General features: G+C 35.5%; 1 protein-coding gene across 1 annotated transcript; it reads right to left on the bottom strand.

Annotated features, from left to right (window-relative positions):
• Nucleotides 1-58,627: 58,627 nt before the first annotated feature.
• Nucleotides 58,628-141,398, bottom strand: EMB1379 (embryo defective 1379). The gene is made up of 6 exons (XM_089822643.1): nucleotides 140,909-141,398; nucleotides 135,535-135,731; nucleotides 135,279-135,359; nucleotides 133,714-133,941; nucleotides 59,528-59,605; nucleotides 58,628-59,027 (listed from the first exon to the last, which is right to left on the bottom strand). The coding sequence occupies exons 1-6, from the start codon at nucleotides 141,021-141,023 to the stop codon at nucleotides 58,869-58,871; spliced, it is 858 nt and encodes a 285-aa protein (XP_089678769.1). The 5' UTR covers nucleotides 141,024-141,398; the 3' UTR covers nucleotides 58,628-58,868.
• Between the last annotated feature and the right edge of the window lie 2,781 nt (nucleotides 141,399-144,179).

Here is a 144,179-nt window from a genome sequence, read left to right as displayed (position 1 = left end):
ATGCACAAGGACCATCATCTTTCTCCTCAAAGCTCTCTTCTTTGCAAAAGAAAAAAGCACAAATGAATTGAAAATGACCATTTGGGCCCTTATATACATTTTTACCTAATTTTTTAATGTGCTCTAATTGGCATGAAAATCTCTCCCCTAGCTAATTTGGCTACTCTAAACACATTTTCAGGATCAAATTCAAAATTTGACACACATAAACAACTAAAAATCACATTTTAAACTTTTTGGGACCAACGTGATCGAACGCTTGTGCAGTCTAATTTTTTGATAATTTGTGAATCTTCAAATTTTTCAATTTTTTAGAAAAGTCAACTCAACTCAATGCTAGTCAAACTTTGGTCAAACTTGGTCTTTTGAACATTGAAATCAAACTAAATTGATTCCAAATTTTCTTTCAACTCTTCTTATCTACTCTACATTCTTCTGAATCTCAGATTCCTTCAATATCTCTCAATATACTACTCTACATCACTATTCTAGTGTGTCATCTTTTAGTTTCACTTTCGAAGGGGGTAGGATGATTATATCATTAAATCTTTCAAAGTTGGCTTCAACTCAATCTAAACCTTATGCCCTCATCACTCAGGGCATCTTATCACTCAGGGAATATTATCACTCGGGGCATCTTGTTCCCCTCTATCTGGCATCTATGTCATCTATCTCATCTTTTGATGAGTTGATCACATCTTACAACAATCCTTATCAAAGTTCAATGGACAGGTATTGGGAGAGTCTAAACCCTGACTCCTAAGGATCAAGCCTTGTTATAAGGATGATTCTATGACTCATGATTGGATCGTGCTATCTTCTATGGACCAGTATCCAAGTGTTCTATCTGGACTCTGGGGGATTAAGCTCCATTCTGGAGATAATTCCAAATTCTTGTTAAGGATTAAGCTTCATTTCGGAGATGATACTAAATTTTGCTGAGAATTAAGCCTCGTTCTGGGGATAATTATAGGCCCAATCTTTCGATCACTATTCAATGGATAGGTGTTAGGATAGTCTAAACCCTACCTCCTAAGGATCAAGCCTCATTTTGGGGATGATTCTATGAATCATGACTCATCTTTTCATCTTGTAATGGATAGGTATTGGGACAGTCTAGACCCTAATTCCTAAGGATTGAGTCTCATTTTGGGAACAATTCTATGAAATTTGATCATCTTTGTGCTATCAACTTTGGCATCTAGGTGTTCTATCTAGATCCTCTAAGGTTAAGCTTCATTTTAGAGATAACCTTAAAAATCTTATCAATTGGTTTCTATGTCATCAGTTTCAGAGCCAGTCTCAAGACATATTAGTATCTAGGTGTTCTATCTAGATTCCCTAAGGTTAAGCTTCTTTATGGAGATAAACTCAAAAAGCTTATCAGTTGGTCTTTGTATCATCAATTTTGGAGCCAATCTCATTTCTTGATCTATGCATCATACTTCTAATTTCTTTGAATCAAATGTGCTACTTGCACATTCATTCAAATAGGGACAAATGTAGTACTCCAAAATTAGTGCATTGCCATGTTAACCAATTATGGTCTATTCAATCATTCCTATGTCCTATTTACTTGGCATTTCTGATTTTGATTATCACTACTTGACCTAATTGTCAAATGTAGAAAACCCTAATCTCCATTAATCACTTTCTTTATTTAATTCCTAAGTATTGACTCAAATTAGCTACATTAAACCCATTGATTAAATTTGGTTTAATCATAAGTGTTCATTTTTAAATTAAATTAAATTACTTCTTTAGCTAATGTTCAAGGGAATTAAATTTATTTAATTTAATAATGTCTTCATTTTAATTATTAAATTTAATTATTTAATTAAGTAAATTTTATACATTTATGAGGTAATATCCTATTTTATTAAATTTAATATTCTCTCCAAATCTTCTCTTCAGTTCAAAGATGGAAATTCTGAGTGAACTAGAACTCAAAATGGAATTAACATAGTTAATTTTGTCTCATGCTCAAAGGAGAATTAGTTAACTCTCCATGACACTCAGATCTAAAATAGTTAACTTCATTTGCACAGGGAATTTTCCATTCTGAATGAGTCTTATCTTCAAACATTGTTAATTTTCTCTCACACTCAAAAGAGAATCAATTAACTCTCCATGACACTTAGATCTGAAACAGTTAACTTCATTTGCACAGGCAATTTTCCATTCTGAATGAGTCTCATCTTCAATCTTGACCATTCATTTCAATGGATATCAACCATCAATTCGTCATAGGATTCTATTTAAGGAGCCTTCAATTCCTCATTATAGAGGTGGAATTGATTTTGCATCAAATCTATGCTAAAATATCTATCCATTGTCATTGCATCCATAGCTTTTACATTTTATACTATATTAATGTCATCTAGATTCTAAAATGCATTCATTTCACATAATATGCTCTTTTATTTCTTAGCTTAATATGCATTTCATATAGTATAATTTTCATTCTCATTTAGCTATAAATCCTTTGTACTAGAGGTCTAGTTGCTAGCTTCTCATTTTGAGAGCAATGGCAAACACTATCTAGTTAGGAGGCAACAGATTGATTTGTCGAATCATTTCAGGTGAGTGACTCAATGTTCATTCTAAGATAGTTTTGCATATATTGGTCATGTTGAAGTGTGTGTGAAGAATGAGGCCCACATTTCCTACATATAGTATCCTCCATGTTAAAAACAACATATATATGTATATACCTAGTGTTCACATATCATCCTAGTAATAGAGTAGATGACTTATTATTTGGGAAGTTAGGATTATTTATTATAAGTAATTTTTAATATTTAATTTCATATTGTTGGTTCCCAAATCAATGGATTGGAAAATTCTATGAGTACGCATAACTCAATGCTCAAATATTTCAAGGAATTTTGCCAACTAATGGGATAAAGCTGATTATGGTTATATTCCCCTAATCTTTAGGCTCTACAAGACCTAGGTGGGTTTATCTTTTCACCATCTAGCTCTACAAGTCGATTCTTTTTATAGAAGATTGTAATTTTTTTATAATCAACTTTCACATGATCTATCAAGATGGTATTAATATTTTCACTAGATCTAATTGTGTACTTTATAACTATTCTTTAATTGCTTAGTTTTTATTTGTACTTTTGATTGCTCTATTTTTTATTAATTTTTATGATTATTATTTTTCTTTTATAGAGACTTCATTATAATTGTAGACTATTGCTTTCTTCCTATTAGGAAACAGAGTTAATCTTCTACTTGACCCTGTGTATAACCCCATGAGACATTTTTTACATTTACCACTACGATGAATCTATCAACTAATCTAACCTTCGGTATCTTTGATTTTTTTTTTGATGAATATTCCTTTTCTATTAATAAAAATATACTAAGATTATAATTCACAAAAAAGTGTTGGGGGATACAAGATCACCTTGTGAATAAGTTCACACAGCCACTGCCAGAATCAGACACTATTCATAAAAATAAAAAAAACACATAAAAAGCAACCTCAGGCAGCCAAAGTAGTGCCAGACAAGGGTGGTGGTTCATCTCTATCATGAAAGCCTTAGTCATCTTTGGGATTGATGGGTAAGTTGGGAACAGTCCAACCATCATTAGTAGCAGTAGCAAGAGGATCAATGGTAGCCTCCACATCTTTAATCTCTGGCTATAGAGGAGAAATAAGCAGATCTAGGTGAGGCCATTTCACAGAAAGCACCCAAAAAGCACCAAGAGGAGGATCCAAGGACCAGCTAGAGCCACCATGGCGTGGGGAAGCTGAGTAGTGCCTCCATCCACCATCACCACCATTGGGAGAGTGGTGGGGGGAAGCTTGGGAGCACAGGGTGTGTGAGTGGCGACCTAAGGAATGGCATCGCGAATGATAGCCACGAGGGAACTTTGTACAAGGGGCATTACCCCATTGGTTTAGTAGCTCCTACAGGTGAGCTACCTCTAGGGAAACTTTGTTAGCTTGCACCTGAATCTGCATAATTACATTATTACAAATGCATGCCTTAGTGTACGTGGCAATATTAATATCCAAAAAATTGTGTGTGAAAAGAACAACATTCCTATCTTTCCACAGAGTAAACAATATTTCCATCCTAAAAGTATGCCAAATCTGGGTGAATTTCTGAGGGATTTTGGGGGATTCACTCAGCAAAATCATGTGCCAAGAATAGGGTTTAGGCCTGAATGTCTTGAAAAAATCATGAATCTAGTGCCAATAATTTTGGGCATGCCTACAAAACCAAAAGATATGCGTGAAAGGCTCTAGTTGCCCACAAAAAGGGCATTTGGGATTTGGAACCCCAATATGCTTGAGTTGAGGCCCCAGGGGAAGACCTTGGAAGGCAAGGCACCAAGAAAAATGGGCAATCTTGGTTTTTATAATAGCACTCCAAATGGTATCAAAGCATTTTATCCATTGAGAAAGAGAAGATTTCAAATGCCATCTCTAATTGAGCATGTTCACCATCAAAAGATGGGGTGAAAGCCATCTATATCCCATACTTGGCTTATAATTGGAAGTTGGAGTAGTGGGATACCACTTCCAATCATTCCACCAAGGTCAAATAGACTGAATAGCCACTTTATGAATTAAGTGGACTAGAATTAAAGAGAGCAATAGGTCAAAATTTTGTCAATCTGAATGGATATGGTGGTACTGGACCTGCATATCTTCCTAGGATCTAAAACTCATGGTAACCCTCGAGAAGGGGTCCTTGGAAGTTCTGATGCCACATTTGAAAAAACACAGAGCACTAGCACCTTGAGTCTTGGCAAGGGGAGTACCCTAAATACAAAACAAGGGAGACCACCAAATGTTCTACTAATTTAAGGAGAGGCCATTATGAAACTCATCACCAGCCCATTGAAGAAAAGGCTTAATAGTTTCCTAGGTTTTCCATATGCTCTTGATGACAAACGAGCCCTGTATGGTCACTGGCTCATGCATGATGGGAAGGGTTTGGAAACTAGTCCCTTTCCATGTAGGCCTATTGACAGGAAAGCTAAAAGATATGCAATGTCAAACCAAAACCTTCCAGGCTTCATCTCCAATAATGACACGGATAATCCATTTAGTACAAAGAGCAAGGCCTTGTTTCTATGTGGAAAGTAGGGCAAGACCACTAGATTCTTTTGGGAGACAACAAAAATCCCAGGCAACTCTGTGAAAGCCATGATGATCATAACCAAAAGCCTAGAGAAAATCATTGAGAGAACTAGTCTTACTGAATCTAACTTTTTTTTAAAGACCAATAAAATAGAATAAATATGGACAAGACTCATCATATAAATTCTAAAAATCAAATTGCAATGTAATAGAAATAAATTCTTCACACAATATCTCTAGATAGCTTATGTTTTCTTGAAATAAAAATTGCAAAGGAGCTAATCAATTTAAATAGTTAATCCACAACTTTCAAAGAAAATAAAGAACAATTTTTACATTAATATTTGAAAAGAGTCTACTTACAAATGCTTTATATATATATATATATATATATATATATATATATATATATATATATAAGATTCCCATAACCCCGATTTCCCTTTTATAAGAAGAAGGGAGCACTTCAAAGTATCACATCCTTTGATACAACAAAACCTTTGATTATTCACATAAAACCTAAAATGCAAAATAATTAATTATTAACAAATCTTTAGCCTTCATCATGTAAATATTTTCTTCCCATATGCCCTTTTGTATCCATCCTTGTTTTGAATATTTGTTCCTCCTTTTGTCTGCACAATATTTCCTTTCTTGAAAAATACATTAAATTATGTTTATCTTCATACGAAAATTATTTCATCTTATGGGAAAATATTTTACTTAATATTTCATTTTCACATTCACTTCATGACTTCTTTTGTAAGAATCTTTTGAATAAAATATCTCTATGTGACTAATTATCTCTTTTTCACACAATGCTTTTGTACACTTGTGAAATTAATCTCACATGTTCTTCAATGGAATTTTATGAAATCTTAGTATCACAACCAACCATAATTTACCCATGAATTTAATATCACATTTTAAAAAAAATCGGTAAGAGACCAAAGCCAATTTTACTATCAAATTTTTACTAGCAATATTATGATTAAAATTATCTCCAATATGCAATCATGGGGGCATTTATAAGTAATCCAAGATGTATCTTTGGTTATGTAATTTCTCTTGTTGCTTATACCTTCTATCAACTATGATAGTCTCCTCTTTCATTCTAGTAAAACTTTTTGTGTCATTGATCATCATTATACTAAGAGGAAGGTAGGAGGATTAATTTTATTATTTATTTAGGGTGAAAGCAAAATGTTGAGTCTCAATTTTGTGGAAGTTTGTGAGTGACACAACATGGTCACTCAGAATGGGTGCCCATTTTTTTAGATGAGTTCTCATTTTGCTTCAATAGCCCATACCATAAATATAAAATGAGCACTCATTTTTCTTCAGGCTCCCAATCCAAAATGGTACCCATTTTGAAAATGAATATATTGCTTTTAAACCTTTGTCATCCTACAAAATAGTACCCATTTTGAAAATGAATATATGTTTTTTAAACCTCTGTCATCCTATTCTCACTATCCAAGTTTATATTTATATTTATATTATTGTCTTTTACTTAATAAAAAATGTCAATCCTAGATAGAAAACCAAAAACCAAGGTGAAAAATTAAAAAAGAAATGTAAATTATCCTATACCTTTAGAAAAAAAATAGAAATGTAAATCCTAGATGTAGATAATTGAAATTGTTAAATTTTTCTCCTCACTCACTCTCTCCCTTGAGCTTTCTCTTCCTCTCTCCTCATTATTTCATCACTCACTCTCTCCCTCTCTTTCTCTTTCTCTATCCTCACTCTCTATCTCTCTCCTCTCCTCTCACTCTCTTTATTGCCTCATCTTCTCCTTCATTTTCCTTCTCCTCACTCTCTCCTTTGCTTTCTCTTTCTCTCTCATCACTCATTTGCTCTCTCTCTCTCTCTCTCTCTCTCTCTCTCTCTCTCTCTCTCTCTCTCCTCACACTCTATCTCTATCTATCCCTCTCTTTCTCTTTGTATCTCCTTTCCTCTACCCTCCATCTTTGTTTCTCTCTCCTATCCCTTCTCCTCTATGTTATATATATATATATATATATATATATATATATATATATATATATATATATATATATATATATATATATATATATATATATATATAAAAGATTTATATATGTTTTTTTCAATTTATATGTACATTTAATTTATGCTTCATCTATTCTTAGAGGCATTAAATTAATGTTTTAGATGTATTTAATTTATGTTTAAGATGTTTAGATGTCATATTTCCTTTCCTTCTACTCATTCCTCTCTTTCTCTCATCTCCTCACTTTGTATCTCTCTCCTCTCCTCTTCCCCATCATCTCTCCTTCTCTCACCTCACTTTCTCTCTCTCCTCTTTCTCTCCATCTCTTTCTCTTTATCTATCCTCACTCTCTCCCTCTCTTTCTCTTTCTTTCTACTCTCCCCTTCTCTTCCATCTCTATTTCTCTCTTTGTGTTCTCTCTTTCTCTCTCCCTCATTTTCTCTTTCTCTCTCTCTCCTCACTCTTTCGCTATCAACACTTTCTCTCTCCTCGGCCTCTCCCTCACTTTCTCTTTATCTCTCCTCACTCTCTGCCTCTCTTTCTCTATCATCTCTTTCTCTCTCCTCAATATTTTCCTTTCCTCTCTCCCCTTTGCCTCTATGTTTAAATATATGTATTTTATATGTATTTTTGATAGTTAGATATACATTTAATTTATGTTTTATCTATGTCTAGAGGCATTAAATTAATTCATTATATGTATTTTATTTTATTTTTTACCAGTGATAGGCCAAAGCCATGATTAATTATTATCATTTATTAAGTTTGATAGACTTAAACCCAAGACCTCCTAGATATTAAGCTCACAATTTCTTTTTGAGTTGTAGCCTCTTGCCTTAGATGTATTTAATTTATATTTTTGATGATTAAATCTATAAAATCTATGTTTTATATTTATATAATTAAATAGTAATTATGAATTTTCATGTTGTATATACATCAAAATTATACTCAAGGGTGATTTCACTACTCTAGATGACCTCTTAAGTCAAGTTCCACCCCCACCCCCTCCATCTCCACCCCTACCTCCATCCCATCCATCCCCACCCCTATCTCCACGAGCACCTTTACATCCTCCTTCACCTACACTAGAGGATTTGAGAGAGAATATGGGGAGGACAATTGTCACTCACACCCAAGGTATTGGGCCTATTAGACATTATCCCCATCCCTCTCCCCAACTACTTCATCTTGCCTTAGATGTTTTTTTCTTAAGACGTTTGGATGTATTTAATTTATATTTTTTATTAATAAATGTTTATAATTTATGTTTTATATTTATATAATTAAATAGTAATTATAAATTTTTATGTTGTATATACATGAAAATTATACCCAGGGGTGATTTCACTATTCTAGATGACCTCTTAAGTCAAGTTCCACTCCCACCTCCACCCCATCCATCCACACCCCTATCTCCACAATCACCTACACTAGAGGATTTGAGAGAGAATATGAGGAACATTGTCACTCACATCCAAGGTATTGGGACTATTAGACATTATACTCATCCCCCTCCTTAGCCACTTCATCTTGTAGATAGCATGCAAAGAATGCTTCTCACATGTGGAAGGGATTCCATGCACACATATTATTCTAATGGCCTCTCTTACAAATAGATCCATGATTTGAAGATTTCAAAATCAGATTTGAAAAGGTATTTTGTGAACATGAAGATGGGTGAGCCAATAAATGAAAAGAAACCTCATATATCTATTAGATGGTTTTAGCACCCATGTATATCAATTCTTTTTTGGAGTGGTGGTGGATGGTATTTGACCACTCATCACATACTAATTATGAGGTTCCCTTGTACTTTCTAGAATAAATATGGGAAGAATTTGAATTGGGTAAGAATTCAGATTATTTTGAGATCAAAGAATTTTAATCAAAAAAGGTATGCCATAGGATAGGGCAAGGCAAAACTAAGTGATAGAACTAGAAATTGTGCATGTAATGAGCCCCTTGTTCCTCTTTGTACACCAATTATTTCTACACCTATCTTTCATTGAGAAGTGACCTCTTCTCTTGCTTCATGAGTGCCCTTTCAAGAAAGTTCTTAGAGAGGTTTACCCAAGCTAGGGCACTTCACTAGAAAATTTGCACTTTTTTTTTGATAAAGATTGGTTGATATTTCAACTGCCAATTGTCAAAAAAATTCATTGCTATAATTTTGTCAATTTTTTGATGAAATCCAAGGTTGCTTATGTATCAATGGACAACCCCATCAAAAATCATCCCAATCTCTATCATGAGGCAATATCATACAATTACAATCAAATGTCAAAACTTTGATGATTAGGAGATTGTTATCGATGAGCTTTTCATGTCATTAAAAACAAGCCTCATCAAAACTACAATGATTAGGAGATTGTTATCGATAATATTTTTATGCCATCGACAATAGGCCTCGTCAAAACATCAACAAAACTTTCTGCAAATTTGAAAAAAAAGTAGCATATTTGAAATTATAGTTAATTTTCCTTAAGTTGGTAATCATTTTTAAATGATTTATAATCCTTTTCAAAGGCATTTCTATGGGTTGGAGACAAGAATTTTTTCAAAATGAATACCAAACTGGGTTTTTGATAGTAAAAGTGTTGTATTTTCTTGTTGCTCACATGTTTTTGTGATTGAATGGGAAAGTTTATTGTAAATATTAATTAGATATTGTTGTTAGCATTTTTCTTCTAAAGGTCTTATTTTCCCTCTATAAGAATTTACCTTAGGGAAAAATCACCCAAGATCAAGGAACTAAAGCAAAAGCACAACAATAGACCAAGAAGAGTATGATCAATATGAGAATGCTCTCTATTATGTCAAATGAATGTATATGCACACTAGGTGTACTTGTATATAAAGGCCTCTAAGATGTATCTAGAATGGTTCTAGAAAGAAATAGGAGATAAACATGACAACTAAGAACACGTCCTCCATTGTGCATGAATATACATGCATCAATCAGAGGATAAGCACAATGAGGTGTCTCACGTGTGAAGATATTGTAGACACCATGTGCTTAAATAAAGTGCTTGCTCCTATGTTGTAGACACTATGTGCATAATTAGAGTGCTAACTCCTATGTTGTCAACATGACAACTCACAAGAGTACACATACTCCTAGAGGACTAACTAATAAATAATAAAATAATGCATTAACTTAAGTAAACTTAAGTATAGTGTTAATAGTAAATACTTATTTACACCAACACCCCCCCTTAAGTGCAAATTAGGGGAATGCACTTAAGCTCACAAAATATAGGATGAAATGCATAATGGGTCCTAGCTACTAGGCCATGTTAGGTACCCATGTACATAATCAAATGCAATCTCTCATAAAGAGAAGAAAGAGGGAAAACCTCATGGGAAAAACCCTCCCTCAAAAAGAGAGATGAAAAAGACATGATATCTGAAAGGATGGAGTAATCAAGACCCACCCATTACAACATATATCAAGTATATACAAAGGAGAAATATGAGAAGAAGAAGATATACAACGTAGTCTCCCCCCTCAAAGAAGATTTTTGACCAGTGGTAGTTGATCCGATGTAGAAGTTGATTCAGAACTACTTAATAGTGTTCCTCCCCTTTGGTAGAAACAATGCCATCGTGATGCAGGAGCATCCAGAGGTATAAGGGCAATCCTGTGTCATGCAAAAAAAAATGTACTTAGACTTAGTTTTTGTTTCATGTTTTTTCATTTTTGGATACGCATTTGGGTCAAATAAAGGTTCCAACTCTCACAGTTCCACTATCAGTGCGTTAGAAAATCTTGAAAAAATAGGAGCATGTAATTGGGCCATCATTTTGGTAAACTAGAAGGTTTGAATTGGCCAAATGAATGTAATTGTGATTTAGAGAATTCCAGAAAAAGAATCAGGTCAAAAGGCCCCACGGTTTGAAAGTTATTGCAATTTTTTGAGTTTTGGAGACCTCCTAAGAATGCTTCAAAGTTAGGCTAGGGGCATTAAATGACCTTGAAAAGGGCTGAAAAATGAGGGACAAGCAAAGCTCCTCCATAGGGCTATAGATTGCTTCAAGAGCTTTCCAAAAATGTAAATGGTTCATCAATCGAACCTACGGTTCAAAAGTTATGCCTCCCAAAAGTTCGGTTATCATTTCTGGATTCTTCTAGATTTGCGTCGACTTCTAATGCAGCTTCTGGAACCTTCTATTTGGTCGGTGGATGCCTACTAGCACTTTCTAGGATGTACTCCTAGTCCTTAACCCTCCGGGGTCTATTTAAGGAGATTTCTGGCATTGTAAAAGGCAGTTTGGAGTGGAGTTTGAGAGGAGGTACTGAAAGGAGAAATTATCTCCACATTTATGTTATTGTAAGCCCTTAGGGCATGTTTTGAAGTTTATTTTCTCTGTACTATTTGTACTAGCTTATTTTCTCAATTAATACAATTTCCCTTTTCTGTTGTGTCCATTCTATTCTTGGGTTGTGTCCCCATCAAGTGGTATCAAAGGTGGTTTTCCTGAGTGTGTAGACAGAGCGCTGACTGTGAGGCAGTTTGCACCAGGACTGTGTGGTTGTGGGTTTGAGTTAAGAAGATGCCTCCACAAAGAGAGCGTGGCGAAAGGGCCAGAGCTATTAATCCTAAGGAGGTTAGAGCCCTCCAAAGGCAGGTACAAGCATTGCAAGAGGAGCTTCGTAGAGGAGCAAATGTTGCCACTGGTGACGACAGTGAGGATGACAATGAAGAAGAAGTTATGGGACCAAAAGGGGAATTTGATGGGGAAGTTCTGAATCATGCAGACAAAAGGCTTTTTAGGGCCATTACTAAGTTTCGGAAAAGACCCACAATTGAAGTGGGTGTATTTTCAGGAAATCTGAAACCAGATGAGTTGATCGATTGGATCAATGAACTGGAAGAATACTTTGAGTATGAGGATATCAGGGACCCAGATAGGGTTAAGTTTGCAAAGGCCAAACTGAAAGGCCATGCCAAAATCTGGTGGCAAGAGGTCCAATTGGAAAGAAATAGAAGAGGAAAGGAGAAGATCACAAGATGGGATCACATGGTGGACAAATTGAAGAAGCAGTGCATTCCTGTGGACTACGAGCTTGATTTGTTTAAGAAGATGCATGGGTTAAAGCAAGCAGGAAGATCAGTCCAAGAATATACAGAGGAATTTTACTGACTCTTGATTAGAGCGAGGCATGTAGAAGCAAATAAGGAGAAGGTTGCTCATTATATCAATGGGTTGAGACCTAGCATCCAGGAGGAATTAAGTCTAGTAAGAATGACTAGCGTTGAAGAGGCATACTAGTTTTCCCTACGAGTTGAAGAGAAGCTGAATAAAAAGTTTGAAAGAAGACAAAGAGGGTGTGATCAAGGAGGAATGGGAAGCGATAGATCATTTGGAGGCTGCAATGAAACCCAAAAGAAAAATTAAGATGTGGGTACTAGCAAGAACCAAAGGAATGAGGGTTTCAAATGCTCCCATGATCAAGACTTTGGAAATCAGAGAGGAAGAGGTAGAGGACGTGGACAAGGAAGAGAAGGCTTTCGTGGTACCTGTTTCCATTGTAATGAAGAAGGTCATCGTGCCTTTGAATGCCCTCAACGACAAGGAAGGACAGATAGGAGAGTTGAGGGCCAAGCTAGGGTTGCTCATATGGATGAAGATGCACAATCATCACATTCAGAGGATGCAGAAAGAGGAGAGACTGTGGTAAATGAAAGAGTCCTACTAAGTGGTGAGATTGAACCAGGATAACGGAGGAGTTTGTTCTATACCAGATGCAAGTGTGAGGATAAATGTTGTGATGTGATCATTGATGGTGGTAGCACTAATAACTTGGTATCAGAAGAGATGGTCTCTAAGTTGAAGCTCAAGAGGGAGAAACATCCCCAACCCTATCGAATTTCTTGGGTAAAAGATGATCATAAGGTCCTGGTAAGTGAACAATGTTTAGTGAAATTCAAAATTGGGAGTTACCATGATGAAGTTCTCTGTGATGTTATTTCGATGGATGTTTTCCATCTATTGTTGGGTAGACCATGGCACTTTGATAGACATGCAGTACATGATGGGCATGCAAACACATACTCTCTAACAAAGGATGGAGTTCGCCACAAATTGAAGCCCATGAAAAAGGAAGGTGAAAAGGTATGTAGCAGTGCTAGGATTTGTCTTGTTGATGAAAGGAAGTTTTTAGATGGCATGAAACATCAGCATATGTGCTATGCTTTGATTCCTAGGAAAGATAAAGAAGGTAGTAGTGAAATACCACTTGAAGTTTCAGATTTACTAGGGGATTTGGAGATATTATCTCTGATAATGTTCCAGATGGATTGCCACCAGTAAGGCAAATTAGTCATCAGATAGATCTGATTCCAGGAGCTAGTTTTCCTAACAAGGCTGCTCACAAGATGACTCCTACTGAAATAGAGGAGCTAAATAGACAGGTTCAGGAGTTGTTGAGGAAGGGCTTGATTCGAGAGAGCCTGAGTCTATGTGCAGTACCTATAGTACTTCCACCAAGGAAGGATGGAGAGTGGAGGATGTGTACAGATTCTTGAGCTATAAATAGGATAACCATCAAGTACTGGTTTCCTTTGCCAAGGATGGATGATCTTATGGACTGCTTGAGTGGAGCTCAGTACTTCACTAAGATAGATCTGAAGAGTGGTTATCACCAGATACGGATTCGAGAAGGAGATGAGTGGAAAACAGCCTTCAAGACCAAGGAGGGTCTTTATGAATGGTTAGTCATGCCCTTTGGATTGACGAATGCCCCAAGCACCTTCATGCGGCTCATGAATGAGGTACTTAAGAAGTTCTTGGGAAAACTTGTTATTTTTTATTTAGATGATATTTTAATTTTCAGCAAGACTTTGGAAGAAAATTTATTGCATATTCATAGTGTCCTTGAAAGGCTAAGGGAAGAGAAACTATTAATTATTCTGAAGAAGTGTATCTTTGCAAAAAGGGATTTAGTCTATTTTGGGTTTGTTATATCACCTGAAGGTCTCAAAATGGATCCAGAGAAGGTAAAAGCCATCTTAGAATGGCCTACTCCAAGTTCTACTACTGAGGTAAGATCATTTCATGGTTTGGTTAGTTTTTACAGGAAGTTTATTAAGAATTTCAGTGGCATATGAGCACCCCTAACTGATACAATAAGAGGGGATAGAAAAGAGTTCAATTGGACTGTAGCAGCTGTGAGAAGTTTTGAATTGTTGAAGAAGAAGGTGACAGAACAGCCTGTGTTGGCACTTCCAGATTTTAGAAAAATGTTCCAAGTGGATTGTGATGCTAGTGGCAGTGCTATTGGGGCCGTATTAAGCCAAGAAGGTAAGCCTATTGCATATTTTAGTGAAAAATTGAATGATGCAAAGAAGAAGTATTCTGTTTATGATCAAGAGTTCTATACAATAGTTTAGGCCTTAAAGAAATGGAGGCATTATTTATTGCCAAAGGAATTTTTTTTGTATACTGATTATCAAGCATTACAGTACCTAAATAGCCAAGGTAAATTGAATCAGAGGCATATGAAGTGGGTAGAGTTCTTGCAGAGCTATACATTTGTGTTGAAGCATAGAAGTGGAAAATCTAACAGGGTTGCAGATGCACTAAGTAGGAGACAGTTGTTGCTTACAGTAATGCAGGTTGAAGTAGTTGGATTTGATGAACTCAAGAATTTGTACCCTAAGGATCCTGATTTTGCTGAAGCATGGAAAGCTTGTAAAGAACCTGTTGTTGTAGATAGAACCAAGTGGTTAGACTATTTGATTCAGGATGGCATGTTGTTCAAGGGTAGTCAATTGTGCATTCCAAGGAGTTCCATGAGGGAAAATTTAATTAAGGATAAACATAGTGGAGGGATGGCAGGACATTTTGGTCGAGATAAGACCATTTCCATTCTTAGAGAACATTATTTTTTTGCCTCAAATTTCACAGGATGTGAAGAATTTTGTACAGAGTTTCCAAGGGGTTTAGTCACAATACTGGCCTATATCAGCCATTGCCTATTCCAACAAGGCCATGGGAGGACATAAGTATGGATTTTGTTCTTGGATTGTCGAGGACACAAAGGGGTAATGACGCAGTAGTTGTGGTGGTTGATAGGTTCTCCAAAATGGCACATTTAATTCCATGCCACAAAACTCATGATGTTGTACATATTGAAGACTTGTTCTTCAGAGAGGTGGTGAGACTACATGGTCTCCCAAGGAGTATAGTTTCTGACAGTGATACTAAATTTGTGGGATATTTCTGGAGGACATTGTGGAAGAAGTTGAGAACAGGCCTAAAATTCAATTCCACGCATCACCCGCAAACTGATGGCCAAATAGAAGTGGTAAACAGAAGTCTAGGCAATTTGCTGAGATGTTTAGTTGGGGATAAGCCCAAGGGATGGGATTTGATTCTACCACAAGCAGAGTTTTCTTACAATAACTCTATAAATAGGAGTATTGAAAAATCATCATTCCAAATTGTATATGGGAATAGCCCAAGGAATGCACCAAAATTGAGGAAGATAGAACAAGGAGAGAGGACAAGTGTTGAAGCTGAGGAATTTGCTGAACATATCAAGCGTCTACATGAGGAGGTTCAAGCACACATTACCAAGATGAATCAAGAGTATAAAGCTAGGGCTAATCAAAGGAGAAGACATAAGGAATTCCAAGTAGGGGATCTAGTCATGGTGCACTTACGAAAAGAAAGATTTCCAGCCGGTACTTACAACAAGCTAAAAATGAAGAAACTTGGCCCCTGCAAAATTTTGAAGAAACATGACTCAAAAAATGCATATGAAGTGGAGCTGCCAGATGGTATTCACATTTCTCCCATTTTCAACATTGCAGATTTAACAGAGTATCATGATGATGGTGCAGATGAGGAGATGGTGTTAGAGCCATGTCCAATTCCTGCTTCTAAGAAGGAGGAGATAGAAGAAATTCTAGATCATCGTGTGGGTAGGAGTACCAAAAACAGGCAGTATGAAGAGTATTTGGTCAAATGGAAAGGACGACCGATCGAGGACTCAACTTGGATTTCAGCAGCTAAGGTTTCCCATTTGATATTTCCTCTACCATTCATAAAGTGACAGGGTCACTTTTCAATCTACCCTGGGTGTCTGATGCAGGAGCATCCAGAGGTATAAGGGCAATCCTATGTCACCCAAAAAAAAATGTACTTAGACTTAGTTTCTGTTTCATGGGTTTTCATTTTTGGATACCCATTTGGGTCAAATAAAGGTTCCAACTCTCACAGTTCCACTATCAGTGTGTTAGAAAATCCTTAAAAAAAATAGGAGCATGTAATTGGGCCATCATTTTGGTAAACTAGAAGGTGTGAATTGGCCAAATGAATGTAATTGTGATTTAGAGAATTCCAAAAAAAGAATCTGGTCAAAAGGCCCCACGGTTTGAAAGTTATTGCATTTTTTCAGATTTTGGAGACCTCCTAAGAATGCTTCAAAGTCAGGTTAGGGGCATTAAATGACCTCAAAAAGGGTCCAAAATGGGGGAGGAGCAAATCTCATCCATAGGGCTATAGAGCACTTCAAGAGCTTTTCGAAAATGTAAACGGTTCATCAATCGGAGCTACGTTTCAAAAGTTATGCCTCCCGGAAGTTTGTTACCATTTTTGGATTCTTCTAGATTTGTGCTGACTTCTAATGCAGCTTCTGGAACCTTCTATTTGGTCATTAGATGCCTACTAGCACTTTCTAGAATGTACTCCTAGTCCTCAACCCTTCGGGGTCTATTTAAGGAGATTTATGGCATTGTAAAAGGCAGTTCGGAGTGGAGTTTGAGAGGAGGTACTGAAAGGAGAAATTATCTCCACATTTATGCTATTGTAAGCCCTTAGGGCATGTATTGAAGTTTATTTTCTCTGTACTATTTGTACTAGCTTATTTTCTCAGTTAATACAATTTCCCTTTTTTGTTGTGTCCATTCTATTCTTGGGTTGTGTCCCCATCACATCGGTACAAATGAGATGCTTCCACTATGTGTGGAAATAATCCCATAGATAAGTGTAGTCTCTGAAACCTGTTCAACTATCCCTATCAAGGATGAATGTAGAACCTGTCTCAAAGAACAAATTGTCTCCTCAAATGATAAAGAGACCTCTTGTAATTGTTATTCATAAGTATCCACAATCACATCAACCTGTCAATATTGATCATGTAGAGAATGGACAGGAGGGTCAAAAAGAGCCCTCATGACAACTAAAAAAGTATGTGCTTCATCAAAGAAAAGATGTATATGATCAATGTTATCTCCCAAATCTGTGATGTGTGACTCCATGAATAAACTTACAATATCTCTCAAGAAGTCATCCACTGAAGCTAGAACTGGAAGACAAGATGTACCCTACTATGTTGGACCAATCATTATGGCTATATATGCATGTGGAGTACGCTGATGTCATGACCTCTCGCTATAACTATCGATAGAACCTCACATGTATGAATATGTTGAATCACTATTGCTGGTGTCACAATCCTATTCCATAATGCATAAAGTAGTCTCCTCAATAAAGAGAAGACAAATGGCATCAATAATTTCTCCCACATCTTCAATGTGAGACTCCATGAATAGCCTTGCAATGTCTGGAAGGAAGTCATTCCATGAAGCTAAAGTAGGAAGACATAATATTTCCTACTGCACTAAGTCAGAAGCATCTATGGCTGGAACTGGATTAGTAGAATCAACAGGAGTATCGGGATGTGAGATCTCATTTGGAGTTGGAGGAACCATGGCTGAAGTGACCAAAGATATAATGTCTTCTAGAAAGGGAGGAATATTTGGATCTCCATATGCTTCCCAAAGAGCCATCCAAACATCATGAGGAAAACTTGCCATAAGAAGAGGAGCAAAAGATTCCTTACTCATACTTCTATACATAAAGCAAAGAAGAAGATGAAGATATTTGAATGAAGATGGTATCTTCAAATATAGAGAAGGAATCACTTCCTGATGTTCTCTTAGATGATCAAGTATCAAAGCACTCCATTTTTTATAGTTCCTTGGTGTCAACTTCTATCTTAAACCAGGCTAGCATAGGTGACAATACTTCATGAGATCAATGAATGTACACCACAAAAATGCAAAAATAGATCAATCAACACCCCCCCCCCCCAATGTATGATTTGGGCACTCTATAGCCACTTTCTCATTTAGGGCCTATTTCTAAAAGTGGTATTTCTATCCATAGAACCTTCTAATTGCATATTTAGAAAGTAGACAAAAAATTATGCACTTTCAAAAAGAATGGAACCTAATTATGTGTCCAGATGAGCCCGTAATAAGCATTTGAAGTGGCAAAATTTAGGATTTGTGATTTGCAAAAAAATTCAGGAAGAGAGATCTTAAACCACCTGCACCAATGTGTAGATCATGAAATTATGCCTCAAAATAGAAAAAATTGCTCACAAAAAGGAGTACATATGAGGAAGATATCGTTCTTTGCAAATCGCTGATGTAATTATTTTTCCTGAATCATTGTCATCGCACATCCAAAAATCAAATGACTTTAGATTTCACCTCATATGTCTAATTTTGATGAAACAAAAGTTGATTTGGGGGTTTTTGACCTTCTGAATGTGATGCAAATATCTGATTTGCACCAGCAAGCTTCAATCTTTGCCTACAAAAAATCTCTCCTACTGGCCTGATGGCCAAAAAATTCCTAGAAAATAATTCAAATCTAAACATTTTTGTAGAGATGAAAATTTTTTAAAATGTGGATCTAAAAATTAAATATACAGATCTGAGATGATCATACCAATTTTGCGAATCGAGCCTTTAGGTGCCGGTTTACAAAAACAATTTGCCTCAATTTTGACTATTGCCCAACATAGGAGAATTTATAGTCAATTCACCAAATCGATGTTTCAGACACAATGATAAGGTCCACTTCGGCTCTAGCCACTCCTAATATTTGTAGATTCTTCAGATCTGGGTCGAGGTGTTGAAGCAAGAATGGTGTCGAATGGCTATGTGGAGAGAATCTCCCCAAGAGCTCTAGTACCATGTAAGAATTTGGTATAGCTCTGATACCATATAAGAATTTGGTATAGCTCTAATACCATGTAAGAATTTTCCTTAGGGAAAAATAACCCAAGATCAAGGAACTCAAGTACAAGCACAACATTAGATCAAAAAGAGTATGATAAATATAAGAATGATCCCTATTATGTCAAAAGCATGTACATACACACTAGGAGTGCTTGTATATAAAGGCCTCTAAGATACATCTAGAATGGTTCTAGAAAGAACTAAGAGATAAGCATGACAACTAAGCACATGTCCTCCATTGTGCATGAATATATGTACATCAGTGAGAGGATAAGCATGAGGTGTCTCACGTGTGGAGATGTTGTAGATGCCATGTGCTCAAATAAAGTGCTTACTCCTATGTTGTAGACACCATGTGCATAAATAGAGTGCTAATTCATGTCTTGTCAACATGACAACTCACAAGAGTATACATACTCCTAGGTGACTAACTAATAAATAATAAAATAATGGATTAACCTAAGTAAACTTAAGTAAAGTGTAAATAGTAAATACTTATTTACACCAACACCCCCCCTTAAGTGCAAATTAGGGGAATGCACTTAAGCTCACAAAATTTAGGATGAAATGCATAATGGGTCTCGACTACTAGGCCATGTTAGTACCCATGTACATAATGAAATGCACTCTATCATAAAGCAGAGAAAGAGGGAAAACCTCATGGGAAAAACTATCCCTCAAAAAGAGAAATGAAAAAGACACGATGCATGGAAGGATGGAGTAATCAAAATGCCCCCATTACGATATACATCAAGTATATACAAAGGATAAATATGAGAAGAAGAAGAGAGACAAGGTAGTCTCCGCCCCCAAAAGAAGAGTGTTGACTAGTGATAGCTACTCTGATGTAGAAGCTAGTCCAAGACTATTGAATAGTGTTCCTCCCCTTTGGAAGAAACAATACCATAGGTAGAAATGAGATGCTTTCAATATGTGTGTAAAGAATCCCATAGATAAGTGTAGTCTCTGAAACCTACTCAAATGTCCCTATCAAGGATGAATATAGAACCTGTCCTAAAGAACTAACTATCTCCACAAATGATAAAGAGACCTCCTACAACTATTGTTCATAAGTATCTACAATCACATTAACTTGTGAAGATGTGTGACTCCATGAACAAACCTACAATGCGTACCAAGAAGTCATCCACTAAAGTTGGAACTAGAAGATGAGATGTACTCTACTATGCTAGACCTATCACTGTGGTTATATATGCATGTGGAGTATGCAAATGTCGTGACCTCTCACTGCAACTGTTGATAGAACCCCACATGTATGAATCTATTGAATCACTATTGCTGGTATCACAATCATATTCCACAATGCATTAAGTAGTCTATCAACAAAGAGAAGACAAATGACATCGATGATGTCTCCCACATCTTCAATGTGAGACCCCATCAATAGCCTTGTAATTTTTGAAAGTAAGTCATCCCATGAAGCTAGAGTAGGAAGACATAATATTTCATCTGCACTAAATCAGAAGCATCTATGGCTGGAACTAGATCAATAGAATCAACAGGAGTATCGAGAGGTGAGATCTCATCTAGAGTTGGAGGAACCATGGCTGGAGTGACAAAAGATATAATGTCTTATGGAAAGGGAGGAACATTTGGATCTCCATATGCTTCCCAAAGAGCCATCCAAACATCATGAGGAAAACTTGCCATAAGAAGAGGAGCAAAAGATTCCTTACTCATACTTCAATACATTAAGCGAAGAAGAAGAAGATATTCGAATGAAGGTGGTATCTTCAAATATACAAAAGGAATCACTTCTTGATGTTCTCTTAGATGATTAAGTATCAAAGCACTCCATTTTTTATAGTTGCTTGGTGTCAACTTCTGTCTTAAACTAGATTGGCATAGGTGACAAGGCTCCATAAGATTAATAAATGTACCCCCCAAAATACAAAAATAGATCAATCAACCCCCCACCCCAATGTATGATTTGGGCACTCTATAGCCACTTGTTAATTTAGGGCCTATTTCTAAAAGTAGTATTTCTATCCATAGAACCTATAATCTAATTGCAGATCTGGAAAGTAGACAAACAATTATGTACTTTCAAGAAAAATAGAACTTGATTATGTGTCCAGATGAGCATGTAATAAGCATTCGAAGTTGCAAAAATTGGAATTTGCAATTTGCAAAAAAATTTAGGAACAAAGATCTCAAACCACCTATGCCAATGTGTAGATCATGAAATTATACCCCAAAACAAAAAAAAATTGCTCGCAAAAAGGAGTCTGTATGAGGAAGATATCATTGTTTGAAAATTACTACTATAATTATTTTTCCTAAATCATCATCGTCATGCCTCCAAAAATAAACGACTCTAGATTTCACCTCAGATGTCTAATTTTGATGAAACAAAAGTTGATCTTGGGTTTTTTGACCTTCTGAATGTGATACAAATATCTAATTTGCACCAGCAAGCTTCAATCTTTGCCTACAAAAAAATCTCTCCTACTGGCCTAATGACCAAAAAAAATTTGAAAAATAATGCAGATCCAAAAAAATTGTAGAGATGCAAATGAAAAAAATGTAGATCTAAAAATTAAATGTACAAATCTGAAATGATCATACCAATTTTGCAAATTGAGACTTCGGGTACTGGTTTGCAAAAAAAAAATTGCCTCAATTTTGACTATTGCCCAACATAGGTGAATTTATAGTCAATTCACTGAATAGATGTTCTAGACGCAATGGTGAGGTTCACTTTGGCTCTAGACACTCCCAATATCTATGAATTCTCTAGATTTGGGTCGAGGTGTTAAACCAAGAATGGTCTTGAATGACTATGTGAAGAGAATCTCCCTAAGAGCTCTGATACCATGTAAGAATTTGGTATAGCTTTGATACCACGTAAGAATTTTCCTTAGGGAAAAATCACCCCAGATCAAGGAACTCAAGCACAAACACAACAGTAGACCAAGAAGAGTATGATCAATATGAGAATGCTCTCTATTATGTCAAAAGCATGTACATATACACTAGGAGTGCATGTATATAAAGGCCTCTAAGATGCATCTAGAATGGCTCTAGAAAGAACTAGGAGATAAGCATGACAACTAAGCACTCATTCTCCATTGTGCATGAATATACATGCATCATTGAGAGGATAAGCATGATGAGGTTTCTCACATGTGGAGATGTTGTAGACACTATGTGCTCAAATAAAGTGCTTACTCCCATGTTGTAGACACCATGTGCATAATTAGAGTGCTAACTCCTATGTTGTCAACATGACAACTCACAAGAGTATGCATACTCCTAGGTGAATAACTAATAAATAATAAAACAATGCATTGACCTAAGTAAACTTAAGTAAAGTGTAAATAGTAAATACTTATTTACACCAAGACCCTCCATTGAGTTTTGTATATATTCCATTTAATTTGCTAAGTGTTACGATTTTTTCCTTGTAACTAGATAGTATTTACAAAATGGAGTCTAACTCTCATAACCAAGGTTGAAAACTCATGAAAAATTAGAGAAAGGATGTAGACTCAGTGTAATTTAAGATGCAAAAGGTTGGAGTTAGTGACATTCAGTTTGTGAATTTTTCTAGCAAGCCCTAGGTGACTTGATGGTCAATCTGGCTAGAGATGAATGAAGAAATGTGCCTACCAAATGTATAGAAAGAAAGATAATTGCATGGTTTATTTTGTAGATGAAAGAAATTGAAATTAGGTCCTTACATAGTAAGAGGAAGGTTCCACAGATCCATTTAAGGGTGTTAAAAATTCATTTGATGCATACAACCAAGAAAGGCTTCAAAACCTTTAGAAATGCTCCATTTTGGGATTTTTTTCGTATGGATAAAGTTGGGTATTCAAACCTCTAAAATGCTATGCAATGTCAAAATGGGTATCTAGAATGGTGAATATGTTGGTAGATTCTTTTTAAAAATTGCAAATTAAAGCCCAAAAACCTTTTTGGAGGGCTAATTATAAAGGGCTACTTGGAAGTAACCATCTACTTTAGAAATTGGTAGAGAAAGGGAGTTTGGGTTCATTTTGATTATTCATTCTAGATAAAAATAAAGTTCTTTAGACCTTATTGAACTTCTTCTAAGACCTTGATAGGAAAAGAGCAAGTTCGAGCAATTTAGGACAAAAAAACCATTTTGGGAAAAGAAGGCAATTTTTGGGTGTTGTAAAAGGCCTCATTATAAAGTTGAGAAATGTGTGTTAGGTGGAGTTTGGTGATGACAAAAGGAGTCAATTAGACACATCTTGGTCTGGATGGAAGAAATGATAGTCTGCAATGATTATGGTGAACTTCTCTAGCCACTTGATGATGAGACCATATATTCATGTTAGTTTTGATAGGTTTAGTTTGAGCTTCACCTTTATTCGAGAACCCTTTCATATTATCCACTTAACAAGGCCAACCATGTGAAGGTGGAAACTCATTTGGCCTCTTTCCCCCTATAATCACTCTAAATTCCCCATTAACAACTAAGTAAATATTACATTCATTCATTTAAGAACTATTTCATTGAATCATTATAATCACATAACATTCATTAACACAACATACAATTAATAAATATTTATAAAAAATCATCAATAACTCGTGAGCACATCAATCATTATAATCATATAACATTCATTGAAACAACATATAATTTATTAATACATATAAACATTCATCAATAATTTGTGAGCACATCAATCATTATAATCACATAACAATATTCAATAAAATGACATAACATTCATTAATAAGAACAATTGATAAAAAATTCATCAACACATTCATCACCAAACAAGTTTTTTAACATTCATTTCTTCTTTTTATTTTTCTTTTGTTGAAGATAAAGGTTAATAGGCACATTGCGACTATCTTTGTTATTTTCTTGTGACTCTTGAGGTTTTGATTTGAGGATTCCTCTTATTTTGTCAAGAACAAGGCTAATGTGCCCTTGCAATAAGAAATAAATGGGTTTAATTCTTTAAAAAAAAAATTAATGTTATAAGTATTTCTTTAATATATAGAACATAACAAGGATTTTTCTTTACCTGATAGTGCCACATTATCTACTATCACATATTTTTAACACCAACCTCAACACGCTTAAAACTAACATCGCGCTCAACTCTGTCACCATGACGTTATGCATACTCAAAAATTATCACATAAAGGTTACACTAATTGCAATTTAAGATGTTATATTTTATTAATAATTACATTATTGGCAATATGGTTATATAGATGTATTGATTGTTGTCATTTATGGCAACATGTATTCAGCATTTCATTTATGCATTTAGAGATAGAAAATTGTCTAAGTGTTAGACAAGTTTGTAGTAGCACAGAGAATAGATGTGATGTGTATGGACGAATCATTGAGAATTAGCTTATGTGCAGTTGAGAAAAGCTCTATGATAGTGTCATGATGATGTATACTAGTGTGCAGGTGTGTACAAACAATACAACATGAGATATGATTGAATTACTAGTACAAGTATTTAACTATGAATAACAGAGAATAATAGAGAATTGGATTGTATGACTTGAGGAATTGTTTTGGTAACAAAATAATTACTAATTCATGATGAGCTCACTATGTGGATATTATTCCATGAGCTATTTCATATTATGCCAAGCATGTTAGAACATTTATGCCAACTAAGCAGTGAATTATGAATATGAGTGGTATAAGTAAAGATCTTATCTTGCGAAGATAAGAGTGTGATAGATGATGAACTATGTAACATAGGTATGATCTATGTGGTATTTTTGATTGATGTGAAGTCAATGATACATGAACTACATCTAATGTATGATCAAAGAAAGTGAAGAATACAACAGACAAAAAGTACAGGTTGACGAAACTCCTAACTGGATTAAGGCTTCTAGAATATCATCTAGACATGTTTGGTTGACCTAGAAGAGGAGTCGAAATATGCATTTTCTATGTTTGGTTGCAACAATTGAAATAGGAACTAGAATAAGTTTTTTTTTTAATTTTAATAATTAAATTATTATTTTTAGTCTGGCAATATTTAAAATAAACAAGATTTTTTATTTATAAAGTTTGCTTTTTATTAATTTTTTTAAAAAGAAAAATTATTTTAATTAATCATTATTTTACCATTTAAATTGACTTTATAATACCACAACCTTTGAAATTCATAAAAATTTAAAGGACATATTATATTGTATATTATAAATTTAATTCTAAATTGAATTAGATTATTGTAATGGGTATAAGATCAAAGCTAAAATCATTTTTATTTTTAGATATATTAAAAAAATAAAAAAATACAAATAGTCGAGATCATAATATGATATTTAAATGATCTTTCAACATAGTTTTAATTATAGGAATAAACACAAGATTTTTTTGTAAGATAATTTTATGAAAGTTTAGAAAATATATCAAATATGATATTAGTTTATTTTGTCATTTAGAAAAAAAAACACATATTAAACATTAAATAATGTTGACCTAGTTTATATCTTATGATGAATGCAAAAAATAGTCCAAAAATGTATTTAAGTGACAAAATACAATAAAATGGCAAATCATGGACCCAACAACCCATCAAATTGTGTTTATTAAAAACTAGAATAAGAAGATATTCTTATTCCATTTTTTTTTAGGAATTCTGCTATGCTTATTTTGGGGTAAAATTAGGATAGGCGAATTCTAATTCCAATTTTGTATTTTGAAAATAAACATCAAATTGGTGAATGCAGGTATTTAGAATTTCTTATTCCCATCCAATTCCTACAACCAAACAGGGCCTTAAGGAACATGTTGAGGAATACAAAGAAGCATTTAAGATAGCTAAGGACCCTAAAAGCTCTTATATAGTTTTGGAGGAAAAATATTATGATGCACCTAATAAGACATTTAAGTCGTAGATTGTTTGTGACTCATCTTACCTGAATTAAGTAGTTTTAGAAGAGGTAGTGCATCAATTGGCCAGAACTGATATTAGAGAGAAAGTTGAAAGTTGCACAATTAATAGAAGGTTAAGGACATATAGATAAATCTATGGTCAAGTGCACTAGTCTAGATATGATCTTAGTGACAAGGAATCTAGAAAACAAGCTTACTAATAAACAGAGATAGTATTTGAATTTGTGGTAGATGTGCATTTAATGTGCAGTGCGATTTGAAATATTCTAAATTCTCTTCACACTTCAATTGAAGACACTTCACATGAACAAATGGTACATACAATCTTTCTTGAAATCCTTAGATCATTTCAAATCGCACTGCACATTAAATGTACATCTATTATGAATTCAAATAATGTCTCTATTTACTAGTGAGCTTGTTTTTCAGATTCCTTCTCACTAAAATCATATCTAGACATGCATTTGATCATAGCTTTCTCCCTATGTCCTTAACCTATTAGGATTAACCTTAGATAGAAATAATAGTTACATGCAAATATAACCAATACCAAAAGATAGTAGATCACATAAAAGAGAACACATGACACCAAGATTTAACGTGGTTCACCCAATACCTGGGCTACGTCCACCAACAAGAAGAAAAATATTATTATGATCCAATGATTACAACCTAATTACAATCTATAATTCCTTACATCTCAATACCATCGCAAGAACCAATTTTCACATCACACCTTATGAGAATCCCTAAACCCTAAGCCTTTTTATACAAGATTTTTTTGCTTACAAAATTAGGGATAGAATAATAGAAAAATAGTAGCCGATGCATTTTACAATATAAAGTCATTTTTGGCTTCACACTCATGGGGATATTTCCCCTCAACCCCACCCTATATTGTGATAGGAATTGCACCTAGGGTGCTGCCCCTAAACCCCTATAGAAATAATCTAGAGCAAAATCACACTGAATAAACCTCTAAGTCTAATTAGGTTCCACATCATAGCAATCTCCCACTTGGAGACTGATAAACATCAAGCTTTTGAATGTTGGTATTTAGAATTTCCTATTCCCATCTGATTCCTACAACCAAACGGGGCCTTAAGGAACATGTTAATGAACTCAAAGAAGCATTTGTGATAGCTAAGGACCCTGAAATCTCTTATATAGTTTTGGAGGAACATTATTTTGATGCACCTAATAAGACATTGAAATCATAGATTTTTTGTGACTCGTCCTACCTAAATTAAGTATTTTCAAAAGAGGCAATGTATTAGTTGGCCAAAACTAATATTAGAGAGAAAGTTGAAAGTTGCACAATTAAAAGAAGGTTAAAGACATAGAGAGAATGATATGTTCAAGTGCACAAGTCTAGATATGATCTTAGTGAGAAGGAATCTAGAAAACAAGCTTACTAGTAAATAGAGACAATATTTGAATTTGTGGTAGATGTGCATTTAATGTGTAGTGTAATTTGAAATGATTTAAGGATTGCAAGAAAGATTGTGTGTACCATTTGTTCATTTGAAGTGTCTTGAGAAAATTGAAGAGAATTTTGAAAATGAATTGAAGTATGAAGAGAATTTTTTGAAGTACAAAGTTGTAGAAGCCCTAAAACACAATTTTTTAAGTATTTTATAGAACTAAAGCTAATTATTTTCAGTGAATAGAGCATAATTGCAATGGCCAATCAAAATTTCTATGATGTAAGCGATAAACTATGGTATGTACTCAAGAAGAATCCATTTGTATCACTTTTGGATGACTCGTTAGGCATATTGTTGCAAGTTCCAAAGAATGTGCTTCATGTTAAGGATATCAAAAGTTATATCCACTCAAAGATTGAGAGCATAAGAGATGAAGATATTCACAATGATTTGGAAACCATGTGTAACTATGACCTATCCTTGAAATATGAGTATGTGCACCTAAGCGAGTTGAATCTAGTGAAGAATATGTTTTCTACAGAATTTGATAACCATGATTGGACCTGAATTGTTCTGATTAGGGTACATGATGATTTCTTATGAATAGGTGATGGATAGATAGTTATTAATAATGACCTAATTCATAAGGTCACAAGATTAAGTAATGAGGGATGTAACCCTGTCAGTGAGAACAATGTAAGATAGATGGTTGAGATGAACCTAAATACTAGGCTTGATGGAAGAAACATGAATGAAGATTCCATTCAAGACAAAGGAGTTAAGCTATTAAGAAAAATATTAGGGTACAAGTTCAACCATGGATCAAGGGTTAACTCAGTACCAGCTAGATTTTTACATGTGTCTTATGTGATGGAAGTTCAAGGGAGAAGATTTAATCTATGTGAGATTATCATATTGTAATTGTTGGACAACATTACCAAAGTGAATACAATAAAGAGTGCAATTTTTAAATTTGAGTCCCTACTAATTCATTTGGTTTTCTATGCTACAAGGATGTTTCATGGAGTAATGAATTGGGATAGCAATGAGTGTGCAATGGATATGATGACTCAATTCTACATATCAAAGTTAGAGAATGTCAAAGATGATGACATTGACAAAATGATGAAAAGTTTCTAGTTAGAGATGAAACAAAGGTATAGGATACCTCCCTCTACGATAGAGAGATATAAGAATGAGATATGCTTATGGTGGAGACAAACAAAACTTGTATGGAAGCTATGGTACCAAGGGTTAAGTTCATTTAACCATGGAATATAAGATGAGCACTTAGTTCATAGAAGGGTATGCGTAGATCATACTACAATCTATGAAAGATAAATAGTGCCCTAGATGGGGAACATATGAGGAGAAAATGAGAATAGTTCACTCTGAACTACACAAAAAGGAAAGCAAGAACAAAGTGGAAAAGCTGATAGATTGCATCCTTAAAGAATCAAACATGACCAAAGAGGACTTCAATAAGGTCAAAAGAATTGTGATGGAAATGAAAGAAAGTAGACAATCTAAAGTGTTAGAAGCAACTCCTATTGCTCTAGAAGGACTTTTAGAAGGTGTGACAATAGCAGAACCATGTGCACAGTCCTCCATTGCACCATATGTAGCAATTGTGCAAGTGCAACCTATCAGAACAAGAAGTGATCAACCAAGAAGATGGCAAGAGAAAATCTAATAGATTGGTAAAGGTGAAGCAAGAACCTGCACCTTCACCAAATAAGAGGGTCAAGTAGACTACCAGTGGATTAGGAAAGAGAAGAAAAATGATGCAAGTTAGTGAATCTAACAGTTTTGAGGATGAAGTTGGAGATAGACCAACAGCGCAAAATGCATAGGAAGGCAAAATAGCAACTAGAAAGAAGGCATGAAAACCAAAGGTAGAGAACCTAAACATGCAAATAATTAAAGATGAATTTTTTGTATAGTTAAATAAATATTATAATCTATATAGTAATATGGATAGAAGGAAGATAGAAGATGCCATTGTAAGGAATATAATTTTGAGGAATAAGAAGTTTGAGAACATTTAGAATAAGATATTGTTGACCAATTTTACCCCCCATTCAGCCATCATTGATAACCGACTTGAGAGATCTTCAATGGGTTGGATTCTTTGATGACGGTTAACATGCTTTTTAGTCAATTTAACATCTTATGTTAACACAGTTTCTTCATTTGTTGAGTTGTCTTGATTCCTTCATGTGCCAAGCTAGTTCAATCCTTTCATGTGTTGAGTTGGCTTATTCTTTCTTCATGTGTTGAGTTGGGGTTTAATGAACATTTTCTATCAGGGTTAACATTTCACATTTACCATTTTTGTCATTTTGGAGAGTGACTTTTTTGCTCTTTCCAAAATCATAAGACTCTTCTACCATGTATTGGGAAATGTGTTGACAAATGGATTAGTGCCATGTGGTGGGCTAGTTCCATCAATGCACCTTACTTGCTATTAGATCAAGGATCATCCATGATCATCATTACGTTTCTATGTAGAGTTGCAAGGGAGTTATTTTATGCAACATAGCGATATCGTGCCACATGTTTCTATAGGTCCAAATTTTTTTGACAAAACATCTTTCAACTATGCAGACATGTCAATGTCATGTTGTGGGGGCTATAGGGTGACAAGGTGATGAGTCAGATTGAATTGGCATACGGTGGGAATTCCATTGACCAAGATGTTGACTCTACAAGAAGGTGGACCAAATTATATTTTGTCATCCGATGCAAATAGATCAAGGGTGGTCATTTTGTCTCTCTGAGGAATTGCTTGATCTTTAGTTATAGTGAAAAAGTGATGAGTTGACACATGGTAGGTGGGCCCTTTCCTATTATATGTCATGGCGTGGTAGGTCCTTATTGTGCTAAGTTTCTTTTAATTGATGGTGGTCATTTTCACATCATTTCTTGGGTCTCTTACAAAGATATGATGACCGTTGGATTGTGAAGGCATCTTGTGGGTTGATTGGATGATTGTCATATTTTTGCATTGTTGCATTTTTCTCTTGCAAAGATATGATGATCATTAGATCTTGGAAAATCTTTGGAGATTCCTCACTTCATCTCATTCGTCCATTTGACATAAAGAAAATCTTTATCAAGGGCTATATTTTGATCAAGCATTGGGGATTTTCTTGCAACATCTGAGCCATTCATTTCAAAAAAAGAAGATCTACATCTACAGTCATCATATTTTGGGAAAATTTGATTTATCCCATATGGATCAATTCTGTGATTTTCATGGCGAGTGAACATTGTGTGTTATCCCATCCATCATTTTTTGATAGTGGCACCAATGGATTTGTTGCGGCCATGGCATGTAACCAAGACTATTCATTTGATGCAAAAGGAGATCTTTGGGCTTTGTAATGCCAATGATGATTCCCCTCCATGCCAATTCAATGGTTTTGTAGATAATGATGATCTTTTAGTCACCAAATTATTTCTTTGGCCCTTCTTTCCACTTCAATACAACAAGTTGATTTCAAGGTCAGATTTCACTCTGATATTCATTTATTGTACTCTATAATTTTTGTTGGAGTTTGAACTCAAGGTTGTATCTCTGTTATGCTTGAGCTATAAAGGAAAATTTTGCAGATTTTGTAAAGGTTGAACCCTCTTTATTTTCTCTGGTATTTATCTGGCTTACCACTGTAAATCCCCTTTTGCATCTAAACCATGTGGTATTTTACCTTATCCCCTTCATAAATCAATGTATTGTGCAAGAACTATTTTCTTATCATTGGTATACTATGGATATCTACAATCTTGCATGACTAAATCTCTCTAGCCTATGAATGATAAATAAATGAATCTCATTTTCCTTACATCATTTATTTGGGTTTTATGATCTGCATGTGATTGTTTGATTAAAACAAGTCTAGATGAGTATATCTTCGGTGTCATGATGGTTCAAAAGTGCATATATGGGCAGATATTGGTTTAAACATTCTATTTTAGTGCATTGCCTCCTTAGAATAGATTAGTTAGATTTTGCCTCTTACATCTCCTTCTCCATTTTCCTCTCAAGAGTAGTTAGGTGCATCTTGATAGTAAAGGAAGCTAGCCTTCTCTAGAGACTCAACCTCATAGTTCAAGTCCCATAGCTTGGAGGTTGTTTCCATGTTTTACAAGGTTGTCCTTAAGTAGAAACTTTGGACAAGGGTGCAAACTTTTGTGACAATAGTTTTTGGCACACTCAGTGGGACTCTATTCAAAAAGATTTCAAGTCTACTAGTGTCAAAAGTGAAGAATTTCAAGTACATGTTGAGGAAATAGTGTTTCTCTCAGTATTCCAAGCCTTATAGGCTCATCTCTACAAAGCACTTGGTGAATCTACACCCTTCACATCTGGTTTTAGATCAAGTTGTAGTGAATTCATGCCCAAAGTTGAAACAAGGGCATCTTCTAGAGGTAAATTTTAGTACCAAGAGATTTCATTTTCAAATCATAGAAGAAGAAAGACTAGAGTATCTTTATTATTGATTAGGAGTACAGCAGTAACAAATACACCTACAAGATCTATCTCTATTCCTCCTATTGCTAGATCTTAGCCTAGGTTGCCATCTACCCATATAAACAGACCATTATTTCATATGGAATAGCCTAGAGCTCATGTTTTTTCAACCTTTAATGGTGGAAGTCCTCTCCTATTAAATCAAAGACATGATATACCAGATCAATCCTCAAAAGTATACTTGAATTTACTGGTGAAACTTCTATCTCTCCCTTAGAGCACATTCAAGAGGTGGCAAATGTCTGCAATATCCATGGTATTACAAAAGATGACGTTGTAGGCAAGCTTCTAGCTTCATTTTTAAAAGGGAAAGCACTTCAATGGTATAGAGGATTGCTTAATAATTCTATAACAAATTAGGATGGTTTGGGAGTAGCACTATGCAAGCACTTTGAAAATAAAAGTGACCACCTCTCACTTTTAGAGAAGTTAACCACTATAAAAAGAGTCTCCCATGAATATATGACTAATTTCAACTATAGATTTCAAAAGCCATGGGACATAATACCTACTTTAGTAAAGCCTGCCCTTGTTAATGCCTTGTTACATTACCTCAAAGCCTTTAATAGTGATATTGCCACTACAATCCAAACTATGGGAGGAGATATATTACCAAATACTTATGACATAGCAATAAAGGTAGAAAATATCCTAATACAAGGAGGAAATCTATCTCCAAGACCTCCTATGCCTTTTTTCCCTAATATGCTAAATCATTAGCTAGTGATGACATCTATTCCCACACCTTCCACATCACAACCTCTTGTTCTAGCTCCTCAAGCTTCCACATCATCTAGTGCTAGGAGAGTTCAAGGCCTTAATGAGAGATATTGGACAAAAGTTGCAAATTCAAGATAAGAAGTTGGAGGATAGTTTCTCCGTGATTCAAAAGGTGAACAATAGAGTGCTAAATTTGGAGAGACAAGTTCAAGTGAAAAATTCTCCTCAACCTCATCATCAAAACCCTACGTTTCGGCCTCCAAATATAAATCAGGGTTATGCCCCACATCATCAAAATAGACCTATGGGTAATACCTCTACTGCAAATTCAAATACAAGCCTCTAGAGGGCTTTAGTCCCTCAGAACAATTTGGCTCAAGACCAAGACTTTTGTCCTTCATGTAATTATTCATATGGTGTTTGCATGTGCTAGTAGGCAAAATCTTTCCTAGCAGCAATTACACAAGATCAAATAATAGGACAGCAATATAGTGTTGGTCAATCTACTGATGCTTCTCATCTACAACAATAGGGTGTTTTCTCCTTCATGAACCATCAGCCAAAGGGGTATTTTCATGCCAACCATGATAATTATGATGTCATAGCTCATAATACCAGAAGCAAAAGGAGAGTTGTAGTGGATGCTCCATCCTCTTCATCAAACTAGGTTGCAAAGGCTATCCTACATGCCATAAGTGCAAATGTGCCACACAATGTTGTTGCTCCATTACAAAATCAGAACAACAAGAAGACCAAAGTGCCAAATCCTACTCCTGTTCATATACCAAACCCTGTGGTCACCAAGGTTCCAGCCAAGTCAACATATACCCCTCTCAGCATTGTAGATCAAATTTAAAAATATAATATCAATGTTTCTATGTGGGATGTTCTTACAATACCATCTCAATTAGAATTTCTACAACAATAATTAAAGACTTTTGGAATATAGACCAAACTAGCTACCCTAGATGATGCAAAAAAATTGGTACAACCAACAAAGGAAGGAGACACGAGTAAGAAAAACAAACCTCCTCCTTTTTATATCTCTTGGATTATAGAGGACAAACTAGTTCATAATTACATGATCAATTATGGAACTAGTAGTTCTTTGATGCCTAAATATAAAGTTGACTTCCTTGATATTAAGTATGAGCCAATGATTAGGGAAGTATTTCATTTGGATGGTAGCTTTGTTAAGATAGTAGGAATCCTAAGACATGTAGAAATGGCATTACTCGCATGCCCTAGTTGCACTATCACAGTAGAAATATCTACCTTTCTAGAGACTTTACTGCACAGATAGGTTTTTATATTACCTTAGATTGGTCCTATATGTTTTTTAGAACAAGATATGGGAAAAAAACCTCCCTAAGAGAAGAGTCTTTAGCCCTTAACCATATAGAAACTTATATTCCCAGTCCCATAAACATGAATTGCACAATTCGGGAGGAAGATGAGGAATGCATAACTCATGAACATGATACCTCCTTAGTAGAGATGCTTGATTATCTTTTGGATGAGTGGGTTGCTACTTATCAATTTGATACAATGTAGGATGTTGTGGAGACAGATCTTGGAACATATTTTATATTTGAGGAAAATGCTTCTATGCCTAATCTCATGAAAATAGAGGAAGATATGAATGGATTGTGGAGTATGTTCTTTGATGGCTCAAGAAATAAAAATGGTCCAGGTGCTAGTGTAATGCTTGTTTCACCTAATTTTGAAAAATACTACTTTCCATAGAGACTCCAATTCACCTACACTAACAATGTAGCAGAGTGTGAAGCTCTGATTCAAGGCCTCCAATTGGCACAAAGGAGAGATACAAAGCTTTTAAAGGTATATGGAGAGAGTGAGTTAGTTTTTAATCATATTAGGAATCAAAATGTCATGAAGAACAACATTCTTAAATCATACAAACACAAAGTTTGGGATCTACTTGAAGGATTTCAGGCTGTCATTATTCAAAGCATCCCAAGAAACAAAAACAAACATGTTGAAAAGCTTGCAACCATTGGTGCTCATTATGATATACCAAAACATGTTGCTGATGAAAATAAGTAACAAATAAGAATTGTTGTAAAGCCTACTATCCCAAACAATTGCACAAATTGGCAAGTGTTTGATTCTAATTTACTAATCGTTAATTTCTTGTGAAATGAAGTAGAGTTCTCTGTTAGAAATTAGTCCAAGCTGCAAAGTTAGTATGGGGACCAGATTATGAACCTGAAATCCAAGAAATTGCCTAGTGGTCTAGTCACCTTAAAAGGCATTTTTAACTATGATGATCAAGCAAGAGGCAAAGGTTCAAACATGACCGCACAGAGGGATGACTACACACCTATCACTATTGTTGATGGAAGGACTCTTAACTTGGGAAAGGTATGCACTGATGCTGAAGAAGAATTTTTCATTAATTTATGTCAAGAATTCAATGATGTTATTGCTTGGACATATGAATACTTAAAGGGTTTTGACCCAAGTTTATTTCAGCATACCATAGATTTAAACCATGATGCAAAGCTTGTTAGACAAAAGCAAAGGCCAGTCAACCCAAAGATTGAGCCCTTAATAAGAAAGGAACTATCTAAATTTCTAGAAGCCATATCCTATTTCATATTAAGAACTCTTCATGAGTAGCCAATCTTGTTCCTATTAGAAAAAGGAATGGAGAGATCAGACTATGTTTAGATTTTAGGGACCTTAATAAGGCTTCTCTTAAAGATCATCCCTTTCCTTCTATGGAAAAAATTCTATCCAAGGTTAGTGGCTTAGAAAACTTTTCTTTCTTAGATGGTTTTTCAAGCTGCAATCAAGTGTTAGTCCAGGAGTCAGATAGCTATAAGAAAACTTTCACTACCAAATGGGGTACTTATGCTTATTGTAAGATGCCATTTGGAGTAACTAATGTAGGTGCCACATTTTAGAAGGAAATGGAGATGGCTTTCAAAGGTGTGCCAAAAAAATTTGTGCTAGTCTATCTTCATTATATAATTATCTTCTCAAAGCATTTAATATATCATTTTGATCATTTGAGACAAGTATTTGAAAGATGTAGAGAGTATGGTGTGTCCCTAAATACCAAGAAGTGTGTGTTTTCCACTGACCAAGGAAAGCTCCTAGGACATATTGTATCAAGAAATGGGCTATCGATAGATCTAAAGAGAGTGGAAGCAATTCTTTCTCTCCCACAACCCACTCATAAGAAGGACTTGCATAGCTTTCTTGGTAGGATCAATTTTGTAAGAAGGTTCATCCTTGATCTTGCCTCCATGGTGAGGCACCTCACAACTATGTTGAAGAAGAACCTAGCGTTTACTTGGACCAAAGATGGGAAGGCTATTTTTGAAGAGATCAAAAAATCAATTACATCAACTCCCACTCTTGTCAATCCCAAGTTTGATAGAGACTTCATCATTTATTCCCTTGGAGGAGATTCAATTATATCAGTCATTTTAACATAGTTGAATGATGAGAATCTATAGTAGCCCATTGCTTTCTTTAGTGAGGAGCTTAAGAATTATGAAGGAATATATAGTTATGTAGAGAAGCAAGTTCTTGCTATTGTAAGGGCTCTCAAAAAATTCAAAAATCTTTTGTCTCATAACAAGGTTTAGCTCTTAGTTCCACCCATAGGTATAAAGGAGTTCCTATTGAACAAGGACATCAATGAAAAGAGAGTTGGGTGGATCACAAAAATTATGGAATATGACATTGATATTAGGATCACCAAACTTGTGAGAGGAAAAGGATTGTGTGAGGAAATGGTCTTCGCTTTTGAGACACCTGAGGAGGTTGCCCTCTTAATACAGGATGAGCAACCAACAGAGAATGAAAATCAAAATGATTGGTTGCATGACATGACTACCTTCTTGGTAGAGGGAAGATATCCACAAGGCATAAATATAGCTAAGAGAAGATAGTTTAGATAGCACTCTATTTTGTATGTATTGGTGGATGGAATATTATTCAAGAAGGATTCTAATGGAGTCTTATTGAGGTGTATCAGAATAGATCAAATTAGCAAGCTATTAAAAGAGTTCCATGATGGGCTTGCTAGTGGTCATTTCTCAGCTAAGGTTACAACAATGAAGATAATTAGGGTTGGTTATTATCGGCCAACTCTTTTCAATGACTATCACAAGTGGGTGAGAAGATGTGAGAAATGTACTTTCTTCTCAGGAAATCAAAGATTGGTTGCCCTTCCTCTCCATCCCATCCAAGTTGACCAACCCTTTTCTCAATGGGGTTTAGATTTTATTGATCCAATAAACCCACCGTCTAGTGTTGGTCACAAATGGATCTTGGCAGCCAAAAATTATTTCACAAGATGGACAGAAGCAGTAGCCTTGAAAGATGCAACATAGGCTTCAGTGGTTGAGTTCCTTGATGGAATAGTAACTAGATTTGGTGTTCCTTCAACTATCATATCAGATAATGCCAAATCTTTTGTTGGAAATCATATATGCTCATGGGCTTTAGAATATGGAATATATTTGAGCACTTCCTCAAATTATTACCCCCAAGGGAATAGTTTGGCAGAATCTTTTAACAAGAACTTCATCAGAATAATGAAGAGGACAATTGAAGACAATTAGAGGTGTTGGCATACTAAGTTGAAGATGGCCCTTTGGGGTGACAAAATCAAACCCAAGAGAACAATTAGGAACTCACCCTTTATGTTGGTATATGGATGGGAAGCAAGGATTCCTATTTCACTTGAGTTTCCCTCTCTTGAATTAGCTCATCAATTGGAGCTAGCTAAGGATGATGTTATGATAGTCAGGTTGGCTGAAATAATGGAACTGGGGGAAAAAAGAGAGTAAGCTATGCATACACTTGAGGTACATTAGCAACAGGTCAAAAGAAGCTTTGACTATGGCTACTTGTACTCAAATGGGATGTTGATAGAGCCAAATCAGGTAGGCACTCCAAATTTGATGCTATGCAGAGTGGCCCATATATTATCACCAATAGCAAAGAGGCCTATGCTTTTCAGCTATTCAGGCCTAATGGTGAAGTTCTCCCAATCCAAGTCAATGGGATTCACCTTAAACCTTGCCTTTAAAGGAGGTTAAAGGCTTTTTGTACATATTAGAGTAGTTTACTATTTTCCAAGAAGTGCACAAGCACATCTACTCCCCTTTCTAGAGTTGTTCTAAGCTTTCTAGAGCTCCTTGAATTTTTTCTTTTTTATGGTTACAGAATTTTGTGAAGTTGCAGGTGGGATAACACGTCAATTCTTGGCAATGACTCTATGCCCCAATGGATTTTTTAAGGCTACTAGTCTATGCTTAGCAGGAAAGCATCCCCTCTGAGTCACCAAGAATGTTGGCCAATTTTTCCTCCCATTTAGCCATCATTGATAACTAACCTGAGAGATCTTCCATGGGTTGGATTTTTTGATGAGGGTTAACATGCTTTTTGGTCGAGTTAACATCTTATGTTAACATAGTTTCTTCATGTGCCAAGTTGGCTTAATTCCTTCATGTGTTGAGCTAGTTCAATCCTTTCATGTGCCAAGTTGGCATATTCTTTCTTCATGTATCAAGTTGCGAGTTAATGTGCATTTTCTACCAGGATTAACATTTTGAATTAACCATTTTTGTCATTTCAGAGAGTGGCTTTTTTGCTCTTTTTGAAATGACGAAATTGTATACTGTCTCTTCTACCACGTATTGGGAAATGTCTTGACAAATAGATTAGTGCCAAGTGGTGGGCTAGTTCTTTTGGTGCACATTATTTACTGTCAGATCAAGGATCATCCACAACCATCATTATGTCGCTATACAAAGTTGCAAGGGAGTTATTTTATGTGACATAGCGACATCGCACCATGTGTCTATTTGGGTCTAATTTTCTTCAATTGATCATCTTCTAACTATGTTGACATGTCAATATCATGTTGTGTGGGCCACAGTGTGAGAAGGTGATGAGTCTAACTGAATTGACATATGGTGGGAATTTCATTGGCCAAGATGTTGACTTTGCAAGAAGGTAGACCAAATTATGTCTTGTCATCCGATGCAAATAGATCAAGGGTGCTTATTTTGTCACTTTTAGGAGTCGATGAATCTTTAGTTATAGCAAAAAAGTGACGAGTTGAAACATGGTAGGTGGGCCCTTCCCTTTTATATGTCACGAGGTGGCAGATCCTTATCATGCTAAGTTCCTTTTGATTGACGATGGTCTTATTTTTGCATCATTTCTTGGGTCTCTTACGAAGATATGATGATTGTGGGATTGTCAAGGCATCTCGTGGGTTGATCTAACAATGGTCATATTTTTGTATTGCTACCTTTTTCTCTTCCAAAGATACAATGGCCATTAGATCTTGGAAAATCTTTGGAGGTTCCTTGCTTCATCTTAGCTATCCATTTGACATAAAGAAAATATTTGATCAAGGACTATGTTTTAATCAAGTGTTGGGGATTTTCTTGCAGCATCTAAGAGATTCATTTCAAACAAAGAAGATCTACATCTACAATCATCATTTTTTGGGCATATTTGATTTATCCTAGATGGATCAATTATGTGATTTTCATGGTGAGTTAACATTACATGTTATCCCATCCTACATTTTTTGATAGCAACACGAATGGATTTGTTGCGACCATGACACATCACTAGGGCTATTCATTTAATGTAAAGCAACTCTTTGGGCTTTGTAATGCCAATGATGATTCCCCTCCATGCCTATTCAATGGATTTGCAGATAATCATGATCTTTTAGTTACAAAATTCTTTCTTTGGCCCTTCTTGTCACTTCACTACAACAAGTTGGTTTCAAGGTCAGATTTCATTTTGATATTCATTTATTGTACTCTATAATTGTTTTTGGAGTTTGAACTCAAGGTTGTATCTCTGTTATGCCTGAGCTATAAAGGAAAATTTTGTAGATTTTGTAAAGGTCGAACCCTCTTTGTTTTCTCTGGTATTGCTCTAGCTTACCACTAGAAATCCACTTTTGCCTCTACACCATATGACATCTTACCTTATCCCCTTCAGCAATCAATATATTGTGCAAGAACTATTTGCTTCTCATTGGTTTACTATGGATATCTACAATCTTGCATGACTGAATCTCTTTATATTATGAATGATATATAAGTGAATCTCATTTTCCCTACATCATTTATTTGGGTTTTCTGATCTGCATGTTATTGTTTGATTAAAACAAGTCTAGATGTGTATATATTTGGTGTCATGATGGTTCAAAAGTGCATATATGGGTAGAGATTGGTTTGAACATTCTACTTTGGTGCATCACCTCCTTAGAATAGATTAGGTAGGTTTTGTTTCTTGCATCTCCTTCTCCATTTTCCTCTCAAGAGTAGTTAGGTGCATCCTAATAATAAAGGAAGCTAGCCTTCTCCAGAGACTCAACCTGATAGTTCAAATCCCATAGCTTGGAGGTTGTTTCCATGTTTCACAAGGTTGTCCTTAGGTAAAAACTTTGGACAAGGATGCAAACTTTTGTGACAATAGATATCTAAAGACCTATATAATAGGCTAATAAATAGGAAGAAGATCTAAATTTGAGGATCACTATGATAAATAAAATTTGTGAAGTTGACTCTAAGGAGGACTCAAATAGAATTTTGAAGAGTATTGAGCCCTTGCTAAGGAAAAAAAAAAGAGCAATTCTTCTGATGGGAGGCAATAACGAGGATGTCAGAAAGGAGATAGAAGAGGAAATTATCAAATTCATGACTACAGTGCCTAAGAGTGTGAATTCAAAGCCTGATAGCCCACTATATGTGCAAGCACACACAGCATCTAGTGATGAGGGAGAAGAAGAAGAGCAATAACAGATACTCTCACCACCGCATATTGTTATGGGTATTGAATCCATGCAAGTGGACAGTATGCACATAACTATAGATACAAAGGGAAATCCTTTTATAGGAAATGGAACAAATATTTTTGGCAATATCAACAATATAACAATTTACTCTAGCTCTAATGAAGATGAAGAAGAGAAGAAGAAAGAGATAGAGAGGTTATCAGAGATGAAGAGGCTAGAAGAAGATGACAAGAAAAAGAAAGAGGAGGAGAAGAAAAGAAGAAGAAAGAAGAAGGAGAAATGAAGAAAGTTGAAGAAGATGCTAGGAAAGAAGCAGAAAGATTGCAAGAAGAGAAGAAGAAAGTTGAGGAAGAGAAGAAGAAGGAAGAACTAAAAGTAGTTACACCTACTCCTATACCAACTCCAATCATAATAGTAGCAACAATAATAGTATCATTTCCATCAGTTGATCATGATGATGATAAGAAAGGTTTAATGAGCTCGTTGAGAAAGTTGTTTGAAAAGAAAAAATCTGTAAATTATTTGGAGAAGACACTGACTGAAGTCTTGGAAAGAATGTAGAAGACGATCACTACACCTATAGCCAATCCAGACTTGAAGGTAAAGGCCAAGAGTTGGTGAAGATATTTTATGAAGATTTCAGAACTCTAGTAGAAGTTTCTTTAGCACAAGCATGGGAAAACCATGTTGCATCACTGTTTGATATAGTATGCACCAATGTGAGAAATGACTTGAAGCCACTTAATGAAAGCATCAAGGAACTAAGAAAACACATTGATAAAGGGAAGAAATTGCATGGACAATGTGTGTTTTCACATAAATGTTGACAATTAGCTAATGAAGATATGTAATTGTTGTCATTTATGGCAACACATGATGTACATTCTTACAAGAAACCTTAGAAATAAAGATACTTAGGTTTTGGTACTCAGAAATTGTCTAAGTATGAATTTGGTATACAATATTGTATTATTTTGTATGTAACTTGTTACTGATGTCGTATTATGACTAACAAAGTTAGATGGAGATAGTATACATGTTGATGATGATGTGTATAACCTCAAAAGTTAGTATAGACTGTATCGAAAAGAGATATTTGTATTTTTCCAATGAAATAGGACAATAAAATTAAAGAAAAGGAATTATTTTGTGTACAAAATAATTACTTGACCAATTAGGGTCGACATTCTAGATGTTTACTCTAAGTTGGAAAAGTGCATTATGGTCTTAGACGACCTAGCAAAAATTTGTGTAAAGGCATGATATTTATGCAAAGGACATCTTGTGATAAGAAGTGTGAAAATGGAATAGTTGTGTTGAGCGATTGTATGCAAACTTTTATAAAAGTGATTATATGGGAAGATTTGTAAAGTTATTTTTGTGATCTGAGATCAAGTTGAAGATCAAAGATCAGTTAAGGAAGAAGTTAAAGTACCTACAATCCAAAAGTTTGATTACTTGATTTCATAGTGAGCTCTTCTTGTAATTGGAAGTGCATGTTTGGATAGTGGGCTCATCTTGCATCTACTGTACCACAACTCCTAACAGCGTTGGCACAACTCCTAACATGGTTGGAATCTCCTAACAAGGATTCAAAGTCTCCTAACAAGGACTCTCTATACTAAATTTTCTCATTGACTCCTAATAGGTTCTGTCCTCTAACAAGGAACTTATATATCAATATATTATCTAGTGGGTATCATTTCCACCAAGTTTTTCCCTAGTTAACAAAATATGGTTTTATGAGTTATCTTTGTGCATTGTTATTTTTACTGTTCAAGATTAATTTATTACTTTGTTATGTATGGTTTAAACTAACAAATAATATCTAGTTGGAAACTAAATTTTGTAGATTACTGATTCACCCCCCTAGTAATTCCTATTTCTAACAATTGGTGGCAGAGCACAGTTACTCAGAAGAGGCTTAACATCTTGAGTAAGATCAGTATGGATGAAGGTTTCCATAATAGATCAAGATAATCATACTCCTATTCTGCTAACAAGGGTGATTTATCCAATTTGAGGACCATCTATTCCATTATGAAAATACATTTGAATTATCAACCTAGGGACGTAGGACTTGAAATGGGTCAGCAGAGTATGTGCGCTAAGTTCCTTTAAGAGTCTTAACACCTATGCTACAAGAAAGTAAAATGCATGAAAGGAATATATGCTACTGATACAAAATAGTAAACACACTTAAACTATCAATTAGAGAACTGTAGAAACTACAAGAAAGGGAATTCTAACTAGTTAATAGTTCAAATATCCACTATGATAGTTTTCCACAAGTGTTGCAAGAACTTTCACAATAACTATGTTCCAAGACTAATATAGTAAATCTATCTTAAATGGGAAATTACAAGAAACAAATCTATTCTACCTCCCAAGTGGTCCCCCTTGCTTGGCTTCAACTAAATTAGGAGCACAACAGGTAATCCAAAATCACTCTCTCATTAGAATTTATCTTTTTGTTACATGACTAAACAATTTTTAGAGAATAGAGAACAACTTTTGAATTTTTTGAATCCATATATATAGAGGATTGGAACTTACTACAAAACATAACATAAAACTCGCAAGAAAACATCATCAGTAAAAAGAGGGTGAGATGTTAACCATGACTCTTGGAACATTGATTGAAGAATAGAATAATAGTTTGTAGATAGTGTAACTAGTTAGTTTTTTAAAATAACTCCTTCTACATACATAGCATATTAGCCGGTGTTGACCTGTGCTTTATGCTATGACTAGTCTCTATTGCTCCTTCTCTAACACATTGCTCGCCACTCTTCACGCCACTTCCGCATTTCCTACAAATAAGTAACATCTGAGCATATACAACAATATTTCTACTCTCACTCAAATATTAAAACATAGCTTAAAACATTTATATGAAATATTGCACTTTATGTATAATATTGAGAAAGGTACGTCATAATCACTATCCATAGGTTTAATAGGTTCTAGCTACATTCAGCATAAGTTCTTAAGACATTTCAAACAAGTGTTTTGGAAATTTTTTCTCATGGCTTAAAGAGTAAGTTCAAACTATATATAAAAGACTATATCAAATTTGAGACATTAACATGTCTCATCATCTATCCCCCACAATGCAAATGCTTGTCCTCGAGCATTATACTTCTTTTCCATTGATCTGTAATCCCCAACTGTTGTCTTCCACTATTTCCCACTTTTGAATTTGTAGAAGTATCCTCGGGATCATCTCCATGCTCACCCAAGTGTTCTTCAACTAATGGATCCAATCTAGTGGCATTGCTTTCATACAAGGGCTAGAGAAGGGTAGGAGGTTGGAAGGTTAGTGGCATCCATAACTCTTTTCTGATCTACCTTCCCAATTGCATATATTTAGGCACTCTATTTAGTGCTGCCTCAAAATTAATAGGTCTATGTGGTTCAGCTTTCTTAAAAGACTCTAGTAGATGAATCCATCTATTTCTAAGTCCTACAAGTGCTCTCTATTGTGTAAAATTAGGCAATGTTTGATACTCTCTATAAACTTTCTCCCTTTGTTTAAACACCTTCTCTCTAATTTTCGGCTTTGGCCTTCCACAAGTTAATTTGAACTAATCTCTCAGGAGGTCATGAGGCCTATGGGATTTTTCTTAGAGTGGTAGTGGCTCAGATTTTTGAAGGTCTCTATAAGCATCCAACTGTCTATCATAATTAGTTTCATTGTGCATCCATGACATTATAGCCCTTAAGTGAACGCCCCCAATGTAGAGAAAGGGATTCCATTATATTTCTTGTGGGATTATAAAATTATGTAAATAGAGCTCACAAAAAAAGTTCTTTTTCCATGAGGGAAAGGTTTGATACACCTCATAAAATTCTTGAGCATTCTTAAATTCACAATCAATATTTCTCATCGTCATCATCAACTGGAACAATAGAAATTATTCTTTCAAACACATAGCATACACTATAACCTGATTAGCTAGCTTTAAGGCCTTATTCATTTGTTGCTTCTTCTTTTCTAGTTGCTCCTTTAATGATTCAATTTATTTGTCTTTGTCAAATATTTATTTTTGCGTATGGTCTCACTCTTGTTTCCATAAGGCTTTTTGAAAAATAAAATGATTGTATAGACCAAACAATATTGACTGAATTGTTGATGAAGAACATTCTCGAGTTTTAGATTTCATCTTTTGTTCTTTGGCCACTTGTTGGAAATATTGGGTGTACCAAAAAGATTTATAAAGGATCAAAGAGACATCGTAATATTCAAAGACTAATGGCATGACAAGTTGCTCATTACTAGGTGTTTCTTTTGGAATAGTAGTAAGATTTGATTGGCACGTGTCCTGATTCTCTTGTGGTGTCTCCTTGATAGACTCAACTTCATGTGTTTCTATTTTTTGGGGCTCTACTTGCATAGGAGAATCATCTAGGACATTTTCAACTACTGACTCTGTTTGAGGTTTTGAAATTGGGGCATTTGATTTTCAACAAAAGCTAGAGATACTTGGCCTTGTATACGAGGACTTCTATGTACAGGAACTTCTTCAGCTTCGACCACTTTACAAGTCCATTTTGGCTTAGGTGTGACTAGAGTAGATGCTACAAGATCAGTTACTGCAGGAATAGACCTCTTTCTTTTTGTTACCTTAATAGAGGGATTTTGCATTTCCTTCTCAAGGTTAGGACTAACCTTACTCTTACCTTTACCCCTAGAAGAGTTCAGCACCTCACCCTCTAAATTAGGCTTAGCAGACATATTAGGAGAGGGTTCTTTTTCCTTATCAGCTAGATTTTGAATTGGCCATGTGGTTTCTTCCTCATTTTCTAAATTTTGAGGAGTTGGGTTAACTTGCAGCTGTAAGGTTTTGGTTTCAACAAATTCTACCCAAGAAATAGGAAAAGAATCTCTAAGAGATATTTTGACTAGAAGTTTAATAAGGGCATGATGGGAAACAAAATTTGGCTTTCCTTTTTGGGTTTCCTCAACACTAATACATAACATATTGTAAAGAAAATTGGGAATATTGACTTGCATATTATGCCTTATGCAGCTAAGCAATTTATAATGATAAGCATGTAAATTCTAGAACCTACCTTCATAGGTTAAATATTTGATAATGTGGGTTGCTAGGTCTAGATATGAAGGTGGAAGAGAAACTCTCTTGCATCCTTGTTTTGTAATGTCCAGTGGATGGTCACCTTGCTAAGTGAATTGTGCCCTTGAAGACCTAGCATCATGCTCATTTGGATAGTGTTTCCCAATTGTTGGTAACCCAATGACCTTTGATATCCTTTCCTTAGTAGCAACTACTCTTAATCCCAAACTAAGGCTTCTCCTTCATAAAATGTTTTCATGAACTACATTTTCACTTCTTCATTTAATTTTGTTAATTGTAAGAAATATCCAAGCCATCCACAAGCATGGAATCACCAAACTACTTCAATATTAGCGAGTAAAACATTATGAATGATTGGCTTGTTCCTCTTTAACTATCCTCTCATCCTCAAAATGTATGAATTCCACTCTTGCTATTGTGATAATTTTTATCCCTCTTACCTCTGCAAATTTTCTCTTCTTTGAGCTTCAACACTAATTTTTGAAAATGTTGTATTTTGTTACCACTTCTCATAATCAAGACCCTTTCATTTCTGGCATGTAGAATAATGATGCATTAATAGTGGAGTACATTGAGACTTTAACTACAAACACTTCCATAATAGCTCTTAGTCCTTTCAATCATGCCAAGTACAATAGATCTTTTCCCAAAAATCACAACAAAAGGTATGGTGGATACAAAAAGATTATAAAAATTAATGAAATGAAAACTGTCAAACTGCCACCAAAGTACATTCTTTGATGTAGACATGACTAGGATATCATGGATGTGACATTTGGAAATTACCACACTTTCCTGCCCCCCGCCCCCCCCCCCCCCCCCCCCCCCCCCCCCACCTAAAATTTGACAAGTGTTCTCACTTTAAAAAAATTGGCATGAGAAGGGGAAACTGGTTTAAGGCTTATATGATATATAATGCAGTATTAGATATAAATATTGAACACTATATTTTAAAAATTAATAAACAGTAAAAGAAATTGTTGTACCTACAAATTTGAGATTGTACATCTGCATGCAAGTTGATGAGGTGGTGAAGGTTGATGATCGCAGAAAATGCTGACAGTTTTGTTTACTGAAAGCAAGAAAAATAGAGTGTGGGTGACATGGATTTTGGGTGGATGGTAGATAAAGAAATGAGATGGGTTGATATGAAGAAAGAGAAAAGTGAATGGAAGAATGGGACCTCATATTGAAATGTGGTTTTATTATGAAGGTTCCTACCATTTATCATTGCATGGCTGTAGAAAGAAGATTTTCATCTTCTATTGCAGGAACTATGTTCAGAAGAGCTAGAGTACTAGTTGGTTGAAATTTTTGCAAGAACTATGCTTTAGTTTGTGGCTTATGATAGAGACATAGCTTGTGGCCATTTACAAGTAACTTAAATTGAATAGGATCAATGGTTGTGAGTTGCACTATGCCATTGTCAAATACATGTTGAGTTTCATAAGGCCCTAACCATCAAGTCTGGAATTTCTCGAGATTCTCTTTGAAGTGAGAATCATAGAGAAGGGTGCAATCTCCTTCTTGGTATCTTTTATTCCTGATATGTGCATCATGCCACTATTCCTATTCCTATTCCTATTCTGCTAACAAGGGTGTTATATCCAATTTGAGGACCATCTATTCCATTATGAAAATACATTTGAATTATCAACCCAAGGACATAGGACTTGAAATGGTCAGCACAGTATGTGCACTAAGTTCCTTTAAGAGTCTTAACACCTATGCTGCAGGAAAGTAAAATGTGTGAAAGGAATCTATGCTATTGATATAGAATAGTAAACACACTTAAACTATCAATCATAGAATTGTAGAAACTACAAGAAATGGAATTCTTACTAGTTAACAGTTCAAATATCCACTATGACAATTTTCCACAAGTGTTGCAGGAACTTTCATAGTAACTATGTTGTAGGACTAATACAATGAATCTATCTTAAACAAGAAATTACAAGAAACAAATCTATTCTACCTAAACCTATTCCACCTCCCAAGTGGGCCCCCTTGGTTGGCTTCAACAAAATTAGGAACACAACAGGTAATCCAAAATCACTCTCTCATTATAATTTCTCTTTTTGTTACATGATTGAACAAATTTTAGAGAACAGAGAACAACTTTTGAATTTTCTAAATCCCTTCACTAACTCTAACTTTCCACATATATAGAGGATTGGAACTTATTACAAAACATAACATAAAATCCGTAAGCAAACATCATCAGTAAAAAGAGGATGGGATGTCAACCATGACTCTTGGAACACTGATTAAATAACAGAATAACAGTCTACAGATAGTGTAACAAGTCAGTTTTTTGAAATATCTCCTTCCACATGCATGGCTTATTACCTGGTGCTAACCTATGCTTCATGCTACGACCAGTCTCCATTACTTCTTTTTTAACACATTGTCTGCTACTCTTCAAGCCACTCCACATTTCTTGCAAATTAGTAACATCTGAACATATACAACAATATTTCTACTCTCACTCAAATATTAAAACATAGCTTAAAACATTTATATGAAATATTGTACTTTATGCATAATACTAAGCAAGGTACGTTATAACCACTATCCATAGGTTTAATAGGTTTTGGCTGCATTAACATAAGTTCTTAAGACATTTAAAGCAAGTGTTTTGGAAATATTTTCTCATGGCTTAAAGAGTAAGTTCAGATTATATGTAAAAACTATATCAAATTTGAGACATTAATATGTCTCATTAATGGATATGGAAGAGTTGATGAAAAATCTTGAAGAGACACTTAAAGAAATTGATCTTCTTAACAAAGAAAAAGATAAGATGAAGGATAGATATGAGGACTCCAAAGTATACATTGGACAATTAAAGGAAAAGATTGAACATCTCAAATCCAAGTCTAAATCTACTAAATCTAAAACTAGTGATGATGATTATTCAAAACTAAAGATAGAGTACAAGATCTTGAAGCATGAATTGAAGATTATGAATTTGAAGTTAACTTTGAGTAGTGATCCTAGAAAAGTTTAATCTGATTTGAAGATTGAGAATGAAGATCTTAGAGAAAGTCTGCAAAGAAGACATCTAAGCTTGAAATATTGAAATAAGATCATAAAGAACTTCAAAAATAAAATACTATTGTGAAAGGTGAATTAACTCAGTGCAAGCAACAACTGGACAAGATGTATTCTAGTAGAGAAAATCTTGATGATACAATGTCAATACAGAGACCTACCTATGATAAGATTGGTCTTGATTATCTATTTAACATGTCTACAAGAAAACCTAGGATTAGATTAGATACAAAAGAAAAAGATAAATCTAATGATAAGATTGAATCTAGTCAATCTTCTAATAAACCTAAAGAACTTGGACAAGGTAAGGAAGTTGAGATATTGGATGAACCAAAGCAAGTGGAATCTCCTAAGGAAACTAGGTATGAATTTAGAGGAAAGTCTTTTTCATGTAATGAAATAGGTCATATGAAAAGAGATTGTACAAATAAGTCATTTAATCATGTTAAGGACTTTTATTGTCATAATTGTCATGGTATAGGTCATAAAGAAATTGATGTAGGAAACACAAATATGATAATGATAGAAGAAATAGTAGAATGTGTGGAAATACTAACCTTGCAGATACAAGAAGATCCAATAAAAGGATATCAAGAAAAGGAAGACCTTATGAAGAAAGAAGAAAGATCATGTGTTATAAGTGTAAAAACTTTAGACACATAGCTCAAATTTGTCATGCACCTAATGATTAGTAGAATCCTAGAAGCAAAACACTAGTATGTCAGTTATGCAACAACTTTGGATATGCAACAAAGTATTGTAGAACATACAAGAACTTTGGAGATAGAAGGAACAAGGGAAAAAATTTCAGAAATAGAAGGAATGATGGAAGAAATGTCAAAAATGACAAAAGGAATTGTGAGAGAAACTTCAGAACTAAAAAAGACAATGAGGAACAAAGAAATAGTCAGTGAACTTCAAGAAGAACTCAATGAGGCATTTGTAAAAGGATTAGACATCTCAAAGGATAAGTTAGAACATGATGAGACAAGAAGATTGAAGTTAGTTATCGAGTTTGATTTAATAAAGTTGAATTAAGCTTGTTCACAACCTAGAATTTGAAAACTTCATCTAGAGATCAAACTAGAGGTATAAAAGTTGGGGGAAAGGTGTATCGAGATAAGTTTAGATGGTACCTAAGATCTCTTGTAATTTGGATCTTATCTAAACTAGTTACAAAGAAATTAAGAGTTACTGTTATTATATAGAAAGTTAATTCTATAGCAGAAGATGAAAACTATATTTTTGAAAAGAATTTAGTGAAGCAAAGTTTTTTGGAGTATTATCATGATGGGAGGAAGCTATAGTAGATCTTGAGCACATATTTGATTTCAAAATGAAATTGATAGCTTTTCATGTTTGCAAAGTATGCAATTAATGCAAGCTCAAGTTGAAGGAATAAATGGAGTATAGACTTGATTACCACTTCATTGTGATTACATCTGAACCATAGAGCACTCAGAAGCAACTTGACAAGGCAATTTTGAAGAAAACCCTATTTTTGGAAAGAGGTATTTTTATCATTTTTCTGTAGAATTTATTTGATAAAAGTTAATATTTGATAGAATCATGGGTATGTTAGTATTTCACAATATTGAGAATGAGGACAGAAAAAAAATTGAAGGTTGTTTCCATGAAACCCATAGAAGGAAACCCTAACTCGGCATTATCCATTACTCCAAACAATGTAGTGTATTTGAAAGATATAGGAAATTATCCTACCAGTAAGTTTAAATCTATTGCGAGTGAGTATATGAACAAGGATATGGAATTAGTCTTTAACCATGATATGACTGTAAAACCCAGACTTGAACACTTGAAGGAACGAGACCTATTCAAATATCATTTCTACTGAGAATTGGTCACATATGAGTGGGCACAGATCATACTAAGTAGAATACATAATGGAAAACTATGGATGGAAGATTGTGTAGTTGATATTTCAGCTGACCTTATTCATGAGGTAATTTGTTTTTGTAAACAAGGCAGTGTACCTATAGGTGAGAAATTGGTTAAGAAGAAAGCTGAGAGCTATACAAAGGCAGTGTATAATGGAAAGGTCGTGGTGATCAGCACCATTAAACAAGATGATGTAAGATTCTTGAGTAGAATCATTGCCTACTCTCTATGTGCAAGTTCAAAGATTGATGAATTGTCCGTTAGATTCATCTATGCAGCCTACAAGATATGTGTTTAGAAGGAACAAGTTAACCTTAATGAAATTCTAAGATTGCAACTTCTTGAGAACCTAGCAAAGATCAAAAGGACTAAGAATTGTGTGTTTAGATTTCAGTCACTGATCAATCATTTATTTTTTCATGTACTTAAGAAGTTTTCATATTTGTCATTGACAAAGATTATAAGCAATGAGAGGTGTACAATGGAGAAAATCACAGATGTATGTAAAAGACATCCAATAGATAAAATATTGGATAGCGCGAACTTGATAATGAAAATATTTTAGAATGAGATGAGACAAAGATTCAGAAGTGCACCTACAATTATAGATAGATTGAAAGAAGATGTGTTATGATTGGTACAAATTTTTCTTATATTCAAGTAGTAGAACCTTGGGAAACATTTCTAGATCCCTTAAGTTATGAATTGAATGATGAAATAACAGTTGGATACATTGATTTATTGTTGAAATCAGAGAAAGACCAATCTAAATATAGATTTGGAACTTATGATGAGATTACCCAGTCAGCTCATCAGGCAGCCTTGGAGAAGGCATCTCACAAGAAGATGGAAACAATAATGAAGAAATCCTTAACAGAAGCCGATATGATTGAGAGTGAGTCACAGGTAGTCAGGCAGACCATGAAGCAAGGTATAACATATGTGCAAACTTTGTCAGTGCCTATTGCAGAGACATCTTTGGAATAGAGCATTCCCTATGCAGCAATATCAGATGTTCAACCAAGTGAGCCAAAAATGAAATTAGAGAGATTCGTGGAAGTTGTGATCATAAATACTAAAAAGGTCAAACAACAAGCCACTAGACTAGGAAAAAGACAAAAGACATTGTTGAAAATTGTTGAGTCTATTGAAGAAGAAGAAGAAAAGGAACAAGAAGGCAAATAAGTAGAGAAGGTAACTACTTCTAAACAATCATTAGGAAAAGATCGACAATCTTGGAAACTGAAGATAGAGAAGATAAATTCAGCTATTGATAATGAAGGCAAGTTTGTGTAAATGAACAAATTTTATGATTTGTATAATAACTTTGAGAAAGATCAAATTGATATCTCTACTATGAGATACATAATATCCAATAATCTAAAACTAAAGGATATTGAAGGCATAGTAAACTAGAAAGTCTATGATAGACTCATTGGAAAGAAGATCCAACTCAAGAAGAGGACATAAAACTTCAAAAGTCTATAATAGGAACAATATGCAAGACTGATGATGAAGAAGTCAAGAGATTGTTGAACAATCTACAATCTAGCATCTTACTTAAGAAACAAAGTAAGACCATTTATGTTTATGGTGGGTGAGAAAGATAAGATAAGAAGTAAAACTATAGCAGCTATATGTCAGATGATGACAGAGTCCAAAGCAGCATCTTACCAGCACCTAGAACCTCAGAAGTGTTAGTGAGCGGTGACACAATGTAGATAGATCAAACCAATGTTACCATTAACATTGATGATACAAACCCATTTAAGAGTTTGGAATAGAATGAACCTCATATTGGAGATATTGAAGATCAATTGAAACAAATTGAAGAGGAGAAAAGGCTACTCAAAGAACAGAAGAGGAAAATAAAAGAGACCAAGTAGAAATTTCTTGAAGATGAGATAATAAGAAAAGTAGAGGAAGAAAAGAAAAGATTAGTTGAAGAAGAAATGAAAAAGAAAACAGAGGATGATAAGAAGAAAAGATCAGAAGAGGAAGAAAAGAGAGAAAAAGAAAGGAAGGAAAGAGAAGACGAAGTGAAAGAAGAAAGAAAAGTCAAAGAGATAGCTGAAAAGAAGCAAAGGGAAGATGACATTAAACCTTCTAGTTCATCTACTCCACTTTTTCTTGCTATCCTGATAACTGATGAGTATCATCAAACTGACTTGATCTCATCTTTCTCAAAGCTTATTCAGAAGAACAAGACAGTGAAGATCCTACAAAAAACCTTGATGGAAGTTACTGACAAATAACATAATACTTTGGTAGTACAACACACATAGGAAGATCCTAAATAGAGGGCATATGCAATGCTAAACTATTTTGATGAGGAATTCACGAATTTGTTGAATGTTGTAGAAACAAAGCCATAGATCTCACATGATGCTAACTTGTTTAGCACTATTTGTCAAAATATTAAGAACGATTTGATAAGTCTTGATACTTGTATCAAGGAACTTTGAAAGTGTCAATAGGATGGCAAGATATTGTACATCAAGTGTACTCTATCTCACAAGTTGACTAAGGATATTGATAGTCAGATTGAAGGAAAGATGAGTGAGCTAAAGGCTCTATCTAGCCAGTTACAACATTCTGCTAGTAAAATTGATGATTTTGAAGGACAAGTGGCCAGTATTCATAATGATATCAGGAAACTGGAACTTCAAAAGGAACAAATTTTGAAGAGAGTGTTAAATTTTAGAGAGTCTATTGCTCTAAAAATATCTATTATTGAGAGATAGTTGGAGGAATGTGTCAAGGACAAGGACACTTATTCTAACTTTTAATACTCTAAGATAATTGCAGTTGAGATAACATCATATGACCTATGAACAATTTTCATCTTTGCTAAATAAGCCAAAGACACATGGACAAAAGGTATGAAAAATCTTAAGGCAAGTTGTGATGATTGCAATGAAGATACTATTAGTTTAAGGTAGATGTTTACAAAGATTTTGACAATAGATGGATAGTTTTTGGATAGTTTTTGGCATTTTAGCCTTTGTCATTGATGTCAAAGGAGGAGAAGTACATAAGAAAATTGTAAATCAGGTAAAGAGAAGATAATATTGTAAAGTATGAAATCTTATTGTAAGCGGAAGCATATGTAAGATGGACAAGTTGTAATAGATGTTAATGTGTTATTTATTTTAAGTTTTTGATACTTAGCCAATTTTCCCTATTTTGTTGCCATCAATGCCAAAGGGGGCAATTGTTGACAACTGGATAATGAAGATATGTAATTGTTTTCATTTATGGCAACACATGATGTACATTCTTATAGGAAACTTCAGAAATAAAGATATTTAGCTTTTGGTACTCTGAAATTGTCTAAGTATGAATTTGGTATACAACAGAGTATTGTTTTGTATGTAACTTGTTACTGATGTCTTATTATGACTAGTGAAGTTAGATGGAGATAGTATGCATGTTGATGTTGATGTGTATAACCTCATAAGTTAGTACAAACTATACAGAAAAGAGATATTCATGTTTTATCAATTAAATAAGTTAGTACAAACTATACAGAAAAGAGATATTCATGTTTTATCAATTAAATAGGATAGAATATTTAAAAGGAAAGGAATTCTTTTGTTTACAAAATAATTACTTGACCAATTAGGGTCGACATCCTAGATGATTCCTCTAAGTTGAAAAGTGTATTATGGTGCTAGTTGACCTAGCAAAAATTTGTGTAAAAGCATGTTATTTATGCAAAGGATATCTTGAGATAAGAAATGTGAAAATGGAATAGTTGTGTTGAGTGATTGTATGCAAACTTTTGTGAAAGTGAATATATGCGAAGTTTTGTAAAGCTATTTTTGTGATTCGTGATCGAGCTAAAGATCAAAGATCAGTTAAGGAAGAAGTTATAGTACCTACATTCTAGAAGTCTAATTACTTGTTTGGGCAATAAGCTCTTCTTGTAATTAGAAATTCATGTTTGGGAAGTGGGCTCATCTTGCATCTATTGTACCACAACTCCTAACAGGGTTGGAATCTCTTGATAGGGATTCAAGGTCTCCCTACAGGGACTCTCTATACTAAATTTTCTCATTGACTCTTAACAGGGTCCATCCTCTAACAAGGAACTTATATATCAGTATATTATCTAATGGGTATCATCCCCATTAAGGTTTTCCCTTGGCCAAGGTTTCCCTAGATTAAAAAATATGGTGTTATGAGTTATCTTTGTGTATGGTTACTATTACTATTCAACATTACTATATTACTTTGTTATGTATTGTTTAATGTAACAAATAATATCTAGTTGGTGACTAAAGTTTGTAGATTATTGATTTGCACCCCCCCACCCCACTAATGCCTATTTCTAAAAACAAATACCTAACTAACTTTGAGAGTCAAATTAAGGGTAAGATGAGTGAACTTAAATCACTCATTGTGAAGTTACTACTCCCAGAGACTAGCATTGAAGATTGTAGAAGAGACGCAAAGAAGATCCACAGTGTGATCAAAGGCTTGGAATCTAACAAGGAGAAGGAAGAAAAGAGATTCTCTAGTCTTAAAGAAATTTTGTCAACAATGGTTGAGTACTTTGCACAGGCAACTGGAGGAATATCTTGCAGCTAAGACTTCTTATGATAAATTTGCATATATTGACTTGAGCACAATTGAAGTGGCATCATATGCACTATGCACACCAATTAGTATTTTTTATACAGTAAAGGAAAATTGGAAGAAGGAAATAGATAGGCTAAAACTTGTTTATACAGATTGTTTTTCCAAATTGACAAGATGATCAGCAGTAGATCACCCAGTTTAAGACTTTCATCATAAATTTATCTACATCACCATAGAACGGGAGAAGCATATAAATTAAGAGAGAAAAATCTTAATCCATCAAAAGAGAGGATAAATGTAAATTATAATGGAAAATGTCATTAAGTCTTAGAATTATAGATTTATTTTAATTAGTAGAAAGTATGGTAAGCTCAAACTTGGTAATTTATTTGATGGTATAAGCTAACCTCTAACCTTATTCAGAAGTGAATAGTGTTTTTGATGCAGTTTCCAACCAATTATCGAAATCCAGAAAGGGAATTTGTAGATGTGGGCTTTAGTTTCCTTGTATCTCTTCTACTCAAGGAATTATTTTGATTAAAATAATGAGATGATGTTAACTGGTGTATGCCCTTTTTATTTTGTATAATATAGGACTTCGGTCCCAGACTAAACTGGAGGTTTTCTTTCTCCATTCCTTCTTACCAGTGCCCATTTGAATAGAGAACATATGTAATTTTTTCATTTATTAATACAAGGCTTCGACCGTTTATTGATCAAATAATAATAATAATAATAATTGTGTGATTTATTTTTGAAGAACTATGAGAAACAAATGAAAGAAAATGAATATGAAGAATGAATAAACAAAAGTTAGGGGGAAAAATGACATATAAATTCGACTTAAAAAATGCAAAAGAACAATAGAAAATTTGAAAAAAAAAAAAAAACAAGAACATTAATATAATCAAATAATCAACATCAAATGAATACTAAAATTTAAAATATATATATATATATATATAAGAAATATAAAATAAATATTATAATATATTTATTTTATTTTTAGTTAGAATAATTTTATTTTTTTTAAAATTCTCTAGTTTTCAAACCTACTTAATTTTGATTTTTTATTCTTCTTTTATTATGTTGTTTGATTCTTATTTATTGTTTTTTTATTTTTTATTTTTTTATTTATATTATTTTACTATTTTTTTCATCTAGAACATTATGTTCTCTCTGTTTTTCTCACTTCAACTTATCTATTTAAGTGTTATTCATATATCATTAACATCTCACAGTTCAATTCAAGCATTAAAATGCATTTTCTTTTATATGAACATCTTAGGGGACATGTGCAAGCTAAAAAATATGATTTTTTAATTAATTTTACAAAATACATTTATACAAGTTGATCTTGAAAACTTTGTTTGTCAAAATTTAATAAGATGTTTTTTATTATTTGATTTAGGTTCTTATTAACAACTCATGTACTCTTACAAAATGTTGAACAAATCTACCTTATATTTTAGACAAAAGACACAAACTCTAGCTCAATCACAAGTCTTGTTATCAAATGCTCATTGATGAGTCATTTATGATCCATATTCATACCATCTTTTCACCATTCTACGTACCATTATATTCATTTCCATATTCTATTCTATTTCATTTCATCCATATTTTTATTATCTTATTTTGCATATGGTTAAATATAAATAAGTAATACTTAATAAAGCTTTTAGATATATTAATGAAACTTTATAATTGATTGATTTTACTAATCAATATAGTTATTTTATGACTTAAAATACATATATTTATATATCTAGAAACATATAATACAAGATATGTGGACTTATAGAAAAGAGAAAAATCTGCCGATTAAAAATATCATAATTTGTTTTGCATTTCAATTTTCAGAAAAATGAGGACGAATTTCAAAAATCCACGATCTGGGTTTTGTGCAAAATGAGGCCATTTAACTTTCTTCATGGCAAAATCTTCAACAACTAAACCGTTTGGAAGTTACATACAGTTTTCTAAACACAATAATTTATAAATTTACTCCAACAAATGCTCCACGTTTTTATGCAATGACTCTAATCACATGGAAATTGATTTATGGAAGATTTAATTTGCTGGACATTCTGTAGTACATATGATTACAAAGATGGACAAGAATATAACCATTCCCATCTCTATTTTTTCCTTGTTGTTACAGCAGATTTATAATGTGGCCAGCAAATGGAATTGTACATGAGCCATTCCATTGTGATATTTGTTAATAGTTGGAAAACAAACTATTCTCTTTTCTTTCAATTGGTTTTAGTTTGTTATAAGTATGGTCTTATATATATGGTCTACTGAAAACAAAGGGGGTAGATTAATATCAAATATTTCAGACCTTTGTAAGAAAGTTCCTATAGCAACAGCTTGTGTAAACTCTATATTATTGGATGAATAAAGAAATATCATTATGATCAAATGAGTGTAGAAGAGCATTAATTATTCATCACCAAGCGTACTGAGGAGGCAAGATCCACCTCTCAGAATGACTGGTGATTTGTTTTAAATTTGAATGTGTTTTATTTTATATATGTTTCGATTTGATTTCTTATATAAAATTCTTATATTAGCTTAGTTGTTTTAATTCATGTTATTGTAATTAATTATTGATTCATGTATTGTTTAAGATATAGTGTGCATTCAAATTTATGTGATTTCTTATTTATTTTATGCAATGTTAGATTCTAGATTAAATTTTACATTTATAATTCTTTCAAATGTTTAGAATAATTTGCTTTTAGATTTAAACGTTTAATTCTTGTCGCAGGAAGTGACAATCCCTGTTGCCAGCTATGTTTTGATTTATTGTAGGTTTCAGCTTAACTCATGTCGCCAGGAAGTGACAGTACCTATTGCCAGTTTTGTTTTGGTTTGTTATAGGTTTCTTTCCACATGTTCTCAGTTGCATCCATCCCCACTTGACATGATATCTTCATCCTTTGAGCATATAGCCACTATACCTTTCACAGTTTACGACTCCGAATTGATATTTAAATGTGAGATGAACTGACTCTTAATCTTATCATTTATCCTTAATATTTATACTACAGTTTCACCCAACACTCATCAGGAAAGGTGTCCATTCAAGTTATTTCACCTATTACAAAAATAGAAATGACCAGTATGTCATTGTTTACCACAAAGAAAGTTATCACTACATTACACCAAACTATTGCGTAGCCCAATTTAACTTGATATTTTGGCACACATCCATCCCAGATTAGCCACAATCCGTCTTTCGTTAATCGGTTTTCATGAGGCTGAAATTAATGCCATATATCTTGCTTCCCCTTGGATTTTATTTCTGTGTGACATACTTAGATGGCCTTTAGAAATGGAAATTTTGAACCAGGTTCTTCAATTTGCAATTCAGAACAATTCCAGTCAATTTCAATAAATGCTAAAACATAACATCCACATGCATTATTGGAGATGCATAATCATATTTTAAAAATTCTGTATCAAATTCATAATAGCATAAATATTACAATAAAATATTTCAAGAACCTGACATAATACAGCTTTTACAAAAGTAGGATGGACAAGCATGTCATTATTGATTAAAAACAACGGTAGCCATGAAATTCCTTGACCCAGTTGACGACAGAATGTTGAACAGAATAGCCACAAATGCAATGCTTGCATGGATCGTCACTAGCTTTCATTATTAATAATGAGCTGAATCTAATGACTTACAACTTTGGAAGCTCTCCTTGGCTTTTTATCAACATGTGATTCCATTCTAGTTCTTTGTGAAGGATTAGCTCCAGATGAATCAGGTTCTTCAATGTTCAATTCAGAACAATCCCAGTCAGTGCCACAACTTGGGCAGACTCTGGCTACCTACATTTATAAGGTTTCCTTATCAGTAAATTGCTGCACTCGCCCAAACTAATATTTATTTGCCCTCGACATATCACAAACAATCATAAACAAAAAAAAGGCATGAAGTTCTGCAAGAATTTCCCTCTTCCACAAACACATCCAGGTAGATAAGATAACTAAAATCCATTTCTAACCAATACAGATATTCCAAGGTTAAATAACATGCGTCCGTTTCAGATATGGAATGGATATATAACAAATGCATTCAATACAGATGGGTTACATGTCAAATCCTCCCAATGCGTCCTTTATTTGGGTTGTATGGCTACGATACAGCCAATTAGGTGTGTGATCTAGAACAGAATCATCAGGTAAAACGAGATAGTATTGTTACACTGTAAAACAAAGCCATCTTCAACCACTTCAATTAAGAATTTTAATTTCAAAATTATTTGACTTACATCAAGCACAAATCAATTCAAGAATTATTTTTCATCAGTATATGAATAAAAGCATACCTGTTGATGTTGAAACTTTCTTTTAAGACAGTACTTGTGCATCCGAGCCGAGCATTCTTGATTACGGCAAAGTTCGGCCTGTTTAAAAGTGCACAGAAATGTGATCGCTAGGTAAAAAGAAAAGTTGAGAATAAGAAAGAACTCTAATTCATATTGATGGTTATAAAAATTACAATTCCCAGACAGATATCATACATGGATTCCTTGAGATACGTTTGGAGAAAAATGTAAGGATATTAAAATGTAAGAATACTTGTGTAATTACATTTAGGGTCTAAGAGAATGGAAAAGAAAGGGCCGACTCAGAATATTAATTTGAAATTAAGTTTTAACAATTAATGTTCTTGGTACTCCAGCATATTCTAATAATTAACTTGGAATAGGGAAACGGGAATAGGAAAATTGGAATAAATCTATTTTAATTTTGACTCAAAATGAGAATAAATCAAATTCCAAAAAAAATTAGAATTCGATTTATTCTCATTTTGGGCCAAAATTGGAATAGATTTATTCCAATTTTCCTATTCCCGTTTCCCTATTCCAGGTTAATTCCAGCAAACAAACAGGGCCTAAAGATGTGTATCACTTCACCAGAGCTCTCATAATGAAATATATTAGAATAAATTTAATTCTTTAACTGTTTTATTATATTTTACTAATTATAGAATGATTTTTATTTATATATAAATATCTATCCTTTAATTTTCAAAAAGGGACCAAAAAAGCAAAGACACTTTGTGACAAATTTGTGGTGTACAGTCATCATCAAGCGATTCCCGGATACGTAATCCATCATAAACACCAATGCATACTGCATTGTAAAAACCTTGCACTTGATCCATCATTAATTGCCTGCGACCTCATCAAAATATTTATACAATCAGAACAGATATAGATTTAAATTCTAGCTATGATTTCCTATTGGCTTATATCTCTTGAACCTCCTTTACGTACAAGTGCTAGTATTAACAACACCTGAATTTCAGATTCAGTACCCATGAATTGTTTTAAGCATAGAAAAGAGAAATCATATTAATGTCCAAAAATGACCAGAGAAGTTCAATGGCATTGAAAGTGCGTCCACAGTTGAAATAAAAATGTATCAAGGTAAAAGAACCCTAGGTGCTGACATGTTTGTATGTAAGAATTTGCCTCAGGCAAAGAATGAAATGTCAAGATTTAGAAGCTCAATTGATAGCACAAGAGAGATGGGAAAATGATATGATCAATTGATTGCCTCAATAATGATCAATACATGAATTAAATGCCCATTTAGATATGTACAAAGTAAATATGCCTGAATATATAAGGAATGCATGATAACTAGGAGATGCAAGAGATAACTTATCAACTAGACAAGGTGTAATCACATGTCTACCAAAAGTTGATCATTCTTGATTTTACAACAAAGAATGTCCAACATGTGCAACAATGAGAGGATGATAATGTGATTGGAGAAATAGGTGGATCTCACACAAAAAGGTATGAGATGACGACAAACTCCACCTCAAATAGATTTCTCCAACACCATGTGCTAAAATGAAATACAAACTCTTATGTGTCTACATGACAACTAATAGCATTATCCTAAGTAAACTTAAATAAAGTGTAAGTAGTGAATATTTAATTACACCACCATCCCCCCTTAAGTAGCTAGATGACAATGCATGACGAGTCTCGGCTATTAGGTCTTGTTAGATACTCATGTACAATATGCAAAAGCGAGATAAATGCAATCTCTCATAAAGTGAAGAAAGAGGGAAAACCTCATGGGAAAAACACTCCCCTAAGAAGCGAGACGGAAGCAAGCATGAATGGGTGGAGTAATCAAGCCCCCTACCCCCCCTATTATGACATACATCATGTATTTACAATAAAGAATCCCCCTCCATAGGAAAGAAACAAGGAGACAAGATATCCCCCCATAATGTATATTTTCCTCCAAAGATGGTAAGTGCTTAAAGGCAAAACATAACCCAATGTCTACAAACAACATTTATTCCCTTAGGAAGAAGATATACCATGTACAAGTGCAAGAAGGCTTCCCATTGTGGATAGGAAAGAGAGTCCAAATGAAGTATGAAGTCTCTGAAGTATGCTCATGTGTCGCCATGTCCTTGATTGATGAAAATGCCACGAACCAATTAGGATTAGGCCTAATAGAAGGTGACAAACAAGGAACCAATCGTAACTGCTTGTGAACAAAACCCAACTCCTCAAAGTAAGTAGGAAGAGAAGCAAAGAAGCCCACCATCAATGTAGAATGTATGCCCATGATAGATGCTCCTAGATCAATGTAGAAACTGCACCAAGAAAATTGAATGATGTTCCTCCCTCTAGGAAGAAACAATGTCATAGGTGTATCAATGAATCCTCCCCAATCTCTATAGAGAATCCTCAAAATGTATAATGCCTCAGAAGATTAAATAGAAATCTCCAACACAAGTATGATCAACTTGAACCATGCAATATGACAACGCAAGTGACGTTTGAGACTTTCGAAAGCCAATCTCCAAAGACTCAAATGTCTTCTCTGAAGTGAAAGAGACCTCCATCAAATGTTGTATCAAAGGATCCATAATGTTACATCCCAAATTTTGACCTAATTTAAATTATTATAGCTGTTGAGTTGAATGGATTTTTCTTTCCTATTCATGTGAAAAGCGTAGTTAAATATAATCATTGTATCCTACGGAATTAGTTGTCATCAATTATTTTGTATAACTATTAAATGATGATGGTCATTATCCGTTATTTGTCATATGATAATGATAGTAGTTGGCAGTTGTTTGGTTTCAGAATTACGGTTATTAACTAATTTCCTTACTAATATCTATATTAATTGTTATTATGGATTTATCACGCAACTTGTTATTATTGTGGAAACTGTTCCATGGGTGATTGAGGAGCAGATGAAGGGGAGAAGCATTGCTTAACGGGATCTACGGAATGGGGTACTACCTTAGTCCATTTATCTGATAGACAAATATGACTTCTAACTACCTTGGAAAGGACCTAGCGCCTTGTATAACAGGATACAATCATTGGACACACATTAGCTATTGGATAAACATTAAAACATTAAACATTTTAACTTAATTAAAGTACATACCTTTAATGGCTTATGGTTGACATTCTTATCACTTCAATATAATACATATTTATGTACATGCACATAGATATAAACATAAGGTGACACTATAGTATTAATTTATACAAAGATTATATCTATTAAAATACGTATATTTAAATGTGCATACACCATGAAAAGATATGGAGATAAAATAATCTTCTAGGTGATACACGTATTTAGATATGCATACCTTAGTAAGGTACAACCCTGGATAAATATTAAATATGATGCCATCATAATAAAATATATGTGTGTGTGTGTGTGTGTGTGCGCGCGCGCGCGTGCGCGTGCAAATGTTTGTGTGTGTGTGTGTGTGTTACAACTTTATAAATTATCCTTTTGATTACATAACCTGCAAGTCCTCTTTCATATTTATTCTTTCCTTATAAGAGGCAAGAATGTACACTTGGCGATTTTTATCAGTGATTCAAGAAGATAGTTCTTCTTTTCTTATAATTGATCATAAAGTCACGACGTCTTGGAAGCTTTTATTATTTCGAATGCCTCCTTTATTTATACAAGTTGGGAGAACCAAAAACACATATTCTGCATTTTATACCTCTGCTCTCATACGTTTCTCTTATTTTTATTTTGTTGTGAATGATTGAGGACAAGTCGTATTCATTGTTACTTTGAGCTTTGCACTTTGGATTGCTCACGTCAAGAAGAGTCGGCTACTTAGAGTCAAGCCAAGCCCCACATCTTCCAGACCAGGTTATGTGGTCAGCTTTTCCAATCATAAATTGTTATGTATATATTTGCATTCGAATTTACAGCAGTAAGAAATGTGTACATGAATTCCATATATTAATATTGAATTGCAATATCAAATAGACATTCGATGAGTCCATTCTTCCCATGTTGAGTCAAGATCAAATGTATATGATATGTTCAAACGTCTCTGTTACTGATGGATTTCAGAATCAAACTATATTCTTTGTAAGACCGTTAAGAGAAGTACTCAAGTCATAAAGACTATGTTATGACGTACTAAAAATATATAATATTCTTTACACCAGCTGAGGTTCAGCAAAAAGAGTTGGATTACTCTAGGATTTGAACACCTAGACTCACTCGGCTGTATGACCAAGCAAGAGGGTGAAGAGGTGAGAGAAAAAACTGCAAGAACATGAAACAGAATCAGATGTGATACAATAAATATATTATTTTAAAAGAATCATTTAATAGCTCATGCATGTCCATTTATATTGTTTTCTTGTTGTCAAGTCGAGCGGTGGTGATTGGGTATTAGAAACTCATCCAAAACCTTGGCCAAAGTCATTAAAGGTGTGCTTGCCTTCTAAAGATCGCATGATGTCAATAGCACTAGTTATTTAGACATGTCCATCCATAACCGTGCGGAAATTCTAAACACCGGTATTGTTCGGATGGCTGGACTAGTAGTACCCCAAGCCTAGCTCGGAGGGCCTTTCTTTTCAAAAGATTGTGTGGGGATGCATATGGTCTGCGGTTGGGAGGTTAAGGCTAAGTCAATGCTTCTCCTCTTACCCAAAAACCGAGACTTCCACAATTAGTTAAAGACTCACCAACTACTTTTTGTATGTTCTTTCTCTATCCCTGCTATGCATTTGTTTCCTCTTGTATCATAGTATAAATAGTAATAATTTACTTTACTTGTATACAAAGAATGATAGAAAACGGTTATTTCAATTAGTAGTTATTTCAGTTGATTGTTATTTCGGTTAATGTCTCATGAAATGGATTTTAAGATGTTATAGTTGAAGAATTACTTTCATTTCTACTTGAAATCAGAGATTAGTTCCTTTCTTTTTAATTTAAAAAAATCGTTTTGTTACATATGGTATCAGAGCGTTGGGTTCAACACTGAACCTTGGGCACACTACCTAAGGATTAGTAAACCTAAGATTTTCTTAGATTAAATGTACAGGATGTAAGTACGTAAAACACCTAACAAGCAACCGCGGCATCCCATCTTTTCATACTTGATTAAGAATATGCCAAACTACGATTACACTTGTTGTTCCATGCCTTAGGACAATGAAACCCTAAAACAAGCTTTGCAACGAATGAGGAATGAAAGTGTCGGGTGGACTCCTGCGAGTAAAGCAGCCTATAGAAACAAACTAATTCAAATTTCAAACGCCCACCAAGCCAACTCTCTTATGCACTTCCATAGAGCTTGGATGGTGCAGGATATGAACAAAACCGAAACTGAATGAATTGCTTCAGAATAACTAAATCTATAATGTAAACATCCTCCGAAGAGGAATTTTTTGTAAATTAAGGTTGCTGCAAATGCAGCATATAGAACTATTAAAGTTGATTAAATAAATTAGATTATTCATGTGTTTCATCTACTCGCAATCTCTTTTATTTTGTTGTGAACTTTTTTTTTGAAGAAAAAAAACAACAAAGAAAAGAAAAATTGACATAAGAATCTTGCAATTTTTCAGGTCAAACAAATAAGAAAAATGAGCAACGATGAAAACGTTGTAGGCCATGACATGGTCCAGAAAAACAACCCACAATCCTCTACTGATTTGCTACTTCAGATTTTGCCAAAAACACAACTAAAGTTAGACAATATGGAAAAAAGAATGAATGAAATGGCAGCCCAGATGGGGCAGAACCAAGAGGAAATGCAATCCTTACCCCCTCCCAAAACAGAAACAAAAATCTCTGAACACAACGAGAAAAACCCTCAAGCTCCACCTACCCAAACTGAAAAATAGAAAAACTTGAAATAATAAGCGACCTATCTACAGACATTAAGAAGATCAAACCACCCAAGTTTTCTGGTTCTCAATCCGGAGAGGATGCAGAGACCTAGTTAACAAAAATGGAACAATACTTTGAAATTGGGGATTTTTCAGAGACCTCAAAAGCAGTTTGGGGAATATATCACTATACCGGAGAAGTTGCTACATGGTGGGGAAACACCAAGGTCGAATTGAATATCAAAACAACTGAAATTACCTAGGAAAAGTTTGTAACCATCTTTAGGAACCGTTGGTTACCCCAAACCTTCTATGATCAAAGCTATTGGATTTCCGAACTCTCAAACAAGGAGATATGACAATACATAAGTATTGGGAGAAATTTACCCGACTACTGAAATATGTACGACCATACCAACAAGATAGGAACATGATAGTGAGGAAATTTATCATGGGATTGAATAATAGGATCAGTGGGGCAGTTGATGTTCTCACTCCTCAAACAATGGAAGAAGATTTAGAAAAAGTCGTCTGTCAAGAATATAAAATCAAGAGAGATGATTCTATCTGGGATAACAAAAGGAAAACAAATTGGAATACAGAAGGTGCAGATACTGGGTCCCAGAAGAAATAGTTTAAAGACTAAAAATTTAACAAGCCAGAACCAAAAGAGAATGGTATTAAGGACTTTAAAAGTAAATCCCAATACAAATGAGAATAGCAAGGGCAATGAAAAGAAGGGGCTGCCTTCAACATGAAGGCAATTGCGGAGATCACTATGCTAATAAATGCCTTGTTAAGACCAACACCAATCAGCCACCCCGACCACCCCTTCCACCATAGCAACATCTTTATCAGCAAAGGATTCACGCAGCACTTGAAAATTGGCAAGCAGAACAACAGATAGGCCTGATCGAAACTCCGAGTAAGATCTACAGAAATCGTGTTTCTATATTAATTGATAGTAGAGCTTGTAATTGCTTTATATCACCTAAATTATTAAGCAGATTTCCAAAGAGATCTAGTTTTATGGCAAAACCATGGACAGTCAAGTATGCAAACCAGTCAAGGGCTAGGGTAGATAGTGTCTGTGATGCAGGAGCATCCAGAGGTATAAGGGCAATCCTGTGTCACCCAAAAAAAAAAAGTACTTAGACTTAGTTTCTGTTTCACGTGTTTTCATTTTTGGACACCCATTTGGGTCAAATAAAGGTTCCAACTCTCACAGTTCCACTATCAGTGTGCTAGAAAATCCCGAAAAAATAGGAGTATGTAATTGGGTCATCATTTTGGTAAACTAGAAGGTGTGAATTGGCCAGATGAATGTAATTGTGATTTAGAGCATTCCAGAAAAAGAATCAGGTCAAAAGGCCCCACGGTTTGAAAGTTATTGCAGTTTTTCGGATTTTGGAGACCTAAGAATGCTTCAAAGTCAAGTTAGGGGCATTAAATGACCTCGAAAAGGGCCAAAAAATGGGAGACGAGCGAAGCTCGTCCAAAGGGCTATAGAGCGCTTTGAGAGCTTTCCGGAAATGTAAACGGTTCGTCAATCGAAGCTACGGTTCAAAAGTTATGCCTCCCGGAAGTTCAGTGACCGTTTCTGGATTCTTCTAGATTTGCGCTGACTTCTAATGCAGCTTCTAGAACCTTCTATTTGGTCGGTGGATGCCCACTAGCACTTTCTAGAATGTACTCCTAGTCCTTAACCCTCCGAGGTCTATTTAAGGAGATTCCTGGCATTGTAAAAGGCAGTTCGGAGTGGAGTTTGAGAGGAGGTACTGAAAGGAGAAAATATTTCCACATTTATGCTATTGTAAGCCCTTAGGGCATGTTTTGAAGTTTATTTTCTCTGTACTGAATGTACTAGCTTATTTTTCAGTTAATACAATTTTCCTTTTCTATTGTGTCCATTCTGTTCCTGGGTTGTGTCCCCATCAAGTGGTATCAGAGCCGATTTTCCTGAGTGTGTAGACAGAGCGCCAACTGTGAGGCAGTTTGCACCAAGACTGTGTGATTGTGGGTTTGAGTTAAGAAGATGCCTCCACGAAGAGAGCGTGGCGGAAGGGCCAAAGCTATTAATCCTGAGGAGGTTAGAGCCCTCCAAAGGCAAGTACAAGCATTGCAGGAGGAGCTCCATAGAGGAGCAACTGTGGCCGCAGGTGATGAAAGTGAAGATGACAACGAAGAAGATGAAATTGGACCAGAAGGGTAATTTGACGGAGAAGTTCTAAATCATGCAGAGGAAAGGCTTTTTAGGGCCATTACTAAGTTTGGGAAAAGACCTACAATTGAAGTGGGTGTATTTTCAGGAAATTTGAAACCAGATGAGTTGATCGATTGGATCAATGAACTGGAAGAATACTTTGAGTATGAGGATATCAGGGACCCAGATAGGGTTAAGTTTGCAAAGGCCAAATTGAAAGGCTATGCCAAAATCTGGTGGCAAGAGGTTCAATTGGAAAGAAACAGAAGAGGAAAGGAGAAGATCACAAGATGGGATCGCATGGTGGACAAATTGAAGAAGCAGTTCATTCCTGTGGACTACAAGCTTGATTTGTTTAAGAAGATGCATGGGTTAAAGCAAGCAGGAAGATCAGTCCAAGAATATACAGAGGAATTTTACCGACTCTTGATTAGAGCGGGGCATGCAGAAGCAAATAAAGAGAAGATTGCTCCTTATATCAGTGGGTTGCGACCTAGCATTTAGGAGGAATTAAGTCTGGTAAGAATGACCAGCATTGAAGAGGCATACCAGTTTGCCCTACGAGTTGAAGAGAAGCTGAATAAAAGGTTTGAAGGAAGACAAAGAGAGCGCGGTCAAGGAGGAAGGGGAAGCGGTAAATCATCTGGAGGCCGGAATGAAACCTAAAAGAAAAATGAAGATGTGGGTACTAGCAGGAACCAGAGGAATGAGGGTTTCAACCGCTCCCATGATCAAGACTTTGGGAATCAGAGAGGAAGAAGTAGAGGACGTGGACAAGGAAGAGGAGGCTTCCGTGGTACCTGTTTCCATTGCAATGAAGAAGGTCATCGTGCCTTTGAATGCCCTCAACGACAAGGAAGGACAGATAGGAGAGCTGAGGGCCAAGCTAGGGTTGCTCATGTGGATGAGGATGCGCAATCATCACATTCAAAGGATGCAGAAAGAGGAGAGACCTTGGTAAATGAAAGAGTCCTACTAAGTGGTGAGATTGAACCAGGACAACGGAGGAGTTTGTTCCGTACCAGATGCAAGTGTGAGGATAAATGTTGTGACGTGATCATTGATGGTGGTAGCACTGATAACTTGGTATCAGAAGAGATGGTCTCTAAGCTGAAGCTCAAGAGGAAGAAACATCCCCAGCCCTATCGGATTGCTTGGGTAAAAGATGATCATAAGGTCCTAGTAAGTGAACAATGTTTAGTGAAATTCAAAATTGGGAGTTACCATGATGAAGTTCTCTATGATGTTATTCCGATGGATGTTTGCCATCTATTGTTGGGTAGACCATGGCAGTTTGATAGACATGCAGTACATGATGGGCATGCAAACACATACTCTCTGACAAAGGATGGAGTTCGCCACAAATTGAAGCCCATGAAAAAGGAAGGTGAAAAGGTATGTAGTAGTGCTAGGATTTGTCTTCTTGATGGAAGGAAGTTTTTAGATGGCATAAAACATCAGCATATGTGCTATGCTTTGATTCCTAGGAAAGATAAAGAAGGTAGTAGTGAAATACCACTTGAAGTTTCAGATTTACTAGGGGAATTTGGAAATATTATCTCTAATAATGTTCCAGATGGATTGCCACCAGTAAGGCAAATCAGTCATCAGATAGATCTGATTCCAAGAGCTAGTTTGCCTAACAAGGCTGCTCACAGGATGACTCCTACTGAAACAGAGGAGCTAAATAGACAGGTTCAGGAGCTGTTAAGGAAGGGCTTGATTTGAGAGAGCCTGAGTCCATGTGCAGTACCTGCAGTACTCTCACCAAAGAAGGATGGAGAGTGGAGGATGTGTACAGATTCTCGAGCTATAAATAGGATAACCATCAAATACCCGTTTCCTTTGCCAAGGATGGATGATCTTATGGACTGCTTGAGTGGAGCTCAGTACTTCACAAAGATAGATCTGAAGAGTGGTTATCACCAAATACGGATTCGAGAAGGAGATGAGTGAAAAACAACCTTCAAGACCAAGGAGGGTCTTTATGAGTGGTTAGTCATGCCCTTTGGATTGACGAACGCCCCAAGCACCTTCATGCGGCTCATGAATGAGGTACTTAAGAAGTTCTTGGGAAAATTTGTTATTGTCTATTTGGATGATATTTTAATTTTCAGCAAAACTTTGGAAGAACATTTACTGCATATTCGTAGTGTCCTTGAAAGGCTAAGGGAAGAGAAACTATTAATTAATCTGAAGAAGTGTATCTTTGCAAAAAAGGAGTTAGTCTATTTGGGGTTTGTCATATCACCCGAAAGTCTCAAAATGGATCCAGGGAAGGTAAAAGCCATCTTGGAATGGCCTACTCCAAGATCTGCTACTGAGGTAAGATCATTTCATGGTCTGGTTAGTTTTTACAGGAAGTTTATTAAGAATTTCAGTGGCATATGTGCACCCCTAACTGATACGATAAGAAGGGATAGAAAAGAGTTCAAATGGACTGCAGCAGCTGCGAAAAGTTTTGAATTGCTGAAGAAGAAGGTAACAGAACAACCTGTGTTGGCACTTCCAGATTTTAGAAAGGTTTTCCAGGTGGATTGTGATACCAATGGCAGCGCTATTGGGGTTGTATTAAGCCAAGAAGGTAAGCCTATTGCATATTTTAGTGAAAAATTGAATGATGCAAAGAAGAAGTATTATGTTTATGATCAAGAGTTCTATGCAATAGTTCAGGCCTTAAAGAAATGGAGGCATTATTTATTGCCAAAGGAATTTGTTTTGTATACTGATCATCAGGCATTACAGTACCTAAATAGCCAAGGTAAATTGAATCAGAGGCATATGAAGTGGGTAGAGTTCTTGCAGAGTTATACATTTGTGTTGAAGCATAGAACTGAAAAATCTAACAGGGTTGCAGATGCACTAAGTAGGAGACAGTTGTTGCTTACAGTAATGCAAGTTGAAGTAGTTGGGTTTGATGAACTCAAGAATTTGTACCCCGAGGATCCTGATTTTGCTGAAGCATGGAAAACTTGTAAAGAACCTGTTGCTGTAGATAGAACCAGGTGGTTAGACTATTTGATTCAGGATGGCATGTTGTTCAAGAGTAGTCAATTGTGCATTCCAAGGAGTTCCATGAGGGAAAATCTGATTAAGGAGAAACACAGTGGAGGGATGGCAGGACATTTTGATCGAGATAAGACCATTGCCATTCTTAGAGAACATTATTTTTGGCCTCAAATTTCACAGGATGTGAAGAAGTTTGTACAGAGTTGCCAGGTTTGTCAGGTTGCCAAGGGGTTTAGTTACAATACTGGCCTATATCAGCTATTGCCTGTTCCATCAAGGCCATGGGAGGACATAAGTATGGATTTTGTTCTTGGATTGCCAAAGACACAAAGGGGTAATGACTCAGTATTCGTGGTGGTTGATAGGTTCTCCAAAATGGCACATTTCATTCCATGCCACAAAACTCATAATGCTGTCCATATTGCAGACTTGTTTTTCAAAGAGGTGGTAAGACTACATGGTCTTCCAAGGAGTATAGTTTTTGACAGAGATACTAAATTTGTGGGGTATTTCTAGAGGACATTGTGGAAAAAGTTGAGAACAGACTTGAAATTCAGTTCTACGCATCACCCACAAACTGACGGCCAAATAGAAGTGGTAAATAGAAGTCTAGGCAATTTGCTGAGATGTTTAGTTGGGGATAAACCCGAGGGATGGGATTTGATTCTACCACAAGCAGAGTTTGCTTACAATAACTCTATAAATAGGAGTACTGAAAAATCACCATTCCAAATTGTATATGGGAATAGCCCAAGGACTGCACCAGAATTGAGGAAGATAGAGCAAGGGGAGAGGACAAATGCTGAAGCGGAAGAATTTGCTGAACATATCAAGCGTCTACATGAGGAGGTTCAAGCACACATTACCAAGATGAATCAAGAGTATAAAGCTAGGGCTGATCAAAGGAGAAGACATAACGAATTCCAAGTAGGGGATCTAGTCATGGTGCACTTACGAAAAGAAAGATTTATAGTCGATACTTACAACAAGCTGAAAATGAAGAAATTTGGCCCCTACAAAATTTTGAAGAAACATGACTCAGGAAATGCTTATGAGGTGGAGCTGCCAGATGGTATTCACATTTCTCCCATTTTCAACATTGCAGATTTAACAGAGTATCATGATGATGGTGCAGATGAGGAGTTGGTGTTAGAGCCATGTCCGATTCCTGCTTCTAAGAAGGAGGAGATAGAAGACATTATAGATCATCGTGTGGGTAGGAGTACCAGAAACAGGCAGTATGAAGAGTATTTGGTCAAATGGAAAGGATGACCGATCGAGGACTCAACTTGGATTTCAGCAGCTGAGGTTTCCCATTTGGGATTTCCTCTACCATTCATAAAGTGACAGGGTCACTTTTCAATCTACCCTGGGTGTCTGATGCAGGAGCATCCAAAGGTATAAAGGCAATCCTGTGTCACCCAAAAAAAAAAAGTACTTAGACTTAGTTTCTGTTTTATGTGTTTTCATTTTTGGACACCCATTTGGGTCAAATAAAGGTTCCAACTCTCCCAGTTCCACTATCAATGTGCTAGAAAATCCCGAAAAAATAGGAGTATGTAATTGGGCCATCATTTTGGTAAACTAGAAGGTGTGAATTGGCCAGATGAATGTAATTGTGATTTAGAGCATTCCAGAAAAAGAATCAGGTCAAAATGCCCCACGGTTTGAAAGTTATTGCAGTTTTTCGAGTTTTGGAGACCTCCTAAGAATGCGTCAAAGTCAGGTTAGGGGCATTAAATGACCTCGAAAAGGGCCGAAAAATGGGGGACGAGCAAAGCTCGTCCATAGGGCTTTAGAGCGCTTCGAGAGCTTTTCGGAAATGTAAACGATTCATCAATCGGAGCTACGGTTCAAAAGTTATGCCTCCCGAAAGTTCAGTGACCGTTTCTGAATTCTTCTAAATTTGTGCCGACTTCTAATGCAACTTCTGGAACTTTCTATTTGGTCGGTGGATGCCTACTAGCACTTTCTAGAATGTACTCCTAGTCCTTAACCCTCCGGGGTCTATTTAAGGAGATTCCTAGCATTGTAAAAGGCAAATCGGAGTGGAGTTTGAGAGGAGGTACTGAAAGGAGAAATTATCTCCACATTTATGCTATTGTAAACCCTTAGGGCATGTTTTGAAGTTTATTTTCTCTGTAATGAATGTACTAGTTTATTTTTTAGTTAATACAATTTCCCTTTTCTGTTGTGTCCATTCTGTTCCTGGGTTGTGTCCCCATCAGTCTGTTTGAGGCTTAGGTTGATTTTCCAAATTTCTCCATTGAATTGAACTTGTATGTAGCACCTCTTGGGTCTTACGACATTATTATAGGTATTAACTGGCTCAGTGAACATAAAGCCAAGGTTGATTGTCTTGCTAAAACTATAGACAGTTTGGATAATCAAGGCAAACCTCTAAGCATTAAGGGGGTTATACATGAAATTAAATCAAAACGTATATACACCATGCAACTCAAGAAATGTGAAAGAAAAGGTTGCGAAATCTTTGCAATAAATGCCACATATAGAGATGACTACATTTTGAAGATGGGGAAATTAGGGAAAAATCAAAAGAATCTTTCGAAGAGAAGTATCCTTACCAAAAGAAATTTCAAGATGTGTTTCCTGAAGAACTCCTCGAATTACCCCCATCTCGAGTTTTTATCATAGATTTAGTACCTGGAGCAGAACCAATTTCTTGAGCTCCTTATCATATGACCACCACACAATTAATGGAGTTGCAATTGCAATTGCAACATATGTTAAACAAGAAACTTATTCGGCCCAGCGTTTCACCCAGGGAAGCCCCAATATTGTTTGTCAGGAAGGACCGAACTATAAGGTTGTGCATAGATTATAGGATGCTCAATAAGGTCACCGTCAAGAACCGATACCCACTTCCTAGAATACACGACCTCTTTGATCAAATGAAAAGCGCTACAGTATTTTCAAAGATTGATCTAAGGTCGAGATATCACCAACTCTGCATCAAGGATGAAGACATTCACAAAACTGCATCCAAAACTAGATATGGGCATTATGAGTTCACAGTATTACCCTTCAGGTTAAGCAATGCTGGATCCAACAACTTTTATGAATTTGATGAATAGCATATTTCAAGATTGTCTAGATCAGTTTGTACTAGTCTTCATAGATGACATCCTAATCTATTTGAAAAAAGAAAACGAACATCAAGAGCATCTAGAAAAAGTCCTACAAAGGCTGAAACAACATAAACTATACGGGAAGTTGTCTAAATGCGCTTTTTATCATAAAGAAATCCACTATTTAAGACATTATATCAGCCCAAGGAATAGTCGTAGATCCTTCAAAAATTAAAGCAATTAGGGAATGGCCTATACCTAAGAATGTGACAGAAGTCAGGAATTTCATGGGATTGTTAGGATTTTATAGGAAGTTTGTCAGAAATTTCTCCAAGATAGCTTACCTGATCACTTAACTTCAGAGTAAGGGAAAGAAATTTTTATGGACTGAAAAATGTCAATCAGCTTTTGAATATTTGAAGGAAAAGTTAACTACTGCAACCATACTAAGAGTGCCCGATCCACAAAAGAAATTTGTTGTCATAACTGATGCATCAGGGGAAGGAGTGGGAGGTGTGCTAATGTAGGATGAGCAGGTGATTGCATATGAGTCAAGGAAGTTGAAGAATTATGAGCAGAATTACGCTCCTTGCGATCTAGAACTAGCAGCTATAGTACATGCCCTTCAAATGTGGAGACACTACTTGATTGGGAAACCTTTTGATCTTTGACCCGATCAACATGGTCTAAAATATATCTTTACTCAACCCAACCTTAACGCTAGACAGAGGAGATGGCTGGAATTTCTAGCAAATTACGAATTTGATATTAACTATATTAAGAGTAAGGAAAATAAGGTAGCAGAGGCTTTAAGCGAAAGGAGACATATTTCTGCGATGGCTGTCATAAAATTCAAATTAAGAGATCAAATACTACAACATTTGGAGCATGATGAATTTTATGCAAAGATCAGCTAAGCTCTTATCAAAGACCCACAGGGTCCCAAGTATTCAAAATTTAGAATAGAAGAAGATGGATTGTTAAGATATCATGACAGGATTTACATACCCAACGAACCCAAACTTTGAAGAATGATTCTAGAGGAATCCCATTCAGCTTCTTATTCAGGACATCCTAGAGTGACTAAAATGTTGTCTAATATAAAACCACTATATTTTTGGAAAGGAATGAAAAGAAAGATCACAGATTTTGTGGCAGGATGTTTGGAATGCCAAAGAGTAAAGGCAAAGCATTCTTACCTAGCTAACCTTTCGCAGCCAAACGAAATACCAGAGTGGAAATGGCAAATAATTTCCACACATTTTGTACAAGGGTTACCTATGACACAGAACAAACACAACACCATCCTAGTAGTGGTGGATAGATTGACTAAAGTTGCTCACTTCATAGCAGGAAACCTAACCGATGGGGCACCAGAAATCGCTCACAAATTCATGAAGGAGATTTTCAGACTTCATGGAATTCCAGAGAACATTATTTTGGACAGGGATGCTAGGAAAACTTCCAAATTTTGTCAAACATTATTGTAATGATCTGGGCTTAAAATGATCAAAATAATTAAATCCCCACTTGGGGTATTTTGTCAAACACTTGGCATGTAACCCAAGTCTGAAACTTTGATACTACTGCTAGTAAATCCAACTCTAGAAAATGCAAAAATATGGCCAAAGGGACTTGCAAATAATGTGAAAGAATCGGAAATAACAGTCTCGAATTTATACTATCCTTCAACAGAAGATCACATACACAATTTATCTATTTATGTCATGAAGGAGTAAGCTCTGAATGAAGTCCAACATATTTAATTGGTTTACATTACTACGCAAGTATACAAGCACAAACAAATGATAAAAGGGAACCTAATAACAATCACAGCTAGCTGGGCGTCCAAGGTCTGTGTTAAAGACTTCAGTTTTGGTAGTGTCAATGCCCAATCACTCTCACGTCCACACAACTCAAACTTAGTGTCACGTCCTTGGCCCGTGACCTCCCTGCAAATGAAAATGTGGTTGTCGTAATAAATATGCCTGTTGTTCTAAACGTCCACTCCTATCTGCTATCGCTGCATTGAAGGTGACACGTGTGAAGTGTACTTGTGGTAAAGCTTGGAGTGCCTATCTGTTGCTGCTCACTGTCATGTGCAAAGCTATTGTCGTCTCATTGCTAGGAGAATGTAGACAGAGAAGACCTTGGATAATATGAAACTTGGCTCACGCAAAGTCCACCAACACTATCTCAACTAGTATCACAGTCCATTCTATTTGCTGTCCAAACTCCAAATGATTAGACAATGTCATATACGTGCCAAGCTGCTTCTAGTCTATGATGTGAATCAATGCCACTGCAAATGAATTTAACTATTGTATTTACCTCTCAACTATGAACATCTTCCAACCTTGCTTGCCAAACAAGCTCAATACTACTGGACAATGTCCTATACATGCAAGAACTCTGTGTAGATTTCAATCTCCTACTCTACTTCCTGCTGTGGAACTCCAACTTCCTGTAGCTCAATATCAGTTTGAATCTCAGTTCTAAAATCACAATGTAAGATACTAGTTTTGCGTCTAGTCTCACTCTTTTCCTCAAAGGGTTTCGTCCTTAGGAAATATCCAGTCACATTTAAGCAACCTTTTGGATTTGTAAAATAACATATATTCGTGGTGTCAATCCCAATGTAACTCCACGCTTTTATAACCTTGATATAAGGGAAGACACAAACAACTAGGCAATGTGGGATTAAAAGCCAATTTCGTCTTTTAGTCACTTAAGTTACTTTAACTTTATAACATTAAAATATTTAAATAAATCACTTAAGTCACTTGAACTTTAATATCTCTTGAAATACTTGTCTGATTGCCATGCCGTTTGAAATAGGAATCTCTCCTCACAATTCTCCATGTGACCAAATACACTTTCTAAAAATAAAAAGGGCCCATCTCTATTACCCCTGAATTACTATACATAGTAAGTATGGCAAATGGAGTCCAAATGACATCGAACAAAGGCCAAATCCATAAATCGTTGCATGTTGGAGATGATCAATCCTCAGAAGACCCTCTAACCATCCTCATTAACCTACAAGGATCCAATATTAGGCTAATCCCTAAAATTCTTATGCTGGCAACCAATGGGGACATTACAATTATTTACAGCGTTGGGCACTAAGTTAAATATTAGCTTGGCTTATCATCCCGAGACTGATGGTCAGACAGAAAGAGTAAACTAGGTTTTGGAGGATCTATTAAAAGTTTACTTTATGGATTGGCAGTACCAGTGGGAAATGTACCTACCTTTGGTGTAATTTTTTTATAATAATTCCTATCAGTCCACCATTAAAATGGTCCCCTTTGAGGCTTTATATGGTCACAAATGTAGAACTCCTGTAAGTTGGAATCAAGTAGAGGACATAATAATTGTTGGACCCGAAATGCTCAAGGAGATGGAAAAACAGGTAATACAAATTCATCAAAGATTGAAAGAAGCTAACGATAGATGGAAAAGTTATGCTGATGCAAAAAGGACACCTAGAGAATTCTCAGTAGGAGAAAAAGTGCTATTAAAAGTAAAACTCCAAAAGAGTACCATCAAGTTTGGTAAGAATGTCAAGTTAGCCCCAAGGTATGTTGGACCATTTGAAGTATTCGAAATCATGAACCCCGTAGCCTACATAATTTCCCTACCACCAGTTCTTGCAAGGACGCATGACGTCTTTCATGTGTCATATATTAAGAAATACATCACTCATCATGATCCTATAATTAATTGAAACCTATTATAGGTACAAGATCCAAGGGTGGTGGAAATAGAACCATTCAGAATACTCAAGGTGCGTAAGCTAAGCTTACGAAATTGAGATGTGACTCAATGCAAGATCTAGTAGGATCAGTATGCAGAAGACAATGCTACTTGGAAAGACTACAATGAGATTTTCTAAAAATACCCCCATCTTTTCTCTAGGCTAGAGCCTGAACTTTTTATTTTCAATTCTTTTATAGTTGCAATGGTTTGGACAGATATTATTTGTATGTTTTGTTGGGATATTCATCGAGGAAGATGAAAACATAAAAGGAAGGGTATGTTACATCCCAAATTTTGACCTAATTTAAATTATTATAGTCGTTGAGTTGAATAGATTTTTCTTTCCTATTCATGTGAAAAGGGTAGTTAAATATTTCCATTGTATCCTATACAATTGGTTGTTATCAATTATTTTGTATAACTGTTAAATGATGATGGTCGTTATCTGTTATTTGTCATATGATGATGATAGTAGTTAGTAGTTGTTTGGTTTCAAAATTATGGTTATTAATTGATTTCCTTAATAATCTCTATGTTCATTGTTAATTATGGTTATTAATTGATTTCCTTACTAATCTCTATGTTCATTGTTAATTGTTATTATGGATTTATCATGGAACTTGTTATTCTTGTGGAAGTTGTTGCACGAGTGATTGCAGAAGCAGACGAAGGGGAGAAGCACTGCTTTACGGGATCTACAGAATGGGGTACTACCTTTAGTCCATTTATCTGATAGACAGGTGTGACCTCTAACTACCTTGGTAAGGACCTAGTGCCTTGAATAACTAGATACAATCATTAAACACGCATGAGCTATTGGATAAACATTAAAACATTAATCATTTTAACTTAATTAAAGTATATATCTTTAATGGCTTATGGTTGACATTTTTATCACTTCAATATAATACATATTTATGTACGTGCACATAGATATAAAAATAAGGTGACACCATAGTATTAATTTATACAAGATTATATCTATTAAAATATATATATTCAAATGTGCATACACCATGAGAAGATATGGAGATAAAATCATCTTCTAGGTGATACACATATTTAGATGTGCATACCTTAGTAGGTACAACCTTGGATAAATATTAAATATGATGTCATCATAATAAAATATATGTGTGTGCAAATATATATGTTTATAACTTTATAAATTATCCTTTTGAATATGTAACCTTCAAGTCCTCTTTCATATTTATTATTTCCTTATAAGAGGCGAGAATGTACACTTGGCATTGTTTATCGATGATTCAAGAAGATGGTTCTTTTTTTCTTATAACTAATCATAGAGTCACGGCTTCTTGGAAGCCTTTATTATTTTGAATGCCTCCTTTATTTATACAAGTCGGGAGAACCAAAAACACATTCTACATTTTATACCTCTGCTCTCCTACGTTTCTCTTATTTTTATTTTGCTGCGAATGATTGAGGACAACTCGTATTCATTGTTACTTTGAGCTCTGCACTTTGGATTGCTCACGTCAAGAAGAGTTGGTTGCTTAGAGTCAAGCCAAGCCCCACGTCTTCTAGACCAGGTTATGTGGTCAATTTTTCCAATCATAAATTGTTATGTATATATTTGTATTCGAATTTACAACAATAAGAAATGTGTTCATGAATTCCATACATTAATATTGAATTGCAATATCGAATAGACATTCGATGAGTCCATTCTTTCCATGTTGAGTCGAGATCAAATGTATATGATATGTTAAGACGTCTCTGTTACTAATGGATTTCAAAATCAAACTATATTCCTTGCAAATCTGTTAAGAGAAGTTCTCAGGTCATAAAGATTGTATTATTACATACTGAAAATCTATAATATTCTTTACACCAGCTGAGGTTCAGCAAAAAGAGTTGGATTACTCTAGGATTTGAACACCTAGGACTCACTCGGCTGTATGGCCAAGCAAGAGGGTGAAGAGGTGAGAAAAAAATCTATAAGAACATGAAACAAAATCAGATGTGATACAATAAATATATTATTTTAAAAGAATCATTTAATAGCTCATGCACGTCCATTTACATTATTTTCTTGTTGTCAAGTCGAGCAGTGGTGATCGAGTATTAGAAACTCATCCAAAAACATTGGCCAAGGTCATTAAAGGTGTGCTTGCCTTCTAAAGATCACATTGTGTCAGTAGCGCCAGTTATTCAAACATGTCTGTCCATAACTGTGTGGACATCTTAAACATCGATATTGCTCGGATGGCTAGACTAGTAATACCCGAAGCCTTGCCCTGGGGTAGGGAGGGTCTTTCTTTTCAAAAGATTGTGTGGGGATGGATATAGTCTACAGTTGGGAGGTTAAGCCTAAGTGAATGCTTGTCCTCTTACCCGAAAGTCAAGGCTTGCACAACCAGTTAAAGACTCACCAATTACTTTTTCTATATCCTTTCTCTATCCCTGCTATGCATTTGTTTCCTCTTGTATCATAGTGTAAATGGTAATAGTTTACTTTACTTGTATACAAAGAATGATAGGAAACGGTTATTTCAGTTAGCAGTTATTTCAGTTAATGTCTTATGAAATGGATTTTAAGATGTTATAGTTGAATTACTTTCATTTCTACTTGAAATCAGATATTAATTCCTTTCTTTTTAGTTAAGAAAATTTGTTTTGTTACACATAATCTCAAACTCAAAAGAATGATCAAGTGTAAAATAAAGATGACAGTCAGAGTGTTCCCTCACACCAACTAAAGAATGATCATCCTCAACAAAGAGAAGATGAATGTCATCACTATTATCTCCCAGGTCTTCAATATAGGACCACAAACAAGCCTGCTATCTCTGTCAAGAAGTCATCGCCAAGAAACTATAACTAAAAGAAGGAATATTTTGTTGCACTGAATCACAAGAACCCATCGCGGTAGGAATTGAAGCATCATTAGGACCAATAGTAAATGAGATCTCAACTGGAGAAGTAGGAGCTATAGGTGGAGGCTTTGGATCATCAAGACTATCAAATTCTTCAAGACTTTCAATATTCGATATGGTATGGGCATCACAGGGAATATTATCTGCGTCATCAAGTGGAATGAGACAATTTGCAACTGGACCTTTTGGAAATGGAGGAACATGTGGATCTCCAAAGTGATCCCAAATGATGGTCCAAAATGTTTGTGGGCAATTAATATATTCCAAAATGGCCCTGACTTCAAAATAAAAAGGACTCATGGTGTAAGCAGTCAATCCCATGATATTGAAATTCCTTTGGTTCTAGGCAAACTTTTTATTCTTAGACTTCCGCTCAAGAATAAGCCTATAAAGATTAAGTGAAAAAATTATCCATCTACAAAATGTGAAGATGCCCTTTGCCCATGATACATAAATATGTCCAATAAAAAGATAATTGCTGGATGAATGATATATTCATTGATTTTACCCATGATGTGCTTCTCTAACGAAAGAAAATGACATCAAGAAATCAATCAACCCCCACAAAATGCCATAAATCAAAGAGCACCCCCCACCCCCAAAATAGATGGTTTTGGCACTTTATATTTAGTGTGTACAATTGCCACTTGCTAAAATTGGCCAAAGTGGACATTGATTTCAATGATTACAACTACAAAATTAAGGCTATAGCAAACTCAAACAAAATTTGACACAAGATCACTCAATGATCTAATCAATTACAAATGCCAAAATATACCAAATGATGAAAGTATTGTCTGTTAAGTTTTGCGATCATTGCGAATGTAATAGCATTGCCTGTTCGGTATGTGTTTTTCAAAGGTAGCAATATCTTGCATTTATATTGTGGCTAAGACAAGAAGAGACATGTCTATTTCATTGATTTATTATTTATGATTAGTACATATTAGACAATTAATAATTATATAAAACATACTACACCACCCTAGGGAGGCGGAGGGACAAGTTTCTAGGACAGGGGGCTTAGAGAGGCCTTAGTTTGGGGATGGTAAGGAGATGGTAGCGAGGAATAGGGGGATTATATATACTATACATATGGTACTTAAAATACTAGCTTTGAAAAGATGTATTGCAATATAAGATATAAAGATGCAAAAGAATAAATACTTGAACAATGCATTGAATTGGAACATCGAACATTAAACATAAATAGTTAATGTAAAGTAGGATAGCTAAGGGAAAGACTTGATTGAATTGTTGCTATAATGCTTGTCAAAGTAATTGATAGTTCCTTGTTGGTTCTTTGTGGTGGATTACTTAATATTGCTTTGTATTATTGCATGGTTTCCACACTCTTTCACTTGGAGCAGATTTGCTTCCATGTTAAATTAGTTTAGTTGAATGGAAGTTGTTGTGGGTGTTTACTTGTTTAACTCAAACAAATATAAACCGCTAGCCTCTTACCAATAGTAAGGGTGCCTTGCATGGTAAGCCAATGAAAACGCTTAACATCAATTGATGTTCAATCTTTGATTTGCATTTAGATGATGGGATTGGAGAGAGGATATTGATGTGAAAATCATTTGTGTATTCCTTGTAAGTTTGCACTAGGCGGGTGGAGCCACTAGTGAGATTACATCTAGTAGGGTCCAATCACCTATTATTCCTTTCATTAGGTAAAAGTAGTAGTAGAAGTTAAGTTTAATTTGAAGTGGACGTTAGAAAATCAAAGCTACCTTTTCATTTCACATTGTAGAGAAAAATCTTTACAAGTGCAAGAGTTGGTATGCATTGAATAAGTAGCGTAAGTCCCTTTGTGATAACTAGCATATCACATTATATAACTAAGTGAGGTTCACGATTAAGAAGGAATCTTGAAGTCATTTCATGATCTTACTTTGCAAGCTTAGAATGAGAGATGACCTTATACCAAGAGAGGATTGAGTGTTTGGTTTTTTCCTAAAACATTGAGTACTTGATTTTGCATGTTGCAGTGGAACAAAACTCACATCAATATAAATTGGCGCTAGAAGGAAGGCTTGAACAAAGTTCATTGATGGAATTATCAATAAGAGTGAGCTTTCAAGTATATTCAAAATAGGAGATCTCTTTTAGAAGCAAAAATTCAAAAAAGAAAGTGAAAATTTGAAAAAACCAACAAATTAATAAAAGAAGAAAAGGTTTCTCAAATGGATAGGTAGGTGGATGTTCTTCCCCTTTAGTTTGATTTGAACAAGAGGTTGCATCCATGTGATTTGACTCAACTTGCAGCATCAGGACAATGAAGGATACATGGCACCACTGAACATGAGGAGATGCACTATTTAGTAGTTATCAAAGGGTGAACTTGGTATCACAAGGGGGTATTTCTTTTTGGCAAGTATGTGAACCTATGGTGCTTGTCAATTTAGAAGCAGAGTTCCTTGAGTTAAAAGAAGATATCACTAGGAAACCGAGGATAGGACATGGAGGAAAAACTTAGTGCAATGTGCATATCCTTTTACATTTAGTGCAATGTGCATATCCTTTTACATTCAGAATCTACTAGCCCATCTTGTCAAGACACTATTGGCTTGATCAAGTTTCAAATGGGTTAGTATGAGAAGATATATGTGGCAGGTGGTTAGGATTTCTTCCAGCTCCCAAGTTGGATGTCAAAGGAAGGTGGTAGTCATCACTCTAGTTAGGAACCACAAGTTGAAGAAAGAAATCAATTGCATCAAGCAAACTTAGCATGAGAGATGACCTTATATCAAGAGAGGATTGAGTGTTTAGTGTTTCTCCTTGAAACTTTTAAGTATTTGATTTTGCGTGTTGTAGTAGAACAAAACGCACATCAACAAGTATGTTTAAGGAACTTAATCCACCATGCAAGTTATAATCTATCATGACCTACTTAGACATTATAAGATGTCCATCACAATAGAAGATTTAAGTTATTGAAAGATAGTCACCTTTCAATAACTTCTACAGATACAAGTGATAATGATTTGAAAGTCATCACTTCCTCATGATGTACATAGGGGGTAGGCCCATCAAAATCATGCAATCACACACATGGGTTTTCATAGCCCCTCTGAATATCAATCATCTGAACTCCTCATCCAATGTTGCCTCTGATGAAGTGTTAGACCCCCTCTGAATCTTATATCAATCTTCCTTTTCTTGCAAGAACATCCTCGGAGGGAAAGGAAAAGATCAACGCAAATAGCTCTTATAGTACGTATTGAAATACAAAAAGATAAGAGAGACTAATTTAATACTCAAGGATAATAAATAATTATGCATAATAATATAAGATCGTTCCAATATAATATAGATAAATATCTAATTTAAATATATACTTCGAACACATATGCATATATTTCATCTTAAATAGATCTACTTTAATCTATATATTCAACATAAGATTTCTTTATTTTCATATCAAATATACTCCCTAACCATTTCTCAATCAATATTCACTTAAATGCATATCCACGATTAAATAGATAAATACTTACCCCCTTTTCATCCATGCTTGTGGGCAGGTCCACCTTTACCCACGTGTCGCGTAAACAGTATGTGACATATACATCACCTGTGATTCCCAAATATCCACACAGTTTCCTTTGTCTAGCTAATATCTGTTAATGGGTTGAGTTGGTAGTGATATTCTCCCTGATCCCATTCTACTGTTGTTGGCTGGTTTATATAGTTTCCCGCCTTCCCAAGGTTAAAAGTGGGTGTCACCATGTATTGGTCAGCAATTTTGGATTGATTTGTTGGACGTAGTGGGTTATCACTCAGTATTCGTGCTTGTTTTTCCTTACTATCCTCTGTCGTGGACCATTACAGGCATTGGTTCTTCCATTGTGGTTTGCCCAATGAGAAGTCTCATTCGCCTTTTAATATGATTCATCTCCTTTTGTTTTGCCCCATTGGTACTTAATCGATAACCTCTTTATTGACATGGATCCTTCTTACGATCTGCTGCTTCTTTTCTAGTAAATGCTCATCCCCTTCCTTGTGTTAGAGATGATATGGCTTATATTTTGGTTGTTTGCAGTGCAACTTATGTCAGTTATGTGTTAAGAGTTGGTCGAGAGCAATTGTACAGTGCGTATGCCAGCATCCATAATATTAAAATTGAATATTCCAAAAGTCTTTGTCATGCAATATTATTGTTCTAAATGTAAAACTTCATCTTCTGCAATTTAAATAGTATTATCTACAATAATATTGTGGCCTTATTATCCTCTTCAATATATATATGCAGTGATTATTTTCTACAGTTGATATGCATCTCTGATTTTCTTACATCTGCATCTTGGCTCTAATAACATGTTAAGTTTTGTGATCGCTACAAATGTAATAGCATTGCATGTTTGGTATGTGTTTTTTAAAAGCAACAATCTCTTGAATTTATATTGTGGCTATGACAAGAAGAGACATGTCCCTCTATTCATTGATTTATTATTTATAATTAGTACATATTAGACATTTATTAATTATATAAGATTGTATGTGTGTATATGTATTTATACATTAATTGTCTAATATTACTAATCAGAATTATTAACTAGTAATCATAGCAATATATCTCATGGTCGAATCAATCCATTTGAAGCTACAACATTAACAATGTCTAATCTTTTTTTCCGGATTGATACCAGATTTGGAAAGTAGACGAAAAATTATGCACTTCCATAAAAAAGTGCACTGAAAAAAGTGTCTACATGAGCCCTAATGAAGCCTTTGAAGTTGCAAAAATCGAGATTCGTAATTTTCATAAAAATTCAAGACCAAATATCACAAACACCCTGCACCAATCTGAAAAGCACAAAATTCTACCTCAGAAAAAAATTGCTCAAAAAAAAGAGTCTAAGTGACTGAGATATCATTGTTTGAAATCGCCTCTGTAATTATTTATTCAAAATCGTCGTCGTTGCACCTCAAAAATCCTGATGGCTCTAGATTGGCCTTAGATGTCCGATTTGGATGAAACAAAAGTCAAATTAGGGGCTTTTGGATCTTCTTAATGTGATGCTAACCTTTGATTTTCACTAGCAAGCTCCAATTTTGACCTGTAACAAAATTCTCTCCAAATAGGCTATACAATGACACTCCTATGGCTTTGATACCATGTAAAATTTGCCTAAGGCAAAGAATGAAATGCCAAGATTTAGATGCTCAATTAATAGCACAAGAGAGATAGGCAAAATGATATGACCAATTGATTAATTAAATAATAATCAAGAATATATGAATAAAATGCCCATTCAGATATGTACAATGTAGATATGCCTAAATATATAGGCAATGCATGATAACTAAAAGATATACAAGCGATAACTTATCAAGTAGATAAGGTGTAATCACTTGTCCACCAAAGGTGTATCATCCTCCATTGTATAACAAAGTATGTGCAACAATGAAAGGATGATAATGTGATGGGAGAAATAGGTGGATCTCACACAAAGAGATATGAGACGACAACTAACTCCACCTCAAGTGGAATTCTCCAACACCATGTGCTAAAATGAAATACAAACTCCTATGTGTCTACATAACAACTAATACACAAATGCATTATCCTAAGTAATGCTTAAGTAAAGTGTAATTAGTGAATATTTAATTACACCAATAGTGTATAAATAGTAAAAGAGCTTTAGATGGTAAAAAATATGTTTATATACAATTAGATTTTCAAACTAAAACTTACACCTTCTTAACAATTTTCTAACTGATAAGCATGCTTACTTACACCCTCTTAAAAAAACACATTACTATTGACAAAATGTTCAATGCTAACCTCGGGATTTGTGACTAGGGCTTCACTGCCTCTTGTGTACTATAAGTTGAGTGGTCATATCGGGCACTAATAGATTGGTCTTTTGGTTCAACGGCAACCCTAGTCTAATAAGTGATATCAGAGCTTGGGCACAACTTCGAATTCTCATACCCTCAGATAACGTTGCAGGAGAGATTGTTGGCAAAATGTTCAACGCTCCCCTCGGGATTCGTAACAAGTGCTTAACCGCCTCCTATGTACTATAAATTGAGTGGTTGTATTGGGCACTGACAGATCAATCTTTTGGTGCAATGGCAACCCCACTCTAATAGCTACCACTCCAATGATACAAGCCTGATCTAAATTAACTTCATTATCCAAATGAACAATTTATCAATACCTTGTGTATTGTTCTAAAGTTCTATGCTACTAAAGCAACAATTTAGGGCTGCAAAATAATAACTAAAACAGGTCTATGACTGCCACTACATCAGATAATGATATGCCCATTATGCAATTATGTAAATGCTCTGATATATACCTATATATCAGATCTCATAACCCATCTTTCCTACAACCAACATGCAATTTTTATTTATTCCATAAGAATAATGCTGCATCAAAAAGGATATTAATTCTATTAATTATGCCAAAATAAATTATTTCTATCTTCTGTTACAAACAAGGAATAGACTTTCAGTTAGCTAAACATGTAAATAAAAACATGCTAAAAGTAAACAAGATACAAAAGGATAAACCCTAGAGCAATCCAATTTGCAAAACAAAAACTATGCTTCCACATCTCCTCTTTCTTTTGCAATATTATACAAGATTGAATTCAACTTCTATCTGTTGACATCTCGACATGTGTTTGAGTTGAACATGTCAACTAAATGTTTCTTTAGTGCTTGAGTTAGTGTAGTAGTTGTATAGATGAGACTATACAAGTGAATGAAAGAAACCACACATAAAAGAAAGAGAGATTTATCCTAGAAAAATCCAATGCTAGAAATACCCTGAAAGTTAAAAATATGCTTTGGGCTTCCCCATCTCCAATATTATCTTGCATAATTTAGCAAGCCAATTGCTGAATGAGACTTCAAATGCACTTGTCACTTTTTCTAACACCTCAACAACGTTCTTCCAGCTTGCATTGTGTTGCGTTGGTGGTTTATTCAACACGGTCAATTATTTCTCTTAGTTGCTGCAATCATTCGTTGGCTATGTTCCCATGACTGTAAATACATCTACTTAACCACTATGGTGGATGCTTACACTAAGGGATGAGAAGACGAGTAATACAAAGTATTATAAATTACCCCCATATGAAGAAACAATAGAACCAATTCCGATTCCCTTTAGATACTCAAGTCCACTATTTTGTTTTGTATGAAACCATTTACTACCTGTTGTGAAGTTTTCCCACTATCGCCCCATTGTAAATGGGGACCCCCTCTTCTAGCTTGCAGTCCTTAGGTTAGTTGACTTTTTGCAGTAAAGTTGGCAGCTCCGAGCTGTAAAGACTGAGGGGTGGTAAGGAAATTAAGTGGCTAAGTTGTGATCTTAAGTGGGAACATCAAAATAGAAATCATTTGAGGTCATGTTATAGTGGGTTGTGTTAAATTTAAGAACCACAATATACATAAGCAGCAATACAAATCAAGAACACAAAAATGACAGATAACACAACAGAATTATCCTGGGAAAAACCTCCTCTCCACGGGAAACAAACCAGCCCACAAAATCTTGACCCTTACTATTGAGTTCTCAAACAAATGTAAATATCACAATCTTCTGATTGCTGATACTCAACAATCAATGCTCAGACGTAACCAAAATCTCCAAGTATCTCACAAATACTACTATCAATTGATCTTGACTTATGGGGCTATTTTATTTCTATCATGTACAGCATCATATTAAAGAATGCAATAGAACACCCAGTAAAATTGACAGATGAATACACAGATCTTCAGCAAACTCGCACAGCATTGCCGTCAAGTCTCAGAAGATATCCAGATAATGATAATCTCTGTTCAAAATTTTGAATAGCGATAACCGTATCTCACCCCCCAACCAAGAAAATGAAAGCTGAAGCAGCACAATATTTATCCCCACATGGATTGTTATTCCCTTTTGAGGGCCATTTTTCTCAAGTGAAAATGTCGAAGTTTTGGGATTATATTGGTCCCTGTGAGGGTTGATTCTCCCTTCTATGAACCAGGAAGATTATTTAATTGGGGACAAGGCAAATTTAAAGGAATAAGGAGTCCCTAAGCTGGTCAATTTTCCCTTGGTGGGATAAAATAAAAATAAAAATTTATTTAAATAAAAGAGAAAATAACATAATTAAGTTCTACAAGCTTCTAGAAGACAAATTTTTATCTTACATTGCTTGTTTGGGTGAAAAGCAAAGCCAAAATCGCTTTAAAAGGAGAACCTAAAGCCATTAACAAGAATAAAGAGAATAAGCAAGAGGCTTAAGGGGGCAGAAGAAAAGTCTAAGGAGCCGGAATTTAAGAAAAGGAAGGCATCAACCATCATTGACCAATCTGATCTGAGTGATTGTTGGTTAAAATTGTTCGCGATTGTAGCTGCGATAGAAATATTTATCTCGAGAAATACAAGCATTGTTATCATTATGGTCACCTTCAGCTGAAGAGGACATTTACGATAATAATTGTAATATTAAATATCGAGACATGTGTCTTATGACGTGTTGGAGGCATGCATATGGAAATACGAAGAGTCATGTTTTTGGATATTAAAGAGACCTTCGGTTGTAATGACAAGACTCTCTATCTGTTATATATATCACATCAAACAATAAGCATTATACGCTTGAACATTTAATTATCAATAAAGTCATATTTTTGTTGTGTGGCTGAGTTTTTCCCTTCAAGTGGAAGAACCTAGGGTAATTCTGGTGTTCATTATATCTAATTTGTTTTCCTTTATTGCTGTTTATCATTGTTTCTGGGCTAAAACTTAACAAAAATCAAACCTCCAAAGGGTGAAGACAAGGTGAGCTGGTTGCAAATGGTGATGTCTTCAGATTTAAGTCTGAGAATATCCATATACGAAACGATTTTGGTAAAAAATTATGGGATTTGATCTCATGCTCAAACTGTAACAGATCATTGTAAGGCAGATTCCTAAGTTTTGTGGGATGAATTTGAGGCCAACGAGAAGCTGAAAGTAAGGTATCTTCGGATTAATGTCTGATATTTTCTGCATGGTGCAATTTTCCTAGGAAATGGAAAATTATTTGCAAGCCAATTCATCCATGGATTACTGCAGTTGATTACGGATTCAAACCTCTGATTTTCAGACCAACGTGGAGGTGTTGGAGTGCTGATAGGTAGGTGTCTTCAGATAAATGTCTAAAAATTCCTCTAACTGGGTGATTTTCTTAGAAAATCCATATAAATTCCATAAGCTTCCAACCATTTCAGATCTGATCCCGAATTGATTGCAGAGATAAATTACATGTTGTTCACCAAATTCAAGCATAGAAGGTGGTCTGAAATTTTGATTTTCTTGGCAGAACTTCAGAGCATTTTTAATAATCTTTGATGCTATTTTATGTAATTGCAGACCTTTGGAGTGGTTCTAAGCCCATTTTGAGGACATCATGAGTCTGATACAGCATATGCTCTCACACTTAAATCTAAAAATGTCTCAAACAGGGACAATTTGGGGGATATTTTCCATAATTCACTAACTTACCCAATCTTCAAGGGGGCTATTGCTGAATCTCAACAAGACTAAGGACTAAATTCATCTGGAGAGTGCAATTTTCAGACTTGTCCTCAGAAAGTGTAAGTTTTTCATTATGGAGAAGATGGATTTAGACCATGGTAGGTTTATATTTGAAGTCATAATTGGCATATAAATCCATGGATCATGATTTGAGATGAACTTAATGGAATATTGGGACTGATTTTATGTTCACACTTGCTATGAGCTGTCCTCGGGAAAAAAATCAGTCTTTAGGGTCTGATTTTATCATTCTAATGGCTATGTTTGATCAGTTTATTGTCCTAAGATTCTCCACCAATTTCTTATTCAATTTGCAACCTCTTTTGGATAGAATTTTTTGTATTCATTGCACTGAATTCAAGGATTTAAAGGTCTGAAAATTTATTATTTGTTTAAGTCCCTTAAGACCATACTGACTTCGAACATTGTACCGGGAATCATGTCCAGATGAAAGGCAGGGACTGTTGCAAGCAAGTGAACAGAAGCGGGTGGAAGAAAGTTCAATCTCAAGGTCAAGGATAGGAATGAAAGAGGACTAGCCTAAAGCGGTCAAGATCAAAGAGAGAGACAACACTTGAAGATGATAAACTTCAAAGCTGGGACAAAGGAAAGAAAAATCAAGGATCAGGCTTAAGGAATTATCTCAAGGACAAGCCTTCATTAAGCAAGAACATAATCCAGATCTAAAGAGTCCATGGACAAGTTCAAGGATTCAATTCATGGACATTCATGTGTCCATATGCAAGTCATCTTTCACTTAAATAAATGCTTGAATAAGGACCATCTTGCAAAAAGATCAACTTTTCCCTATTCACATCAATTTTCTATAAGGATCAAACAAATATACTAAGGAATGTTTGAGGATGATTCTAACACCAAGGTTGGCATAAGGGCATGGACAAGAACATAAGGACAAGTCTAAGGTGGAGAGCAAGAAAGAATTCGAGGACAATATTGCCATCAAGGGAATGGTCCTTGTGGTGATCAACTCATACAAGGAAATGGATTGAGGAAGATTAATATGCCAAGGAGGATGTTAATGTGTCCAAGTGATTGCCCCAAGGAACAAGTCTAAAGATAAAGAAGACAAAGAAGAATTCCAAGCAATGAAAGTGGAAATACGAAGGGTTCAAGCATTACAAAGTTGGGACATCCAAGAAAAAGAATTCCTAAGGATAAGGAAGTGGAAATTAAAATAAAAAATTCATGAGAAAAGAGGTATACATGTCCATAATGATGAGTCATATGATGACTCGACAGCTTCCTTGCTTCCTATTGGTCTTCAATCCTTAGAATTTTCTCATTGGCTCATTTTGTGGTGCTTCATGTCAATTGGCTATTTTTGGTTGCCTTAACTAGGGTTTGTGATCAATTAATCTGAGCCATTGATTTGAAGTCAATCTTGCCATTCATTGTAATGGGGCTCCTATATAAACCCCACCCCTCTCATTTGTAAAGTAGGAGGTTGTTTGAGAATTGTTGCTAATATAATGTCAAATTTGCTCTACTTTTCATTGTTGTGTCTTGCATGGTGAATCATTGTGATCAAGTTTGAAATTTTGCATGTCAATCTACATCCCTCATTTAGATTATATTTCATTTCAAGTTGTTAGAATAGAATTTTCTTTTTAAGTAATTTAGTTTGGTTGAATGAAAGTAATTGTAGATGTTCATTAGCTTGCCTCGAACAAATCTGAGCCACTAGCCTCACGTTGATTGTAAGTATGCCTCGTGTGGTTAGCCGAACTTCAATTGGTGTTGAATCTTTAGGTTGCATCCATTTGATGGGATTGAAGAGGAGATATTGATTTGAATACCATTTAAGCATCCTTAAAAGATTGCACTAGGAGGGTGGAGTCATTGATTAAGCTACATCTAGTAGAGTCCAAGTTCATCCATGATTCCCTACACTCATATTTAGGAGTAAAAGTGGTTGAAGTTAGCAAGTTTAAGTTTAAGTAGAAGTTTGAAAATCAAAACTATATTTTTCGTTGTACATTGTGAAGCCAAATATTTAGGAGTACATGATATCCATTGAATAAACAAGCATTAGTCCCTATTTGATTACCAACAAATCACATTATTTCACTAAGCGAGTATCCACAGTTGAGGTAACCTTGAACTCATTTCATGATCATACTTTGCAAGCTTAACATGAGAGATGACCTTATTCAAGAGAGGATTGAGTGTTTGATGTTTCACTTGGAAACAGTGAAACATTGAGGATTTGATTCTGCATGTTATAGTGGAATAAAACTCACATCAACACTACCGAGCCAACCTATCTCCATAACCCATGCCCATGATGTACAATTTCCTACCAAGCTTACTTTATCTATATAGTTTCACACTAAGCCCAAACGGTCACTATTGTTAACGCATATGATCTCTGATAGAAATAATATCAGACTTTCATTTCAGACTTGTACTTACTTCTTCTTCCTATCTGTGTGCAGCAGGTCTGCAACTTTGATTTGTCTTCAATGCTACAATAATCTTTATCTTGAATGCCAAGTACTGATGAGAAAGTATTTGATAATCTGCAGTATATAAGTCTGCTGATTCTGGGACTGCAAGTATTTTTGTTATTGATATTGCCTTGTCCACCGAATAGTTTATATTTATAATGTATGAGAAGTCATGTCCCCGTAGGGGCGTGACTCTACGTGGCCAAAGGACTCGTAGGGTCATGACCCTATGTGGACATGACCATCGGTTACTAAGTCAACCGATTATAATCCATGATAACTGATCATGCCCGACCATACCCGATAATACCATTTGATACACCACATGATATATACCGATAGTAATAATAAGATGGAGCCCGATACTTGATCGGTGATAACAGATGTTTCAATATCAATATCAATGCACCCGATATGAATCGGTCAAAGTAATAAGCGAAGCCCAATCTGAATCATAAACATGTAACTCTTAAATATAAGCATATATATATATATATATATATCAGTTTATTTACAGCATACTGTAATGAACCATATTCAGATGCTCTGTATTACTTTGACTGATGCTAAACTTTGTCAACTATGATGAATTATTTAAATGTGTGGAGCCCAACATGTTTAAATCATCCTTCAGCCCTAGTGTCCCTATACCTTTTATCTTGCATTTTAATCTGGATCTTTGCCTCCTCCAGCTCTTTCTTAATAAGGCTACAGTCATGTCTTAAACTCTTCTTTAATCTCATAAACTAAGAAAAACAACAGATCGTCTATTTCTAATGAAAGGCTATTAATATTTTTTGTAACAAATAAGGTTTGCCTTAGTTAAAAGAGGACAGATTTCAAAAAACCGAAGATTCGCCAAATAAATATAAATGACCTCCTATGTGCATGGTGTCTGACCTGATAAATTTGCTTGAAAGAAATAAATAAGCGAGGAGTTCCGAGGCACAGAAATTACAGACATGCAGAACGGTCAGCATGACTGCTACCTTCATCCTATCACAAACAAGCACCTACTTCATGTCAATTATAGGGGAGAAAAATTCTGTCAAGTAATTCATATCAAGCAACTTGTTCCACGGTAATTTTGTTAACTGCTTATAGTTACATTTGCTTGCAAAAACAACACCTGAAGTTCAATCTCTACCTTAAAGCTAAGCTAGCATTTTTTATTTCATTTCTGATTCAAGATTTGCAAGTTCGATTTATTACGATAATAGATAAGCTTCTATATTAGTTAATGGTTATCTGTTTGTAATCTATTGTAAATATTAGAATGTTTCTAATATTAAGTTAGCTGTTGTTATCTGTTATAGCTTTCTTTAGCTTTCTTTAGCTTTCTTTTAGCTAGAATAAAATATTTCTATACTTTATGATCCTTTCCTAAGGAAACATTGCTTTATTCTTTTGTATATATAAACCTCTCACTCTTTGTTAATAACAAGCAAGTATTTTACCAATTACTTTGTAATATGGTCTCAGAGCATGGTTGATTTTTTTTCGAAAATAATAATTTATTTTTGAAACTTTCAGTTTTTTATTTTTCGAAATTAATCTTTTCTTGGTTTTACTTGCTTTGAAATACCTACTTTCGGCTAGATTTTCAGAGGCGAATATCTGCAAATTTGTCTACAAAAATTGCACTTTTCTCTTGGGCATTTTTTTCTGAAAATTGCAATCTTCATATCTGTCGTTTCTTGGGCATCTTTTCTTGGGCGATTTTCCTCCATGGTCATCTCTACCCAACCTCCTTAGCTCACGACCAAATCCTCAACAAACTCAAGTTGTTTTAGACCGGTTTTTTCTACAAACAGCTTTGTTTTTTTCAAATGCTTGTGACTGCCAAATCCACCATTGTTTGGAGTTCAAACTCTAATTTTCAGCATCATCTCTGCCTGTAATCGCGCTCTGGGAAAAAAATCAGCCATTTTTCTGCAAATCCGACCTTCAAGGCCGCTGGCTAGAGTTCTGCTCGAAACTCTAAATTTTGAGCTTAGGAAAAAAAATTTGATTTCATATTCTTGGTGGGTTTTTCAAGAGCTCAACTGGGTTGTCATTAGATTTTTCTAGGTGCCTTAATTTTCGTGCCAGCGGATCCAAAAACCAACCACATTCGTTTTGGATTTTTTGAGCTCTCTTCCAGGCACCCCATCAAATTTTTTGGGTCTTCCATTTTGTTGCCTCGAAGAACGTGCCTTCACAATTTTTTACGCTTTTTAATTGGAAAACGTGCTATGGCATCATTGACTAATATTCTGCTCGAGAGCAATTCAAAATTCAATGGTCGGAATTATGACACTTGGAAGTAGCAGATAATAACAATTTTTTAATATTGGAATATCAATCAAATTGTTCTGAGTGTTACATAGCATCTTACTGCCCCTAGTACTAATCAAGATACATGGGATTTGAATAATCAGGAGGCGATGATGCTTTTCAAAGTATCCATAGCTGACGATCAACTCTCTGAGAATCAAACAGCTATCGAGATATGGACACATCTCAATAATCTTCATGAGACTTCTAACAAAAGCAGAGCTTTCTTCTTGGAAAACAGTCTATTTTCTATTATCATGGATGAGTGAAAATTGCTCCAAGTTCACCTGAATAGGATTCAGGAAATCCGTGATCAATTGCTTACCATTGGTCGCAAGATCGAGGAAGAGGACACTGTGGTTATCACTCTCCAAAGTTTACAGAAGTTCTACAAGCATTTTATCGACTCTCAACATCACGTCTTCTGGTGTTGATCTAAAGTTCATAGATATCTGCACACTTATGCTTCAGCAAGATCGGTGGAAACAACAATTTGGTAGCAATTCTAGCTCCACCTCCACAATGCAAGCCTTTGCTGCTAAATCCTTTCAGAAGGATAAAGGCAAGTTTCAACAATCATCTACTCCAGCTTTATAAGGCTCTCAAAAGAAGAACATTCAATGCAACTATTGCCACAAGTTTGGTTAGATGAAGGTTGAATGTCGAAAATGCTTAGTTGCCCAATCTCAACAATCAGGATCCAACCCAAAGCGAACAGTGCAAATTACACTGAACAGACGAAATCTATCTTTTACACCTTCGTGGCTAAAAGACCTGTAGATCATCTGAAGTCGTTTGCCTGGTACATTGATTCAAGTGTCTCTCGTTAGTTCACCCACCACAGAGATTGGTTCACTAACTATTAGCCTTACTCAGATTATGTTATTTTTTGTGGCGGAGAAGAGTACACCACTCTTGGTAAAGGCAACATTCAGATTCAATCTCCTGGGAGGAATCTCAATTTCCTCGATGTGTAGTACATTCCAGGGATGGAGTTAAATCTACTCTCAATCAGTCAATTACTACGACATTCTTCACAGTTGGATGTCACCTTCAAATCATATCAGTATACCGTCACTGATGAGGTGACTCAGTCAATTGTGGCAATGGGTCTTGAGGATCATGGTCTTTTCCACCTTACTGATTATGGTGATTCTCAAGACTCAGCTATGGCTTCTCGGCGGTCTTCTGTTAACACACTTTGGCATCAGAGGTATGGGCACTTAATTGCGCATTATCTCTCTCAACTTGCTTGGGAAGAGCTTGTCCTCAGTTTGCCAGAGATTTAGACTAAACAGCTTGGAGTTTGTGATGCATGCAAGGCTAGGAAGCAACGTTGCATTCCTTTCACCAATGGCGACTCATGGCGAGCTTCTCAGGTACTTCACCTTGTTCATGCTGATATCTGCAGCCCTATGGCCACTCCTTCTGTTCTTGGGTCTAAGTATTTTCTATTGTTTGTTGTATTTTCTTAAAAAGAAATTAGATGCATTTCCAGTATCTCAGAAGTTCAAACTTTTAGATGAAAGAGTCTAGGAAATCTATTTTTATTCTTAGATCAGACAATGGGGGGAATTTTGTTCTAATGAATCCTCTAACTTCTTGGATACTCATGGCATCAAACGTCGGTTAACCACACTCCACACACCACAGCAAAACAGTGTAGTTGAACATCGAAACAAAACAATCACCGAGATGGTTTGATCCATGCTCGAACGCAGACATGATCTGAAGAAGTTCTGGGCAGAAGCAATAACACTAAAGTTTATCTTTTGAACCGGTCACCCATAGTGGCAATTAAAGGTAAGACTCTGGAGGAGGCTTGGTCACGTTGCAAGCCCAGAATCAATCACTTGAAGGTTTTTGGCTCCCTTGCTTTTGTTTGGGTCCCTGATGCGTCACACACAAAGTTGGATGCCAAGAGTCAGAAACTCATGCTTACTGGATACACTAGTCTTCACAAAGCCTACTGCTTGATCGACATTGAGACATCTCGTCTCCTGTACAGTGAGGATGTAGTCTTTGATGAACAACAAGGACCATTCATGTTTATTTCGCTTGTTCTTGATCCAGCAAACTAGCTTATGAAGGCTCATGATTTGGGAGTTAGGCTTCTATTAGTTCCACCTGATGGGAGGGCTCCAGTAGCTCTTGCAGCTCCAGTTATACTAGTGATCCCAATACAGACACCTCCAGCTTCTCTTGTAGGATCATCTTGATTCGTAGATGGTTCACCTAAGTTTGATCTAGATTCTTCTGATGAGGAAACTAATCACCAAGCATTACTGATACTAATGTTGGTCGTTCTCCTCTCCGGCCTAAGTGGTGGGCTAAGACACTTGTTGATCTTCATGATGATGAGAAAACCTACAAAGTCTATTAACTTTGCTCTCATGGCCAAGATTCATAGTATGTTTGAACCTCAAACATATTCTGAGGCTAAAGGAATTTCAGAGTGGGTAAAGGCTATGACATCTGAACACCAGAGCCTACTGAAGAATAACACCTGGGTCCCTTCTGATCTTCTACCAAGGAAGAAACCCATTGACTACAAATGGATTTACAAAATCAAATACAAATCTGATGGTAGTTTGGACAAATACAAAGCTCGTTTAGTTGTGAAGGGTTTTTCTCAATGTCAAGGCATTGATTATGAGGAGACCTTTGCTCCTACTACAAAGATGAGCACAATTAGATTAGTCCTAGCCATGGCAGCACAATGTAGCTAGCAGGTCCATCAAATGGACATCAAGAGTGCTTTCCTGAATGGTGATCTCCACAAAGAGGTCTACATGACACAGCCTCCTGGTTTCAAGGTTGTTGGTAAAGACCATCAAGTTCTTAGATTGGTGAAAGCTCTCTATGGCTTGAAGCAGACCCCTAGGGCATGGTACATAAAAATTGATAAGTACCTCAATGATCAACGCTTTAAGAGGAGATCTTCAGACTCAAATTTGTACATCAAGACTACTGACAGTGGCATCATCCTTCTAGTTATTTATGTGGATGATTTGATCATCACTGGCAGTTCAGCATCTTTGATTCAGGGAATCATAAAGACCATCAGGTTCTTAGATTGGTGAAAGCTCTCTATGGCTTGAAGCAGACCCCTAGGGCATAGTACATAAAAATTGATAAGTACCTCAATGATCAACGCTTTAAGAGGAGATCTTCAGACTCAAATTTGTACATCAAGACTACTGACAGTGGCATCATCCTTCTAGTTATTTATGTGGATGATTTGATCATCACTGGCAGTTCGGCATCTTTGATTCAGGGAATCAAACAAAATTTATGCCAATCTTTTGATATGACTAACCTTGAGCTCATGCATTATCGCCTAGGTGTTGAGGTTTGGCAACAATTTTCTAGTATATTCATCTCTAAGTCCAGATATGTCGAGGCTCTATTAGACAAATTCCTTATGCAAGATTTGCAAGCCTGCATCTACACCCATGGAGAAAGGTCTCAAGTTATCAGCCAAGTTTGATCTCCTCCCATTGATGATACTGCATACAAGCAACTACTAGGCAACCTCATCTACCTCTCTGTTACTAGGCTTGATATTAGCTTCGCAGTCAACTATATCTCGCGTTTTATAAGGCTAATCATTGGATGACAGCAAAGTGTGTCCTTCATTATGTGAAGGGCACTTCAAATTATGGACTTCTTTACTCTCGAAGTTTTAATCCTAGACACAGTGGGTTCACAAATTCAGATTGGGCAAGCTCTGTTGACAATAAAAAGTCAACTTCTGAATATGTGTTCAGTTTGGGATCAGGTGTCGTCACATCAACTAGTAAGAAGCAACATGCAGTTTCTCTCTCCTCTACAGAGGCCAAATACGGAGGGACAGTAAAGGCAAATTGTGAAGCTGTTTGGTTTCATCGGATGCTTGGATATGTAGATGTCACCAATAGGACCAACGACTTTGTTTGTTGATAACGAAGATGCTATCAAGTTAGCACGAAATCCAGTCTTGCATGAATGAACCAAGCATGTGGATGTTCATTGTCACTACATATAATAGTTGGTTGAAAACAGGACAATAGATTTGCAGTATGTTCCTACCACAGATTAGACTGGAGACATTCTCACCAAGCCTCTTGGTCCTGATAAATTTGTCAAATCCAAAGGACAGCTTGGTGTTGTGGATAGATTAACCATTAAGGGAGGGTATTATGACAATGGAAAAGCTTTTATTATTAGTTAATGGTTATTTGTTTGTAATCTATTGTAAATATTAGAATGTTTCTAATATTTAGCTAGCTGTAGCTATATGTTAGCTTTCTTTAGCTTTCTTTTAGCTAGAATAGAATATTTATATTCTTTACAATCATTTCCTAAGGAAACATCACTTTATTCTTTTGTACATATAGACCTCTCGGTCTCTGTTAATAACAATCAAGTATTTTACCAATTACTTCGTAATACGGTTCACAGATTCAGCCCCAAAAAAATTGGGTTAAAGTTTGTTCAAACAAAAACATATTACAAACCATAAATTTATACATATTTGCAATTTCAAAGCAGGAACTAAGTTCAGGATATATGTTAATTACTTAAATTTTAAATTTATTATAATTTTGAACACATTAAATTAGAAATGTTGAGATTTAAATGTAATTAGTATTTTAAAAAGTAAATTTTAAATATGTTTTTGATATCCTTTAAATTTTAAATATATCAAGAAGTTATTAAATTCCAAAGAATAATAAATGGCACCATTATGAATGTTCAAGGTCAATTTCGCCTAGTAGTTGGACAGGAAATGCCAACTGTGTGTTCAATAAATTTTAAAATAGAAATATGTTAGTAACTCTCTTTGGACTCAATATATTTGAAGGATACAATAAAAACATACTTTAATATGTTATTCTACGATCAACTGCAATATTATTAACTTTCCCACCACTTGTTATTGCCAGACTACCACTCTGTGTCAATCTAAGTGTTCTGGTATCCTGTATATTTGATCATGTCTATGATTTCAGTTATGGATATTCTATCAAGTCTATAATCTTTAATAGATACATAAATAATCTAATCCATTAATCTGGGTGTTTGGCCTTTAGGAAAAAAGCAGGCCAGATCATCACAAACAGAACAATAAAAAATTAAACAAATCTTGAGTTTCTACGCACAGAGTTATCATGAGTTCAGTTAGGTTGCTTCATATCCAATGAACCAGTAACTTAGCCTTAACGCATCCACTGCAGCCACAAAATGCTGTCATAGATTCCATAATGCAGTTCCAAGGCAACACATTTACCCTCATGTTGTGACCTTTTCACGCCATCACGCCATTGCAAATGGGAACCCCCTCTTTTGCTTGGCAGTAGGGTGGGTGTTCTAGTTAGCTTTAGATTAGTGGCAATTTTGAACCCTCCAAGTCAGAGAGATGAGTTTGAACAACTGTTGCCCACTTGAGGATCAACCCAATGGAGAAGAGTGCAGTTGTGAGACAGACATCCAACACCTATCAAGTCCTAGGAATGGTTGAGTTTGAGATGGAGAGAAAGTTGATCTAAGTTTGAAATTCAATCACCAAAAGAGAGCAGAAATCCAGTTGGAAGAATGGAAAGTTGAAACCATGAGAGTATAGAGAGAATGAAGATTGGAATCAAGACGAAAATGCAAGACAAGATGCAACCAAAAGGCAAACTTTGAGCATGAAAACATGAAGCTTAGATTTCTAATCAAGAGGACAAGTCATGATCAAATCTGAAATTTGAAGTGAAATCAACTACACTTTGATCAAGAAAGGTTAACCGAAGTGAAGTTGCCTTGGTGTACAAAGCAGCAAAGATCCATAGGAAAGGCAACTTGGAGCCTGTCCATGAAGAGGCTGGAATCCGACCTCTCCTTGATAGGGCTGTAGAAGAGGAGGTCAGAATCTGATCCCCTCATGGGCAAGCTTATCCAAGCAACCTCAATTGTCTTCCCTTGAGTAGAGACCACACATTGACATAATACCAATTTCCAACTTAAATATGAGCATCTTCAACTTTGACAAGTCTGTCCAGGCTTATAAGGGGATCAATCTCTCCACCAAAAGCATGAAATCAGATCTCCAAAGGCAGAAGAATCATGATCTAATCTCAGATTCAGGACTGAAAACTAAATCAGAATCATCATATTCCAATCAAAAAGAGATGAAGTGTGAAAATTAAGGAGAAAAGGCCAGAAAGAGATAGTTTTGACAAAAAATGGCTTGAACTGGCAGTCCAAGCCCTGATCAGATTCTGACCAGACCATGAAGAGGCCTGTCCAAGACCTGGTTGGTATCCGACCAGGGCTAAAATACTCATACATGCCCTTCTCAAATGTTTGCCACCCCTGTTACAAGGCTTGGGATGAGTTGTCAAGGCTTTGACCAGGCCTAGATGATGAGTATGAAGAAAGAAATCAAGGAATAGAAGGAGTAAATTTTGAGAAATCGGTGATGAAATCCAAACATTTGGCAGCTAAACCCAAGTGAAATCCAATTAACAAATGAAAAGTAAGCAAGTGTCAAATGATCAAGCAAGAAATTTTTGAAATGAGAAAGCAAGGTAGGAATGAAGTTTGTATCAAAGGAGGGAGGAATGAAGAAGATGCTTGGCACCATGTCCTAAAGTCGGTCAGAATCCAACCATGCCTTGGACAGCTTATGTCCAAGACACCCCAAATCTCTGCCAGCCTGTGGAGTGGCATTTGAAACTTGAAACTAAGTTCAAAATCATGGCAATGACTAAACTATTAAGAAGGAAAATGGACAAAATTTGGAAGATGAAGCAATTTGAGAATATGCCATCACAATTGTGAGCTTAATAATGTTGAGTATCAAGAGATATTTTGTCATCACCAAAGGATTCATCGAATCTACAAGATAAGGATGTTGAGGTGATGCACACTTGTCTTCTACCAATCAGAAAATTCCAGCTACAAACACATTCAATCATAACATGCCAAGTGTACAATTTTCTCATTGGATCTCAAAAGCATTGTAATTTTCTTATTGGCCCATAGAGTGATACCTTCATGTAATTGGTTGATAAAGTGGCAACCCTAATTAAGGTTTGTAGCGATGAACCTCGGCCCTTGAATTTAAATCAATCTTGCCCCTGCATTGTAATTGGGCAACTATAGAAGGCCAAGGCCTTCTCATTTGTAAGGGGTTAGAGGTTAGACATTAGAGTTAGTTAGCTAGTAGTAGTAGGAGAAGACTTGTTGAAATTGTTGCCATAATGTTATCAAAGCAATTGATGATTCATTGTTGGCCTTGATGGTGGATTACTTAATGTTGGATTCAAGTGTTGCATTGTTTCTTCAATTCCTCATTTAGATTTCATTTTTTGTTAATGATGCAGGAGCATCTTAGGTCAATGAGCAATCTTGCATCAACCAAAAATATTGCTTTGTTTTTTGTACCAGTTGTTGTTCATGAAGTAGTCGTTGCTGCTTGCAATTTCAAGTTGTGCGCAATTGGCATCTTGTTGAGGACCTATTTTGGGTCCTTACCCTAAGAGCGCTTAAGTCAATGTGCCCTGTGCTTCGAGTTTTGTGTCGATTTATTTGGCCTTTTTTTTCCCTATGATTTCATCTAGCATGGTGTGTGATTTCTTTCAACGTGGTTTCTTGTGTGAAGACCTATCCTTAATAGCGTATGAACAATTGATGCCCATGCTTGGGTTATGGTTTACTCCTCCAAGGTAGGACCTATTTGTAATTAAATGCCTGATAGGCCAACTTGAGGTCTTGCGGGCTATATAAGAACATGGATTAGCTTTAGGAAAGCATCATAGAGGAAATAAGCAAGCTTTTGGAGATAGGAAGATAGTAGGGAATAGATGGAAGATGAGCTTCTAGCTAACTGATTGTAATTTCTTTGTATTGGCTACAACCTGGAAGAAATCACATTCGGGCATCTTGGATGTTTTGATAGTATATTTGATCATACAAGTTATCAAATCATTCAGTAGATCTCTTGGTTCTTTTTGCTCAATATGTGTTGGCTTTTGTGTGTACTCTTGGCAAGGTGTTAGGAAATTGAACTTGAATCCTTTCCCCTACCTACCTTGCGTCAGGTGGTATCAGAGCGCAAATTTATTTCCTTGTGAAGATTGGGATCGTGGAGAATCTTAATCGGATTGGTTGGCAGGTGCCATATCTGAAATTTGACCTATAACTTGCAAAAGGTTACGATCTTGCAAAAACAATTGTCAAGATAGTTTGAGGTAGAGGGAATGCAGATAATGTCATTATGGATATGTTGAGATAGATTGCAGCAAGGCTTGAAGCTACTTGGACAGCCCAAAGAAGAGGTGTACATCTTGAGGATGTTAGCGATGATGAAGAAGTGTCCCCTAATCCGAATCTTGAACCTGAAGTGGAACAAGATGACAAGAGGCTTCTGAGACTTTTGTCTAGGGAAAACTCCAAACCTGTTGTTGAAGTTGCTTACTATGATGGGAGACTTGAGATGAATGCAATGTTGGATTGGATCTCTTACATAGACAAGTTATTTGAGAACAAAAGTACCCCTAATAGTAAGAAGGTAAAGATAGCAATCACCAAATTGAAGGGTCATGCTTCACTTTGGTGGGATCATTTGCAGACTAAAAGGCAAAAAAGAGGAAAAGAAAAGATCAAGACTTGGGCAGGGATGATTGGCAAAATCAAGAAGAAGTTCCTTCCTGCAGATTACCACATTAATATGTTGAGAAGAACGCAAAATTTGAGACAAAAGGATGACTTTGAAAGAATATACTAAAGAATTCTACAAATTGGATATCAAATCTAGACATGTGGATGATGAAGTTGAGAAAGTGACTGCATACCTAAATGGTTCGAGGACATTAATTCAAGATGAGATTAGTTATGTTAAGCTTGATAGTGTGGAAGAAGCATATCACTATGCCTTGAAGGATGAGGACAATTTGGCAAAGAAACATAATCAAAGACAAAGAGGAAGAGGTGGAAAATTTCAAAAAGGCAAAGGCAGAACCTATGGAGAAAGTAGCAGATCTGACAATACAATACAAGATAAGGGAAAGACAGAATGGAAAAGGAACTTGTTGGCAAAAAAGGTAATGACACTCGAGGTAGCTATATTGGTTACTCTTTCTTGATTTAAGGATCTTGGTTTAAGGGCACGTGTTTTACATGTGGAGAAGGGCATAGTGCCTTTGAATGTACCAATTTTGGCAAAAAGATTGGAGGTAGCAGCAGAAACACTTTAGCCTGTGAAGAAATTATTGAATCACCTAATGAACCTAAGCGAGGTGAGAGTTTGATTATGAGAAGAATCCTATGGAATGAGGAAACTAATGAAGAACCTGTTTTGAGAAAGAGTTTATTCAAGACTAGATATAAGGTCGCTCGAAAATGTTGCAAAGTAATCATTGACAGTGGAAGTTCAAACAATTTTTCATCAGAAGAACTGGTTAACATATTGCAATTGCAGAGATTGAGACATCCTAAGCCTTATCATGTTGCGTGGATCCAAAAGGAGCATAAGTTACTAGTAAGTGAACAATGCCTTCTTAAATTCAAGATTGGAAATTTCTGATGAAGTTTCGTGTGATATTATGCCTATGAATTGTTGTCATATTTTGTTGGGTAGACCTTGGCAGTATGATAGACAAGCTTCGCATGATGGTAGATTGAATCAGTATACTATTTGGGTTGATGGGAAGAAACAAGTATTTTTTCCTTTGATAGAGAAACATGATGAGAATCATTGCACAACAGTAAGAGTATGTCTAGTAGAAGGAAATCAATTTGTTAAGGATGTCAAGGAGCATAATGCTTGTTTTTCCTTGAATCCTAGAAAGACTGAGAAACAAGATGAACTTGAGCATGCACGTGAGATTGAATCTTTGTTAACAGAATTTCAAGATATTATTTCTGATAATGTACCTAGTAGTTTGCCTCCTAGAAGAAGCATTAGTCATTGTGTGGATTTGATACCTAGAGTTGGTTTGCCTAACAAAGCACCACGTAGACTAACACTTGCTGAAAATAAAGAATTAAATAGGCAAGTGCAAGAATTGCTTGATAAGGGTTTGATAAGAGAAAGTTTGAGTCCTTGTATTGTACCTGTTGTATTAGCACCTAAAAAGAATGGAGAATGGAGCATGAAGAATGTGCACTAATTCTAGAGCTATAAACAAGATCAATAAAGTATACATCCCCATTGCCTAGGATGGATGATATGATGGATTGTTTGAGTGGAGCAAAATATTTCACCAAAATTGATTTGAAAAGTGGATACCATCATATCAGAATCAGAAAAGGAGATGAATGGAAAACTACTTTTAAGACTAATGAAGGTTTGTATCAATGGTTGGTCATGCCTTTTGGTTTAACTAATGCACCTAATACTTTCATGAGGCTAATAAATGAGGTCTTGAAGAAATTTTTGGGCAAGTTTGTAATTATATATTTGGATGATATTTTGATATTCAATAAGACTAAGGAAGAACACCTTGAACATATCAGACAACTGTTACAGAGATTAAAGGAATAAAAGTTGCTGATTAATTTGAAGAAATGCTCATTTATGAAGGAAGAGATTGTGTACCTTGGCTTTATAATTTCTGCTAATGGTTTCAAGATGGATCCTGAGAAGGTGAAGGTTATCCTTGATTGGCTTACACCTGAAAATGTTAAAGAAGTTAGATCATTTCATGGATTGGCAAGTTTCTATAAGAAGTTCATCAAAAATTTCAGTTCAGTATGGAATGCCATGACAGACACTATGAGAGGACATAAAAAGGATTTCAAATGGACACGTGGAGAACATAAAAGTTTTGAAACATTGAAACAAAAGGTGGCAGAATTACATACACTTGCTTTGCCTAATTTCACTAAGGTTTTTTAAGTTGATTGTGATGCTAGTGGAAGTGTCATTGGAGTTGTTTTGAGTCAAGAAGGAAGACCTGTAGCTTTATATAGTGAGAAATTGAATGATACTAAGAGAAGGTATTCCATTAATAATCAAGAATTTTATGCTATTATTCAATCTTTGAAGAAATGGAGACATTATTTCATGCCTAAAGATCTTGTATTATACACTTACCACAAGGCCTTGCAATATTTGGGAAGTTAGAATAAGTTGAATCAGAAACAAATGAAGTGGGTAGATATTTGCGAAATTTTTCTTTTGTGTTGAAATATAAAAGTGGACAAACTAACAAAGTTGATGCTTTGAGCAGAAGAAGAAATTCGGTAACAGAAATGAGAGTTGAGGTACTTGGTTTTGACGTTTTAAGACGTGTATAAAATTGATCATGATTTTACAAAACCTTGGAGATGATGAATAAAAAAGATAAGTGGACTGATTATTTCATTCAGGAAGACATGTTTAAGGAATTCAGTTGTGCATACCTAGAGGATCTATGAGAGGTAACATCGTGAAGGAGAAACATAGTGTTGGACTTGTTGGACATTTTGGAATTGACGAGATAGTAAAGATGATCCCTGACAAATATTATTGACCTCAAATATACAAAGATGTGCAAAAAATGGTTAACAGTTGCAAGATTTGTCAAACAACAACATTGCCTGTACCAAATAAACCTTGGGAGAATATTAGTATGCACTTTGTGCTTGGCTTACCCAGAACTCAAAGACATAATGATTCTATTCTGGTAGTGATTGACAGATTTTCTAAAATGGCTCATTTCATAACTTGTAAGAAGACATTTGATGCAATACATGTGGCAAAATTATTCTTTAAGTGGTGAGATTGCATGGGTTGCGTAAGACTCATGTTTCAGATAGGGATACGAAGTTTACTGATTATTTCTGGGAGGACACTTTGGAAGAAATAGGACACTGAGCTTAAGTTTAGTTCTACATTTCATCTGCAGATAGATGGACAAATTAAAGTTGTGAATAGGAGTTTAGGTAATTTGTTGAGATGTTTGATTGGAGATAAGCCCGCTAATTGGGATTTGATTTTGGCACAAGTAGAGTTTGCATACAACAATTCTATGAATAGAAGTACTAAGAAAACTTTTGAGATAGTACATGGAGCGCATCCTAAAGGGACTACTTAGTTGAGGGATTTGAGTACTAAGATAAAAATAAGTGTTGAAGCAGAGGAATTCACAAATTTCGTGAAGACTCTACATGAAAAAGTAAACAAGAATTCGGAAACTAGTAGTCGAAGTATAAACAAAGCGCAGATAAAGAAAGGAGACATAAATCTTTTGAGGTTGGTGAAGAGGGTTATGGTTCACTTGAAGAAGAAAAGATTCCCAATTAGTACCTATAGTAAGCTGAAAATGAAGAAGTTTGGTCTTTGTAAGATTTTGAGGAAGTTTAACAATGGAAATGCATTTGAAATTGAATTACCAAAAGAAATGGACGTTTGACCAATATTTAATATTGCAAACATCTTTCAATATTCTGAATCAGATGAGGAATTAAAAGATAACCTGGATTATTCCAAGAGGAAGACTGACAACATTGAGAAGGTTTTGGACAGCAGAATAAGTAAGAGCACCAGAGGAAAACACTACATGGAATACCTTATTCAATGGAAGGATAAACTAGTTGAAGACAATTCATGGATAGCACAAGTTGAGTTGGAAATTTATGATTCAGGTCAGAGCATCAAGGTTTCTTGATGTAGATCAGTTCTTTACTTACCCCAGGTGTCTGATGCAGGAGCATCTTGGGTCAATGAGCAATCTTGCAACCACAAAAAATATTGTTTTGTATTTTGTACCAATTGTTGTTCATGAAGTAATCATTACTACTTGTGGTTTCAAGTTGTGCGCAGTTGACATCTTGTTAAGGACCTATTTTGGATCCTTACCCTTAAAGCGCATAAGTCAATAAGCCCTATGCTTCAAGTTTTATGTTAGTATTTTCGGCCTCTGTTTCCTGTCATTTCATCCAACATGTTGTGTTATTTCTTTCGACGCAATTTCCTATGATGATGTGGTGTCTTTTGTAGTTAGGAGTCGACTCCTTGCTCGTGAGAAGACCTATCCTTAATAACACATGAACAATTAATGCCCATTGCTTGGGTTATGGTTTACTCCTCCAAGGTAGGACCTACTTGTATTTAAATGCCTAACAGGCTGGCTTGTGGCCTTGTTGGCTATATAAGAACTTGGATTAGCTTTAGAAAAGCATCATAGAAGAAATAAGGAAGCTTTTGGAGATAGGAAGATAGGAGGGAATAGATAGAACATGAGGAAGAGGCTTCTAGCTCACTGATTGTAATTTATTTGTACTGGCTGCAATCCGAAAGGCCTCACAACTGAGCATGTTGGATGTTTTAATATATATTTGATCATACCAGTTATCTAACCATTCAATAAAACTCTTGGTTCTTGTTGCTCAATATGTGTTTTCTTCTATTTGTACTCTTGGCAAGGTGTTAGGAAATTGGACTTGGCTCCTTTCCCCTACCTACCTTGCATTAGTTGAGTAGAATTAGATGGATGGAGAATATTGTTAAATGGTGATTAGTGGTGGAGCTAGTATCCATACCTTTTGGTACTTGTTTACCGTAAGTAACAGTTACCTTCATAGGGTATTTTGAATGAAGATAGACAATATGAAAATCATTCTTGCATCCATTGAAGATAGCACCCTCCTATGCCTAATTGACACAATAAAACAAGGACTAGTTAGTGGCTCACCCCATCATCAACATTGTCTTACATTATTAAGATTAAATACCTTTCTACACCCTTATCTCCTTGTAATTCGTTCTGTGGAAGTGATTTAAGTGATGGAAGCGGTTAATATCCATTAAAATGAAGTGGTCAGTCCCTTTTTGATAACCAACATATCACATCATTAAACTGAGTGAAAGTCCACAATAAGAAGGAATCTTGAGGTTGTCTCATTTGATCACACAATCTATATACATTGTTTAGCATATGAGCATCCTTATTCAATAAAGAGTTGAAGATTTAATGTTTCATCTTGAATTACCATGAATTTGATTCTATATGTTGTCGTGGAACAAAACTCGCATCAACAGGACCTATAAAAAGGCCTCATTTCTCATTTGCAAAAGACGAAATTCAAAGATTGTTGCTATGAGCTACTAACGTAATAAAAAGTTGTCATTGAAGTTTGGCAGTTTCTTGATGGAGCTTAGTGCTTGCATGTTTTCTTTGTTCTTTCATTTAGTTTAAAATTTGCTTTCAAGTACTTAGATGAATGTGATTGATAATATTGTTGTGGTGAAGTCACTTAACTCATACCTTGTGTTCTTAACTGTTTCTTAAGCATAGTGTAAGATTAGTTATGAGCCTTTATGTGTAGATTTTACCTCTATCTTTAATGCATATTCTTCATTATGAGGGTATCATCGGGATATGAAAATCATTTGCACACCCCTTGAAGAGTGTAAGATTTGTTATGAGCCTTTATGTGGAGATTTTACTTCTATCTTTAATGCATATTGTTCATTATGATGGTATCATCGGGATATGAAAATCATTTGCACACCCTTTGAAGATTGCACCAACTTTGCGTAGTTGTCGAATTTGACGAAGCAAAGTTTAAAATACTTCATTGTAGCAATATTCATCTTTTAAATTCTTAGGAGTAGAATACAACTCCTTAACCCTACTCTCTTTTACTTTATGCATATTCATGAAAAACCCAAAAGAACTCTTATTGTAATTATCATTTGTAAGCTTCCATAGCTAGTATAGCTTGAAGCCAAATTGAGGTACATAACATGAGGTCCCTCATGAAAACACCATATCACATCAACCATTAAGGTTATCCACGGTTGAGAACTAACAAAAATGAACCTCAAAATCAATTGTATAATCTTTCGCAGTCTTAGCATACATACAATTTTGATCAAGAGAGGATTGTTCATGTTATTTTAGCAATATTCAGATTCCTTCAAGCCGACATAGATAACATAAAGGTTGTGATTATATGATTATTGTGATATAATAATTATATTCATAATTATTATATTATAAATATAATTTTGTGATATAATAATTATGAATTATTATATTATAAATATAATTATTATATATAATAATGTAATATTGTTATCGTGATAACATTATTATAGAAAAATCATAGTATAATAATTATATTGATAATATAACATAATTATTATATTATTATAATAACATAATTGGTCCAACTTGGAAGTGTGGTGTCCTTTGGTGAAGGGGCACTACCAATATGTATAAAGGAAAAATGCAACTTCCTCTTTTGGTATCCATCCGAAAAATAACACACATATGATCTGCAAAAACAACATGGTATCAGTCTTCCACCTACATGTGGGCAATGATGAATAATAACATTGAAATTAATTCCAAGAATCAAACAAGGCGTATCATTTGGTAAGCAAACAAATGATTGAAGATGATATAAATATTATAAAAGACACGAACAGCATCAGTCATACATAAAGAAGCCTGATACAATATTGATAATAGTCTAGATCAAATACAATGTAGGATTGATGAATATAGCAATTCCCTGGTGTGCTACAAATTGTACAAATTTTATTGGCAGCCATATGAGATAAGTCAAAATAAATGTGATAATAATTCCCTTCCATATGTCGATCAAAGTCAAGCAGAGATTAATAATGATTTGGAAGTGTTGATAATCACAACAGCAATTTGCGGCAACATTCATACTATTGAGAAGCCAATTCAATAAAGACATCTATCATTGCCAACAAGATCTCTATGTGGATTTATCATGTTTCTTTTGTTTTCTAGAAACAATGTTCAATTAGGAACATTCATTCATCAGAGAAGTGAACACAAGGAATAATAGAATGAAACAACACCACCATTCCTGCTCCCCCTGACACTGCAAATATTTAAGTTTTGTGTGCTCCTACAATGGATTAATACATACATACACTCTGGTGAAGGAAGAGAGCATGTATGCAAATGCCTAAAGATGATACAAGCAATGCAAAATCAGTAGCCCATACGGAGACGTGAAAATTATTTGAGTTCATTGTACAAGGAATTGAAACTCAAGGGATCAACAACAAGTGATTCACAACAACTCTAACCAGTGTCAGTCCATGCTTGGCATCGACAATCCTAAGTTCCTAACCTCTGAAACAAATATATTTCGTCATGAAAATGAAGGGAAGGATTTAATGGAATCGAAAGAAAATGGAAATGGCCTTTGATTGTTGGCTCAAATACCCAACAGCAACCCAAGAAAATCTTATCAAGCATCAAACAAGGCAAGATATAAATACGTATTATATATGCAGTATTTTACAATTAGCGATGGAATTTTTTGGAGAATATAATGTTGTTGTTGCCAAGTACTTATTATTGAAGAAGTTTATGTAATGCAAATTTATATCAAATATTATTTCAAGTGGTTCTATTTCATACAGGAACTGAGATCCATACACTCAACAATCACATAGCACGAGGAGAAGAATAATGGCTTATCAAATGTATGATATCATTATTCATATAGAACACGATCTAGGCATCATCGTTATACTGATTGGTTGACTCCTCAAGTTTCAACAGTCGCATATGATGTGTCAAGCAGAGTTTAAAATATGTGCCCTTCAATCAGAAGATAGGGAGATTTCTGTGATATACTTAATCTGCAAAGAAAGGGGATGCTTGTGTATGCATTATATCTTTGCCACATCTTTATTGGCATGGTGCCTACAATCTCAGCCAAGATCTGATCAAACTGGTGCTGCATATATAAAGATTTTTTTATTAATATTTTGGTGCCAGGTGACGTGGATGACTCGAAGCAAGAGTCAAGTTTATGGAAATTTTGAGCTTGTGGTGTTTGAATTAATAAGCCTGCGGGAATTTGGAACAGAGGGATATGGTGTGAGTTTTCAGTTTTGACAAGCATGGACTTCAACTCCTTGTGGACAAGCCTCTACTTAGTTCATATTTGTAACAGGGGAAACACCAAAGATCTGTGTGACGGGTTTCCCCATACACGCCCCGTAAGGTGACCATTTGGATTTGTATTGTTGTTGAACAAAGTGTTTGTGTTCATTTGTATTGTTGTGTGTGTAAGTGGAGCTGCAAGTTAATTGTCAGATGGCAACAAGTTTGATGAGGCTAAACAAATAAAGAAGAGAGGATACAGAATAACTGAATGCAGAGTGTGCAACTTCTGTAAAAGCTTGTGATGATGCAACAGGTAGGATCTGATAATTGCTGCTCCTGGACGAGTATCCACAGATGTGGAATGCCTTTGAGAGAAAAGTACATCTCAACCTTGGCAAAAACATAAGTAGTTGATTGCACAGCGAGCTGTGGGGAATGTGATTAAACATTGCACAGATGGAAATGACTCTGATTATGATAGTGATGTGATTGTCGGCCAGAGCTGAAAGCTCGGCTTGATTGCTCCTATCATGTCCCTCCCATAGTGGAAGTAGACAAAGGTTCTGAGATCTATCAAATAAAAGACAGACCAAGAAGCATATTGGATTGCATTCAAGGAAGGAAGCACTTGATATTTGCTACTCTGAGACTGAGTTGGTAGCTGGAGACTTTTCTTCAAAAGAGGGAGTCTGACAATCCATTAGAGGCAGCCTTGGACGAAGCAATCAGTAGGTTGATGCAAGAACTTGAGCTTCAGAGGGAGCAGCTAAAGGATCTGCTTCAGTTGATATTCGAGGATCTTGGTCATATTGGTTCAGAGAGAGAGGGCCATGTTGAGATGGTTTCTCTAGTGATCAGTAGTCAGAAGATTATGATTCATGGGATGGAGTCCCATGTATGTAGGCCGGAAGGCCTTTACTTGGACACCTAGGTCATGACATTCTTGGATTGATGAATATTGGTGAGCTTGAGATTCACCAAGAGTGCCGCAGACTCCAACATTGTATTTCATGACAGGTCAAAAAATGTGGGGATCAAATATAATTGTATTGGAGATATGTGCAAAGGAATACTATTCAGTTGAAGTGCATTAGCATTGAAGTACAAATGGACAATAGTCTCACCAAGCTTTTTGCCAAAGTGAAGCTTGTGCATTTTCAAGACAAGCACCGAGTTGTGGAGAACGAAGCCCTTGCTTAGAGGGAGTCTCAACATCAGTGATTTCTTAAGATGTACTTTAATGCATTCTTCTCTATGAGGAAGAAGTTTGAGGTGTGATTCCTTGTTAATAAATTCTTCTCTATGAGGGAGAAGTTTGAGGTGCGATCCCTTGTTAATAAATTCTTCTCTACGAGGGAGAAGTTTGAGGCGTAATCCCTTGTATGCATTTTTTCTTCCGAGATGGAGAAATTTGAGATGTCAACCCTCATAGTGCATTTTTCTCTAAGACACAGAAATTTGAGGTGTCAGCCCTTGTAGCACATTTTTCTCTGAGATGGAGAAATTTGAAGTGTCAGCCATCGTAGTGCATTTTTTGTTGAAGGTTGTAGCTGCAATATAGATCTGTATCTTTGCTATTGTAAAATGGAAATATGTTTGTTATGACCATTGTGGTCACCTTCAGCTAAAAGAGATATTTGTGAGAATATTTAAATCAATATTATATAAAAAGACATGTCATACGTCATGCGAAGAGGCATGCATGTGAAAATATTAAGTGTTGTATTTTTTGGAAGTTTGAATGGTCCCACATTCGGGATTTGAAGAGACCTTTGTGTGTAAGATGAAGTCAAATGCAATATATTTATGTGATTGCTCAGTGTATTGTAATCAATTAAGTGGAGAGCCATGTACCTGAATATTTTATGATCAATAAAAGACATTTTTTGTTGGTGTGGCTGGGTTTTTCCCTTCAGTCTCAATTTCCCAGGATAAATGATTTGAGCGTTTTGTGTATGAATTATGCTCTTTTATTGTTGTTTATCTCTATTTCTGGGCCAGAACTTTAACATGGTATCAAAGCCTAGCCTAGTTATAACAGCAATATAGGAGATTTGAAATATTTTGGTGCAGATATACTGAAGGTATTCCACAGGGGGCTGTTTTCGGGACTGGGATTTGTTCTCAAAATAGCCAAGTATTTCGTGACAATTGGTTAGTCTTCCTATAGAGAATTTTTCCATCATTGGAAGAGGATAAAATCAATAGGCTTAGGCACGATAGGAACTGGGGAGTAAAGTCTGAATAATGTTTGCATGTCTGTGGATAATGTTTGCATGTCTGTGAATAATGTACCAGCAGAGCCTGACCTATCACACTTTCTTTGGTACTGTTATTGGTACCCAAGGAGGACCAAAGGAAAACAAAACTATCACCTAATAGTCGGTTAACTAGGTATTCAAGGAAGTAGTTCTTGGTTGTAGTTGAGAAAAGACTTTGCCCAGACTCAGCTTGCCAAGATGACCACATAAGGGATTTGCAAGTAAAGAGTCAAGTAGTTATCGGGTGAATCCAGGTAGATAGGGCATGCTTATTTTGGGAGTAAACTGAGAACACAGGCGAAGTACTGGGAGTGTAGAGGTAAGGGAGAAATAAGTCTTTCCAGGTGCAAACACCGTGTTCCATCAGTAATAGCAATTTAGGAGGAGACTCAAACAGAGTTCACAATGCACTTGCTGTCGGGTTGGTCTGTTGATGAATGGCGGAGTATGTTTAGCCAGGGTCGTTGAAGGGAGTTCAATCTCAAGCCAAGCATCCAATTTAGAATACAGTGATGAATTATTCCATTCAATGGTTGCTGGAAATCGAACGGTCAGGTATGTGAATTTATTCTTAACCGTAAGTGTTATATGAGTTGTTTTCGTATCGCTCATATCTGGCGGGAGTTCAATAGTCTCATAGTTGTTATGGTGAAAGATAGTTAAATCTCCCTCTGTAAGGGGTATTTCTCTCTTCAATTATTCGCATGTTTATATTTCTTAAGTTTATTTTATTATTTCTCGTCAGTTTTTCAGCTGGGCAATGTTATATCTTTGTCTTTTCTGCTCTTGTATTACTGTCTTTGATGTATGAGTTTTTCCGTCAAAGTTAGAACTCTCTAATTATTATCAGGATGATCTGCAAGCATTTTAATTATTGGAGTGCTGAGTTTTGAACGGACAGTTTCTGTCCGTGCCTTATTTCCTCACAATATTGCTCCTCTTGTTATGTCTTGTGTGATACAGAGGAATGAGGCTCTGAGTACCTCAATCTTTTGTGCGGAAGTCTTGTGTCTAATCAGCTCATATTCTTTTGTATTTGCGTCTGATTCACCCTAGTGAATTCTAAGAAGCTAGGCGCTTCTGAGAACCATAATAGACAGTTTAATATGAAATATTTTCTATCTAAGGGAAATTAGTCATTATATTTTTCAGGATACGTACACTTCAGTGGGAAAGCCAGGAAACATGATTCATTCGAGTACCTCATCAATAGGAAGATCAAGAACAGGGCACATCAAACGGGCTTTGGAATAATTAAAACTTAAAGATACATGCCGACAAGGTCATGGAAAAGTATGGGAACATGCACCCATCTTACAAGACCTCTACACGATCGAAAGCAATAACAAGTGCAGTTGCCAGATAAGTTTTAATTTTTGCACAATTTTGCAATATTTGAGATTTATGATTTAATATCGATGCGTATTTTATTCTACGAACTTATACTTCTAAAGGGGGCAAATGGAAATGGTGATTAAATTTATTATTGCATATTCATGAAGGGGAAAATGGAAATAAAAGATCGATTCAGGCAATATTCTGTGGAATTTATTATGTGTGTGCATGTTGAAATTAGACTAAAAAGTATCTTGAATAGGTCATAAGAAGGTTGCCTTGATGAGGAAGTTACTTATTATAATTGAATTAATGTTTGCATTCCGATATGAAATACAGAGGGAGCTTGTGTTCAGCCTTAGAGGGAGGTTACATCAACAAATTTAATTGTGTAGCTCAAAGTCATCCCTGCCAAGAGGGAGTATTTCAATCATTTCTATGATGTTAGTATCAAAAATTTTATAGCAAAATTTGTATTAATGCCATGAGCATTACATTGGTTGCAAAGGCACAAGACATAATCTCTTATGTGTATTTATTTTTGTGCAAATTGAGATTAGATCTCAAAGAGACAAGTATTTATGATTATCTCCTCAACATTGATATTGCTTTTAACATTGATAGTCATGAGTTCTTAATATCTCTCACGATTGCAGGATGCAATGGGATGGTGAGAGATTATGCAACATTGTTTGCAGTCTTGATACTAAACTGATGGCACATTTTTTTAGGGGAAGATCATTCAGCTTCACAGGGAGGTTACGTGACAGATGGAGATGTCCAAACCTTTGCAAGTTTATGCAATAGTCAGCCATCCTATTGCGTAATTAAAGTTGTCCCTACTGAGAGGGAGACTCTATTATTAAAGATGTCCCTGTTGAGAGGGAGGTTTTGCTAAGAATCTCAGTTATTAAAAATGCTCTTGTTGAGAGAGAGTTTCTGCTAAGAAACTCAGTTATTAACGATTGTCCCTGCTGGGAGGGAGTCTTTGTTAAGAGATAACCTCAATTATTATTGCATTCTCCTTTGGGAGAAGTTTGAGGTGAAAGCCCTCGTTTCCACCCTCTGCAAGTAGGCATGGTGGAAACGCATTCTTCTCTAGGAGAAATTTAGGATGAAAGCCCTCATGCCACCCTCTCCAAGTAGGTATGGTGGATCACCCTCTACGAGTACGCATCGTGAAAGTCATACGTGTGACTTCATTTTTTATGTGCTTATGAAGTAACTATGTGAGTCATGTTATGCCGAGATAACATGTGTTATGTCAAATTATCATCCTTTGGTTGCAGCTATGAGTACCTGCCTTATTAAAGATCTTTCTCTTGCTAAGAGGGAGTGTTGAAAGATGTAGATGCGATAGAGATCTTTATCTCTATTCACCCTCTACGAGTAGGCATGGTGAAAGTCATATGTGTGACTTCATTTTTTTATGTGCTTATGAAGTAACTATGTGAGTCATGTTATGCAAAGATAACATGTGTTATGTGAAATTATCATCTTTTGGTTGCAGCTATGAGTACCTGCCTTATGAAAGATCTTTCTCTTGCTAAGAGGGAGTGTTAAAAGTTGTAGATGTGATAGAAATCTTTATCTCTATTCTTGAAAATGGAAATATATTTGTTATGACTGTTATGGTCACCTTCAACTGAAAGAGATATTTGTGAGAATATTTAAGTCGATATTATATAAAAAGACATGTGTCATACATCATGCGAAGAGGCATGCATATGAAAATATTAAGTGTTGTATATTCGAAAATTTGAATAGTCTCTCATTTGGCATTTGAAGAGACCTTCGTGTGTAAAATGAAGAGTCAAATGCAATCTATTTAAGTGATTGCTCAGTGTATTGTAATCAATTAAGTGGAGAGCCATGTAATCAATAAAAGACATTTTGTTGGTGTGGCTGGATTTTTCACTTCATTCTCGGAGGATTCTCCCAAGATAAATGATTTGTGTGTTTTGTGTATGGTTTGTGCTCTTTTATTGCTGTTTATCTCTATTTCTGGGCCAAAACTTTAACATCTTTCCTCTCAGACAGAGAAATTTGAGGTGTTAGCTCTTGTAACGCATTTTTCTCTAAGACAAAGAAAGTTGAGGTGAAAGCCCTTGTTCCACCCTTTGGGAGTAGCCACGGTGGATGTCATGTAAGAGAATCCATAACTTAGCACTTGTGTTTATTCACCCTCTAGGAGTAGCCATGGTGAACCTCGTAATGAAATTCGACATCACATTGAGTGATTCAATGATGGGCACTTGTGCTCATTTTCAATTCCATTCATGGGAGTAGTCATAATGGACCCTCTTCTAGTAATAGCCATGGCAGAGGTCATGTGAGAGACTCCGTGACTCGGCACTTGTGTTGATTCACCCTTTGGGAGTACCCATGGTGAACCTCGTGATGAGATGACAACATCACATTGAGTGATTTCGTGATGATCACTTGTCCTCATTTGATTTCCATTTATGGGAGTAGTCATGAATCATGATAGACTCACCCTCTAGGAATTGCCATAGTGGATATTACTACATAACTCAAATATCAAGAAGGATTCCTCCCTAGCCAAGAAGAAGTATGGTGCAGGAGCACCTAAATTAAAGGAACAAAAGGAGGTTAAGAGTCCTAATATGAGAGATTTAAATTCATTTGAGCCATTTATTTTGTATTTGAATCCACAATTTGGGATGTAAAGGCTAGAGAAGCCATTTGTAATAAGTTGTCAAAATTGTGCAAGGAGGTCTTAAAGTAGTTAAAAAGGTAAAAATATGAAAGAATGCCCTATAAACTGTAAAATTTATGTAAAATTTATATTTAAGTCCATTTTACGGTGATTAAAGTGTCCATGCAAATATATTTCAATGTTAAAGTTCAACTTGTAAAAGTTGTAATGCAAAATGCATAAAATGTTGTCATGAAAATGTATCATGATTAAAAGAATGTAAGGTGTTGGTTGAAAAGGTAGTTGGGAAGTTGTTAACCACCAAAGAGTCTATAAAAGTTGATGTATGGTCGAACCAAAGCATAATGGAAGGAAAGAGTTGCATTTAAAACAAATTTGGAGTGATTCTAAATTGTCATTTTGATTGATTTTTCAGCTTTTGTGTTGGTTCCAAGTCTTGTACAGACATGTACAGCTTGGAAACCATGTATAATCTGTACATCTTGATATTGGGATGAATAACCTTTCTCTTGGCTTTGGTTTGAGTTTATTTCATTCAGAAATGAATAAGTTATGGCAATTTTGGTAAAAGTTGTTATTTGCAGATTTGAGGATGCCCGACTACAATCAGATTGAAATGTTTGGTGCGGACACCTGTGGATGAATCAGGAACTCTAACTGTATTCAGTGGACTTGTATGTGAACTAACTTTCATTTCCAATTGGTTTGAGTCGTTTTCACTCAGATTTGGGTAAGTTACGTGTATTGGAGTGAAGACTGGTTTTAAAGGATCTCCATTGAAGTGACAGGCAAAGATTGGTGTTTTGCTAATTATCTATGCATTGGAAAATTTGATGGCTTATAGATTCAAAAACTAGACTCATATAAGGTTGAGTGGAAATTGGTTTGGTGTTATTTGGAATTTTCTTGAGAAAGTTATGTGATGTCCTAGGCAGGGTTACTGGTTTTACTTTTGGTTTTTTACTGTAAATATGGGTCTTGGTTCAAAGAACATAACTTGTAATTGGTTTATTATATTGGGCTCAAATTTGGATATGTTTCATAACTACTAATTATGAATAATTCCTCCAGAGTGTTTGTTAGGAAAGTTTCCGGAACACAAGTTGTGAATAATGGAATCTGATATAGAAATCAGGACATGCAAATTGAAAAAGGTTGATGATTTTGTGTTGAAAAGTGTTTTGTTTAGCCTCATGAGATGCTTCTAACAATAGAATTTATTTAATGGATGTTGAACGGATCAGCATGTATCCCATTGATTGGTTGATTTGTAGGATGCTCTGCATCAGAATATTAATGTTATTGTAGCTATGGTCACATTCCTTCAGGCCAACATAGATAAAATAAAAGTTGTGATATAATAACTATATTGATAATATAATATTATTATGGTGATAATTTGTTATATTATATTTATAATATAATCTTTATATTGATAATTTTATATAATTATATTGGTAATATAATTATATTATATTATTACGATTACATAATTGGGCTAGCTTGGAAGTGTGTTGTCCCTTGGTGAAGGGAAACTGTCATTATGTATCAAGGAAGAATGCAACTTCCTCTTATGGTATCCATCAAAAAACTAACACACATACAATCTGCAAAAACAAGGATAAGAGATCTCAATATCTTCTTCTATTGTTGGTAGGTCATAAAATCCACATTAACAAGGTGCATTTCAACTTGAACCTTCTTACTCAAACGATCAATACAAGAAAAAGGGCAACAAAGTTATGGGATAGAACCAGAGCATACTGACTTGGATCTTTCTTTTGTCGCACAATATTCAATTAGTGAGGAGTCTAGTAACCAGCAAATTTATAGTGCAAGTGGAAGTGGAGTTCCATCACCTATTGTTAATGTTGACGATGATCTTGGTCTTGGTGATGACCCATTTGCTGTTGACTAGTGAACTGGGTACTGATTGTATTAGTTTGTGAAACAGTGATTAGCTTAGATCTATCATAATATTCAAGTTTAATCCTTTTGACTTTGAGTTTTGAATTTAAATTAGTATGTTTCATTTCATAACTTTGAAATTTGTAAAGGTTTTGTTTAGCATATTTATTGGAATGTCTTATTTTTGTATGAGCATACCTAAAACATACCCAACCTCCCAAATATATTTGTCACACCGGTGTATCACACCCATTTACCCATGCTTGTTCCACTACACGATTAGGCAACTTAGCAAAGAGTTTATCAAACGCCTGCAGAAGTTGACAGCACTCTTAGGAAATTCAGTAGAGAGGAGGTGTTAAAGTAGATGGCATGCAGTGAAGACTTTGGATGAGATGGAGAACAAGCCTGTTAAGGCATGCAGCATATTAGAACAGCATATTAGAACCATTAGAGAGCTAGAATTATGGAATCCTATTTAAGGGCATTTTTGGTTGCACTTTGTTACAACTGATGAAAGACTACTAAATTATACAGTAAATAACAACATTTTTCATAGATTTCCCTACCTTTTGAGCTCTGCAACTTTTTCCCGTTTTCTCGCTAGAGAGACATTTTGAATTTGGATGAGCGTGGATGCTCCCAAGGGGCCGGGCTTGGCCTCGAATCCCTGCCTGAACCTACTTCTCGTTCTAACTACGACTGGGGTTACCCAGGGGAATGTCGATGTCGTTTGTCCTATTAGGGGGATGCCGGTGGAGTCAACGGCTTTGCCAGTGAGCCAAGAGATTCAAACGAGCCTTACTAGGGCTCAGTTGGTGGGCCAAGAGATTCAAACGAGCCATAATAAGGCTCTGGGTTGGAAGGAAGTGGTCCTTAATGAGAAGGAGGCTCTCATCCCGATGGAAGCTCCTAAAGTGATTAGCAATGACGAGGGAGTGGAAATTGCGGTTCTAGATAGCTTGGTCAACAGCGTGTCTGCCAATCTGAAACTCTGCCTCATTGGTAAATTTGTTTCCTTCTGCCCATCGATTGTGATGGTTCGAAAGTGGGTGAGTCAGAGATGGAAATTGAAGGGGAGTGTTATGGTCTCAGCCATGTTGGGAGGCCTATTCTGTTTTAGATTCAAAGCAACGGAGGATATGACAATGGTGATAGTAGGCTCCTGGTCATACGGAAAGCATAGCCTGGTGGTGGCTAAATGGCATCCGGCGTTGGATTCGACGAAAGAACTGAATAAGATGGCTTCGGTCTGGGTCAAGTTACCAGGCCTTCCTCTTGAGTTCTGGGATGAAAGGATCTTGAAATCCATTGGGGATTCTTTTGGGCACTTTGTGGCGGCGGATTTGGTTACTTTGCAGAGATCTTGACTAGTCTTTGCGAGGTTCAGTGTTAATGTGGCAGTGGGTACTTTGTTACCAGAGTCTATCATTCTAAGCTCAAAGTGGGGTAAGAAGATTCAACCCATTTTTTATGAGAACACAGGTGTGTTTTGTCAAAAATGCTCGTCATTTGGGCATTTGATTGTCGACTGTAAGAAGTCGGATAGGATGGCTGAGGAGAAAATTGAGGGAGATGTTGTGGGGGGGTGGGGGGGGGGGGCCTCCTCCTAAGGACTTAGGGACGGTGGGGGACGGGCCTCTTAAGGGTGACAAAGAGGTGACTCTCTCTCCAAGGAAGGAACTAGAAGTAAAGAAACCTCAAACGAATAAGGGGTTGACTCCCCCTTTTAGGAGGGTACAGAGTGATAACCCTCAAGTTGGGATTGGGAGGGTAAGAACGAAGGAGCTGGAGGGGATGTCGGGTTTGGTCTGGGGTTCAGAGTTACTTTGTACACAGGAAGGGGAGATGGAGGGTTTGGAGGAAGGGGAAATTGATTATTTCCCCTTTTTACAAGGAATTGAGGAGCTTCTCAGTACCCCTTTGAGGAACCTAGTGATTGAGGAAGTCTTCCGAGGGGGCACCAACAAGGCTGTGGAGAAGGGAGAGGTGAATGACAAGGTAGAAGGAGAGGTAGCCAAGGTACTTCGCTGGAATGAGGAGTTGCCAAATAAGATGATGGATCTGGCCCAGTTGGACAATAAAGAAGAGAAGTGGCAAACACAGAGAAGACAAACAAGGGCTTCAAGGAAACTTGAGGTGATAGTGGATTTGAAGTTGGATGTAGGAAATTCAGGTAAACAAACTAAGAAAGCCAAGCAGTTGGCTAGGGAGGTGGCAAGTGGCAGGTAGGCCACTTTGGAATCCTTAACAAAGGGTAGGAAATGATTTTTCTATCTTGGAATATGAAGGGGTTGAACAGCACTCATAAGCAGTTTGCCCTCAAACAACAGCTGGAAAACCAGAAAATTGATATCCTGCTTGTGCAGGAGGTTAAAATGTCTATGGCAAGGTTACCGAAAATGCAACCCCCCAATTTTTGACATGCGTATTGCCGTATCTGATACAGATACGCAGACGAAACAGAGGAAATACGAGTGCAAATCGTATCCGCGCGTTATTGGAAAGATGCCATTTTCAAACCCGTGCCAAAAACAGTGAAGACAAATTTCCAAAAAAATTGAGCCAAATTACTTATAGAATGTCATTTTTCATGTCGTTTTAAAGAAATATCCACCAGACTCCTTGTTCGACTACCGTAATCGCTGGGAAAAATCCAAAAATATCTCGTAGTCGCTGGGAAAATCAAAACCTGTGCAGCTATAAATAAACCCCCATCAAACGTTCAAAAAACAAATGAGTCGACGTTTTGTGTGAGCAGATTTCTCCTATGCGTGGTCTGATTTCTCCTGCGTGGTTTGTTTTCTCCTGCGCGCGCAATCGCAATACATCCACAATAGTTTAGTTTGATCTTTTTTAATGTTTGTTTCAGTATTATTTTTTTAATTTTTGTTCATGTTTTTCAGTTTGATTTTTTTAAATTTTGTTTAATGTTTAACATATAAAATTAACTTATTACAATGACATTTTTATATAGTTTATCAAAGCCACATATTAACATATAAAATTAATCACATATTAACATATAATAATGACTTTTTTATATAGTTCAAATAAAATTTACAAATTACCTTTTTAAGTTTTATTTTACAAATATAAATAAATATAAAATTTAATAGTTTAATTTTAATAAATTAATATTATTTAATTTTTAAAATAAAATGAAAATTATAATTATAATTACAATTATAATTATTAAAATTTAAACTAGTTTTATATTTATATTTTATTTTATTTTTAAATTTAAACTTTGTAAAAATTAATAAATATTAAATAGCATTATAATTTATTAATTATAGTAGAATTTTTTTTTCACAGTTTATTATGACTACTAACCTTTTTTAGTTTGCTAGACAGTAATATACAGCAAGGATAAAACATTATCCAATAGACAGGCTAATGAAGTTTGACTAAGAATCATCTGGCAAAGAACTTGTATGATATAAAACAAATGTAATTATTAGGGGTATGCCCCTCTTTGTTGTATATATAATTATGTAAATGAGCTCACTGGGGTATACCCCTTTTAAATATGTAATAATATAAGACTTTTGTCTCGGGCAACACTGGAGGTTTTCTTCTCCGTTCTTTCATACCAGTGGTCGTTTGAACAGAGATAAGCTTTGTACTTTGTTTCATTTTATTAATAAAATACATCAAGGCCTTGGCCATTTACCGATCAAAATAAAAAAACAAAAAAATAATTAAATATAGTAATAATGTTTAATAATTCATAAAGCCTAATAATTGTTTTAGACTTTAGAGTTACTATTAGAATATTAAATTTATATTTCGACAAAATTAATTAATATTATGAGTATATTTAATTTATTTTTAATTAATAAATAATTTAGATTTAAGTTTCGAAGTTATATTTTTGTAAAATTAAATTTGAAATAAAAATTATTGCACATATATTTAAATTTTAATTTAATCGTTTTAAAAATTATTATATTAGTTTTAAATTTGTGCTTTATAGCTTAATGCAAATTTGTTTTGATTTCATAATTTTACTAATTTTTTATTTTTTTCAGGAACCTAATCATGGCGTCATCGTCAACAAATGTTAGAACATCAAAAAATGACAAGTGGATCAAACCAAATGCTAAATATCCATTATGGAAACATGTAACCATCATCGAGAAATTTCAAGGCGGTGGAGGTTTTAAATGGAGGTGTCATGAGTGTCTGATTGATTATAACGGTTCTTATACCAGGGTTCGTGGACACCTCTGTCACATAAAAGGTACAGGATGTGAAATGTGTCCTGGGTCAAAGGTTGATGGTCAAACAGGGAAGGGATTGTCACGTGAGAAGATTGCAAACAACCAAAAAGAAGAGGATGAAGCTAATAGTCAAGTTCTAAAGTCAACACAAAGGTCAAGTCTCAATAGACCTCCTTTGCATCCAACTTCAGGAACATCTACTGGTGACGAGAGGCGTAATTTAGGACCTCTTGAAAAGGCATTTAATTTGCAAAGTCGAGAGGATACAGATTAGAGTATTGCACGATGTCTATACGCGAATGAATTTCATTTAACGTGGTTCGCTCACCATATTGGCAAGAGATGGTTAGGTCTATTAATGAAGCTCCAAAAGGATACAAAAGCCCAGGGTATGAGAAGGTTTGTACTACTCTTTTGATTAAAGAAAAAGAGATTATTGATAGGCAATTGCAAGTGATTCGAGATTCCTGGAAAATTTCAAGAGTTTCCATCATTTGTGATGGATGGAAGGATGCTAGAAATAGGCCACTAATCAATGTGGTTGCAATGAGCCCAAAGGGGGCAATGTTTTTGAGAGCAGTGGAATGCAATGCTGAAGAGAAAGATACACAGTTTATTGCCAACATTCTAATTGAAGCAATTGAATCTGTGGGGCCAAAAAGTGTTGTTCAAGTGATCACAGATAATGCAAAAGTATGCAGAGCAGCTGGGTTGGTCATGGAGGCAAGATATCCAAAAATTTGGTGGACTCCTTGTGTAGTTCATTCTTTGAATTTGATGCTACAAAAAATTGGCAAAATTCAATGGATACAAAAGATTTATGAAGAAGCCAAAGAGATTCAGATGTTTATTTGTAATCATCACATGTCACAGGCCATTTACAGACAATTCGCTAAGCTAGAGTTGTTAAGGGCAAATGTCTTGTCTCAAAAATATTCAATTTGTTTTTTTATTGAAATGTATTTAAGATTTATATGGTTTTAAAATGTTTTTTTTTTTTTTTTTTTTTTTTTTTTTTTTGTTGAAGGTGGTTGAGACACACTTTGCCACACACTACATTGTTCTCAAAAGGCTTGTTGATGTCAAACAAGCTTTGAAAAGTATGGTGATTAATGACATTTGGGCAGTATGGAGACAATCACAAACAGATAGAGCAAATAATGTCAAGAGTTTAATTCTTGATGAGGATTGGTGGGCTCAAATAGATTATTTACTATCTTTCACTGAGCCAATATACAACCTGATCCGTCAATGTGCTATCGATAAGCCAATATTAGGTGACATCTATGATTGCATAGATACAATGGTGGAGCAAGTTATTATAGAAAAAGAGCAAGATCCCTCTAAATTTTTTTATAAGCAAATATATGACGTAATAAAAAAAAGATGGGATAAAATGACAACTCCATTGCAACTTTTGGCATATGCTTTAAACCCTAAGTACTACCATGCTGATATGTTAGCATTGCCAAATAGGACAGCGCCAAATAGGGATGTTGAGGTTGTTGAAGGATATAAAAAAGCTTTCAAGAAAATGTTTACAAATCCTAGAGTTGTTGCAGAGATTCAAGATGAGTTTGGGACATTTGCTTCCTCTGATGGAACTTATGCAGATGTTAATGCAATGCCAAATAAAAAAGAAATGGATCCTATAAAGTGGTGGAACTTCCATGGTGCCATGACTACACATTTGCAAAAGCTAGCAATCAAGCTTCTATCACAGGTTTGATTTTATACTGATTATTCTAATAAGAATTATTTCTTATTTCAAATGTTTTTAATTGTTTGTGTCTTTGTAATTGTAACTTATAAATTATAAAATGAAACTCTTTTATTGCAGGTTTCTAGTTCTTCTGCATCTGAGAGGAATTGGAGTACATATGGCTTTATCCATTCTGTGAAACGAAATTGGTTGGCAGCCAGCAAAGCAGAGGACCTTGTCTATGTGAACTCTCATCTTCATCTATTGTCACATTCCTCCACAAACTACATCAAAGGACCTAATAGACTTTGGGATGTACAACCTGAGATAAGTAACATTGATGTATCCATAAATGCATTGACACATCTCAACCTCAATGTTGAGAATTTTGACATGGTCAGAGGACCCTTCGCTGAATCGTCAATGGGTTCTGAGAGTCTAGGTGGTGGTTGTACTCAATCCAGCTATCCTAACTCTTTAGAGAATCTTGATGATCTAAATCTTGAGTTTCAAGAGAACAGTAATGATATTTTTGATAGCATGTGATTCTACCAAACTATTTTTGTATTTGAATTTCATTTTAATAATAAAACTATATCTAACTATAGTATTTTGGAATATGTCGCAATTATGTGTTCATATTGCTTTCATTATAATGAAAAACTTCTTTGATGACTCTGAAAATTTGTTTATATATATATATATATATATATATATATATATATATATATATATATATATATATATATATATATATATATATATATATATATATATATATATATATATATATATATGTTTTAAGAATGTTGTATTTGTCGTTCCCAAATAAGAGGTCTCAAAAACTAGCCGTACCCGTACCCGTATCCGATACTGTACCTGTGTACATGCAACTCTGGTCTATGGTTAACTTGGTGAATATGGCAAGTTTTGTTTGGCCTAGGGCGAAATTTTGTTATAGTGAAGCACAGTGAAGCAGAAGGTGCTTCAAGAGGTGTGGCAACCTTCTGGAACCTAGATGCTGGTAATGATAGTCTAATCTATAGCTCAAAGTTCTATATTATAACTGAGCATAGGATAGGAGATAAGAAATGGAATATTATTAATGTTTATGCCCCTAATAGGAGAAACGGTAGACATAGCTTATGCGAGGAGCTATCAATTTTTATCTCTCAAAACAAGAATACCTTTTGTATGGGAGATTTCAACTCGCCCCTGTACCCTTCGGAGAAAATTGGAGGAATGATTGATTTTACTGATAGTATGAAGGATTTGGCTGACTTTATAAATAATAATGATCTATTGGATATGGAGATGCGTAGTGTGAACTTTACATGGTCAAATAATAGAAAAGGGGTTGACCTGATCCAAGTCAGGTTGGATAGACTTTTGGTCCCGGCAAGGTGGGAAGGATTAACTTCCTCCTCTCTTACAGGACTACCCAGGACGGTTTCGGATCATGCCCCTATCCTTTTTAATTGGAAAGAAGATTCCCTGGGGGGCCCAAGACCTTTTAGATATGAAATTATGTGGCAATCCCATCCTGATTTCAGCTCTAGAGTGGCTGAGTGGTGGGGGATAAGGATTGAAGGAACTGCGATGTATAGACTCTCTATTAAATTGGAGAATGTAAGGAGAAATGTGGTGCCCTGGAAAAAAAGGTATTTCGGGGATATTTTTAAGACCAAGGTGGAGGTGGAAGGGAACTTAGTTGAACTCCAGAAAGCTATGGGGGAAGGCATACCAATGGATAACATTATCCAGGAAAAGGGGAAATACAAGAAAATTTGGAAGGAAACTTTGAGTAGAGAGGAGATTTACTGGAAACAGAGATCAAGGGAGTTATGGCTTAAAGTGGGGGATAGAAACACTACGTTTTTTCATAGATCTACTTCAATCCACAAATGGAGAAACACTATTGATAGCATTAAAGATGACATTAATGTGAAGCTGAACAAACCTGAAGAGATAGCGAACTGGGCAATGGCTTACTTCAGTAATTCTTTCAAGGAAGAACAGAGGGACTTCAAAGAGGAGGATCGGCAGTAGTTGATTGAGACTATGCCCTCAGTGATCTCGGCTGAAGAGAATGAAGAGCTTGTGCAAATGGTGACTGAGGAGGAAGTCCATAGAGTTGCGTTTTCCATGAAAGCTTATAAATCCCCGGGTCCTGATGGTTTTCCGCCGACGTTCTTTCAGCACTTTTGGGAGATTATCAAGTTAGACCTCCTTCGGGCGGCCCGTGACTTCTTTAGGATTCAAACAGCTCAATAAAACTTTCATTGCTCTAATTCCCAAGGTGAAAGACCCGAAAGTTCTCTCTGACTTCAGACCGATCAGCCTTTGTAACACCACCTACAAGATTTTCTCTAAAATTCTGGTGAATAGGTTGAAGTTGTTGCTGCATAAGTTCATTGGGAAAACCCAGAATGGGTTTGTCCCAGGACAACAAATCCTGGATGCAGCAATAATGACGCATGAAGTTTTGCACTCTATGGAGAAAAGTGGTAATCCTGGTATGGCCTTGAAATTGGACATCTCTAAAGCTTATGATAGGATCAATTAGACCTTTATGTATAAAGTTATGGAAAGGATTGGCCTAAGTGAGAAGGTTATTAGAATGGTAAAATCAATGGTGGAAACTGTTAACTATTTTGTGATGGTTAATGGGTGATCTTGGGGAAACTTTGGAGGGGAGAGAGGTCTTAGGCAAGGCAACCCTATCTCTCCCTACCTGTTTACCATGGTGGCTAAAGTTCTGGGGAGAGCGTTCATGAAAAAGTGGGAGGGGGGGATAATCAAAGGGATTAAACCTGCATCCACTTTACCTCCTGAAGTGATCCAACAATTTGTGGATGACACCTTCCTTAGTGGGGAGTCCTCGGTGAGTGAAGCAAGAGCTTGGAAGTTGGTGTTGGAGATATATGCTATGAATGCAGGACAGAAGATCAATTTTGACAAAAGTAAAATGTTCTTCTTTAACACCCCTCCAGACCTACAACAAAGGATTGTTAATATTCTAGCTTGTAATGTTGTTGAGTTATGAGATACTTATTTGGGTCTTCCTTTAACTGTGAAAGAGGTTAGTAATAACTTCTGGAATAGCATTTTGGAAAGAATGGAGAAAAAGCTAATTGGATGGAAAGGCAAAACTTAGAGTAGTGCAGGTAAACTGCAACTTCTGATCTCCTCTCTCCAAGGATTACCAGTGTACTTCCTATCCTTATTTAAAATTACTCAATGTATGGCTAATAAATTGGAGAGAATTCAACGTAACTTCCTTTGGTCTGGGGGAAGCGAGAAGATAAGAATAAACTTGGTCAGTTGGGATACAGTATGTAAACCTAAGTATAGGGGAGGATTGGGAGTTAGGAAAATGACTGATCTAAACAATGTGCTTCTCACAAAGATGGGGTGGAATCTGATGAAGGGAGATTCTAATTGGTGTAATATTATGAGAGCTAAATACCTTGGTAATCTTAATTTCTCTCACTGTACCTAGAGAAATGATCTTCCTATGGGCTCTAAAATCTAGGGTAACATTGTGAGAAATAGAATTCTTCTAAAGGAGGGAGTAAGGTGGCTCGTAGGGAATGGTAACCAAATCAATTTCTGGGAGGATCCATGGCTTATAGATAAACCTTTGTCAAAAACAAAGTTTGGGTCTCTCCGATATAACCTCCAGGACATGGGTGGTAGTATGGTTGCGAATTATATTGGCCCGGGAAGAAAATGGAAGAAGATGAGGTTGCAACAGAATAATTTGATACGAAGGGACCTGACTGATGAGCTACTTTGCTGGAAGAGTACAAGATCCTGAGAAGAGCTAGAACTGATGAGTTCATTTAAAGGGCCACCTCGACTAGGGAATTCTCCGTTAAATCTACCTACAAGCTAATGTTCGATAAATCTCTTGAACCTAATGACTGGGGAAATGTTTAGTTTAACTATTTAATCCCGAAAATCAACATTTTCTAGTGGACCACCATCCATGGGAAAATTCTCACTATTGACAACTTGAGGAAGAGGGGGTTGCAAATCCCTAATAGATGTTGTATGTGCAAGAGGGAAGAAGAGAGCATCAACCACCTATTCCTACATTGCAGCTTTGCGTCTAAGGTGTGGGGGAAAATTCTTCAAAAGTTGGAGGTGAATTGGGTGTTCAATGTGGATATGGGGCATTTAGTGAACTGGCAGGGCCCCTTCACCCACCCCCTGCTTATCAATTTGTGGAAGATCATTCCCCCCCAGGTGTGTTGGGGTATTTGGAAGGAGTGAAACAACAGGGTGTCAGAAATGAGGAGAGGGAGGTGAAGGTCGTGGTGGATATGGTCTTCAAATTGATAGTTGAAAATCTTAGATGCAGCAATTGGAGAAAACCAGCGTTCCTCCCTTCTACCTTGGAGGTTAGAATGGCGAAGTGCTGGTCGTTGATGGAAGGGATTACGGAGATTGACAACTCTAATCTTATGGCTAGAAAAAGAACTAGATGGAAACCCCCGCCTGCTAACTGGGTCAAACTTAATTTCGATGGAGCTGCTAAAAAGGAGGGATCAACGAGGGGAGGGATTGTCAGGGACTGTAAAGGAAGGATGTTGTTGGCTTATACTGGTCCGTTAGGGAAAGTTTCAAATAATGTAGAGGAAGTGATGGCTCTGTACTAGCGTATAAAGTTAGTCATAAGTGTGTGATGGCAGGATGTGCAAGTTGAAGGTGATTCTAAAGTTATTATTGAGACTGTTAAAGGCAATATGCAGGAGGGATGGGCTATCAAACGTGTTATTGATGATATCAAGTACCTATTAGCCACCCTCAATAGGTTTGATTTGAATCACATTTTTTGGGAGGGCAATAGCACAGCTGATGGTATAACGGTGATTGACTTAAAGCTGGAAGGGCTAAGAGGTTGGAGGAATTTGAACGCTCTGGCAAATTTGGTGAGGGAGTTGGTGAATAAAGAAATAAAAAATGATGAATCCTAGCTAGTTACTTTGTATGATGTTGTTGAGCTAGCGGGGACGAAATGTACTTGATGCTTATGTGGTAGGGAGTAAAGGCTTGGGTATGGGCAATAATTATAACTCGTGGCCTGAAAATTGGAAGTTTGAAATGGGGGATTTTTTATTTATTTCCCTTTATGGATCATCATACGTCGTGCAAAAAAAAGAACTATTTTTTAAAGATTTGTGGCGTGTTTGGAATGATGGAAACGATTAGGGGATAGATCGTGGCGGCCGACATGTGATCTTTCTCACCAATTTGGCAGGATTCATTATTACTATTAATTGTAATTATCATCTCCGTTTATGGGTTTATCTTTCTAAGAGTGAAGTATTTTTTAGAGATTGGGCTCTGAATAGAGAGAGAGGAGAGAAAAAAATTACAGAGATGGGAGGTGACCTGATGCGCATAGAACCAGCTATGATCGATGATAATGTGAGGAAGCCCTTGGTCTGTTACTTACTAAAGGAGGGTGGTTTTGTCTCGTTCATGGAGGCTCTCAATGGTCATGACGAGAATTGTTCTATGCACTTTGTTAACTCATGGGAGAATCGCAGAGTGACAATTAATGGTATCTCGTTTCACATTTCAAAGGAGGTGATTACTATGGCGACGGGCTTGGCGATGGAGGGAAGAAAATGGTAGAAGGTGACACAGGTGACTGACGAAACAAGCCTGCAACTTTTCTTTGTGGAGGGTGAGGAACCAATTCGGCATAGAGGAGGTTTCATGAGAGAGAAACTGTCTAACCCGTGGAACGAGGTTTGTCTAATTCTGATGAAATGTCTTACCTTGGAAGGAAGGTATGGAGTTTGCTACTACTAGCATTTTCCTCTTCTTAATCATTTCCGACACCGTGATTTTCTTTCGCTTCCCTTCTTCTTGCTGCATGATCTTGAGGATACTGTTGTTAATGTGAAAGATAAAATGAGAAGGGGGGTTAATTTTACTATTTTACACCAAGGTTTAATTTTTAGGCTGTATCAATTTCACTTTGCCTTGGTCCCCCTTAGGATTGTGGAAATTGATATTCCTGTTCAGTTGAACCCCAGGCCCCAAATGGTCCCCCTTAGGATTACGGGTCCTAAAGCCCCTACCCCTCAGCCCTCTCCCAGTGGGGTCCCCAATGAATCCCTCCCCCAAGGGGGAAAAAAGGAAAAGGTAAGGAGAAAATGCAGACAGAGTCGGAGGATGAGAGGAGAGGGGGAAGGAGGAGGTCAGGGAGGTTGGCTAAGTCTTAGGCTAAGAGTAAGTTAAGGGAGGGAGCCTCACAGGAGGAGTCAAATTCTGAGGATCCGGGCTGCCCCAAAAGAAGAATGAAGGAGAAAACTGTTAACTTTGGAGTGGGAGGTGCGGAGGAGGTTGAAGAGGAGATTTTTTATTCCTCTGGGTTGAACTCGAGTAATAGCAAGGAGAATAAGGAGGTGTCGCATGTCTCGACGACGGTTGTGCCCAGGTGCGTGGACCTAACAAAAGATCAATTCCCTGAAACGATGGACAAGATGCCTTCCCCCGTTACAATCTCCTCCTTTGTTAAGACAGGTTCCATAAAGGCTACTAACCCCCTGGTTGTGCAGGATACTCATGCTGGCAGGGATGGACATCTGTGCGATTCGGATAAGGTTGGTAATGAGTTGCAGGAGAGAATCCAGGCACTAGAGGAAAGAATAGGACTGTTAACCAAGTTCACGGTTAAAGTCACTCATGCGGCGGCTACCACTCTATGCCTATTGAAGGATGCCGAAGGGGACCTGCCCAAAGAGGACTCCAAGCTGCTTTTTGACTTCCTGGAAAAAGACTGGGCTAATGTCCTTCTGGGGAAGAAAGAGGTCAAGAAATCATAAGGGCTCCCCTCTTCTTTTATTTTTTGCATGCTATTAATCCGCTGGTTTACAGACTTTTTCGGTTTTAAGGCTGTCACGCCTTTATTTTTGTTAAGTGACTTCAGCTTGTTAACAGGCATTTTGTTTAAAGCCTGTAGTTATTTTTATAATTATAGTACAAACTTCTATTTTTGTTTTAAAAAGCATTAGGGGTTAGTTATGTTCTGATGGTAATCTGCTGGTAGTCGACCAGCTTGTTTGTAATGGGCCAGCCCCCTTGTTTCGGCTGCTTTTATTTCAAAAACAACCAAGTAAAAACTGAAACACTTGTTAAAAATGTATGTGGCACCCTTGTATGTGGCACCCTCAACGGCAAAGGGGCACATCATCAACAGCCTCCTTCCTCTACCAGGGTATCTGGTGCTGTAGTGACTTCATGAATAACAAACCTGGTCAGCAACCTGCTACTGAACTTTCAGTCAGTTCTGCATATAATTTTGCAGGCTTAAAAGTAATGTATATGATGAAATCCAAAAATTAGGAGCCTACCATAGAAAAGTAGATTGCTATTAACGTCATTTGCAATTATTGATTCTTCTGTTGTAACAAACATGTGGCCTTTTATCTTTTTGTCTTTGCCCTTTTGACCAATTAAATTTTGTCTGGATTCTGTGGGCTGATTCACTTGTTTCTATTGAGCCATCTAATTATATCTCTTCTACAGAGAATCACAAAACCTTTATGAACAAGAGAAATCCTTAATGGGAAGCATGTTTTTTACTGGTATAATTCTCGGATCTCTCACAGTAGAAGTGATATAGAACAATGGAACTAGAGACACTACTTGATGTAAAAATAATCTTTCTGAAGAGATAAAAACCTTCATCACGTTAAAATGACTAATGCTGTCACCAGCTACATACTAAAAAACCCTGAGCAGGAGGGCTTCTGAACATGAGCATCATGTTACACAATTAATCACTTTATTTTTTAATTGTTTTAGTAGTTTATATTGCAACAGATCACTCCTTCCACTCTCACAAGTATTATTCTCTTGAACTTTTATGTTGAATGACAGATATAAAATTACATACGAGTATCCAATCAGACCTGTGTTTATAAAGGGGACCAATTATTCATTATTTTACTCAAAGCTTTAAGTTATCATGTACCCATATACAATCATTATTTATATTAAAGTGTATATGCATAAAAACCCTTACATAAAGTGGTATAAAAATATAAAGAAATGTGCTAACTTTACCAACAACAAGAAAAAGATCCCACTGACTAAAGAATACCTTGATCCCTGCTTCATTGCATACATCACAGAATGGAACTTCAAAATCCTTGAACAAGCTGCGCAATTCAAGGAATGCACGAACTCCCAGTCCAATTTTTCCGTCTTCAGTAGTACAGAGCCATCGGTTTCTCAGGAGGTCTTCTAGCGTTTTCTCCTTCTGGGCCATGGAAAATTGCTTAAATGCTGATGGTATCTGACTGGCTTCAACCTGTGATTCTGACCTAACCTGCATTGGAACAGAAAACACCAAAAACTTTGAGACTTATAGCAATAATAAAATCCAGTTATGTTGCATCCTCATTTGCATAATGCACAAAAGTAGAGTAGACATCAATCAAATTTAAATGTATAACAACCATCTAACAGAACATCTTCTGATCTCAGAGACTCCTAATTGAAGTTGGGGTTATATTTTTCCTTAAATTTTCCAATGAACTACATCTTTATCTAACAGTTTCCAGAGTCCCTCTTGTTTCTCTATTTTAAACTTTCTAGCCAATTAGCTAGTTTCTCTCAAAAAACTTAAAAAGTATATTTCTTAAAGAAAAATTTCCACCTGAATACAGACAAGTTTTTATGTAATTAGATTTATCATAACATGCCATAGTAATGAGAATTGCGGCAATTCACGCAATTCAGCAGTTCGATTCAAGCTAGGCAATTTTTTGTGAATCGGTGAATCAAATCAACGATTTTTTGGCATGAATCGGCTGGAAAAATCGGGCAGCCCAATTGGGCAACTTAAAAACATTTTTTTTAAAAATACAACATTTTTAATGATTTTTTTTTCACATTTCTCTTTCTTATAACTCTAAAAGGCCTTCTATTTGTCGAGTATGACAAAAAGAGAGGAAACATGAGAGATAGACTTGAGCTAGAGCTAGACCAAATAGACTTGACTTTTCATTTTGTTTACAGATAGACATATGTTTCATGGATCTTCATCTTACATACATTTATGATTTGATATCATTGGTTTTATGGATCTTCATCTTACATTCATTTATGATTTGACAACATTTATAATTCTATATATCTATGTCGTGACTCATTATGATCCTATGATTTCTGTTTACTTAAGCTAAAATTTATATTACATATGTGATGGATTTATCATTTATGTTCCTTGTTTATGTATGTTAATTTCTATTTGATGAAGTTATGGTGTGTTTAAGTTATATTCAATAATTGGTGCATAAAATAAGTTTTAAATTGTTAAAATCTCTAAATTTCAAGGGTTCTTTTAATTTGTCGATTCATAGTTGATTTGATTCCGATTCATAGCCAATTTGCGATTCGATTCGGCCTTGCCGATTCCGATTCTCGTTACTTTGTAACATACACATTATAAAAATTCTATTATTAACAGCCAATTCTGTATGATTCCTTAAACCAGCCTATAATATTAAGCACTTGTGGAGAATGTCTCATCATTTTAATTTCCTTTCTCAGCACAAAAGTTTGGCAATACATTCATCTGATGGGAAAATATCAGCTCCATTTCTTGCCCAAAGTTAAATTTTTTGATTGAAACATTGATGTAATATCAGACTTTAAACTTACCTGAGTTTCAAGGCGAATATTCAATGCTTCAATATTTGAAATCTGCCCCTTGCCTGACTGATCTAGAAGAATTGCTTCCATCTGCTCAACATAGCCAAAGAAATCACACAATGAATATAACAGAGAGACTTGACAGGAACATATTTACAGTTATTCAACAGTTCTTAAAGTCAAAGCTAACTGATAAACCATGAATCTCCTTTTCCCCAATACCCAGCACAGTTTTTAAATAAAAGGCAATAAAAGATTCCCTTACCACAGCCTTGAAAAAAGCAATTTGAGGAAGGGAATACTGCGTCCCCAATTTGGCCTGTTCATCAGCTACTTTGTTGATTACCCCATAATACACGTGACTATCATATTGGTTTGTGCTGGCCCGAACCTCAAATTGCAGAAAGGCAAGTTCCTTATTAATGTTTCCAATGTATTCGTGAAAGTCCCTTTCTCTAGAACCTGCATAATACACAATTCCAATAGAAGTTTCAATTCTTCGTCTATAAACCCTGTGTCAAAAGCATCAAAGAGGATAAGCATTGCTTGTGACCGGAGTTGTGGATCCCAAATCCCTAAGGCAGGATAGTCTCCCAAGTGCCAAGGGTGTCAAACTTGGGAAGAAAGCCACAAAAACTACACTCAACTTGGGCAACTATAGATGAACTGCTAAGGTGAGCAAAACCTCCTTTGCTTCTGGCTCTACTAAGCCAAGGCTACACTCAATTTGGGCAACTACAGACAAACTTCTAAGGTGAGCAAAACTTCCTTTGCTTCTGACTCTGCTAAGGTAAGGAAGACTTCCCTGAGCTGCTGCTATAAATATCTCTACAGGGAACAAATATTTATCTTGAAGGAAACCATCCCTGATGCATATTGTTCTCTTATTTTGGTTGTCATTTCATACCTATATTCTGGTTTGAACACTCAGAGCAAGCGACTTATTAAAATAGATAATCTGCCATATAAAATGTCAAAAAGATGACTTTTGATAGCCACTGTTGTTCTTGTACATATTTAGACATGGCAGTTAGTAAGACTTACTTCAACACAAAATTAAAAGATGTTTTAAGATTGATTGTTTTATAGTGTGTTGGGCTGATAGAGGGGTTTAAGCTCATGCAGACAGGTGCCTATTCCAGCTACGCAACAGAGTTTGGGATTCATACAAAATATGAAAAGTTTAAAGCCACAATAGGACACCTTAATTAAAAAACACCCAAAGACCATATCTGCCCAGATACATACATAAAATTAGGTTATACACATTCAACTGAAAAGATAACAGATATTGCATGACTTAATAAGAGTCTTCTTGGCAATCCAAAAATATACCTGTCAATTACTTTATTTGTCTTGAGAATATACATTTCAAAAGCTTTGGAGAGATTTTAGAGTCTTCTATTCAACCAATTGGTCAATTAAACATCCAAGAATATTCATGAAATCCCTGGAGACACTCATACAGTCAGATCTGCTTGTCTCTTGCAGTCAGGTGCCTGTTCCAGCTAGGCAACTGAGTCTGGGATTCATACAAAACATGAAAAGTCTAAAACCAAAATAGGATACCTAAATGAAAACACACCCAAAGAGTTAAAAACCATATCTATCCAGATGCATACATAAAATTTGGTCCAACGCATTCAACTGAAAAGATAACAGAAATTGCATGACTTCATAAGAGCCTTCTTAGTAATCCACCTGTACATTTCTTTGTTTGTCTTGAGTAGGTACATTTCAAAAGCTTTGGAATTCAGAATACTATCCCTACAGACACTCATGCTGTCAGATCTGCTTGTCTCATGCAGACAGGTGCCTATTCTAGCTAGGCAACAGGATTTGGGATTCATACAAAATATGAAGAGTGTAATGTCCCCAAATTGGGAACACCCTGATTCAACCCTAATAAAGTAGCAATTTGGGTTTAAAGAGTATCTTTCCCTGATTTGTACCCCTGCAATGAGTGTTAGGAATATTTCATTTTTAATTAAATGAAGAATTTATATCAAAGTAATAAAAAGATCATATGTGGCATATATACGTAGCAAGAATAGTAATTGGAGTACAAAATGATTAGACGTAGGGTGCAGCAGCTTTGATGGGGTGTCTTAGATATTCCATCCTAGGCCCAAGAGCAGATCCACTATCCCTCTTGGAACCATGAGGGCCTGTGCTCTTCCGACGGGTTGGGGTACGTAGTGAGGTATCAGATTCATTATCCCCTCATCTCAGTTATGTTTACATCCTAAGTCCAATCATCTGTCTTCCTTTTACAGGTACACCGTGACAATAGGATAGGAATGCAATTGGATGCCCTAGCAGCATTACTCTTCCAAGCCCAGAGGCAGTCCTATACCCCTCATTTTGACTCTCTCAATCCTTTTCTTGCGGTGAGGTAATTGAAATAGGGCTCTCTCACCGTTCCACTTTTACATGTCTATCCAGGTCTCTTAAAATAATTGTAGAATCCATATTAATCAGACATTATAACCAGTAACTGAAGAAAAAAAAATATGAGAGATACACAGCAATGTATTCTGTTATTGTATTCAACCAATCATATACATATAAAGCACAGCGTATAATTGATAAAATAATAAATACCCAAGACTTGTACCAAATCCTTAATATCGGATTGATTGCTGAGTATTAATAGTTTTCTTTCTTACTTGTGCTGTGTCTTTTATCCAACACAGTATTAATGTTATCTGATCAATCATTTTATGTAGCAGACTGATCAATGCCCTGATTGTGTGCTCTCCATGTGTGTGTGTGTGTATTTGTGTGTGTGCTTTTGTGTTTGTGTGTGTGTGTGTGTGTGTGTGTTTTACTTATGCTGTGTCTTTTATCCACCACAGTATTAATGTTATTTGATCAATCATTTTATGTAGCAGACTGATCAATGCCCTGATTGTGTGCTCTCCTTGTGCTCTCCGTGTGTGTGTGTGTGTGTCTGAGGGGATGTTTTTACAGGGAGGTGTCCCTTTTAACCGCATCTTTTTTATGGCCAACATTAATTAAAATTAAAATACCCTTTCAGTTTGACTTGACCCGATCTTCATTGAATTAACATTCTTTAATATTGATTTAGCTTCATGAATTGCTAATACTTCCTTGGTTAATCCTCTATAATATCCAATTGTCATTTTTCCTGACTCTGTCAATTAATCCACTCACTGATCACTTTCTGTTATCTTTGATTGGTTTGCAGCTACTGCGATACCCGGTTCGATTCTTTTCAAGGGGTGCCATACTGCTTCTTTACATTAAAATATATTCTTGGTATGATTGGCCACAGGAAAATGTGGTCTTACAGAGTAAGACAATTTTCTATATCTTTTTGCTAATTCGATTCCTTCGTGGAAGGGGTCGTGACAAAAAGTCTAAAAACACAATAATGAAAATACACCCAAAGACCATACCTGCCCAGATGCATACATAAAATTAGGTTCTACACATTCAACTGAAAAGATAATGGAAACCACATGACTTAATACAAATCTTCGTAGTAATCCAAAAATAAACCTTTACACTTCTTCATTTGTCTTGAGAAGATACATTTCAAAAGCTTTGGAATGATTTTAGAGTTTTCTATTCGACCAATTACTCAATAACACATCCAAAAATATTCACAAACTCCCTACAGACACTTATACTGTCAGATCTGCTTGTTAAATTCATTCAGGTCAGAAATGTCCATTATACATTTGGGATGAACCTAACTCATCAACATACAAAATATCTTTCTCTTGTGCTCAAAGTAGGAGCCCTAGAGTTTTGCCGCTGCAAAATTTTCCCTTTTTATAGCTTCTTTCATTGCTTTTTCCTTTTTGCCTTAACCAAAATCTTCCATATTATCCCTGCAAAGCCTTGTACCCCCTATGCAATGACCAAGAATGGAATGTACAAACTTGCATGAAATCCTTATAATCTACAAACTTGAGAGATTTCAGCAGGTGTCCATACCTTGCCCATCCATGTCATGTTTTTTTCTCACTTTGGTGCAAGAAATCTATCATCAACAATTTCTAATTACAAAGCATGGTGAACTATCTACAACAATTCCAGACCATTGATGGAGTCCAAGAAAGGCAAGAGGAAGTGAGAGGAGCATGTGCAGCTTTGGCAGGAGTTTTGGGCAAACAAGCAACTGGAAAGACTCCAAGCCTAGGAGAACCACTGAAACATGATAGGGTTTGAGAGTCCAAGGCAACTTGGGACCTAGGGAAATGCCCTGAAAAGCACTAGTGGTTTGAGGATCCCAAGGGGACTTCATACTTGAGGATTTCAAGTGTTTTTTAGGGACTTGGAACATTGGAACTTTGGTCCGTCCGGGATTCTGAAACCCTGCCAAAGAAAGACAACTTTGGCACTGCATTGGATTTTAAAGATGAATAATTTCAAAAATAAGTTATATTATAGTATCCCAATAACCAAAAACCTTAGACATTGTATAAATTCATTCGTGTGGGAATGCAGGAACCTTAAGCAGCCAGGAAACCTAGGACAAGTTCCATTCCTTGGAGCCTTTGAAAACTCAAAAAGCATAAATTCTCCAACTAAGTGCGAAATTATTGGGCATTGATCACAAAGTATCCAGCTAAGACATTGTATAAATTCATTTGTGTGGGAATGCAGGAACCCAAAGCAGCCAGGAAACCTAGGACAAGTTCCATTCCTTGGAGCCTTTGAAAACTCAAAAAGCATAAATTCTCCAACTAAGGGCGAAATTATTGGGCATTGATCACAAAGTATCCAGCTAACACATTTCACTAAAGGATTTTCAATAACACTATTTTGAGTGAACGCCCCTAGACAGCATTTCAAAATGGTGGACCCAACTGGAGATTTCTCAAATCAGATATCAATAGTAGGTAAGATGGGGTCAGATGCAGAAACAAGAATTGAACACAAATAAATGACACGCATTGAAATGGAGTGCCAACAAACTAAAGAGACAAAACATGAGGCTTTTCATAGCAGAGTTACAGGTCTAAATCCACAAATGACATTTCAAGTATTGAAACTGAGAAAAATACCACGCCCAAATCTAGTTGTCAGCTACTTCGATGACATGGTGGTGCTCAAATCATTGAGTGCTTAGATCTCCGAAAGCCGTGAGTTAATTGAATAATATGTTGTATTCAACTTTGGATGCGGCATACCCAGCAGGGTGTGATAGTAGTCCCTAGCTCAAATCCAAAAGAGACGCGTTCGATGTTGAAAATGGAAAAAATACAGCGTCCAACCCTGGGTGTTAAATGCCCCAGTGAACAAGACTGGCTATGGTAGGTGATGAAATTTGCCGACCAGCCAGCAGGCAAGCCTAGTTTCTAGGTTGTAGTCCGCGACAGAAGTGTCAAGTGCCGAAATTATTCCATCTCTGGGCATGGGTTACACAGTTGAAAAGGGCTGGATACAATTCTCCGATGACTTTTGTGCCCTCTGAACGAAAGAAACCCCTATGCATTGGCATCACAACCTAGGCTGTATTACCAATGTAATTCAAAAAGAAAATACCTTTCCATTACAAGGAGTGTTTCAATTGCTGAAAATTCAAATCCTAGTAAAACAAGCCCTGAACAAAAACAAGTTTAAAACCTGCGAAGACAAAGGAAAAAAGCAGAAGAAATTCTAACCTGCGTTATTTTGGCAGAGAGTGTTGTACATGGATTTGACCTCTTTTTCAAGCAAGGGACCTCGTGCTAACAAAGCTTGTATGAGAGTGTGATGTCTAGCATTCAGGTTGGCCATTGAATGGTTGCTGCCAGTCTCAGATTTATGCACGGACTCTGAGTTTTATAGATAATTCAAAAGGACGTGCATAATTTTGCTAATCAAATGCCTTTTTCTGATACGTTAAAAGTATTGTTGTGTCTTGCATCTGTACGAGTTTTCTGTGTCTGCGGGCAGTTTTCCCGCGGGATTCGTCCCAAAGGCCAACTCTAAATATTTCAAAGAGTAGGAGCTGGGCGGATTAAATACAGCACGAGACTGCTTCATTCCATTACTCACGTGGTTTCTTCTAAACAAGAGACTGCTTCATTCCATTACTCACGTGGTTTCTTCTAAACAAGAGACGCTGCTTAATGCACAATGGTTGTAGAGATGTAAATGAGTGAGAATCTCAATTAACATTGTGAATGCATTAATTTTTACCTTAATTTTTCTCTAGAAATGCACTTGTGATATGATAGGATTGCTCATTTTTTTTGTTAAATTTTTGTCCTAAAAATGCACTTGTCATCTCATAGAATGGTTCATATTTTGTTGTTAAGTTCTTGTGCTATATTATTATATCTTTGGGCATTTAAGCCTAAGAATAAAAGGCCAAATTCTTCAATATGGCACTAAATACTTAATATCATATTATGATCAATACATATGCTTTAGACAAATTTGCACCTTCTACATTGACAATTTAAATTATGTGCAATGAGGAAAGATATCCATACCAATATTTGAATTATAGAACTTGAAGAAGTGATGAAGCATTTGGAGTATCACATTATATGTTTAAGCATACCATGCATGCTACTAGAGAACCATAAGTAGTTGGAATAACTCCCCCAACTATGTATTATTCTCATCTTGATTATCAAATGGAACTTGCACTATTTTTAATCATTAGCACTAGACAAAAATTAGGATAGAGATATAGATAGAGATAAATAGTAGTATACAACAATAACAAAATAAATAAATATGCAGAGGAAAAAATGATAGATAATATAGAAGAAGAAGAGGAAGAGAGATAAAATAGTAAGATAGAGTGATACTAACATAAGTTGTGAGAGAGAGAGAGAATTAAATATAATTATTTTTCTTAATAAAACAAATAGTCAAAATAAATCATGGTTATAATAAAAATTAAAATATATTATATTTTAATTAATGAAACTAAGAATTTAATTTTTATATTAAAACTCACATTTCTAGTAGAAAAAATGAAATGTATTGAAATATAAAAATATTTTATAAGTAAAACTAATTGTTCAATTTTACACAATTAGAAAAAGTTTACTATTTAATATTTTGTATTTTCAATTTTTTCATAAAATTAAGTAATTTTTAATTATGAAATAATATCTATATAATTTCATATGTACATTTGTAAATAATAAATAGATGTACTACATATAAATTTGATGTTGATGAATAAATTTGATGTAATAAATAAGAAATAAAATATAACTATTTAATTTTAATACATAGTTTATAAAAACTTAATAATAATTTATATATCTTTTAGAATTGAATTATTTCTTTTTTGTGAGTATTTCTTTATTTTTTTAATATAAAATATAATTATTAATTTAATATTAAAATATATATTTAAATTTTGAATGTATTTAAACTATATGATAAATTGTTTATATAAAAAATATTAATAATAATAAATGATGTAATTTATAAATTGTAACAAGTTATATCAAATAGTCAAAAATAAACATCAATGTAAAACTAATAATAAATATTTTAAAATATTTAATAGATTGTAATAATTAATATTGATTAGACATGTTGTGTGAGGTGGAAGATAAAATGATTGAAAAAATAAAATCTTATCAACTTGTCACAAATGTGGAAAAAATAAAGTTATAATTAATACATTCATTAATGTAAGATGAAGTTGTTAGAAAATATTTGTATTTTTTGTTGAAGAAAATTAATTTTCTCCCTCACCAAAAATAGTATGGACTAATAGAATGGATGAAAAATGTGATTTATAAAATAATGAAAAATTAGAAAAAGATATAAACATTTGAAATCTCATATAATATTTTAAATTCTTTGATTTGATTGGTTAGTATTAATGTCATATTTGGATTGACATGAATGCAAGTATTCTTGCCTTGACAAGAACTAACAAAATATATAGAGAGCTAGGAGAAATTATTTTGTTTTCCCTTTTTTTCTGGCTTAATATAACAAGAGTTGTCTTCCACCATGACTCTCATCTAATGTCAGAAAGAATTAACAAGATCTAGATTTCCTTAGACTTTAAGAACCAATAAAATGCACCATTAAACAAAATCCCAAAATATTAAAATTCAAATATCGTTAGAGTGATTTTATGATTAAAGTTAAATCTCATTAAAAGCTAGTCATAAATTTCAAGAGGGGGATTGATTCCTTAACAATGATCATAAAAACTTAATATTTATTTTGAATATGGCACTTGTCACTATAAGATCTGACCTTAAATCATAGAATATAAGTTAAATATGTGATTAGATAATGTGTTTAATATGATATGAGAAACACAGCGAAACATAGAATTCATGGGTATAACTAAAATATGTGATTAGATAATGTGTTTTATATGATATGAGAAACACATATTGGTGGAAACCTAGCACAAGAAAGAATTAGTCATGAAAAAAAAAAAAGGAATAGCAAAGCTTCTAGAAATATTAACTTTTTTAAAATTAGAAAGTTAATCAACAATTGTTCATTGTCCACATTTTTCATAGGTAGACAAATAATTTATTAAACTTAAGAATGGAAAAGTAATTATAACTCTAACTAAAATATTGATAATTAATCAAAAAATATAAATATTATAAAATAAATTCAATATAAAAATAAAGAAATTGTCAAATATTATAAATGTTGTTTAATAGCAAGTGAAAACATGTATGTGCCTATATAGGTGGAACTAATAACTATTAGAAAAAAATTTACCCAGTTATGAAAGCTTCTCATCTTGAAGATTCTTGTATATTCTATTAATAAATTTCCTTTCACTTTGCCACTGCCATTGTCACGGCTTCTTAATCAGCCCTGCGTCGCAAAAAAATCCAGGTATTCTATAGATGGCTTGTAATGATTTTTTCTATAAATCCATCATTCAATTTTAGATTATTTTAAAAATTATGGGTTGTTGTTTAACAAATTAAAAAAGGC

Source organism: Cupressus sempervirens, chromosome 1, assembly GCF_028749045.1.
Source record: "Cupressus sempervirens isolate cs-2001-9-10 chromosome 1, ASM2874904v1, whole genome shotgun sequence".
In the NCBI taxonomy this organism is placed as follows: Eukaryota; Viridiplantae; Streptophyta; class Pinopsida; order Cupressales; family Cupressaceae; genus Cupressus; species Cupressus sempervirens.
The sequence above is the reverse complement of the archived record's forward strand: the minus strand, read 5'-3'. Positions and strand labels throughout refer to the sequence as shown.

Bases quoted from the DNA above. Each gene is read 5' to 3' on its own strand.
- EMB1379 (XM_089822643.1), bottom strand. From the start codon at position 141,023: ATGGCCAACCTGAATGCTAGACATCACACTCTCATACAAGCTTTGTTA. The intron at 135,360-135,534 runs GTAAGGGAATCT...TATGTTGAGCAG, and splicing joins TTGCTTTTTTCAAGGCTGTG to ATGGAAGCAATTCTTCTAGA. The intron at 59,028-59,527 runs GTATGCTTTTAT...TTATAAATGTAG, and splicing joins GAAAGTTTCAACATCAACAG to GTAGCCAGAGTCTGCCCAAG.